The sequence below is a fragment of the Podarcis raffonei genome, chromosome 1 (genome assembly GCF_027172205.1).
Source record: "Podarcis raffonei isolate rPodRaf1 chromosome 1, rPodRaf1.pri, whole genome shotgun sequence".
Taxonomy (NCBI): domain Eukaryota; kingdom Metazoa; phylum Chordata; class Lepidosauria; order Squamata; family Lacertidae; genus Podarcis; species Podarcis raffonei.
This window is the reverse complement of record NC_070602.1, coordinates 66660528-66804706: the sequence shown is the minus strand read 5'-3', so window position 1 is coordinate 66804706 and position 144179 is coordinate 66660528. Positions and strand designations below refer to the sequence as shown.

Sequence of the window (144179 nt, the reverse complement as noted above, 5' to 3'; positions counted from 1 at the left end):
CACTCAAATTGGAAGGATAACACTCAAAATAGTGTGCATTCGGCTTCCAAAAAAGTTTGCAAACCGGAAGACTTACTTCCAGGTTTGCAGTGTTTGGGTTCCAAGTTGTTTGTGTACCAAGGTACCACTATAAGAGGACAAAGGATTCCTGCTTCCCACCCCACTGTGTTTAATAAAGCTGAGCCCTGCATTTCAGTTAGAAATTTCACTTTGTTTTATAGAAGATCAAAGGAATGGCACAAGGTTTATCCTTATTCTCCAAAAGCATGAAAATTTAGACTCGAGTATAATCTCAGCTGAAGAGGAAATGCCAAAGAACTGAGAAAACTGAAAGCTAACAAGGCTTCCAGATACTAAGCGCAGACAAGGACCAACTCATCTCACAAACACTTAACCCACTTTCTAGTCTCGCATATGAGAGAGAGAGATCCATTTACATGACTGTTGAAACTTGCTCTGTAACTTTGGAGCCAGAGCCAGAAAGACACAGTAATGACACTGAATGGGTAATTAGTATCTATTAAAATAGTATACAAACTAGGGCGTCGTCAAGGTGCTAGCATCTGGTTGAGCCACCTGGAGGGATTTGGCTTCATAACAAAGAATCCAAGATGGATGGTGCCTCTGCAAAGTTTTTTATATAAATAAATCACTCAGAGAAAGACTTTCAAAGGCGAGAGAATGCACTGAGTTTCATATTCTGCACCCTCATATTTAATAGCCAAGGAGCTGGTGCTTCATACAGTTTGGCTCCCTCATAGAAGAAGAAGAAGAAGAAGAAAGCACCTTCTAACTTCAGGATACCTGGGGGAAGGTCTCCTCTTTTCACTCAGGTGTTTAGACTTCTGTCTTCTTCTTGCACTTTCAAAGGACTGCAAGGACCCTCTTATCATTAGTTGTGTGGGAATAGAAAGAAGATTAAAAGAAAAGGAGCCATTCTAGCCTCTCTTTGCTGTAGATGCAGAGCAAGCATTCCTTTCTGATCCTCTACTTCAAATTGAGAATGAATGGCACTTTCTGTATTCCTGCTCAGGAAAGGAGGAGAGCTGATAATTGCCTTCTGAAGGCAGCACTTAACACCTATCCTGAAGGTGATAATTGCAGTGTTCCATGAGGATTAGCCAGGCACTCCTGGCATAAATCCTGCGTCAGGCAGAATCACTGAAGTTAGTCCTTCAGCAGCAAATCACTGAATGGCTAAGAGCTGAATTCTCTGAAGCAAATTTATACTAAAGGCCCGTTTCTCTAAGTTGTTATCTCCAAGAGGAGATGAAAAAAAGGAAATATTCATCAAGTAAAATCTCTGCCAGATATGGAACACAGTCCCCTTTTGGCCTTTCAACTGGAAAACAAAGGTTTGGACTTGTTTTTAATGCCGTTGTACCTTGGTTGATGAACGCCTTGCGACTTGAACATTTTGGCTCCCGAACACCGCAAACCGGGAATTGAGTGTCCCAGTTTGCAAATGTTCTTTGGAACCCGAACGTTCGGCACGGCTTCTGCAGCTTCCAATTGCTCCTGCAGCCAATTGGAAGCTGTGCCTTGGTTTTCGAACATTTTGGAAGTCAAATGGATTTCCGGAACAGATTTGTTTCGACTTCTGAGGTACCACTGTATTGGCTTTTATTGGGTATTGTCCATCAATTCTGTGTCTAGTGAGCCTTTTTTGTTTATGAAACATCTCCTCACTTAAAACAGAAATGCACCATAAAGGCCAGGCCAGCTTTCCTCCTTTGCTCATAAAAAGAAATCAGTATTGTCTGCTCAGATGGCCCCAAGGGAGGATTCTCTGACAGATAAACAACTGAGCTTAACTATACAAGATGACAAATTTGTCCTCAGATAAACTATCCAAGTAATTTTGCCTTGGAATATGTACAAGTTATTGGAGGCATCTATAGCAACGCTCTACAGGGTGCCTTCCCCCCCTTCCCAGCACCCTGCCACGAAAAATAAGATTATCAAACCACCTTTTAAAATTTACTGAGAAGAAGGCGAATACTACAAGAGGGGGAATTTGTGAAATAATTCACTATTACTAGTTGCAGAGTTACTAGTTGCAGAGGCAGGTTTCCCAATTTACAGAGCATCTGTAATATGGATATGGGCAAGTTGTAAATGGATTCTCAAAGCTAAATAAAATGTAGGAGATTACTGCTACCTCACCACAAAAAATGCAGCATGCTCATGATACCGAAAGGTGAAGATATTCTCTCCCCCTCCCCAGTAAAAGAGAGGTGTATTTGATTAGGAAATAAGTGTTTAAGGACACAATGTGTCTTCTCTAGAGGAGACAAAAAGACATGAAGAGAGGCAGACTGTGAGGTGCAAGTGTCCTGAAAGTACGGTGGCCAGATTGCATCACCAAACAGATAGAGGATAAAAAGGGACAGAGATTCACATAAAACATGTATATGCTACTTTATCCATAGAAACTGAGAAAAAAAATAACATAATTTTAATAGAAATATATCTCACCATAGTGAGATGCTGTATCTGCCCAAACTGGACTTCCTGTCATGATGTTTCCTGTTTTAAAGCTATGTTGGTTTTAATATATCAGGCTCTGGGGTTATATTTCATAAAAACCGAGCTAAAATGAAATAGTGGGAAAGACTGTGACCAGGGGATGTATCTGGACTTTGCTGTCCCAGTTCCAACTGCTCTCGCTCCTTATGGTTCTTTATCATTCAACCAGACCTGAACCAGGCTGCTCTTCAGATAGAGGCCCTCTTCAGAACACCTTCTATTTGGTCCATTATTGTCTACACAGACTGACAGTAACTCTCTATGGTTTCAGACAGAAGACATTCCTAGCCCTGTCTAGATATGCCGTGGATTGAACCAGGGATCTTCTGCATGTAAAGCAGATGCTCTGCCACTGAGCAACAGGCCTCAAAGAGTTCCCTGTAGGACACATGGCCACTTTGCCTGAGCGCCTCAGACAGGCAACATCTCTGGATGAAGCCCTGGCGGCCTTAACTACCCAGACCAACATTAACAGACTACACAGAAGGTTACAAGAGGCAGCCCGGCTGGTTTACGCTCTGGAAGTCTGACGGTTTATAGCACTTCTTTAAAAAAAATCCCATCTAATGCATCTGTGGAAGTTCTCATTATCTTTAAAGATGTCTAATCGGCATTTGAACCCTCTTAAGCCCTTGACCCCAATGATATCCTGTAGCAAGTTAGAGTGTTAATGACATAGTAAGTTAAGCCTTCCCTCTTAGGGCTTAAAGTATGTCCCCATTCAGGTTACATGGAATATTTTCATTTCTCTCCTTGAGAATGGAGCATCTAAATAAGGGTATTCCCAAGCAACCCTGCCCAGATGTAGACTTACTTTAGCTTCTCTCTCATTTTCCTTTGACTTTAGTTAAGCATGCATACGGGATAGACAAATTTTGAAAGTTAGGCTTATTGGGGCAGTTTAGTGTTGTTTCCCCAGATTTTCTCCAACGCATCCGCTTCCCCAAAGCTGTGCTTCCTGCTGAGAGAAAGCATGAAAAATGCCATGAAATGGCAACAGAAGAGCCTCTTCATGAATTACCTGACAAAGGAAGCTACAGCTGCCATCTGCATTCCCTCAGTCTCTAATGTCAAAGGGAGTATAAATCTGATCTCTCTGAATGGAAGTGTACACACCCTGCCTTTCCAATGTGATGCAGCTGGGGTCCCGGAGCCTTAATTTTAATCAGGCAACTATACATCCTTGAGGATTTCATAGAACTAAGATGAAATGATTTGCTATTTTGTATGCCAGTGACTTGAATCCAAGCGGTTGGTGTGCATAAGCCTGCTTCTGTGGGGCATCGGTGTGCTTCTGATGCAAATCACTTCCTGGATGAGGGAGTATGGGCATAAATCTACTTGGCATCTGAGTGCAGACACTGAGCTACATTGCCTTCTGTAGGGCACACATTTGAACTCCATAACCCCGCCCACATTCTGCTAACCTTGTCATGCACGACTGCCTTTTTGAAAGCAGAAGTAGAGTTGAACCAGAGCACATGGCCTCAGTTGGCAGCAATCATCTTTAAAAACATGCTCACATAAACACATAACAGCACTTGGGGAAGTTTCTCCAATTAGTCTAAATGCACTGCTGTGTGTGTGTGTACATACGGAAAAACCACATGAGCTCTACCCCTTTATCCACCCATCTCTCAGCCCTTTAATCCAATTGAGAGGATTTCCGCTTGCATCTGCTTGTTTACATGCTACTAGTCACGGCACAATTGAATCACTGGGCTCTGTTAGTGCAAGACACAACTTATTTGGGATAGTACTTGAATGTGCGCAACTCTTCATAAACACCATGAATACTTTTAAAGCATGTTCACTACCCCCTCCCCCCTGATTCCTAGGAACTGTGGTTCATTAAGGGTGCTTGGAATTGTAGCACTATGGTGGTTAAACTACAGTTCCCATGATTCAGAGAGGGTGGTTGCTTTAAATATATGGTGTATAAGCAGCCAAAGTTAACTCCCAGTGATTTCAAATATGCACTAATATGTGCCCATACTAAAGAAAAAGATAAGGTGATGTGGCAAACTCCAGCAATAAGCAGGCATTTCTGACTAACCTGCTTGTCTTACACCCTAGGCGGTTCCCACTTAAACATTCAAAAACTAAAACAAATCAACCCATGCTTTATCACTGTTCTCCAGCTGGTAAAGAGGCCCCAAACTCTCTTAAAATGCATTAGCGATATGGTCTTGTTCTCCTACACACAAATTGGCTTGAGGCATCTGTTGTCAGCTTCGGGAAACTTTCGTAAGTTTCAACACGATATATCAATTATGATAAAACAAGGGTTGCGGTTTTTGGGTAGAAAGTAATCTTCTCATGCACAGTACATTTGCAGCCATGCAACTGAACAAGCCCAGTCCAACTGAAACCAAAGGGTAATGCTGTCTGCACTTGGCAGTTGGGAAATATTTATTTAGGCGATTAGGATGAAAGCCAAACAATCTGTCCAAAACGTTATTAAATTACTGAGAACCTAAAGCCAGAAACATGCTCTTCCTGTCCTCCAAATCCTCGAAGGTAAAATTTACCCTAAAAGTTTATATGAGGTTTCAATTTGAGGGTATCATCATTTATGACAGTTTTGCAGATCTGGATTCAGTATAGAGCTGGATCTTTAAAACTACCAGGGTTCCCCAAAGGGAGCACCTTTGGTTCTTTGGGGTTAGAATAGTTGCATTTCCAGCAGCCTTATGAAGTTATTTGTATATTCTGCATCCCTGGTTAAAGATACAAAATGTGGAGAAATGGAGACTCTCTTTGAGCAATGTCAAGTTAGGCTTTACATATGGGGTTACTCTGCTATATAGAACTGTTTCCTTCTTGGAACTTTATTTCCCAGCTTACTTTCTATTTCCAAATTGGCAGCTGCCTAAGCTGAGCGAGGCACAGCACTGACATTTTCATTCAGCAAGATTTGACAAATGCAAAATCTGCATGTAAATTTATATTAATCTAAGGGCATTTTAGGAGCGCAGTAAGTTGCCTTACACTAAATGAGATTGTTGGTTCATCTGGCTCAGATTACTCTACGCTGGCTAGCAGTGGCCGTTTGATTTCATAGTGGAGTTCTTCCCAGCCCTACCAGTCAAGAGAGGAATATAGAAACATGGGGGAACGCCTTATACCAAGTCAGATCATTGATCCATCTAGCTGAGCATTGTCTGCTATAGCTCAGCATATTTCCAGGCTTTTGGGCAAGGGACATTCCTAACCCTACCTGGGCTTGCCAGGGACTGAAGCTGGGGTTTTCTGCATGTGCTCTACCACTCACTATAGCTATATATAACTATACTACTAACACTAATGGCCCCCATGGCCAATTGAGCACATGTAAAAGGTAAAGGGACCCCTGACCATTAGGTTCAGTCGTAGCCGACTCTGGGGTTGCGGCACTCATCTCGCTTTATTGGCCGAGGGAGCCGGTGTACAGCTTCCGGGTCATGTGGCCAGCATGACTAAGCTGCTTCTGGCGAACCAAAGCAGCACATGGAAACGCCGTTTACCTTTCCACCGGAGCTGTATCTATTTATTTACTTGCACTTTGACTTGCTTTCAAACTGCTAGGTTGGCAGGAGCAGGGACTGAGCAACGGGAGCTCACCCCGTCGCGGGCATTCGAACCGCTGACCTTCTGATCGGCAAGTCCTAGGCTCTGTGGTTTAACCCACAGAGCGCCACCCGCGTCCCTAAAGACTGGTAAAGAAAAAGCCATCTATATATGTGATATAACATTGTGCCACCAGATGACGACATGGAGTCCTGTTTTTCTCTACCTGTTTTCCCTGTTTAAATTTACAAAGCTTCTGAAACGCTTCTTTGATGTGTCTAGATCCAGCCTAGCTGAGTCCTAAGTGCTGAGAATGGGTTTTTGGAGCACCATTGCTGCCTTATACAGCCACCCCCCTGGAACATGGCAGCAGGTCACATGACTGCTTCAGTATGGGCTGCGCTAGCAAAAGCTCAGCATAGCTTGGAGCTTAAAACCCTAAAATTCCTGTTTTATGGATAAGCATTGATTCAGGCATTGTGACCTTTCTTGTTAGCTATTTCCAATCATCCACCTGCGGATTCTGAAGACTGAGACTGCATTAAGCCCAAAGTAAAATTGTTAAAAGTCATAAAGACATTTCCTGGAGGCATCATATAAATTTATTATGTGCATCTGCATGTAGATTAAGTTTATCTCTGTAGTTCCTATCATTAGAAATGCTAAAATATTCTAGTAGATCACTCTTTTGGCACACAGTCAGAAAAGTTCATGTTGAAGCACAGGCAATATTGCCTTTCAGAGAATGAATGTGTATGTTGCATGGGCAAAAGTAATATCTCTCCATTAAACAAGTAATCCTGACTGAGACTCTAAAGCAAAGGCAGCTTAATTAAAATGATGATATATTATTTTTTGTCGTTTATGCTTTTCAGTCATTCTAATGTTCAAAAGAGTATTGTGTATACTCAAAGCTGTCACTTATATGCCAGTTTAAAAGAAAAAAATATATCTGCACAGAAATTAGTGAATGGATGCCAGTAAACAAGTTCTTTTCCCCCCCCTTAGTTGTTCATACTAATGAATTGGAACATCTATTAGAAAATTTTTATTTCCTGACTTTGTGTGTGTGTGTGTGTGTGTGTGTGTGTGTGTGTGTGTGAGAGAGAGAGAGAGAGAGAGAGAATGCCAGTGTGTGTGTGTGTGTGTGTGTGTGTGTGCGCGCGTGTGTGCGTGTGTGTGTGTGTGTGTGTGAACTATTCTTGCTTCAATTTAGAATTACATTGAGTCCATAGCCACTCAGAGATGCTTTTCATCAATCAAGAGCACAGAGCAGTTTGCTGGATATGTTGTTTGTTGAGGCTTTGCATGGAATTTGCCACCTGAAACAGGCAATTTAGAAGCTGCTTGTGTGCCATATATTCTTTACAGTGTCAGATACGGTATTTATTTCTCTACATTTTCAGAATCATAACCTAGTTTATACTTCAGTGATATGCTTCAGTTTATACTTCAGTGATATGTTCATAAGAATTTGTAATCTAAAGTTGTCAAGTGTTTCTACTTTAAAAAAGATACTTTGTTAATAATGTTCGGGAGAATTTTTCACTTGTCATAGCTTCGTCCAGGTAACGGGCCTCCATTATTTTTGGCCGTTTCAAGTGGGACCTGGGGGGTAGAAACATTTAGAACCCCTGTTCTGGAACCTTTCATATTAGCAATTATAGTGCTCTAGTTCAAGGCATTTCTGAAGAACAGCTCCTACGTTTCCTATGTGAGGAATAGCATGCTGCAATGATGTGTGTGGTGTGTGTAAATCATAGGTAAAGGGACCCCTGACCATTTGGTCCAGTCATGGCCGACTCTGGGGTTGCGGTGCTCATCTCGCTTTTTTGGCCGAGGGAGCCGTCGTACAGCTTCCGGGTCATGCGGCCAGCATGACTAAGCCACTTCTGGCTAACCAGAGCAGCACACGGAAACGCCGTTTACCTTCCCACTGGAGTGGTACCTATTTATCTACTTGCACTTGACGTGCTTTCGAACTGCTAGGTTGGCAGGAGCAGGGACAGAGCAACGGGAGCTCACCCCATCGCAGGGATTCAAACTACCGACCTTCTGAGTGGCAAGTCCTAGGCTCTGTGCTTTAACCCACAGCGCCACCCGCGTCCCCGTGTAAATCATATATACGCAGAAATAATCCACATGACACATCTGCTCTTTTGTTGGAGATAGTAGGTTACACAATGAGACATGCTTATAGGAGATTGCACAGCAATACATGCTCAATGTATCATGTGATGTCTTACATACTGTGGGAAAGTGCATGCAGATGCAAGTTTTAGTCTCCTACCCCCTGTATACAGAACTTACCAGCAGGGATCTGTATGAACCAGCCCTGGAAGAAAGTAACAGGGAATGTGGATGCAGGGAGAAGGGTGGCACTGGGAAAGGTTTTGGGTGAGAGGGAGATAAGTAGGTAATACAGAAGTGTGAGAGTTAGAAGGGTCTCAGGAAACAGAGACATGCGTCACTTCTTGCATGCATCACAACCAGAACTGTTTCCATTCTGCTACAGTTCAGCTTCCACTACAACCTACCTCATTCATCTCACTATCTGCTACGGCCAAAGAAATGTAATTAATTATGTATTGAATTTCACTGCATTTCAACGGGAGGGAAACGTTAAAAACAGTGCAGAAAATAATGTGCTTATTTACATAATGTTTGCAAACTAAAAGAAGAAGATATAATTCACCTTCAGTTGCATGATTTCTTTCCTGCCCTCTAACAAACATGCAAAATGCTGCAATCTCCACTCTTCTTTCTGATGGAATTCTCTGACATCTCTACTGAAGATACAATTAATTTTGTAGGTGTCTTTTCATTCTACTGCACATCATCGCCTCTGCAAAGCTGTGCTATTTCCCAGCATTTAAAGATTGATACAGCTGGATAACCTAGGCTGTCCTATTACAGTATGTCCAAAAGGGGAGAATATTTGTAATTTGTAGATAGGGTGGGAAAGCATTGTTCCACCCCTTGTGACAAGATCCATAACTAATTCAACATTTACAGAGCAGGTGAAAAAAATTGGTCTTCATTGTGAAGTAAGCTGATTAAGTTCTTTGTCTCAATCCATCTGCTCATTTCTAGATGCAGACATATCCAGACATAGAGCTCCTTTGAATTTGCCAGCTCTGGGAATATTCTTGCTTGACAACAGGGGGAAAAGGGAACAAATTGTCTCCCAAGCTCACAATCACAGGTGAAAACAAAGGAAAAACAACAAAATGAAAACAGAGACCTACGTATAAAACAGAGCCAAGTATCCCTACACATTTTCTCACAGGAAGAAATGAGGCTGGGGGGAAATGTGTGAATTCTCCTGCAATGTCAAAAAAAAACCCCTGCCCACAGGAAACAAAATGTCAGGGAGAAAGATCCTACTCCCAACATAGCTTCCCTCTCTTTTTAAATAAATTTTTTTACAGTGATACCTTGGTTCTCAAATGCCTTGGTACTCAAACAACTTGGAACCCAAACACTGCAAACCCGGAAGTAAGTGTTCCAGTTTGCAAACTTTTTGCGGAAGCCGAACATGCTCCGTTTTGAGTGTTATGCTTCCAATTTGAGTGCCACACTTCTCTTTTGAGCGTTATGCTGAGGTCTGTCTCTTTTTGCTATTTATTTTGCGTTTTTGGTTTTGCGGCTTTTTTGTTTTTGTGACTGTGTGGAACCCAGTTCAGCTACTGATTGATTGTGCGACTGCAGTACATTGATTATTGCTTACCTTTTATGGATCAGTGGTCTCGTTAGATAGTAAAATTCATGTTAAATTGCTGTTTTAGGGGTTGTTTTAAAAAATCTGGAACGGATTAATCCATTTTGCATTACTTTCTATGGGAAAGTGTGCCTTGGTTTTGGAACGCTTTGGTTTTGGAACAGTCTTCTGGAATGTATTAAGTTTGAGAACCAAGGTACCACTGTATTTGGTTTTTCAAATTAAAGTTTTACAGTCACATATCCAACATACAACATGAAAACAAGATTCCAAAGAATCTCCCTCTTTACAGTGGTACCTCAGGTTACATACGCTTCAGGTTACATACACTTCAGGTTACAGACTTCGCTAACTCAGAAATAGTACCTTGGGTTAAGATCAGAACAGAACAGCTGTTCCGGTTCAGCGTGACTCTGAGCTAGGCGGGGGTTTTTTCCTTAGGGAAGAATCCCGAGCTTTTCGGAGAAAATAGGGGTTCCACAGGGCGCCGTGGTCCCCTGAAAAGTATCTGGTGGGCGTTCAGATACACTGGTTCCCGCGGAGCTAAAAAGCGGACCTCCCGGCCGTCAGGTAACTCCGTTTCGGAGCGAAGAGTACAGCGGGGGGAGAAGCGGGCTGAGGGAAGCCATAGCTGTCTCCGAAAAAGCGAAGCCCCGAGCCTGCAGGAGAAGCGCTGGATTCTCAAAAGAAAGAAATTCGAGCTTAAAAAGGATAAAATTAAAGTGGATGTCATTTAAGGAAAGACTCGAAGAAGAGGAAGTCAAAAAGAGCTCGACTTTTATCTGAAATCAGCGTGGACGCAGAGACCTAAACAAAGCGGAGGAAAGTGTAAGTGACGCTAGCGGTCAAAGTTCTTCTCCCCGCTCTACGTTCTTTAAGACTACTTTAGAGGATACAAAATAACTGGCAAGAGAGGAAAGTAGAGGGGGAGCAAAGAGGCAACATTTGGATACTATTTGATACGACCCAGCCCTCTATTGAGATAGTGGAAAAGAGGAGGAATTCAGCCTCTCTCCTGAAAGCTCTGAGGAACGGAAGACTCCATTGTGTTACGGCGTGGACGCCATTACTTACTGTTTTTGCATGCCTCAGAGGAGGGAGGGAAGGGAGGGTACAGCGTCGGTGCTCTCTCCCCCTCCCCCTGAAGCTTTGAAACTCCGAAATATTAATAGGTGGAACTAAGCAATTTAAATAGACGGACTGCAGTGGATACTGCATTTCCCTCTTTGAGGAAAGGAATTGGAAAATCCCCTCCTCTCCCCCTCTTTTTTTTTCTCTTTTCTGTGTGCTGTCCTTTATTACTCTGTGGTTGGTAGACCCCTGGTGGACGGGAGAGAAACTACAACTCATTTTGATAGTACTTGCTAATCTCTCTGGGCTGGCTTAACGTCTCTGAAAGTTGGACTTAAATACATGAGGGAAGAAAGTTGGTATGTTTGAACTTCTTCGGGACCCTCTTGTTGATCTCATTCGCAGTGGAATTTAGCCCAATTGAGGGCAAGAAGATTAAGAAGAAAAAGAGTGGTTCTATTAAAAAGATATTTCTCTCTTTTCTTATCTTTTTTCTTCTTTGCAAAAGATATCATAAGGAATAGACTATTTTGAGGTAGGAAGAATTGACTTAACTACCGACGGATCTGGCCCAGCTTCAAACCTCGGATATTATGACTGGAATATAATTTGAACTCTGATCTAAGTCCTGAACTTTGATTTTGGGATTTTTATTTTTTTTTTCTTCTTTTTTTTTTCTTGGTGGGACGTTGGACTACTTTATAGTGGGTTAACCTAATTGGTGACACCAAGAGGGAATTATTGGAGTATTACCTTAAATCATTTAGTGGAATTGGTTGTGAGTTTTGTAAAGATTTATAGAATTGAATTATCATAATTATCATTACCTTTTTACATTTAATTGAAAATGTCCTACCCACCAAAGAAAGGTGGGAATGGGGGGACTCCAGTAGAAAGAAAGGGGTCCAAGCAAGAATCAGATTTCAGATCGGAAATCTTAAAAATGTTTGCAGAAATTAGACAAAGTGAGAAGAATTTAGAAACAAAAATAGAACAAGTAGACTTAAAGATAGGGAAAATGGATAAGAAAATAGATGAAACTGTAAATGAATTGAAAGGCCAAATTAAAGAGGTATCCAAAAGAACTCATGTATTAGAGGAGGGAATGAAAAAGACAAAATTGGAAATGAAAGAATTAAAACGTGAAGATGATAAAATTAGAGTAGGCCTCTTAGAAACTAATAAATCACAAGAAGAAATGTGGGATGCGATCTCTATGAACGAACTTAGACAACGGGAAATTAATTTAAGGATGAGAGGGGTCCCAGAAAATCAAGGTGAAAATATTAGACAAAAATTAGTAACAGAATTGGCACAATGGTTGGAGTACCAAATAGAAGAGATAGCAGGCATGGTACAGAATGCTTTTAGAATGAAAGTGAGAACGACTAAGGCAAGAAGACTGCCTGGGGATTGTCTGATAACCTTTAAGGATAGAGATATGAGGAATTTGGTACTCCAAAAAAATAGAGAAAAAAGACTAATGATAGATGGGAGTTATATAATTATTTTTAAAGACATTCCAATTAGACTGCTAAAACGAAGAGACCCTTATAAGCCACAGGTGCAAATTCTTAAAAAGAATAATATAGAATTCAAATGGGAGTTCCCGGAGGGGATCTCCTTCACTTACAAAAACAAGAGACACAGATTGACCAGCCCGGAAGAGATAGGTAAATTTCAGAGGAAATATAAGGAATTGTTAATAGAGGAAGAAGAAGAACTTAAAGGAGCAGTAGGAGGAGTGGAGGTTAAAGGTGTGAAGGATTTGGGGGAGAGGAAGAAATTGGGAGAAAGGCTAGAGGGAGAAGAGGAAGAGGAGGGAGAGGAAGAGGAAGAGGAGGAAGAAGAAGAAAGATTATAAAGAACTACTTTATAGGGGAAAAAAATTTTTTTTTTTTTTGATTATTCGGAAATAAAATGGCGTTAAAATTGTGGAACTGGAATATTAATGGACTGAATGATAAAAAAAAACGGAATAAGGTGGAACAATTTCTAAAGAAAAAAAATTTAGATATAATCTGTTTGCAGGAGACACACGTGGCGAAAAGGCATAGGAGAATTTTGGTTAATAAAAGACTTGGAAATGAATTTATATCATCAGATAAAAAAAAGAAAAGAGGAGTGATATTGTATATAAAAAGTAAAATTGAGGCTCAGCAAGTATTTAAGGATGAGGAGGGAAGAATTATAGCTGTCCAAATCAACTGGCAAGGTGAAAAACTAATAATTGTTGGGATCTATGCACCTAATGGAAACAAAACGGACTTTTATAAAAATTTGGAAGAAAAACTGTTGGAATATGTAGACCAAAAGATAATTTTGATGGGTGATATGAACGGGGTAGTGTCAATAGAAATGGACAGACTGAGAGACAGTGGGACAAAAGAAGGTAAATTACCTAAAACATTTTTCGAAATGGTGAAAGATTGTAACCTAATTGATATTTGGAGACTGAAACACCCGCTGGAAAAACAATTTACCTTTTATTCAGAACCAAATCAGTCGATGTCCAGAATTGATCAAGTCTGGATTTCGAGTGAACTAACTCCAAGAATTACTCAAGTGGAAATTGAACCAAGAGTAATCTCAGATCATAGCCCAATCAAATTAGAACTTAAAGGCTTTGAAGAAAGATCATTTAGGTGGAGAATAAATGAAGGCCTATTTGATGATCAAAATTTTATCCAAGAGGCACAGAAGAAAGTGAGTGATTACTTTGTGGATAACTGTAATAAAGGAACGAAGATGAGTATAGTATGGGACGCAAGCAAGGCAGTGATGAGGGGGTTTTTTATACAGAAAAATTCATTCAAAAAGAAGAACAGAGAGAAAGCAAAGACAGAGATCTTAAAACAAATTACGGAAAATGAGAAAAAGCTAATTAAAAAACCAAATAATATAAGAATTAAACAAAGCATTAAAGCTCTGCAAACTCAGTTTGCAATGATAATAAACAAAGAAGTGGAATGGAACATCAAAAGAATTAGACAAAAAAATTTTGAATTTGCAAATAAATCAGGAAAATGGCTTGCTTGGCAGATTAAGAAAAGGAAAGAACAAAGTACAATAAATAACATTAATGTGGATGGAGAAGAGATAACTAGCCCTAAGGGTATTAGAAAAGGATTTTTGGACTTTTATAGACAGTTGTATAAGAACAAAGAAAAGAACAGTATGAGGAAAATAGAAAGATATTTAAAAGGAAAAGAGGTGCAAAAGATTCCAACAGAGGTAACAGAAAGGCTGAATACCCCGATTAATAATGAGGAAATTAAGGAGGTAATAACAGAATTGAAAAATGGGAAATCCCCAGGACCAGATGGGTTTACAGCAAGGTACTATAAAGAGTTGAGAACAGTCCTAACAACACCATTAAAAGAAGTAATGAACAATATTCTAAAAGAGAGAGAGATTCCGGGGACTTGGAAAGATGCATTTATAACCTTTATTCCAAAAGAGGATGCGGACCAAACACAAGTAAAGAATTATAGACCGATTTCCCTATTAAATACGGATTATAAAATCTTTGCAGGAATAATGGCGAAGAGATTAAAAAAGGTGTTACAAGAAATCATCCATGAGGACCAAACGGGTTTTCTTCCTGGCAGACAGATGAGAGACAATGTGAGGAATATAATAAATACTTTAGAATATCTGACAGCTAGGAACGAAAGACAGGCAATGTTAATATTCGTTGATGCCGAAAAGGCATTTGACAACGTATCATGGGATTTTATGTTGAAAAACATGGAATATATGGAATTGGGGAATGATTTCTTGAATGGAATTAAGGCAATATATACTGATCAAAAGGCGAAATTGATAGTGAATAATGTGATAACAGAAGAAATTAAAATATCAAAAGGTACCAGACAGGGCTGTCCGCTTTCACCCCTGCTGTTCATAATGGTCTTGGAGGTTTTGCTGAATTCAATTAGGAAAAATGAAAGGATAAAGGGGGTGGCAGTAGGCCAAAATGAATATAAAGTCAAGGCCTTTGCCGACGACTTGGTAATAATGGTGGAAGATCCGATGAATAGTGCCCTTGAAGTGTTGGAGGAGATTGAAAAGTTTGGTGAGGTGGCAGGCTTTAAGTTAAATAGGAAAAAAACTAAAATTATAATCAAAAATATGGACCAAACAATGACTGAAGTGCTGCAGCAACAAGTGGGTATTGAAGCTGTAAAAAAGGTTAAATATCTGGGAATATGGATAACACCAAAGAACATCGATTTGTATCAAAATAATTATGTTCCGGTGTGGAATCGAATTAAGAAAGATTTGGAGGGATGGGGGAGGTTAAAATTATCTTTTTGGGGCAGAATCTCAATGGTAAAGATGAACGTGCTCCCAAGGATGCTATTCTTATTTCAAATGATCCCAATATTAAAAGGAGTAAAGATATTTGAGGAATGGCAAAGAATGATTTCAAGATATGTCTGGCAGGGCAAAAAGCCGAGAATTAAATATAAATTGTTAACAGATGCAAAAGAAAGAGGAGGCTTTGCCCTGCCAGATCTAAAATTATATTATGAGGCGTCATGTCTTTGCTGGGTAAAAGAATGGATAAAACTTAAAAATACCAAACTATTGGGTTTAGAAGGCTTTGATGCCAGATTTGGGTGGCACGCGCATCTATGGCAAGGGAAGAAATTGGGCTATAAATCGTTTGAAAACCACATCTTCCGGAAATCATTAATGGAAGTGTGGGACAGATATAAGAACATATTGGAAATGGGAGTCCCACACTGGTTATCCCCACTAGAGATTATGGGAGTTAAGAAAATCAATATGAGAAGTAACTGGATTACTTATGGAGATTTAGTGGTAAAAGAAGATGGGAAATGGAGATTAAAATCATACGAACAAGTAAAAGAACATGTGTCTGACTGGCTGCACTACTATCAGATAAGTAATATGTTTAAAAAGGATATGAAAGAAAGAGGGTATAAGGAAAAAGATTCGAAATTCCAAATAGAAATTGTTAATAATGATTGTAAAATAATTTCAAAAATGTATAAAATTCTATTGGAATGGTATACGTTGGATGAGGAAGTTAAAGCAGTAATGATCCATTGGGCCAGGGATTTAGGGTACAGTATAGATTTGGAAGATTGGCAAAAAATATGGAATGAAAACTTGAAGTTTACAGCATGCACTACGTTGAAGGAAAACACCATGAAGATGGTATACAGATGGTATATGACCCCTGCTAAATTAGCAAAAATGTACAAAATCTGTAATAAATGTTGGAAATGCGGGGAGAAGGAGGGTACATTTATACATATGTGGTGGGAGTGCAAAAAAGTGAAGGGATTCTGGGAACTGGTTTATAATGAGTTAAAGAAAATGCTGAAATATAGCTTTGTGAAGAAACCAGAGACCTTCTTGTTGGGAATAACTAGAAATGATATAAAGAGGAGGGATCGCAAAATCTTCCAATATGCAATAACAGCTGCGAGAACATTACTGGCCCAAAGGTGGAAGCAGAAAGAACTTCCAAGTATTGAAGAATGGAGAGAAAAACTGACAAATTTCGCAGAACTTGATAAACTAACTGGGAAAATCAGACTTCAGAGAGACCATGAGTTTTTAGAGGACTGGGGGAAATTTAGAGATTATTTGAAAATTGTATGTGAGGAAAATATAACGCTAGTGTGTTTCAAAGAAGCTTTGTGAAAAAAACAAGGAATATTGCAAAAATGTAAAAGAGGATGGAAAATGTATCAAAATAGTAATATTATAATTAAGGAATGTGTAGATAAGAAATTAAGTATGGATGATTGTCAGAGGAGTTGAGGGAGGTCGGATAAGTTAAAATAAGTGATGTTTAAAATTGTATGATTGGAGATATTATGAAAAAAACTCAATAAATATTATTTAAAAAAAAAAAAAAGATCAGAACAGAACAGAAATCATGCTCCGGCGGTGCGGCGGCAGCGGGAGGCCCCATTAGCTAAAGTGGAGCTTCAGGTTAAGAACAGTTTCAGGTTAAGAACGGACCTCAGGAACAGATCAAGTACTTAACCCAAGGTACCACTGTATTGAGTTTTCCTGGTTTCCTCCGATTCCCAGGGGTGAAAGGCTCACCAGATGAATGCCATGTGGTCCTTCTTCTTTGGCGATCACTCGTAGCTGAGTAAGACTGTCTTCCAGAAACACGGTTTTAACAGTTAATCCGTAAGTGACTGTGGAGGCCAATTCTGGATCCACACATCCTTCCACAGTGGGGACATAGGTATCCGGGCGGGAGTTGATCATGGTGTGGATTTGCCAAGCGTGCCTTCCTTTTAGCACGTTTATCCCTTGCGTCCTGAGTTTGAGTGTCTTCAAAGCCCATGAAACCTTGGGTAAAGGCTGCCATGTGGTAACTGCTAACCCATTGTCTAGCTATCTTGATTTAAACTGGAACACAAAAACTTAAAGGATATGACTGATATACCATATCACACTTTACAAGCACATCCAACAGACATTTAAAACACATTACTTCCCCACAAGAATCATGGGAACTGCCGTTTCCCTGCCACAGAACTACAATTCCAGTATCCTTAAACCACAGTTCCCAGGATTCTTTGAGGGATACAATGTGCCTTAAATGTCTGTTGGATGTGCTTTAAAGGTACAGTGTGGATCTGACCGTAGTTACACTGGCTTTTCCACAACTGCTGGAGGAAAAAGGACCTCTGGGTGGACGTGGAAAGGACCATCAACTCCCCAGTTGTGGCCAGGTTCTCAGGTTATGCACAAGTGTAATGGTTCTAGGGGTTGCTCGTGCGTAAGTTGCCGCCACTCCTGGCTAGGTTACCTGGTTGAACCCTTTCTGTCTGGACAGCCTCTAGCTTCGTGGCTGTCTCAGTCGCTGGCAGAATCCGTCAATGGGCGTTTCTTGAACTTCTTCCAGCAAAGAAGTTCTTTGACGCCAAGTCTCCTCTTACTCTCCCTGCGCGGAAGTCTTCTGCGCAGGGAGGGTGTGGGCAGCGGAGTACCCGTACTCTCTCCGCTGGTCTCCGGCGAGGAGTCTTGGAGCCTCCTCTCCGATTCCCCCATCTGCCCCCCTTCTCCACTGGTGTTACGCTGATTTCCTTCCCCAGCAGATGGGCTGCCTCTCTCCCTACTGGGACCCTCTCCGGCATCCCTCTGGAGCCTTCCCTCCGCCTCTCGCTCCGATGGCAGTTCCCTGACAACAAGCTATGGGTAAGTACTCCTTTGCAGCCATTTCGCTCATGCCTTTGTGTAAATGGCTGCACAAGCTAGAATTCAGCTCTCAATCCTAGCTTCCCGTTACACCGAAAAATCTAGAAATTATGGGCTACACAAGGACTTCCACTTGTGGAACAGGGCTTCCCCCCTCCCCTCCCACACTCCCCAAAATTGGCTTTGGCAGGCTAGGAGAACCCTCAGAACAACATGCAGGGGGAGAAGGGGGGTGGGTTGTTCCATCTGTCAAGCTGAAAAGCTTGCACTGATGGAATGAGCCGAAGAATCTCTTTCACCATAGCAGAACATGCTCAGAAGTCCCTCTAATTTGTTCCCTGCAGTGTACAGTATGTGATTTATTTATTTTTTTAGATGAAGTGATTACCATTAGATTTTCTCCCCAGATGGCTAATCTTTAGCTTTTCATTGTTTTAATTGGATTTTTATATTGCCACCGCCAAAGCTTTTAACACAGGCATATTTTGTTATTTCATGGGGAATGTCTCTTAATTTGAATGTTCTGTTTTCATATATTGATGTTTTTGGCTGCACATACTTCCAGTTGCCTATTTATTTCTACTACTTTTCTGGTACTACAGTTTTAAAATTCCTAGACTATTATCCATCAGATCCAATTCACACCAGGAGATTTGTGCATGAATGAGCCTCCCTCCCTCTCTATTTTATAATGTTCCGTAAGCACAATAAAAGAATCCTCATGCAGGCTTGATACATTCCCTGCCACTAAATGGCACAGGAATTTCTCATGGAGTGTCTCACTGCTCACAAGCATCTAAAGGGAGATACCTTTACTAAAACAACTGAAATATACTCAGATACATAACACAACAGACAAGCAGTAACAGTTTATCTCTCATTCACTTCATCCCTTGTAGCAGGCCACTTGATATCTCAGAATCAAGGAGCACTCCAAAGCTGTGTATGTGTTTCTTCAGAGGGAGTGCAACCTCATCCAAAATAGGCTCTTTACCTAATTCACAGAACCAGGAACTTCCTACCCACAACTGCAATTAACAGTAGCACCTTAAAGACCAACTAAGTTAGTTCTTGGTATGAGCTTTCGTGTGCATGCACACTTCTTCAGACTATGGCAGACCAACACGGCTACCTATCTGTAACTGCAATTAACAGGACATTCTTTTTGGGGGAGTGGGAGTACACAGAATTAGGCAAGAGATTATTTCAGGCCTTACATGTTATCATTTCAGAGAGAGAAATCAATGTCTACATCAGGAAAAGTATAATGTTTGCAATGTGTAGGAATATATGGTGAGAACGTGAATCAGGAAATGGTTTGTACCATGGTTAACTTAACGTGCATTTAGCTTTCCAATAAGCTATCTTTCTGCCCCAACTATAAGCACTGAATCGTTTAAAAGTACTTTTTCCTGACTAGTTCTAAAGATGGCTTTGTCTAATCCTACCAATTTATGTCTCCCAAGAATTTGTTAAACCTCACAGTAATTGTGCCTCTGATGTCAAAGCAGCAGCTCATCCTAAGAATTTGGCTGATGACCAAAGAGTGCTTCTTTCTTTCCAAAGCAGCAATCCTTGACATTTAACACAGCTACAATCCAACACATCACTAAAGGCATAAATGAAGGGTCACGTATATGAAATTTTATTTGCTAAGCAAACAGAGAAACACATCTAGCATCAAAGGTATCTTTCTATAAACCACCAACTTATTTTTCAACATAGGCTTTTCAACAGTACTTATGCGAAAAACTCACCACACATAACTTGAATACATAGTCTTTCAGCAAAATGGCGTATCCATAGGATTCAAAATATATAGAAGGGGAAAATAAAATGTCATATCTTCAACAATATATTCAATAATGTGCCTTATTTAAATGTGTCTAAATTAAGAAGATATATTGGCAAGCAGAAATAACCTGCAGCACTATGAAATTCTGTAATCATTGCGTAACTCCATTGTATGGATGATAATCATAAGATTACACATTTAATGAAGTTCTTAATGCTCCATAAGTGGAAATAAATTAGCCACTTAAAGGGCTAATTTGAATTAATACTTTCTCAAAAACCTTTTTCACTACTAATTGTCTTTGTATTAGAATGCTTTTAACAGGCAAAGATTTGTTTGAATGTGTTATCAGTGTAGAACCAAAACTCTAAGATACTAGAGACTAAAAAGTATTGTATTTCCTCATCTGCAAATTCAATTTTAAAGTATGTCAGTGAATTTTGTTTGCAAAAGATTTAAGCCAGCAAAGTCTTAAGTTTTAGCTCAGGATAATTATCTGTGGAAATATGTAAACAAATTACGTGTGAACATTTATAAACCAGATTTTTATTTCAAATACAGGTATGAACTCAAACGACAAAGATGCTAAAGTCTGTTTGCAACACTAGGCAAAGCCAATTTTGGGGAATAACCTACAGTAGTTCTTAATTCTCAGTAAGAACTATGCCACCCCTAAGTCATGTTCCAAAAGAACTCAGCAGTGACAATGGCATGTAGCAAACGAGAAGAGACAAGCAGGTAATTAGAGCCATGCGTCCCAATCCACTCAGAAATATTATACAGAACAGTCATTTAATTTAATCTTCAAACAATTATTGGTAAATCCCCATTGTGCTCGCATCTTAATTCCTCAGCTACAAAGTCACAAAGTTGTGCTCAGCAGAGCAAAAAATGAACGAGGCTTTAACAAGTGAAAGCCAAGGGGCCATCTTACACAATGGTTTTATAAGCTAGCTAAGACATAGGACAGTACCTACAGGGAAGAACACTCTTCCCATGGTGACATTCCAACCTGCTAATTGAAATCACAAGCTTCTAAATTCAGGCCAACTCAAACAATAGTCAAATCCTTTGACCTGTGACTTTTGAGCATCAGGGATGCAGTCCTAAATAGCTGAAATCAAAGGCGCTTACTTCAGAGTAAAGGCTTCACAAAGCTGTGTTTTGCTGCCAAATTCAGTATGCGACAGAATGGGTAACACAGTTTCTAAAGAGCCAAAATAGCAATGAAGAATTCAGAGACACCTGCAGCTGCCTAAATCCTGAAGAAGAAAATGTTAAGGTGAAGAGTTCAATTAAGTACAATCACTAAACATCAGAAAATAAAGAAAATCAGACCATTGTGGTTAAGACTCAATGAGAGATGGGTAGAAGAAGATATTTCCGCCTGGAAAAAAAGTTTATGGTTCTAGATGTTGCATCTCAAAGTTTGTTAAACTCGCCACCTTGAGTTTAGCACGAAAAGAAAGAAGGCAAAAAAGCAGTCTGGTCTCCAAAGATCCCAGCACAAGCCAAAATCTGTTAGAAAAACTCAGAGTTAATCAAAACTAAAATTAGGCAGATAAGAAATTCACTTCGGGTCCAGTTTCTTTTTGGTTTCGCTACACCTCCCAATTTTGTTGTCTTGATTTACCTTTTTCCCTTCAGCCCACCTTTTCTCATGGCCATTCAATTCTGTATTGGCAGATGATGTCAGGAGTGCAGTCCTGTGAAACAGGTGTTTCATTTTATTCCATTTTAATTTTAATGGTTTTTGAGGAGTGACATGTTTTCTCACGCCTTAGCAGGGTACAAGGAGCCCCGGAAAGGTGATTTGGAGCCACTTATGTGCCTACTTCATCCTGGTACATAATCTCAGCCAGATTAAAGTCTTGTCAGTTTTTCTGATCTCATGGTCCATCACAGGGTCACCAGGCACTCATGGTTGGAGGGAGTATCATACCTTGCAATGTGTATGGAGCAATGGGCAATGTGTATGGAGGTCCTGGGCTGGCCAGATGATAAGACGCCCCCCACCCCCTTGGCCTTGCTGACGTGGTCCAAAGGAAAGCCGAGCAATACATTTGGCACCAGCTTGGCTGCAGACACTGCTGGAAGGAGCCACATATTCACATGTCACCATAGGCAAACTGCAGCTCACCTAACACAACTGCAAATCTGGAGGCTTCTGGAGTGGAGTTCACAGCTGTTTTGCTCCTCCTCGGTCATTTTTACTGCTGTACGATGATACTGAGCTTAAACCAAGGTTTGGCTTAGCTTAGGTTTGGCTCTTTGTACAACACAAGAAGAGCAAACGAGAAGATTGGGGGGAATGGCCAAGAGAAGACATCACTTCCTTATGTTTCAATGTCTCAGGAAGAGGCACCCATAGAGGTTTCAGCACACGAGGTGAAATTCTCCCAGCCATTCCTTCTCCTTCCTGACAGGGGAAGGAGAAACCTTCACCAAGCCCTTGCCGAGTCTCAGCAGCCCACTGGGCCCGAGGGGTTGAAAGCTCCAGAAAGCCATTCACTGTAAGGAGAAGCACTTTCCAAACCTCCCTTCCCTGCTAGCTACAAAGCCGGCTGCAGGATACATTGCCTCTTGCCAGCTCTGTGAGATGGGAGGTACTGCACAGAGCTTTGCTGCTGGTCCCTCTCCACCCCTAATCCTTACCTGGGCTGCTTCTGTGGCAATAGTGAGGCAAATATGGCGCTTGGGGGAGTACCACCTCTTCCATTTCTGCTGCCCAAGGCAGCTGCCTCACCCTGTGCCAGGGTGGACCGGCTACAGCCTCAGGGGATTTAAAGGTACAGGTCTAAAGTTTTGACTTTGCTAGGGATGTGTGAAACTGCCAACTTCAGTTTCTTGTTTTTTTCAGTCTTAAGTTCAGTTTCCTACATTCCCACATTGCTACATTGCTTATAACTAATGAAAAGTCATCAGCGTTTCTTTAATTATACACATTTCTATATGCGACTTAGCCATAGATGATAGATAGATAGATAGATAGATAGATAGATAGATAGATAAGGTAAAGGATCCCTGAACGGTTAAATCCAACCAAAGGTGAGTGGGGTGTGGCGCTCATCTCGCTTCAGGCCGAGGGAGCCAGTGTTTGTCCACAGACAGCTTTCCAGGTCATGGGGCCGTTAGATATAGATATATAGCAAGCAATGTCTTCATATATAACACTTTTTGTATGCTATTTTAACTAGTATAAACATACATGTACACCTTCCCCCTAGTTTATTCAATTTTGAACACATTTTTTATTGGAGAACTGCCTCACAAAATTTCTTCTCAGTCCTTAGATGCCACAACCCTAAGGGGTAGCAGATAATCTACTAGGACCGCTCTCAATTCTGCTGAATCTGGCCTGTTTATTTTACTGTATAACAACCAACAAGGTAATGTCCTGCTTTTGGTGAAACAAGGCAAATAACAGAGCTTCATTCTCTCTAAGGCTGCAGCTAAACAAACCTGAAATTAAAGTTGCTTTCTTTAAGTTTGTGACAAAAATAGAGAGCCTTCTCAGCAAGAACTGCATCTGCTTGGCACAAAGCTTTCATCAAATGCTTAGGGATTCTTGGGAGAGAAGGTTTTATCTGCTTATGTCAGGAAATTTAAAACTTTCTATTTGCTATGTGAAAACCCTAAAATATCAATTAAATCTGATTTCCAGTTATTAACATAATTGTAGAGAAGCAGCGATTCAAGCTGCGCTAGGCAATTTTTCTTTGCCTGCTCTCTCACAATGCAAGCTGAAGCATTTTTAAATCCAGAGGCAGCGGTTTACGGTACTCACAAATGCAAACTGTGTATACATGGCAGTTCAAAGTGGATTTGATGCACCGATGATTTGATGATTTGAATATTTAATTTCTATACCGTTTAATATATTTTGAAAAATCTCTAAGCAGTATGCAAAAAACCGAAGCAACAACACACAACTTAAATTAAATATTACAGAAATACAGCTACATATGAAAACGTTATATTTATACAAAGTTTCATATATATGTACATCAATATCAATTCATTTTCCTTCTGACGTACACTCCCTCTCAGCTGCCAAGTTCTCACCCAGAGTCCAAACAAACTCAGCTCATCCACAAAAGTCTCACAACGAGACATCTGTACTCCTCTCTTCCCCAATAGTGCTGAATGGGACTTTCCAGTTCCTACTACTTAAGGTGAGAGAGAAGGGCGAAGAAAAAGACCCAGCAAGAACAGGCTGGAAAAGATGCATCTCATCTGTAGCATCAGAGGCATTAAATACTAACAGTTACGTCTTCTCTTGTTTTATCTGAGCATTTTCATGCAAGAAGCTGACTCTTTTCTCTCCCTGCTTTAAAATCTCAGGACAGTGGCTGTCAACCGTCTTAATCACTCTGCTTTTGTGCGTTTCCGTGCACTTCTCTGGTTTCGCCAGAAGCGGCTTAGTCATGCTGGCCACATGACTCGGAAAAACTGTCTGCGGACAAACGTCAGCTCCCCCAGCCTATAGAGCGAGATGAGCGCCACAACCCCAGAGTTGTTCGCGACTGGACTTAACTGTCAGGGGTCCTTTACCTTTTTAACTGTGAGGTGAGACGTAAAGGAAGCCTTTCTCAGCATAAGGACAAAATTATTGAGAAAAGCTTTAGCTGCTGAACCCTGAACACCCCCAACTCCCCCTTCCAATGGGGCGTTTTGACAGGTAGGTAGGGCCTCCACCTGTCAGTCACCTGATGCCAGGATGGCATCAGGTGACCCTAGAGCTGCCATCTTCTTTTTACTCATCTTGCTCCTATGCTATGTATCATGCTGCCTTTAAAGCACAGTATGTAGGCCAGTACAGTGGTACCTCGGGTTACAGACGCTTCAGGTTACAGACTCCACTAACCCAGAAATAGTGCCTCAGGTTAAGAACTTTGCTTCAGGATGAGAACAGAAATTGTGCTCCGGCAGCATGCCGGCAGCAGGAGGCCCCATTAGCTAAAGTGGTGCTTCAGGTTAAGAACAGTTTCAGGTTAAGAACAGACCTCCAGAGCGAATTAAGTACTTAACCCGAGGTACCACTGTAAAAGGAAGCTGGAACTCTCTTTTGGGGGCTCACCTGAAGGTAATTATTCCATTCTCCAGGGTTTCCTAATCAATGTTTCTGGTATTTGAACATTCCAAGATCCAATGCAAAACACTTTGTACCACAACTCCTTTTCAAGCAACCTAGAATAAACATTGTATTACCTGGGAACCCAAATCAAAGTAGTGTTTTCGGGTTTTTTAATGGGCAGGGAAGCAATGCAGCTGTGCACTCTCTTAGTGCCTCAGGCCACTCCAAAGCATAGCCCCGTGTCCAGGCAGGTACTAAGAAGCGACCTTAATTAACCCTAATTAATATCATAATACAAGCACATGACGATATGACACTGCCTTATTATGAATAAATGCATTGATCCAACTGGCCCAGTATTTTCTTCTTTGCCTGGCACTTGAAAAGGGAGTATTGCTCCACAAAGGGGATAGAGCAACTCCCCTATGAGGAAAGGCTATGGCATTTGGGGCTTCTTAGTTTAAGGGAAAGGTGAGTAAGAGGTGAAGTGATAAAAGTGTATATACAATTATGTATGGTGTAGAGAGAGGTTTCCACTCCACCTCACAAGGACATAAGAAGAGTCTGCAGGGTCAGGCCAATAGCCCATTGTGTCCAGCATCCTCTTCTCAGTGGCCAGCCCTGATGCCTGCAGAAAACCCGGAAGCAGGACTTCAGCAAAAGAGCCCTCTCCCCTCCAGCAGTTTCCAGAAGCTGACATTCAGAAGCCGGCTCTTTCCAACAGCAGAGGTGGAACATAGACACCGATAGTAGACTCATTTCAAACCATCTAAGTTGGCGGCCATCACTGCCTCTGGTGGATATGAACTTCAAAGTTTAGTTATGTGCTGTGTGAAGTAGTACTTTCTATATTTGTTCAGCTTCACTGGATGTCCACAAACTCTAGTGTTAGGAGATGGATAGGAAATAAATTCTCTATCCACTTTCTCCACAAGTGTGGAACACAAGCAATGATGCCTCGAAACGTATATGCTCAAATGCCTGTCATACTGGTTCTGAAATCAATGGGAGAACTTGGAGTTAGAATGATGAATGTGAGAAAAGAGTCATATGTATAAGCAAACAAAAGCGTACAATATATGCACGGTTCCCTTAAGGGGGAAAGTGCACTATATTCAGAGTTTTAAATGGCAGTGTGCTCTGAAAGTGTGTAAACATGAATTTCATTCCAGCTTATGATTACCTACAGTTCAATCTGAGTGCAGGCTAACACAGTAATCATCAAGCCCTATTCCCACCCCTTTTGTGTTTAAAAATGTACTGTTTCGTGCCACAGGTCTGGGCACTGTTCCCAGGAAATCTTTCCCCTGGTACACACTCTTCAGCAGCTCATTCATATTATGATATATGTAGCAAAGCTATTCCCACTTTGCAAGATTCTGGAGTTTTTCAAATGTACTTTAGATTATCGTAAGACAAAGTTGTACATTTTAAAAAAAGGAATGAATTCCTACGTTCCCCTGTCCCCGTGCTAGTTGCAATTTTCATTAGATTACTGTGTAAAACTGCTATCAAATACTTTTGTTTCTTAGAAGTTATCTAAGAACCTGGAATGTGATAGGCCAGTGTTTCCATAATTCTGTTAAGGAGCTCCCCCCCCCCGCCCCATTCAATTCATTCTTAAAAACAAAATAAGTGAAAACTACGCTGTGGTCTGAACCACAGAGGCTAGCGCTTGCTGATCAGAAGGTCGGCGGTTCGAATCCCTGCGACAGGGTGAGCTCCCGTTGTTCGGTCCCAGCTCCTGCACACCTAGCAGTTTGAAAGCACGTCAAAGTGCAAGTAGATAAATAGGTACCACTCTGGCAGGAAGGTAAACGGCATTTCCATGTGCTGCTCTGGTTCACCAGAAGTGGCTTAGTCATGCTGGCCACATGACCCGGAAGCTGTCTGCGGACAAATGCTGGCTCCCTCGGCCTATAGAGCAAGATGAGCGCCGCAACCCCAGAGTCGTTCACGTCTGGACTTAATGGTCAGGGGTCCCTTTACCTTTACAGCTGGTAAGAAACAGCAATTTAACCAGAAGTTCATAAAATTGACCCTATAATTTGAGGAGAATATTTCAGGAAATGCCCCACCAACCTTTGTTTCACCAAATAATTTCACTGATTCATTGTCAAGTTTAATTTGGAATGAGTCTCATTGGGCTCAGCAGGGCTTACTTTCATTAGACATGCATAGGATTGCATTGTTGATTTGAATACAATTTTCACAAAAATGAAAATATAACCTAAAGCCAATAAAACAAGTGAGTAACGAACATAGAAGCAAACAACAAAACCTTGAACATGGCCTGGTGCTGACTGGCAAGCCAATGCAGTTCCCTCACCTTAGGTGTAATATGTGCACATCCAGATACTCCACTCGACAACCTGGCCACAATATTCAGCATTCATCCTTATCCTTCACATAGTGACTTGGGAGTGAGATCAACTGAAATTAGCAGGGCTTTTTACCAAGGAAACTTAGTTTGCGGCCGCAGGACAAACTAGTGATATTGAAAAAGCAATACTCAGCCTCATATTGAATCCTGGTTGCTGAGATTAGGTTCTCTGGCATCAGCTGAGCAAAGGGAATTGCAGCCAGGTAGAAATCAAAGGTGGAGGGCCTTCTTAAGACTCATGATGAGCTAAATTTGTAATGTGTTATTTGCAAAAGAAACACAGAAAGGCATTTGAGGGTGCTGAACTGAGAGGTTGTTAGATGCTATAAAAGCATTTCAGTATCATAACAGTAGCTCCCCGCAAGGTCTGTAATTTGCTTAGCACAGTTGAACTGAATCAAACTAACATCACATCAAAGCCAGCATTTTTTGTTGCTCGCAGTAACCAAATTTACATTCCTGGGAAGTTTATAACAATTTGGGAATCTCACCACAATCTTCCATGGGTATGGGGGGGGAAATGGTTCCCAAGTATTCCGTAACTAAATGTTAAACTACAAATGCTTTATAATTTAACAGGATTTGCTGTAACAGAAGGTTTGCTTTTCTGGTTTACTTTCAGATGTATCATAATCCTATTTAAATTTTAATTCCATTCAGAATAAGTTGTAATATGTAAGGGTAAACCTTTATACAGTGGTACCTCTGGTTATGAACTTAATTCGTTTTGGAGGTCCGTTCTTAAGCTGAAACCATTCTTATCCTGAGGTACCACTTTAGCTAATGGGGCCTTCTGCTGCACATGCACCTCCAGCGCACAATCTCTGTTCACATCCTGAGGAAAAGTTCGCAACCAGGAACAGCTACTTAGCGGAGCTTGTTACCCGAAGGTAACCAGAGGTACCACTGTACTTTCTTCCTTCTTCTATCCCTAATTTTTCAATTGTATTTGATTATTGCTTCTGGCTCTGTTTTGGTAGCCTTCCCCCACCTCCCTTTAATAGATCTGAGGTGTGTTGAGCCTGTAAAAAAAGAAAAAGAAAAGTCAAGTAAAGCACTTTTACAAAGTAAAGTTTACATCTTCACAAAAATAAATTTTGCAACTTCAGAAGTTCTTAGAGTTCTACCCAGTTCTTACATCTATTGCTATAAACCTATGCAACTCTGCCCCCTTGTGTTTTGATAAATATATACAAGAAGAAATTGGTCGATGATACTGTATTTCTCAGAACCATGTCAGGGGTATGAGTTAAAATCACTCCTACACAAACATCCGCACTCGTGATCCTGGTTCCTTCACAGAGGGGGGAAAGTGGGGGAAGAAACTAGATGCAGCAAATGCAATAATGTATTAAACATATTGTCTTGCTTGACTTGCACTCGCTTTCTTATACAGTTATACCTTGGTTCCAGTAGTGATGTATGGAAGTGAGAGCTGGACCATCAAGAAGGCTGATCGCTGAAGAATAGATGCTTTTGAATTATGGTGCTGGAGGAGACTCTTGAGAGTCCCATGGACTGCAAGAAGATCAAACGTATCCATTCTGAAGGAAATCAGCCCTGAGTGCTCACTGGAAGGACAGATTGTGAAGCTGAGGCTCCAATACTTTGGCCACCTCATGAGAAGAGAAGACTTCCCTGATGTTGGGAAAGATAGAGGGCACAAGGAGAAGGGGACGACAGAGGACGAGATGGTTGGACAGTGTTCTCGAAGCAACAAACATGAGTCTGACCAAACTGCGGGAGGCAGTGGAAGACAGGAGTGCCTGGCGTGCTCTGGTCCATGGGGTCACGAAAAGTCGGACATGACTAAACGACTAAACAACAAAATACCTTGGTTGTCAAACAGAATGTTTTAGAAGTCCGTTCGAATTCCAAAAACATTTGACAACCAAGCTGCGGCTTCCGATTGGCTGTAGGAGCTTCCTGCACATAATCAGAAGCCACGGAAGCTCTGTCGGACGTTCAGCTTCCAAAAAACGTTCGCAAACCGGAGCACTCACTTCCGGATTCGCGGCGTTTGGGAGCCAAAACGTTTGAGTCGCAAGGAATTCGGGATCCAAGGTACGACTGTACAAACATCTATAGGAACCTAATCAAGAGAAAGGTTGTCTGTCCGTCCCCCCGCTTTAGTTCTTAACCCCCCCCCCAATTTCCTAGAAATCCTCTATCAAAGACTAGGTGTGGGCTTCTAGTCACTGACTAGAAGCCCACACCTTGCAGCAGTTCCTGCAGGGCTGGTCTTACCATTAGGCAAAGTAAGATGACTGCTTTATGCAGCCACCTCTGTGCCAGGGCAGCAGGGGCAGCCCCTCAGCCATTTCTCCTGAGCTCCCAGCTCTTCCCCCGTTGAACAACAGATCAGCGTGTGCCAGGCAGTGTGCCTTATACCTCTTAAGCTAACCTGCTGCCCTTGGGATGCTATCCCATCACCACTCCTGAAGTAATACAGGGTGGGACGCCTGCCATCTTACCCTTTGCCTCAGGTATCATGACAGCATCACCACCTGCACAAACACTTCCAAATGCATTTGACACCAAAACATTGTGTGCTTTGGCTGTCTCCTCTTTCTCCCATGTTCTTTCTGCATTACTTCTCAGTTCCACCACCCCCTTCTCTTGCACCTGCCCACACTAGCTGCCGTCCATGTCAAACGACTGATTTATTGATGTTATGTATGATATTCAATATCTCATAAGCTGAGGCACAGTACGATCGTGTCTTACATGCATTTAACTTGTGCAGTTTCAATTATACATAGTAGAAGACCAGATGGTTGAAATCCCACAAGTTAAATGTGGATCTGGCACGTGCAGAGGGCCATTTTTTGGGGAAGCAAGGTAGAGACCTTAAAAGAGTTATGTTTGCATCAGGGGATTTGGGCACAAAAAGAGCTTTTAAGTTCTGTGCCTTGCTTACCAATGGGGCGAGTCCAACGGTTTGAATATGCATTTTTTAAAGTATATGCACAACCCTTGGAACCAACCTCCAGTGTAAGATGAGATTGTACGGTATACTGGATCAGCCATTAAGCCAGCATCTGCAGAGCTGTTTTTTTATATCTCTATATATGTATGGAATTTTGCATCACAATAGTATCTAAATACATATTTTGAACACATTTTCTTCTTTTTTTAAAAAAGGTATTCCTAAACATTTCCTTCTCTCAAAATGCACATTTCTAAACAGTTCTCTCAAAATACATGTTTTGAAATGCATTTTGATACAATTTTCAGCCATGAACTGCTGCACAAAATCCATAGAAGCGCCAAAGCCAAAGAATGACAACATTCTGATTTGCACATTGCTCCAGGTGGTGCAGGTCCATTTGTACTAGAGTTTGCAAAAATGAAATTCAGCAAACATCCCTGGATCCAATATTGAAATAGTCTGTGGCGTTTGCTCTCTGGTGGTTTTGATACATGTATGCCATTGCTCCACATTGCCTGATGAATGTGAACATATGAACCTGCAAGGCTTTTTTGCAAAATGGGGACTAGGAGATAGACAGCATAATAATTTCTTGAGTCTGCAGACTGATGAGTTTGGCTCTAAGTAATCCTATGTGGTTTCTGTGTGTGTGTGTGTGTGTGTGTGTGTGTGTGTGTGTGTGCGTGTGCGCACGCGCACACACACACACACACAGAGAACCATATCCATTCAGTATGTTGTAATAGGCCCAGCTGCTAGGGTAGTAAACTCAGTGCTTTTTTCTGGGAGTATGCAGGGGTACGCATACCCCTAAACATTTGGCCTCATTGAGGGGCAGTATTTCATTATGAGTAGGAAAATGAGGGTACCCCTAAAAAAAAAATTTAGAAAGAAAAAAAAGCACTGAGTAAACTTATACAGAATTTGGAATTGTGACATCTCTCGCTTTGAACAGCAGGTGGAGGTAAATAGCTAATCTGAAAAGGAATATAAACCAGGGATCTACTACTACCATTGGTTTACTCTGATGGAGGGGGCTGGGACAAGAAGTTGGTTAATCTCAAATACTTGTCAAGCATGACTCCGTCTTGACTTGGGCTTGCTTGTGATATTTGGCTTGTTCTCTTCTCCCTATGAGCAGTGTCTAAGCAGTTCATGTGCCCTTGCATGAACTGTGTGAATAAGACACCAGTGGGAAAGGAGCAGGAGCTCAAGCACACTGTGGAGTGTTTGTTAAATGGAAATAACTATGCGAATATGAGCTGGGAAAATTCTGGTTACAAATTTCACTTGCACGATCCCACTGTAATTAAATGTGGCGCTGTCGGGAGGATGCAAATCTATGCCGCAAACCCAGTTGGAATGCCGAGTACAGTTCTGTGTGCGGTGCCACAAAAAGGAAAGGAAGGGCAACCAAAAGCTCTGGTTCTGGGAGAGGAGGTTTCAGCTAAAGAAAGAGGGTAGGACTCAAGAACCCCTCCCATGGTACCCAGGGTGAGCCCAATACATTTTGCTGCTTGAAACAGCCCTGATGACCACCACCACCCTTCTGTACACAGAACTCAAGCAGAGCGGCTGCTGAATATTACTTCATTGCTGGCAATGGGATAGCCTCCCTCAATGCACCTGAGGATAGGAGGCTAGTTATGCAGGTGCAGAACAGACTGTGTGGCATGTACCGTTCAGTCTTCCAACAGAAGGATATAGCTAGGGGGCTCAGGAGGAACACATGCTGCCTCTTTATATATACCTAACAATAGGGCTGGCCCTGATAGTACAATATGTTTTTTTTTAATCCTGTACAACTAGGATTTATCTTCTTTGGCATAGCTTTAGCAAGTGGCTCACCAGGGCCAGCCTATCACAGAATAGCAAACGACTCCCCTAGTGACAGGTGAATCTGTCAGTTTCAGTTCCTATCCATTTCTCGTTTTTTCAACACTCACAAAAATTCATCAGCATTTTAGTGCAAATTTCTCCTTCTATACGCACATTTGTGTGTATTTTTTGCCTAACACACACATTTCTGCAAAGCAATTTCCCCTTAATACAATGCATTTTGTATGTTATTCTCACTAATATGTGCATTTTAATGCACACATTAAAATTCACATTTGCATGTTGGCACAAGTTACGTGGCTGGAGAGCCACATTGCAAAATTCAGACCACATATTGTTTCAAAAAGTGTAAATAAATCAGATTCACCTTTAAACATGAAATGAATTGAATTTGTCCCCAACCCCAATAGTACCCCAGGACAGCCAAGTTATTCTGGCACCTGAGGGAGAAAACCTTGCAAGTAATTCTCCCTCCCCCAGGTCCCCAGGGAGTAAAAATAACCCCACAATAAATAATAATAAATTAAATAATGCACCATTTGCTGCCATTTCATGCCACCCAAAATCAACTGCCTAAGGCAGCTGCCTCAACCTACCTAATAGTAGGGCTAGCACTGAGGCTCAAATATACATCCCCTTACATTTTGATTTTTCTTAGAGAAAGGAAGGCAGATAGCTATCCTGAGGCAACAGCTATAACATTGGGGAAGGCCTTAAGCAGTTCTGCTAAATAAATATTACCTTGATCAACAGTTGTTAGCTGACTTTTTTTTTTTAATGAATCAATGAGGAGCTAATCTGTACCTCAGATCACAACATGGGGAGCCAGACTGACATTTGAATGTAACCTAATTGGCCAGTTTTGTACTACATTCAGGAAAGGAGAAATAATCAGTGTGCCATTTGAGGGGTGTTAACACAATGATGGTGACTAATAGTAACCATGGAAATGAAAAGATAGCGGATGGAGCCCAGTGCGCAAACCTCACTGGCGTCCTCAAAGAGCAGAAAATAGGAGCATGATTAATTTTGTACACATCAAAGCAAACTCTTGTCAGTGGCAATTATATGAAGGACAAAGAAAGCGAAGTCCATGGAGCCTTTTCAGTGGTCTAAGGTATTCAGGATATATTATCATTTCCCAATGCAAACAATGAAAATGCCTTTGATGTCAAGAACTGAGTGTGCACAGTGAAGATTTGCCTTGAATTTACAGCATGCAGAAGTCGTGAGGTAGAAACCACAAATTAGCTTTGAAATAGGATTGATGACAATGCACATTAAAGGGGGGGAAGAATAAATAACAGCATCAGTGGGTGAGAGTTCTTCCTTGAAATGGAAACCAGGAAACTAGTGGCCTACACCAAATGACATCCCATGGGTGATGCATTGTTGAGAATTTAAGAGAAACAAAAACCTGGAAAGTCATCACTTGAGACGTGAGGTTGCTAACCAGGCTTCTCATTACATATGACTGCAATCTACAGAGTGGCTTGTTAAAAGAAAGCACCAGGTTGGTTCATTTTGAGTCTCCTCATAATCAAATTGGCTCAGAAGTCTCCATTGTTTGAAAACATTAGCTGGCAAGACCTAACAAATCAGAACAGAATGTGTTTGCAGTTCCCAATAACATCTTCTGCCAATTTGGAAAATGGAGTGCCCCACCCTGTGTACCAGGGGTGGCTAATATTTTTTGGTTCAACTACTGGATTTGTTTTAGGGCAAACATCTGGCATGGGAATGCCATGCCAGTGAGGAGTGTGACCACCTCACTGTCTTGCATGGACCCCCCCCCACACACACATGCATACAGAGCAAAGACACATGTGCAGGATTCACCCACCCACAGGGGACACAAAGACACGCATACCCCAAGCTGATTCATGCATTCACTGGGGATGGGTTTATCATGCCCTTCCCATTCATCAAATGACTAGGAAAGGGCACTGGGCTGGGTGGAGCCTTTTTGAAATTCTTTTTCCACCACCAAAATCAGCAGGGGTCTTGGGAGAACCTGAACAATTTACTTACAAGTCAGATCGTGCACCTGGGATGGGAAGGGCAGCCATCCCTGCTCTCCACATGATCTAAATTCTGCACATCCTGAGGTTCCAGGTCAGACAGAAGCCTTTGTGTGTACAGCTGTATGTTTGGAAGCACCATCCTTGCAGGCATGCTGGATAAACAGACGCCAGGAGCCTAGTTGGTGTAACGGCTCCCATTCCTGTAGATGTTTGTGTGGTACCTAAAGATGCTAGAAGCAGAGCAGCTGGTGTGCATGATGCTGGTGGCAGAGCTATGGAGTGTAGTTCCATTCTCACAGTGGGAAAATGTGTGAGTGGCCGTCTGAATTGCATTTGTATCACTGCTCAAGTGGCCATGGAGAGCCCTGTTATTGTACTGTAATAAGGTAAGGTAAAGGTACAACTCCCATCATCCCTAGCTAACAGGACCAGTGGTCAGGGATGATGGGAACTGTAGTCCCAAAACATCTGGAGGGCCAAGTTTGGGGGTGCCTGTCCAAGAGGCTCAGTGGTTTAGACCACAGCGCCACCTAGAGCCCAGACTCCCTCATTTTGTATTTGTTTGTTGTGCATCTGAGGATCCTCCATTCTAGAACCACCCTGTTCTTTTGCATTTCTTTGTTTTCTATGGCTGCCACTGGCCTTGGATTCCGGAAGCCAGAATGACTTTTTGGTAAGCTGGGGTAAACTCAATCTAGCTGGCTTCTGATTTAGGTGTCGTTTTTGCACATTTGAACAGTAGGTAATTCCAGAAGAGATCACTGTAGCCTGACTCTGCACCCCTGGCTGTAGGTGATATTTTCTTTCTTCTTCTTCTTCTTCTTCTTTTTTTTTTTTTTTTTTGCACTTCCACATCCAGTGGTCTGTGCAAGGTAAAGCCATGCTATGGATAGTGAAAGCCTGCTATTTCTACCTCCTTTTTTATTTATCCTGATGCCAAGGATAAATCCTGCTCCTCCCGTGCTTTTGCCAGAACATTCGGAAAGAAAGGTTTAACTATCTCCCTCTCTTCTTCCAGCTAGCTTTTCCAATTTTCCAACAGTTTCATTATCCTGCTTTCTCCCTGAGCACTGAAGCATCACTGCATAACCTCATTTGACTTCTTGCACCTTCATCTCTAAACCCCCTCAAGGTGTCTTCTGAAGTAGGTCACTCCACCCAGTTGCATGGCAAGACCGGCCCTGCGCTGGCATGGAAGGTAATTCAGTGCGAAGGAAGAAATTCTTCTAAAGCTGAGCAGCTCCATAGCTGAGATCCTGAAAATCTCGGAAGAAATTAGTTCTGTATTAGTTCTGTTCAGCATTTACATTTTGGCAAAGTTAGCTTAACTCTCTGCACAGAGGCGTCTTTCCTATTGGGCTTACTGGTGCTTTGCCCCAGGGTGATGGCCTCTCAGGGGCACCCCAGCGAGTGAAGGGGCTGTGCGGCTTTGCCAGCAGCCTCCCCTTTCCCTGCACCCGCCAGCTGCACCTTGCCAACCATATGGCTGGCGGGCATGCAGCTTGCCTCCCAAGCCTCTGCAGGAGGAGAGCGATCCCTGCAGAGGCTTAGGATGGAAGCTGCGCCCCACCAACTATATGGCTGGCTAGCGCTCTCTTTCTCTTTCACCCGCCTGCCCTGTGGGAAGAGGGAGGCGGGCGATGGCAAGGGGGAAGCGGAGCGCGAGGAGGAGGAGAAAGGAAGAAGAAGAAGAGAGGCACACACCCCGACTTGCCCCCTTTCTTCCTTCAGCCACGGAGCCTCCGCGCTGGGTTTGCAGCCCTGCTTGTAGGATCCCCTTGCCCGTCCTCTTCAGCTACATTTAGCCTGAGCCATGAGTAGCAGTAGCTGCTGCCCTGGATTCTCTCTCTCCCTGGAATCATGCCCTGTGTTTAATGTTATGGCAACTCTATCCCGGGCAAGGGAAGCCTCCTCCCTTCGCTCTTCTTCTTCTTCTTCTTCTTCTTCTTCTTCTTCTTCTTCTTCTTCTTCTTCTTCGAGGGTGGGCTCCTTCTCTGCCACCGCCCCCCAACAAGGTCCCTAGGGGTTGTAAAGCAAGCCAGACCATTTAGCACCAACCCCATTCATTCCAGCAGCTGGCCATCACCCACTCCAAGCCCTGCGAAAAATATCATCACCATTATTACTACAGTGGTACCTTGGGTTAAGAACTTTGCTTCAGGATGAGAACAGAAATTGTGCTCCGGCGGTGCAGCAGCAGCGGGAGGCCCCATTAGCTAAAGTGGTGCTCCAGGTTAAGAACAGTTTCAGGTTAAGAACGGACCTTCAGAACGAATTAAGTACTTAACCTGAGGTACCACTGTACTACTACTACTACTGGCCTCCACCCATAGATATCAGGGCAGATCACAGCCTGAAACTACAGTACTAAGCACATGCTAAAAACTAGAACAAAGACAAACCAAGCCAGCAACCCTCCTTCTCCCTTATTTGTGAAACAAGCCTTTTAATTGCCTATCCAACAAAAAGAAAGGCACTGAAGGTTTTTGAGATCAATGCAAGCTAAAAAGCATTGCAGGGGGTTGGGCTAGATGACCCGCAGGGTCCCTTCCAATTCTACGTTTTTCTGAAAAAAACACACGCACAACCCAACTGTGAGACTTGCTCCTCAGAAAGTGTGCCTTGTCTTGCTACCTGTGGTTTTTGGTCTCTCGTCAGCCCCCTCCCCCCAATCTATTCATATTCCTTTCTCCCTAATCTCCAATATTACATTTTCCTCTGGTTGAGACTTAAAACAGAAAGCTCTAATTCCCAACTGTGTCCTAGCTGCAGTCCTACTGTCTGTCTGTAAGAAGTAAGGACCTATGAGATTCAGCAGGGCTTACTCTCAGCTAAGTGCAGTTAGGGCTGCAGCCTTTGTGACCCAAGTTTCGGGTCCTTTTTAGATTTAAGATGTCACTGCTTTACACTTTACTGGTGATTGCTTTAACTATTTGATATGTTGTGATCTGAATCATGAGGATGAATTAGAAGAACTGCTGAGTCTTGAATGAGTCTTGCTTTGGAACTGAGGACTTCATTAGATTTTCTTCTGCCTTTTCATTTCATTTTGTTCTAAGGGCTTGTTAGAGATAATGTGTAAGTGTGGTGTCAGCTCCCCAAAAAAAGGTCAACGACTCTTGGGAACGGGGGGGGGGGCGGGGTGCGCCAGAGGGATCGTTGCACCACAGCGCTGGATATGCTTAAGACGGCCCTGTCTTTGCAATGCTTACAGAATTTTTTTGGGGGGGGGTGTGACTAAGGTTTGCTTGGGTCTGATCTAGCAAGCTAAGTGGAGCTGTCCAAGACACAGCCGAAGTCTGGAGACTAGCTTTCAAAAGGAAGAGACGGAGATAAATCAATTGCCCCCCAAAGCGAATTTGCTGATGTGTAAAGAGCTCCTTCTCATTGTTTCTGTTTGCTATGATGCCATCTGCTGCTGGCAGATGGCACAACTTAACAGTAGCCCAGCAGCTATAAAAATAAGGATGCAAAGAGGGAAAACAATAAAATTATTAGTGAATGTGAAGGTGTAAGGAAACGAGATATCTGATTGGATTTCACCCTTTTAAGAAGTGCCTGCTTGGAACAATTGCCATGTAAGGGTGAGGTTTTTTGACCCCTCTCTCTTTTAAAGGTTTAAGGTAAGGGGCTGAGACTTTTTTATTTCACCAAGCTTTTAGTATAGGTTACAATCCTGTCTCCCTGCTATAATGCTGAATGCTTTTGACCTCTTCTTGATTTTAAAGCATTGGTTTCAGTAATTTGAACTGGTTTCATTGTGTCCTGGTTTGTTTTTTCCCTTTGTGATTTTGAAATGCTATTGAGTTTATTCTAGAAAGAAAAGTGGAGCATAATTTTCCTTTTTAAATAAGGCTGTAAAGCAAACCCCTGACCCACCATGCTTAGTGACTGTGTGCGTGTGTGGATGGGGCAGAAGTATCCCTCGGCTTAGCCCAAAACTGCTCTCCTAGTCTCTGCCTGTGGAGGGATGCTTGTGTCATTCCTCCAGCATCAAGCTCTGTATTCTGTCCACTGAAATTGCCACTTAACATATTGGGTTCTGTATAATTGCTTGCAATGGGACATGTGCTATTGCTATATACCATAATTCAGTGGTTCTCAATTAGCTAATTATTGAGGAACCCCTATTTTTCGAAAGCCAAGCCACGGACCCCCTACTTTTGAAAATTTTGATAACTCTATGGTAGTTACCTGTGCAAAGCAATTTTTTTGAAGAAAATGTGGGGTGAATCCGAATAATCAAAGGTATACTAAAAAGCAGACCATAAAATTTGGGATATTACCACAAATTGCCTATCCCCAGACAGTAGGGAGAACTTCTCTCCATTGCTCCACTACAACTGAATTTTTAAAAAGCAATTGTTTCCCTAACTTGCAAGTGTTCTATACGCAGAAGGCCAGTGTGGTGTACTGGTTAAGAGCTGTAGTCTCATAATCTGGGGAACCGGGTTCGCGTCTCCGCTCCTCCACATGCAGCTGCTGGGTGGCCTTGGGCCAGGCACACTTCTTTGAAGTCTCTCAGCCCCACTCGCCCCACAGAGTGTTTGTTGTGGGGGAGGAAGGGAAAGGAGAATGTTAGCCGCTTTGAGACTCCTTAAAGGGAGTGAAAGGCGGGATATCAAATCCAAACTCTTCTTCTTCTTCTTTTTATATGTGAGAATATTCAAACATGCTATTCCTTACTTGTAATCTGAGGTGGTACACCTTAGCAAAAACTTTGCAGCATATGATTCTGCTAACTGAGGGAACTTGCACCTTCAAGACATAGGTGAAGGCTTGGTCAGGGCTTGATGAAGTATTGGTGAAGACGGAGTAGAAAACAGCTGGAATTTTGTAATGTTGGAAATAGTAGTAGTAATTTATTTATTTATTTATTTATTTATTTAGCCAGCCCTCCTGTGCCCAAGTTTCATCCCTGGTTCAAAGAGATTAATTAGTTAAATACAGTACTTACTTGGAGTGAGGTTTTTATTCTTGCTGATTACCCAATAGGAACAACCAACTTTTTAATTTATTAGGATTCTGCCGTACATCTGTTTCCTCCCACCCCCAAATGTAGCCACTTTGCTTCCCACAGAAAACAACAAAACAACATCCATGCAGACTACCTTTGCACAAAATAGGCCTGGATGATGTATTGATGCATCGTGCATGACTGGTAAGAGGGGCAGACTGCGATGGCGAGTGAAGCCACCACTGTTTTTTACTCCCTCCAGCTGGTGCTGGTAGCAGAGGGACTCAGGAGTGGCGGCGGTTTCACCAATATACAACTGAGTGAAGCCATCCCACTCTGCCCTCATACTGGCAGAGGGAGAAACAAGCTACATTGGTGAGGCACAATACAGTTTATTCCTCCCTCCCTCTGCTTCTTTAAACTGCTTGGCTGAGGAGCGTGTAGCTGCCCTTGCCTAAGCCAAGCAGTTTTATGGAGACCTGCCCTGCCACCGGCTCACATGAAACTGCTTCACTGAGGGGTCCCTTCAGTCAAGCAGTTAATGGAGCCCCAGCCCGCCACTGGCTCGTTCAGCTGGGGTGGGGTGGAAGGCCTCTTCCATCCCCCAGCTGAGCAGTTCAGCAAAGACCCGATGCTCCTCAGTCCGACCGTGAGCCCGATAGGCATCAGGACTCACTCACTGTGCAGGGCTGGGACTGTCCAAAGATGGGACAAAGCAGCGAGAAATTCCAGCCATCATGATATATCAGCATATACTGCTGTTTAGCTGCTGATATACCACAATGCTGAAAAGAAAATATCGCCCAGCCCTAGCACTAAACTAAATCATCAGAGGGTGAGCTGTTGTGCTAATCATAGTGGCAATTAGCTTAGCTATTTCCCCTGTTGTACTTCCAAGATGAGACATGAATCCCAAACTCATCAGGAAAGATTCACTGAAAGCCCTACCTACAAACAGTGAGAGAGTCCTCTAAACTTGATAGCTGTTGAAAGCAATTGGTTCTTTTCAGTTAAAAAGTAGAGAGCAAGGGAAAGGAATCCCTTACATTTTTTTAAAAAAAATGATAAGCATGTGAGCTGTTTGCACTCTCTCTTCCCCCCCACTCGCCCCATCCAATCGCAAGAACCCTAAGAACCTGTGTCAGAGGTTTGTGCCCAATCCCAGCTCACTTGCCATCCAGCAGCTCTTTCACAAGTTTTCCCCCTGCCAGCAAGCAGGTGCTGTTTTTGAGCAGAGGCTGGATGATCCATGGAAGACTTTCACTGTGCAATTAGGAAGATAAGTGAGTCCCTGGCAGGGGGTGGTGTCGTGGACCCTCGGGTTTGTTCCACGGACCCCCAGGGGTCCCCGGGCCCCTAATTGGGAACCACTGCCATAATTGGATCCCTTCAGATACCTTGTTTCCTAGGGATCTTTAATTGTCTGCGCAAGGTGGGTGGCATAAAAGTGCTTTAACTAAACATTTGAAAGTTAGTACAGAAGGCTGTTCCATTAGAACAACAGTATGTAGGAGTATGTTTAGAAGTTGTGTATCTGCAACAGGTATTCTGTGCATTAAAGAGCACTATGCAATTTATGGGATTCCCAAAGTTCACCGTAAGTCAATGGTCATCGAGAGGAAAGATGTCAGAAGCATTTATCAGGATTGTGTTTTAGGAGGAAGAATCTAAGAAGATAATCAAGATGAGTCAAGTAAGAAAGACAGAGTGCTGAAGCAAGAAGAGCCAGTGGAGCCAAGGGATCAAAACCATGAAGTCAGACCATAAGGAAGACAATGTGGACAGAAAGATATGGGCAGGAGCCTGGGTGGAGCACAGCCCAGGAGAACTGAATATGAAATTAGGCAACAGTCATTGCTGGAGTGAAACTGGAAGGTACTTTGGTGTAAGAACAGAAGAACATAATGCAGGCGGCCACCCTGGTCCTTGTGTCTGGGAAGGCAGGAAGAAGAAGAGTGCATGAACACATAGTGAAACAAAAAGGACAGTGGTATAAATTATGCTTGGCGACATTGATTACAATTAATGGAGAACTAATGCCTTATAGAAGTATCTGAGAATCTTATCGAGAGTTATACAGCCTTGTTTAAAAACAAATTTATTGAGCATAATCATTATTTGGGGTTGTAGTAGACAACTCAATGAAGACATCAATTCAGTGTGCTTGCAGCTGTGAAGAAGACAAATCCCATGCTAGGGATCACTAGGAAAGGAATTTAAAATAAAACTATCGACATTGTAATGCTATTGTGCATTATCTATGGTGCAACTGCATTTGCAGTGTACAGTACCGGTCGTCTCAATTGGAAATACTTCTGAATACAAATTGCTGGAAACCACAAGAGGGAAGAGGGCTCTTGTGCTCAGGTCCTGCTTGCAGGATTTCCGCAGGCATCTGGTTGGCCACTGTAAATACAGGGGGCTGGACTTGATGGACCCCTGGCCTGATCCAGCAGGCTCTTCTTATGGTGTTGTCATTGGTGACTGAGGGCTTTAACAACATTTCAATCGAGAGGTCAAGTTCCTTAATTATAAAGGTGAGTTCACACAAGTTAAAAGCAAAGTTTTGGATTTATGCGACTCTGGGGGGCAATATGCAACAGGGAACACTTAGATGAATTTTACTACAGCACTTGACTCACAAAACTGCCAACTTCATGTTCTCTCTTCCCTTTAGAGCAGTTTTTCACATCTCTGTCCTTCATCCATTTTGGGCTACAATTCCTATGAGTCCCTCCCCCATCCACATGACTGATGGGAGTTGTAGTCCAAAATGGCTGGCGGGCTCCAGGTTGAAAAGACAGCCAGCATTCATCATAAGCAAGTTATTCACTTTGATTCTGCCGCTGCTATGCTAAAAGGAAACTACAGTTTAAATGAGACATCACCAGGAGCTTGAAATGCCAATCAGCAGATTGGCTGATAAGATTAAGTTGCATTGATTGTTTACTGCTGGGCCTATGTTGGGCCCACAATGGCTACCATCTGAATTATGGATAGATGGGGAGAGTCAACCACAATGTTGTAACTAGTGTTATGCAAAATAGGTTTTAAAGTAAAAGAACTTTTGAAAAGGCTGTAGTTTATTTCCTGAGCATGCCCACAATACATTATCCGGCTTTCCTGGTTTTCCAGGATGAATGACTGTGCTGCTTGTGCAGTTAAGATCAAGTTCAAAAGGATTGTTCAGCACTCTTAGGGAACTCCCTTCTTGACTACTGTCTGATTCACAAATACAGATGAATAATGTTCCTGGAATGTTTCCCTAAGTATTTCCTGTCCTCCTTCATAAAAACACAATAAATATAGGGTGCTCCCATGTTGTGTATTTACCAATTATCAGGCACACACCCTTGGGTGGAATGATATAGGTTTTCATGGGTACAGTTTAGAACACCAAGGGCACAATCCAGGCATTTAAACCATTTCAAATCCCATTCATCTCAACTCTCAATAGGAGTGTTAATAGTTAGCGCTTTCATTATAAGTGCTTAAGTTCCGCTGAATCCATATTGCTAGTTACTTCTGTTCTCTACACCAATATTTCCCAAGTTGTGGTCCGTTAGCTCCATTCAGATGGTTCACAGCATGTCTGTAGATTTGTTGTTGAACATGGGAGATAGCACATTCATCACATAAAATGGTTTTAATTTGAATTTTTGTTGCTTTTTTGTTTTTTTATATTGTATTTTATTGTATTACACTTTGAATTGTCAGAAATAGAAGAAATAAAAACATAATTAAAAAGCATACAGCCTACAGTGCAGTCTGCTACAATTACTACAACAGGTAGAAAAATCGTTACATTGGTCCTCCAAGACCCTAGGCATTTTTCAGGTGGTCCATGGAGGCAGGGGAATTTGGAAAACACTGGAAACACATGGGGGTGGTTTGGGGAGCAGATTGCACAAATGGAGGGAAACGAGGGGGCATGGGCATGGGGCAAAAGTGAAAATTAGTGCAAAATGGGACTGCAGAGAGAAGCGGCTTCATAAATGGGGTTGGGAAGCTGAAAACTGATCTTAGTAGTTGTACAGAGTGGGAAGGGGAATCTCTAGATTAATGGCCCCTGCAGAGCTTGTCTGAAGCCCGGGGAAGGAGTCTTGTTCTTGCCATGACAGCCTAAGTTCAGCAGGGCCCTGGTGCCCACCGCCTATGGTCAGCTTAGCCCTCTGAGGCCCAGGGCAAGTGTACCCTGCTTCCACCCACAGGCTTGGTAAAGGGGGGCAAGTGGAGCAAATAGGGGTGCAGCTACTGGTATAAAATATGCACAGATAATTTTAGTGCAAAGGGCAGTAATGTGTTTGTTATGCTGATGTTCCTATGTGCCTTGTGAAACTCTGAAATACTTCAGTGGCAGTTTAATGTTATGGCATGTGAAGATGGCGAGGATGGGCAGCATCCCTGGCAGCATGATGTCATTGCTATGGCATTACAGCAGTGCTTCTATGGCACTTTGCGGAGGTTGATGTTGCCATGGCAACTACAGAGTTGAAGCTGTGGCAGTATGAGGGGGTGGTCACAGTAGGGATGAGAGAAGTTACTATTGTAGCAGCACACAATGATTTTTATGGGAATCTTGCAGCATACTGTTGTGATGTAGTCTGAGATACGCTGCAGTGGAACTGTGGGGGACAAAAATGGCAGGACAGATAGAAACTGAAGAACAGCAGGATACTACACTCTGCTTAAATGGTAGAAAAAAGTAAAAGGCTTGGGAAAGGGGGGGGGGGGGAGTATTTTCCTGACACTGAAATAGCAGCAATGGAGGCAACAGATGAACTCCTCTGGGGAGTACGATCCAAACACTGGAAGCCACAACTGGAAAGGCTCTATTTCAAGGTGTCACACATTAAACTAAGAAAGTGGGACACCTGGAGAAAGGCCTCAGCTAAAGATTTCAGTGAACGAAGGTATTTAAAGTATCCAGTAGGCATCTGTGTGGGGTTTTAAAAATAAGCAAAAACACTTGGATTTGAGTTTAGAAAGTAACTGAAAACCAGTGGAGATATTTCATCAGATATATGATCCCTTAACTCCGCTTTTGTTAGCAGTATAGCAGCTGTAAATGTAATCCTACTAATAGTGAACCTTTAGTTTGTAAGCTTGATGGCAGCGACTGTCTTTTATATCACTGACATGCAAGCTGCTTCTGGCTAACAGGAAGATAAAAATAGTTATAAAAATAATCAAAAAATGCAATCAAGGGCCAAGAGAACTGATGGGTTAGTCCCTTTCCCACCACCCTGGAGCTGTTCAACATCCATCTGCCCTGAGAGAAGGCAGAAGAGGGGAGGAAGCCCAGGCCACCAGCTCCTAAAGGGGGACCATTTGCACCATTCGTCGGTTTTAGTGTTTCACAAGTGTAAGTCGCCTTGGCAAAAGAAAGAAAAAAGAAAAGGAACCATGCAAAGAATGTAAACAAATGACTAAATTCAGGAGCATGCACTGTGGCAGAAGTCGCAATGCATCTGTTCGGTCTCTTACAGCACCGCAAAGAAGTTCGTGTGGGCGTTTGCCGCAATAAGCCGTCCTCTGGAATTTGTCGAGATGGAAACAGAGGGCGATGGATGGGGACGTTTTCCCAGCGCACGTCGGGAGAGGCAAAGGGTCCTGGATGCGGAGTTGCACAAGGCAGCGCAAAGGAGGCTTTTTTTGCGATCAGCAAATTATTTTTTCCCCATGGGGGTATTCCGTGTTCATAGCACTGACTTAACGCCGGCGATCCCTCAGGCGGAGCGGGAAGCCAATAACGCTTCAGCACCAGAAGCCCGAGATGAGCGGAGGCTGCTCGGGTGAACTGACGGGCACTAAGTGGCGGGCAACCTTGGCCGCCGTTTGGCACAGGCGCGAGAGGGCGCCGAGAGCGGGAAGCCGCGCGCCATTCCCGGGGGAGGGGGGCCTCCCCGCGAGGAGTGAAAACGCGCAGAGGCAGCGAAATCCCTCAGAAGAAAAACAGACTCCGCTGTCTCCGCCCAGCTCTGACGACAGCGCTTTGACGACAGCGACGCTCGCGCGCGCGCGCGCAAGAAAGGCTGGAGCCCGCGCTCCGCGCTACAGCAGGGAGACATCCGGGTCCCACCCGTCCCAAACAGTCACTTACGCAACCGTTAAGAGGAGCAACAACAGGCCGGCAGGAAAGCGCGCGGGGGGGGGGAGCCTTACTCCTCCTCCTCCTCCGCACTCCCTCCCCCCCTCGCTTCCCCGCCGCCTCACAAGTTACAGCCCTTTAAACAGGCGGGAGGAACGAGAGCGTTGATCCCCCGTTCCGTCGCGTTTCTCTCTTCTGCCGACGCCGCCGGTTGGACGGCCGGGGCGGAGGGTGGGACCGCGAAGCCTCTCCTCGGCTGCCCATTGGGCGCCGTGCCCGCGTAGCTTTGTCCCGCGATTGGTCGGGAGGCGGGCCGGGGCTTGGTGCGGGGGGAGAAGCTATTGGCTGGAAAGTAGGTTAGTGGTGCGACGTTCAGTGGCAAGCCAGGCGGAAAGTAGGTCAGGTATAGGGGGCTGCTCGCGCCGGGCGTCGCTTGTGTTGCCATCCCGCGCGCCGTTGTGGGGGCCGCGCACTGTCACCCCCCGCACCTCCCCCCCCCGCCGCCGCCCTTCTGAAACGGTGAGGAACGGGACCGGGGGAGCGCTTCCCTTCCGCCGTCAGGCTGGGGAGGAGGGCAGAGATGGAGGTGGCGAGGGAGGGGAGCGCGAGAGCGGAGCTGGTGGAGGAGATTCCTGCTCGGTGACTTCAGTGCGGGGAAGCGGGGGATCCCTGCCGGCGAAATGCGGAGCCCCTCTCGACTCCTGTCAGGTGCGGGGAGAGGTGGCTCTCCTTCGGGCTGCGCTGCTGCCCTCTGCGTGTTGCCCGTGGGTGGGTGGGAGTGCGCGGAAAGCGCGGGTGTGGGTGCATGTGTGAAATCTGTCTCACGCATACCAGGGCGCTTATGCCCGAGACTTTTTTGGGGGGGCGGGTTGCCCAACAGATTAAACGCAGCTACTCCTCTGGATGAGGACTTGAGGTACTTTTCCTCCTCGGGGCCTCCGGGTCGGTGCACTGGAGAGGGAGAAGGGGGCTCGCATGCACACGCGGGGAAATTATCCCCTTTCCCTGTGTCTCTTGGGCTTATTTCTGGGATATTTGCTAAGGAGCGATAAGGATTAGATTGTCTTCCTCTGGACCAGAGAACAGGGAGCGGAGTCTGTTTACCTAGGGCTGTCCTATTAACAAAACAACAGAAAACCTATATACATGCAATGTTACTTGGGTGGTATTCTGGACAGAGGTTTTTTCAAACAAAAATTCAGTGGACAGGGTGGGAATGGTACTGGCATTGTAAATCCACAGCCCACCCTCTTATTATTATTTTAGAAACAAAGTTGTTGTCAACTGAGCAACTAGTAAGGCCTTAGTAACTGACCTTAATTTTAAAATATAACTCATGCAAACTTAGTGAGAGGCAAAACTTGGGAGACAAAAGATGAATGGGCCTTGTGTTTCTGGGAGGATAAAGCTGACTTGCAGTGGGACTTACTCCCTGGTAATTATACATAAGATCACGATCTTATTTCCTTTTCCTGGGTTCTGGTTCTTTTAGTGGAGATGTCATATGCATTTCTTAATACACTGTTTTGTGGTTCAGATTTATGACCAAGGCAAATAATTATGTGTTGGGTAAAATGATTTGTCCTGCTCATAAATCTGAACTAGATACTATGATTGTTCAATAAAGATAGCATTTGTGTCTTCTTTCTTGCTCTTACTGAGTTTGTATCCATCAAGCATATTACACTCTTAAAAACCTTGTCTTTTGTATCATTTTAACCAATACCAAAAATCACTGTCTTGCTACAATGTTGCTGCCCATCTCAATGCATGGTGATATATTTGTCAGGTGGCCCCTGAACATAGGAGGATTTACTCAAACTCACTCTTAAGTAAAGTTTGAATAGACCCTGGTGTAAAATAGCAAAATCTCTGATGTACTGTAATTTTGTCAAGAAACAGTACCGAAAGAGGACATTAAAATGCTTGAATGGGAAAAAGGCAAATAGTTTTGTAAGTGCTTGGTGAGTTAACTTCGTAGTTATTAATGAAGTTTCCAAAGCTCACTTGTAGGGCATTTGCTTGGCATGCAGAATCTTCAAGTACGGCTGGGAATGTCACCAGTCTGAAACCTTGGAAACCCACTCCCAGTCAGTATAGAGGATACTGAGCTGGATTGCCCAATGATCTGATTCAGTATAAGACATCTTCCTAGATAAGAGTGATGTTTAAGAGCATAATCCACTCTTCATCGGGGGGGATAACTGGTGTCCTTCCAGATGTTTCTTGACTGTAACTACCATCATCCTTGACCATCAGCCATGCTGGCTGAGGCTGACCAAGTTGTAGTCCAGAGGTTCTCTACCCCTGTTCTACATGTTATTTGTAAGTCCTACTGTGTCCAATGGAGCTTACTCAAAGTGTATTTAGGATTGCAGCCTATATATTCATGTATGATAACCTGTTGACTGAAAACCATCTAGTGTATGCGCCACCATGCAATAGGAGTATGTTGCATTGTTCACATTATCTCTGCTGGGGGATTCTGTGCCTATTAAATTGAGTCAGTAGTGGATATATTGGCCATTTGCGTAAACTTCAGTGGCTATGTTAATTTAGTTTCCCTGTTTTCCTGAGCAAAGTGAGCTCCTTGATTCCAGACTTTGATAAAAATCAACATTTGTGTTGTGCTGATCGCTTATTCCAGCAATTAGAGCAATCAGAAGAGATATGGAAGGTGCTTACAAGTTGTTCAGATGAGGCAGAGGCGAATTTAGGGCAATACAACTGGTTCTGCCACATTGGGTACCAAGCCTAGGGGGTGCCATAGGATGTCACTACTATGAAATAGTGAATTGAGCAGAATGGAAGGTGAGAAGGAGTGGTACCGAATTTTGACCATGCGCTGGGCACTGCTGAAATTTAAAAGACCAAAGTCCACCCCTAGATGAGGCATATTATCGTCCATTTGTCCTTAGATGAAAGAGAACCAGAGAGGCAATGTATGGACTAAGAATCAATTTCTTACAAGATTAAATGCACTTGTGAAAGCTTATGTGTTCTGGATATAGTATGATGCATGTGTAAGCCCACAGGGTATATGTAGTTCTGCTTGATACATTGAAACTTGTTAAGGCTGCAATTCTAACCATACTTAAATTGAGCCACACTGAGGTCCAAGGAAGTTCTTCAGTGGTAATTACACCTGAATAAGTATGGTTAGAATGGTAGCCTCACCTGGGATTAAGAGATTTCTAAGCATTTTATAAAGTTCACTTTAGTGTTGTACTTGCATTGGTCCCAATGCAGTGCCATTAATATGACATCCTGAGTTCATGTAATAGATGTGGGCTGGTGGAATTCCCTTGCTGCTGTTCAGAATACTTATATTTGTAAACAAGGCTAGATGACAGCTCTAGTTCTGGCTTTGCACCATGGGAAGTCCACATCAAGCATGCACATAATACTGTATTTGTGGTTCTATGTGCACTTACTTACTGCACTGAACTTTGTGGGACTTTAATTTATGAGTAAAAATGTGTAGGCTGTTGTAAAAATCAAATTTGAGTTAATATTTTTAAAATGCATGGTGGGAAAAGGGGGTAGGAGTTACTGCTTTAAACAAAAGAAACAAACTAGTGCTGCATCAGCCCTCTAGTGCTTTAGCAGCATAGAAAGGAACACACAGCCACCAAGGGTCTGCATTTCCAAAAATAGCATGGATATGGGTCAGGAGCCATGGTCTTGTCACTTAATGCCACAGGCACTATCCAGTGAGTGCTCACCATGCTTTAACACCATGTTTCAAGAGTAGCAATGAGTGTGCTTGCTTAGAGGAGGATCACTTCCCCAGCAACAAAAATATTTTGAGTACTGAAAAAATCACAAAGAGAAATATTACCTTGAGCATAGTTCCCATGCAACAAATTAGTCACACATACATTTTGCTGTAAATTGATCACCTAAGAGATTACTGAGTGCATTGAAACCAACGGAAATGACTTCCAAGAAAGTGTGTTCAGAACTAGGTTGTCAATGAAAGAGGATAATTCTAATACTTCAGATAAACTGTTACTTGATGTAGCTGTAATGGTCTAAAAATAAATTGTTTTATTTGGTTTGAGAACCTACCCAGTAGTAAACTCCAAATTGATAGCCATAAATGATGCCCTTAAATTAAACAGAGTAGAGAAGGTAAAAATACTACAGTTAAAAATGCTGCATTTATAAAACTCTTCATGCTTTCTGCATGCTTAACCACAGTTTCTAGGTGACAACCCAAACAGAAAATGCTACAGTCTTTTTTGAAATAATGGCTTTGGGAAGGCTAGAGTTCTGTAGTGTGGGGCATTCTAGAACTGGAGTATATCCTTTTACTGCCTTGCATGGTATTTTTTCAACTTTCAAGACCATGTGGGAAGAGCCAGATATGTAAGGACCAAAGTATGAAAGTCATATTTATTTGAACCAAGTACAGAATTGGAAGCCTAATGGTGTGTTTCACTAGGTGTCCATAAAATTGATCTTGTGCCTTACAAGTTGTTGTTGAATACACACACACACACAGAGAGAGAGAGAGAGAGAGAGAGAGAGAGAGAGAGAGAGAGAGAGAGATGGTATCCTCATAGGGAGTTTATTGAGCCTTCCAACCCGCTTCCTCCTCACTGAACTCCATGTGCTCTACAACAGACCCAACCATTTCCATGAATGTGAGGCCCTTTGGTGCTAGAGAGGAGCAGATCTCTTGATAACTTCATGAGAAATGTTATTCAAGGCACCTCTCAAATGTACATAAGTATATTTCTGGTATTAAAAGAGCTAGAAAGATTTCATGTGGGTAAGGGGCCAAATCAAGAAAGTGAGGAAGAAACAGTCGGTGCTTTAGAATAGTATTTATATTACTTCACAATGGGTAAACAAATAACCAATTGTGTCTTGTAAGTGATAGAAAAGTGTTACAAGCCACATTTAGTAAGTTTACATTTTGTTGCCTTTTTGATTTTGTTGGAAAGCAGAAAGCAATAGAATACACTTATCTAGATTTTTGGTAGTGCATACTAACTTGATAGAAATTAAGCCCATTGGCTATAAAGGTATGCTGTGGTAATTCTAATAAATTCTTTGAATAGAGAATATGGGCAATATTTATTCTGTACTCAAATTTTAAAGTTTGACCTACTTCTGTATAATTTAGGTGGCCACAAGTTCTGTAAAATTATCATTTTTTGAGTCAAACATTCTGGAAGGTATTGAACATTAAATTTAAGAGCGGACATTTATGTAACGATACTTACAGGGTGTGAAAGGTACCTTCTACCTTTTTACAGGGTATGTATGTAGATTGGAAACACTGCTTCTGCCATGCTCCACTAACAACCACAATGTCATTGGCTATTGTAAAGATGCAACCTTTGTTCCCCTTACCAGAACTTCACTGGTAAGCCTATCCTACTGCATAATAGTTTTACAAGGTACATTTAAAGCATCTTCCAGCCTAGGTTAGTGACTTGATCCTTTTTCCTGCAAAAGGATAGGAAAGTACCCTCCTACTGAGATAAATGGAAAAATCCAGCAATTTCCTCCATTTCCTTCCATTGATTTGTGTGGGTATATTTTTAATGTGGTTATATTGCCACTGATGTTTACCTTCTTTTTCTATGCAGAATGCCTGCAGCTCATTTCTTCATCATCCCCACCACACACACATTGTTATGAGTTCCAGCAGTTCTCCCCACAGCTCTCTTAAGATGTGAGTTGATGCTGGCTTGTGTTTCATCTCATTCTCACCAAGTGGCGGGGGGGAACCACCCCAGGTTGGCAACATATTAGCTTGGTGCACATGAACTTGCAGAGAAGTTACGGCAAATGCTGTTTGACTACTAAGTCATTCTTCAAGGTTAAGATACACTTTTGGGGTTACTTGTTTGGAGATGGAAGGTGTGCTGGTTAAACAAAAAGACTTGCCTTGCTTGTGAACTGACTTAAGTCAACGTTCAGTGGAGTAATTTTTCTTAGTAATTTTTCGCCTCTTACTAAATGTACACAGAACAATGGGAGAATGTATAGCACAGAAATGAGCACATGTGTTGCAAGTGGAAAACCACAGAGACAATTTCTGGCATTTATCTCTGGTTGTAGGGATGGAAAAGACTTGTGCTTGAGAACTTAAAGACTTATCAGCTAGTCAGCATAGACACATGGACTTGGATTGGTAAAGGTTTGGTATAAGGCAGCCTCATTTATTCAGTGAGAGAATCTGTATGGTCCCTATTGCATTTTTCTAACTTGTTTTTCATTTTTTCCAACCTACTTCTAATGTAGCATACACTTGGCAATAAAAAATATTCAATATATGTATTCTTCTCTTTGGAACTTTGTTATACTTAAACAATTTATAATGGAAAAGGAAAACCCTTTGATATCTAATAATTGAGTCTCAATAACGTGATACCTAGGATCCCTAAAAGCAGAGCAAAAATGTTTGTGACCTTTTCTGTAAACCTGAAGGAGAACGTCATCCCCTTTGCGCTGCTTTGGGCAACGAGTAATACCTAAAATGAGCTTTGAACTCTTTTAACACTGTCAGACTCTTGGCTGTCCTCCAACAGTGAAGCAACTAACATGAAGAGCAGTAAAACTTGTTGATAAATTATCCCTCCTTCCTGCTTTGTTCTTATAAATAAGCCAGTGTGTAATTCTGAGTTAATTGTGTCCGGAAAGATCATTTTAGGAGAAAAAGGAGACACTTCCAGGTCATCTTTTCTCACCTTTGATGGCAATGAGTATTAGTTGGCACCCACGAACTTGGTAACCTTTTCAGCCTCCTGCTATTTGAGAAGTTTGGTATTAAGAGACTCAACAGCCAAGAGATGTTTCCAAGTCAGCTGCAGGAGCTGGAACAGCTTGTGATGTTGGTGTGATGCCACACTGTAGTGTGTTGGGTTAATTTCTAGTAGGAATGGTGCCAGTGGGCTACTCCTACAGCAAACAATATTGCCTGTGAATGGCATATCCTAGTCTAAAGATCTTGTAACTCCATTCACAACTCACTGAAGCTTATTCACACTCTAGTATACACATTAACAGCCTGATCCTGTGTGTGAATACTGAAAAGAAAATCCTATTGATTTCAGTGATAGCCTCAGGTACCGTATTTTTCGCCCTATAAGACGCACCAGACCATAACACGCACCTAGTTTTTGGAGGAGGAAAACAAGAAAAAAAATATTCTGAATCCCAGAAGCCAGAACAGTAAGAGGGATCACTACGCAGCGAAAGCAGCAATCCCTCTTGCTGTTCTGGCTTCTGGGATAGCTGCGCAGTCTGCATTCACTCCATAAGATGCACACACATTTCCCCTTACTTTTTGGGAGGGAAAAAGTGAGTCTTTTAGAGCAAAAAATACAGTAATTTTGCAGTCTTACTTGAAGGGTGAGGATTATTGATAGCATTGGAACTTGCTTTCTAATCAGTGCTTAGGTTACCAATCTTAGGTTCCAGTCCTGGGTACTTTTAATATATTGATGTGATTGATTGATTTAAAAGCATTTCTAGACTGCATCATATTTTTAAAGTTCCCTAAGTGGTATATGAAAACAGTATAAAAACAAAACAAAAAACCCCAATATAATAAAACCGAATCAGGTAAACACAGAAATTTAATAGCACAATCCAACCTTGTATATAAATGAAAGCCTGGGCAAAAAGATATGCCTTCACAAAACATTTGAAGCAAATAATATATGGCAGGGGGAAGAGCAACTTCACATATGGCAGGGGGAAGAGCATTCCATAGTTCAGGGGCAACGGCAGAAAATGCCCATTTTCTGGTCACTGCCCTGTGATAGTCTGTAGGGTATAATTTCCCTAGGTGATATAAGTGATTACAGGTCTATATAGGGCAGCCGGTCAGGTTACTTGGTCCCAAGCTGTTTAGAGCTTTATATGTTAGTAGCAATATTTTGGAACATGGCTGGTAGCTGTTCTGTTCCTCAGCGCAGCTTTAATATTTATGTGTCCAGGTGCTCCACTCAGCAACCTGCCTGCAGCTTTTAAACCAGTCTTAAGGGAAGCCCCACATAGAGCACAATTCAGTAGTCCCATCACAAGGTTATCAATGCAAGGATCATGGTGGTCTAGCTTTCCCTTTCCAGGAAAGGGCATAGTTGGCATACCAAGCTAAGTTAATAATAGGCTTCTCTTGCCACAGGGGTTACCTGGGCCTCCAGGGACAGATGAATCTAGGATCACTCCCAAACTATGTACCTGTTTCTTCAGGAGAGAGCAACTTCATTCAGTGCTGGCAAACTCCTTACCTCCCAGATGTGGGAACTGCTCACCCACAGAGTCTCCACCTTACCAGGATTCATTCTTTGATAGTTGGCCCTCACTTAACCCATCACTGCATCCAGGCAGTGGATAGGTATAGCCTCTACTGATTCAGATATAACAGAGAAATAGAACTGGATGTCAGCAGCATAGCGGTTATTTATTCTACTTAATGGTAATACTAGACTAGACCTTTTTTTATTGAAAAACATCATTATTGCTGGATAATAATTCTGAATCATTAGCATTAAAATGGTTTGCTTTTGCCTTCTGGAATCTTCAGGCATTATCCGAGATGTTTCTGAAAGCGGGTTTGCTCTGCCTATATCACTGTCTACAATTATTTTTCCTTTTAATATTTGCAGGTAAGCCTATATTGCTTACCATTTAAACATGGATTCTTACAAAAGCCCACTAAACCTGCAGTCCTGCTTGTATTCTTAGGGCAAGATCCAACATTGCACTAGCAGACCTTCCCCTTCCTCTTCTTCCCCCATGCCTTCAATGTGCTCCAGAGGTTTTGACAACCCCTGAAGCAAATTTTAGGGGCATGCATGGTGGGGGAAGGAGAAGAAGGGCCAGTCCTATCGCACAGGTGAAGAGCCATAATACAAGTGGGCAGCCAATATTTCACATCACCCTTATTATTCTCTCCACTCTATAAACCCAAGTTTGACTTGGGTATAGCTGTTCTGCATTTTGGCAAACACAATCATATTGTGCCCTCTGTCTGGAGGAAACTTTTATTTTCCTTTTTATACCCATGAAAAATAAGGTCGAGACAATGGCATGGAACTGATACAGCACTGAATATGCGTGGGTTATGTGCTGCCTTCTGATCTTCTGGTGAAGGATTGCAAGTTGATCTCTGTCAGAATCCCTGAGAAATTGTTATCCATAAGTTCTCAAGTACTTCACAATCTGAAGACCCAGTTTGGCATCAAGTAATGGACTGGTTGCAGCCTGAGTTACAAACTGACTTGAGATATCAGAAGGCAGCCTTCCCAGCCTGTTGGCCGACAGCTTCCATTGTCCCTGACCATTGGCCATGCTGGCTGGGGATGGTGGCAGTTGTAGTCCAAAACATCTGAAGGGTTGTCCTAAAACAACATTCCACACACTGCTTCCTCCTGGGAATTAAATCAGTTTACTCCCATTGATTTGAGCGGGTCTAATCTAGATGTTGCTTGGATTTGTATCCAGTTGGGTTTACTGCATGGGAAGCCTGTTTAGGATTGAAGCCTAAATTTATACAGCTAGCAAAATTAAACTTTTTAGAGTTTTTTGTTTGTTTTGCACAGAACACGCATCTGTAACATTTTTTTATTTTGCTTGTCACATAATTGATTTGGTGACATTTGTTCCACATAAGCAGTACTGTCAGTTCCCATATGTTCTTGGCATAGTGCGTTTTAAATTGGTTCATGTAAGCACTCATGTTTCAGTAAGTGAAGGGTAGTTAATAACTTCATAAGGGCGGGGGTAGACTTTAGTTTCAAAAAGAAAATCTGGAAACTACATTTAACCTCATTCTCTGCTGCAGCCTGTCAATCTGATTTCTGAATTGTCTAGTGCATCTTTGCCTTAGTTAATTTGCTTAGTGGAGAGGTTGGGATCTAGGATGGCAGCTCCAGTCCTTCTCTCCCCCCCCCCCATTTCCCTCTCTTTCTCTTTTTTCTGTCTCCCCATGTGGAGAGCCCTACGGGCATCTGATGGCTCATTGATGAAGAAATTTTAGATTAGATGGCTTGATCCCATAAGACAGTGCTTGTATTTTTAGGCAGTACCAATGGATCTGTGCAGGTTTCATTTTGCAAATCATGGAAACCCAGGCCAAGTTGCAACATTAACATATACTGTATGCAGCCCCTGGTGTTTGAAACTCCTCTGTTTGGAAAGGGCCAGCGGTAGAGCACAGGCTTTGCACAGTACAATTCCTGGGATCGCCAGGATAAGGGAGCAGGTGAGGCAAAGGGGAAGTCCTCTGCCTTTGGAGATCTGTTTCCAATCAGAGCAGATCATATTGGATTAGGTGATGCAACAGTCTGATTTGGTATAGGGCAGTATTTTCCATTATAGTTACCTATTTGGGTAAAGAGTGTATAAAATTGATAGCTTATTTTTTTTAAAAAAAAACACACACACTGTCATTAGAGGTAGGGTCATCTAGATAGCAAGCTTGACAATTTGTTTTTGGTACTGCCTGAAGTTGAAGGGTGTTTGTTTGTTTTTAATCATCGCAATGGCATGAATAATATCCACTGCCAAGTGGTGACTTGCCACAGTAGGTTTAGAAGTGTCCCGACAGCAACTGCTCGCATTATGAGACTTTTACTCACATTTCTGCATAGGATCTAGAATCCAGGGAACCGTTGAAAATTCCCCTTATGGTGTAGACAGCTACTACAATAGGTGATTGCCCATGTAATTGTGTATGCCTGCACAAGGGTGGGAAACCTCAGACTCTCTGTCTAGCCTTTGGGACTCTCTCCCTGCTACACCCCATCTCCAGCATTGTTTTCATCCTCCTGGAGTGTTTGCGCCTGGCTGGAATGTGTACTTGGAACATTATAAAGACTGTTGCTTGCCCACATAGAGGGTATAAAGAGGTATGTGTAGAAACCGGTGTATTTTACACAGGTCAAATGTCTATTAATTACTCCACCCACTCTTACCTTTGTCACTGTCCACCACTGGCATGCAACCCTGGAAGATTGCCCAGAAGAGAATGCAGCCTTTGGTCCTAAAAGGTTCCCACCCCAGCAGTAAATCCAGCATTTGTTGAACTCTTGTCTGCTTTTGCCCAGAGTGTCTCTTTTATTGTTGTTAGCCGCCCTGAGCCCGGCTTCGGCTGGGGAGGGAGGGATATAAATAAAATTTATTATTATTATTATTATTATTATTATTATTATTATTATTATTATTATTATTTCTGGCACAGGCCTCATGTCATTCTAAGGCTGCAATCTTAAGCATGCATTATACCTGATGCATGGTTGTAATCCTAAGCATACTTGCCTGGAATTAAGCCCTGTTGGAATCAGTGGTTTCCACTCCTAGTAGACATAGTAAAGATAGTCCTCTAAAGTTGCATACTTGATCCCTTGGGGGACATTCTATTAATTGAACAATGGTGGACAGGCTTAGTTCAAGGATTTATCTTCTTTATTCCAGTGATTTCTCTAAATAATGTTGTGCATAAAGCACATGTTTTAGGATAAGTGACTGCGGCAGGTCACCAATTCAGATTCTTCAGGAAATATAGTTTGTTTTGGTGACTGACAAGTAATGTGAAATGTTGAACACAGAAATATGTGTGTATGTCTATCCTGTTATTATGTGTGGTGTAAAAAAATGTGAAAGTCAATGCTGTCTTTGCCAACTTGGTGCCCCATGTGATGTTTTGAACTACAGCTCCCATCAGACCTATTTAGTAGAGCCAAGCAGGCTGGCGCTGGTGGGTCTTATAGTTCTAGACATCTGGAAGGCACAAGGTTGGTGAAGGATGGCTGGCCAGATGTACAGTAATGGTTTATGTTTAAAACTTAGATTTCAGAATATCTTCCCCTAGGTGAATAGGAAGCTCTATTTGATGTTCACAAGGTCCATAATTTATAACTGTAGATTAGAACAAGACCTTTTCCAAGGTTTTTGGCTTAGGGTGTTATTTACATATGCAGGAAAAGTCAAAGTGCAATCCTTAGCACCTATTCTAGTGAGTAAGACTAAATGAAAATTTCCTCTGATTATACATGCCTGGATCACGCTGCATACATCCCTTTAAAATGTACCAAAAGCATCATAGCAGTTCTGCCTTTACAGTGATTGTTATGCAGCTTGAAATACTGTATATGTAAAGCTTGAGGTACATCTTTTGCTCACAGTGTACCTCTGTGAATAATCCTTACCAAAATGCATAAATGATATGGGAAGGCGTTACACAAGCTAATGTCAAACCATGGGCCAGGAGGTTGGTTTGGTTGAACACTTAACTGTAGAACTCGAACCACTTCCCCTGGTTTGGATGCAGTGCATGTTAAGGGAAAGAGTAAAAGCTTTCAAAATCCTCCCCCCTTTAATGAGTCTGGGAGGAGGCTAGTTTTGTTCATGTCTCACTGAACCATGGTTCAGTGTAACAACTCAATGTGATTAAGTGTCTTATACTTGTTTCTTTTATAATCAATCCTGCAGTTTTTGGATAGCGTGAGAAACAAATATACAGAATAAGCGAACAAGAAATGTAGGGTGATAGATTTTTACTACAGTTAAGGAAAAATGTATAGTAAATTGGGACCTTTGCAAAAACTAATTTTCTAGTAAATTCTCTAATTCTCTAATAACTATTGTAAATCAGAACACAGATGTTTACATTCTCTAAATTTGTTTTGTTGCCCCATCAAATCTGGGTCTTTTAATATGATAGAGTTGACACAAATATTTTCACAATTACATGAAGTGCATTTGATTCATATGATTGTGTCCCTGTGTGATGAAATGGACCATTTTGAGAGCAGGCGAGGCTGAAAACAAACATAGAAAATAGTTGTCAATGGCTAATAGAACTTTGTATAGACATGCAGGCAAATAAAAAATGTAATGAGCTGGTTAGTAAGATCATTGCCTAGTAAGAACATTTGGTGAAGTCTTTTTGCGTGTCCCATCACCTGCTGAGGTACAATTGGCAGGGATGTGCAAGAATCTCTTATGTCATGCCATCAAGAATGGGGAACTCCTTGCCTTGGGAGGTTTGTTTGGCTTTTATGAGCTTTTGATTTGCTAGCCTAAGGTAGAGGCAGTGCAGGTGCTAGTATTGCTCTTGAAGCACTAAAACAGATTGTTGCTAGCCACAAAGCTCAGAGCTGCACTAAAAATCGGAATGGATGTCTAGAACTGCAAATTGTCTGATACTGTAGCTGCTGAAAGATTTGCTTGTACTAGCAACAATGTCTGAGGTTGTGATTTGTAGCTAGTTGAATAAAAAAGAGCACTTAACGTATTTTTTGCTCTATAAGACACACCAGACCATAAGATGCACCTAGTTTTTGGAAGAGGAAAACAAGAAAATATATATTCTGAATCCCATAAGCCAGGACAGCCAGCAGGATTGCAGCACAGCGATCCCGCTGGCTGTCCTGGCTTATGGGATAGCCGTGCGCAGCCTCTGTCCTGGCTGTCCTGGCTTCTTGCTTGGCCGCGCACAGCCTCTCCTGGGCAAGGGGAGCCTTCATCCCCTGCCCGGGAGAGGCTGCGCGCGGCTAAGTCTCCCCCTTCTCCCTCCTCGGGGAAAAGCCCCCAAGAGCCGCACACATACTCCAAGAGGCTTGTTAAAGGGAGCGCTGAGCAGAGCCTCCCACCTGCATTCGCTCCATAAGACACACACACATTTCTCCTTAATTTTTAGGAGGGGAAAAGTGCATCTTATAGAGCGAAAAATACGGTACTCGTTTTTGAAGCTTTCTTGTGTTTATAATTCCTTGACTGTGTTTCTTAACCATCCCCTTGGACTTGTTCATATCTTTCCAAACCTATAGGTAAGTCAGGTTTAACATGGCCAGAACTCAGCTGCTATGGAAAGATGTCAGAGCTCTGAGTGAAGTTCAGTACACTATGAAAATGTGTATTCAACCGCAATGTGTATATATTTTATGTAATTGCAGGCCTTTCATTCATTAACATTTGGTGAGCCATGAGGCAAGTTATAGCTACCTACTGAGAGAAGTCATTTTAACATGCCGTATCTCAGAATTTTATAATGTCTTTTTGGTGGACTCAGACATGCTTCATTCTGGGAGGGGCAGTCTTAGGAATCAAATGCACCACCCTCCAGTGATAAGGGTACATCCACCAACTTGTAAGCCAGCTCAATCCTACTCACCTAGCAGCCCACCATGGATGGACAAATCCATGTCCAAGCTTTATTGATTAATTGAGAAGTCTATGAGAGGGTCATATATGGTTGTATAATGAAATCAACTACATATCTATCTGGACAAAATATGGTGAAACATCCATAATAATGGTCTTCAACTTAATATAGATGCTGACAGACACTAACTTGTGGTGCCAACTTGGGGTCCATCCCATTCCAAGGCGTCAGAAAAGGTGTTCTCCCTTTGCCCGCTCACTTAAAGCAAAAACATTAATTGAAACAGCCTCCTCTCTCCTTTGAACAAGCTACTGTATGTTTAAAAGTGGGAGAGAAGATGCTTCAAAAAGCACCTTTGCAAAGGGCTTTAAAACAGCCTTGTCTCCTGTTTGTGCCTCTGGAGGTTCAAATGGGAGCGGGGGAACTTTATTAAAGCCTTTACAAGTCTCACTGTGCTCCCCTTTTGATTTTAATGGGATTTGTATTATGGACCATTGGCAGACTTATTGCTTCCTAATTTCTGATTACATTACGGTTTCTTAGTTTTGACGTTATTTCATGTGCTTTATTGGGATAAATTCTGTGGATTGGTGTTGCCTAATTCTTGGGTGTGGGGTGTGAGTTCTGGCCATTTTCTGGTTTAAGATATTTGGGAAGGCAAACTTTTTGGGTCTGTTGTTCTAGGTAGCATTTGCTGCTAATGCCTGCTGGCTTATAAAAAAGGAAATATAAATACAGATATGAAATATAAATAAAATAGAATCAGATTAATTGTATATTGAAATAGCTTTACTTACAGGGATTACAGATTTCACTGAACTATACAACTGATAGTCCTGTGTGCAGGGATATTTTACATTAGTGGGAATAAAGTTTAGGTTAAAAAGGGGCTCTCATTCTAAAGGTTGGGAATTACTGCTCTGTTTTCTTCTGTCTCTTCTGCCTCCTCTTCCCACCAACCTCTTCCTTTTCTCACTTCCTCTTCCTAGCCTTTTCACTTGCCCAAGCACTCACTTCCCTCAATCTTCCCCCCTTCATTTTTATTGTTTGTTTGAAAAACCCTTTAAGCATTCATTTCAGAGAAGTGTTTTTGAAAACAGGTTTGCATATGAAGCTGTAATGAAATGGCTATTAGTCATGATGCCTTAATGCATGGGTAGGCAAACTAAGGCCCAGGGGCCAGATGCGGCCCAATTGCCTTGTCAATCTGGCCCGCGGATGGTCTGGGAATCAGCATGTTTTTACATGAGTAGAATGTGCCCTTTTATTGAAAATGCATCTCTGGGTTATTTGTGGGGCACAGGAATTCGTTCACCCCCCCCAATATAGTCCAGCCCCCCACAAGATCTGAGGGACAGTGGACTGGCCCCCTGCTGAAAAAGTTTGCTGACCCCTGCCTTAATGGAACATCCATGGTTGGAGACTTTTTGCAGCTGAATGCTAGTTTCTGGGGAGTGAGATTCCTGCTTGTAGGCTCCTGGAGGCATGTGCTTCTCCCCTTTGGGAAAAAGAGTGCCAGTCTAGATGTACCTTTGTTTTCATCCTGCAGGGCTACTCTTACATTTTGCATAATTTTCCGTTCACAAAACACATGCAAATTTGTTTGTTGGGAAGTCTGCATTGTATACTTTTGTCATTTGGGGATGCATAATGAAAGCAGACACAACTTTCATCGTCGTATTTCTTTTGCTAAAAGAAATGCAGTGCAGACATTGTTGGTAATTGAAAAAGAATGCCTTCGTGGTGTGGTGCACTTGTGATTCAGCAAGTGAAGAGTGATGTCTCCTTGGAAAGAAACAAGCATTGTTTTATGGTGACAGTAATTTTTCCTGTAGGCAGTGTTGGAGCTGGCAGCGCTTGCGTGTTGAGGTCTCACCTCCCAGATGGGTGCCTCAGCAGACTTTTTAAGTTGACCTACTTTTTTTTTTTTGCTCTGACCTTGATTTGCTCATTGAGGTGTTTATGTGCTCATGATCTGATTTGCTGCGTGATTAAATCAATCATGTGACGATGGGCAGTTGGAAGAGAAGCCCTGAATCCAAATGCAGGCAGAGTCTGTGACTTGATCCCTGATTTCTATTCAGTATCTCTCTGAGAAAATGTTTTAATATAAAATAACAGAGGGAGAGTTGCAGCAGCGGCAGAATGTGATCCATCGAGAGCATGCCTTGGTTCTCTTCTACCAGGACTCTAATCAGGAAGTGGCCTAGATGGCATTCTTTCAAATAAATCCTTGAAGTATCTTGGCAACAGGCTTGGGGTCACAATATGAAGAACTTGGCTGTGTTTGGGACTGTGGGTGTTCAGAGTATGTTACAGCAGGGCAGTGTTGCCTTGTTTGTGGGCTGTTTTGTGCAGTGCCTTGAGAAACGAGAGGAAAGATCTATTGTCAGTGTGCTCTCTCATTACATTGTAATAAAATGAGTAGCTGCCGCCAGGCAGTTAACAAGTATTATACCAGAGGTTACTAATGACAGAGTATTTTTTTAAAAAGCAACCTCAGTGTAGTAGATTTTATAATGGTTATTGTTTTTAGCACACGGCTAGTGTGAGGGAAGCAGTGTAGAGGGTGTGTTAAAGAAAGCAGAGTTAGCAGATATGCATTGAAACATATAGTGGCTTTCAATACATGTCCCACTGGCTTTGTTGGAAATTTGTTATTGTTGTTGTTAAATTTATAAATAAGCCACTCATCTGACCCATTAATAAGCCCACCCCAGCAAATTAATAAACCATAGTAAACCATCACACATTTAAAAATTCCCTATACAAGGCTGCCTTCAGATGTCTTCCAAAAGTCAGATCGTTGTTTATTTCTTTGACATCTGACGGGAGGGTGTTCCACAGGGTGGATGTGACCGCCGAGCAGATTCTCTGCCTGGTTCTCTGTAACCAAACTTCTCACAATGAGGTAACTGCCAGAAGGTCCTCGGAGCTGGATCTCAGTGTCTGGGCTGAACGATGGGGGTAGAGATGCTTCTTCAGGTATACAGGGCTGTGACCACTTAGGGCTTTAAAGGCCAGCACCAACACTTTGAATTGTGCTTAGAAACGTACTAGGAGCCAATGTAGATATTTCAGGACCCGTGTTATATGGTCCCGGAGCCTGCTCCCAGTCACCAGTCTGGCAGCCGCATTCTGGATTAGTTGTAATGTCTGAGTCACCGTCAAAGGTAGCCCCACATAGAGCACGTTGCAGTGATGATGATGATGATGATGATGATGGTGATAATAATAATAAATTATTTGTTCCCAGCCCTCCCCAGCCAGAGCTGGGCTCAGGGTGGCTAACATCATAAAACTAACACAATATACAAAGAACATAAAAACAGACAATCAATTAATTAAAATTAAAATAGTAGTCCAAGTGGGAGATAACTGTAGCATATCTACTTAATATTTTACATGATTCTAGTACCTTAGTTATGTTAGGTTTCCTAGCCTTTCATCTTGATAGTGTAAACATCTTCCTGTTTCTTACTTATACCAAGAGTACAGCCATAAGCCCCATTGAATTCAATAGGACTTACTTCCAAGTAGACATGGTCAGGATTGCCCTGTAAATCATTAGGGCTGCCATGTTAATTTAATCCAAAGGTGGCTAACCTAAGAGGTTATTTTGTACCAGCTGCCAAGACTCCTAATCACCTGGCAGTCATTTTATTTTAGTTCATTTTAAAACTAAATGAAGTGAAAGTCCCCTCAACTTTGGAGAGACCCCCAACTCTTCAAAAAATATAGGCACCTCTACCTTGCCTTGCCTTGCAGAGACAACTCTTCTTGCTCAGGTTCAACATAATTTCAGAAAGGTCTTAGGGCTCAGGAAGGAGCACTCCAGTTGATGGGCCACAGACTGCAGGTTTATGAATTTTTCTATACTGCAGTTGGCTACAACAAGAGAAATCTTTTTCACATCCAAATTATAGAAGTCGTTGCCCTGTGAAGCTCATTTGGGCTTTTTGCCACTTTCCACTGGTTGGTAAATGCTTTTTTCTTCCAGCAAACTTTTGCCTTAATTAGTAGATGTCATTTTACCTCTTTATTCTTGTCTGTTCTGTCTTAAACTGTTTGCTTCTAATATTTTATTATGAAGGGGCCATTTTAATGGTTTTTAACCGCCCTGAATTATGAGTAAATATTAAAAGGGTGGGGATATACATTCTTGTGCAAATAAGCATACAATGTGTTCTTCTTGGCTGCATATCAGTCTTACTCTATAATATGAAAATCTAACAATTAAAAAAGTTTTAGAAATTATGTAAGGCAACATACAAAAAGCAATGCTAACATTGAGAGCAGGAGGCTAAGTAGTAAAATTACATTTTAATTAGAAGTTATTGGAAAAAATGTGCTTTGTGAACATGTAAATATTGAACCACAGGTGGTTTGCATAGTACGCTTCTTTGGGTTGGATACAGAGTAAAGTGCGCAGAGATGGGCTGAAGGAATTAAACTTCCCAACTTCATCTTTCCTGGAGGTCAGGAAATGTTGTTGAATGGGATGAGGGACTGAGGGAAAAGGAGGTTTTCAAAATGGGGCGGAGAAGCCATCTGTAAGCAGGGTTTCCATTCATGGAAAGTGCCTCAATCTAATGTTTGGCTGTGTGTGTGCCCCCCCCCCATTTCCAGGGGCTTCATTTCAGTACTGACCCCCAATTATGTTCCAGTCCACACAGGAGAGCTTCTGTACATACATAGGTTAGGTTAGGGGCCTGGCAGTTGCCCAGTCACCTATCTATAAGAGTCTCCACCAAGGAAGTAACCAGGCTGAGAAACTTTTGTAAGTTGGGCAAGGGTTGGTACTTGTTCAGGCTGTTGAAAGTGCCTGGCACAGGCATGCTGAGACTTGTGAGTTAGTAAAAAGTTTTGCCAATATAGTTGCAAGGTTGCACGAGTGAGTTCCTCATTCACAGTAGCTCTGCATGGCCTTCCTTTGTGTGCATGGAGCTGTTCCATTTGTTGAAATTAATGGGGGTGGGGAATTTGTGTATCTGAGCACACATCCTTGTACATAATTTCAGACTGGGCCATACAATCAGACGCCAGCCTGAAGGTACATTTAATTTTGTTTGACTTTGCCTTGAACTATGAATAGTCATCATCCAGTGCCATGACGCATGGATGTGAGGGGTGGGTTTTGTTTATGGTCTCTTGGTTTAACTGATTATTTAATTCATCTTTATTTGGTGTAAAGAGAGGCAGCATTTGGGGCTGTGTAATGACAGACATGCTTATGTGTCTGTATTCCTGACTACTATGTATGTTTGTATCTGTTTAAAATACAGTGGTACCTCGGGTTACATACGCTTCAGGTTACATACGCTTCAGGTTACAGACTCCGCTAACCCAGAAATATTACCTCGGGTTAAGAACTTTGCTTCAGGATGAGAACAGAAATCGTGCTACGGCGGTTTGGCGGCAGCAGGAGGCCCCATTAGCTAAAGTGGTGCTTCAGTTTAAGAACAGTTTCAGGTTAAGAACGGACCTCCGGAACAGATTAAGTACTTAACCTGAGGTACCACTGTATATGCTTTTCTGTTGAAACAATATATAAGCAGAAACAGTACTATGACAAACATAATATCAGGCAGCAAGCAAAACCAATAAATGAGCAAAGTTTATAAAGCTTAAAACAGAATCCATAAAACTCACTTAAAATTCATCTATTGCAGCAGCAATACTTAATGAACAGAAAGCTCTCTCAAATCTTTAAAAAACACTTAAACCACTATTGCAGTCCAGATGTTCTGGGCTACAGGTCCCGTCAGTTCTAGCCAGCATGACTAGTGGTTGGGGGTGATGAGTGTTGTGGTTCAAAACGTTTGGAGGGCAGCTGGTTGGGGGAGGTGGGCAAAGTCTTGAAGAACAGAATGGGCTTGATTGTGTTCACATGATATAAGTGTTCCCCTCACCTATTGTGGGAAGAGCATTCCAGGCAGACATCACATACAAACAAAAAAGCCTTTTTCCGAATTGCACCAATACAACCTTGGTATGGGTATTTGCTAAAGGGGTATTTGCAGGAGGGGTCATTTGGGGTGGGTTCCTATGGGACAAAAGGGCCTCAAGCCATTTAGGGATTAAAAGGTTAAACTCAACACCTTAAATTAGTGCAGTGCAGATTTTTTTTAAGATACTGTTAATTGTCCAGAACGGCCATTTCCTCCCCTGCTGTGAACCAACTGAAATTTCTGAGCTGTCTTTGCCAGCCTCATGTACTGTGTAATGCATTACAGTATTACAGCCTGGGTGTTACGACACCTCTGATAAATCTGATGTAACTATATCTGCCTAGAAAGTGCCAGACCTGGTACATCCCATGGATGGTATTTTGACCACCCACAGTATCAGCTTGACGTAAATGTCTTTCCCAAACTACAAACTTGCTTCTTCATGGGGAATACAACCCCATCCAAAGTTGACAGAATGTCACCGCTGAAGGCCAACTATGCACACCTCTCTCTTGTCTGGATTGAGCTTCAGTACGTTACCCGTCATGCAGGGCATTACTGAGTCGAGGCATCGATTCACCACTGCCACCATCTCACCTGATTCTGATATAAAGAAGTGGAATGTTTCCTAGCAGATTAGGGTGTGGACCCTTTGAACTGAACAATGTTAATTAGTTGTCACCTTGAACATTTTTTAAAAAGCATCGGAAGAATATACCTGGTGATGTAATAAAGGAAATTGACAGTGTGATATTTGTTTCCTACAACCCAGGCATTTGGAAGCTGCTGAGAAACAAGGCTGGAGGAAATGAAAGGAGGGTTAAGGTGATTTGCTGCTTTGCACTGGCAGCAGGAGTGCACATCCTTCCAGAGTGGATCTAAGATTCCAGAAATCAAGTCTACAGGTAGGAACAGCCATCGGGGGTTTCGGTGCTTTTGGCTTGCGTTTCTATATACTCTTACTATATTTCACAAAAATGGAAATAAGAGTGGACTGCTTTGTTTGTTGAACTCTTAAGAACTCTAAAAATGCTTATTACGCAAAACCATAATTGAAAACTAATTATATTGCCCCACCTCTTTCGCCTTTTAAGTTACTTGAACCTTTTGCAGCTCTTTTTCCATGGAGAAATTTGTTTGCTTTCTACCGTTCTCTTTTCCCAACTCTTTTATCATTTGCCTGTATTTTACAGATGTCTTGCCATCATCTCAAATAAAGTCCCATCACTTTTTATCTTTTTTTTAATGTATCAATTCTAGGCTTCATATAATATTTCAAGAACTTGATATCCATGGTGTGTTTTAGGAATATGAGCACATGGTGCAAAGTCAGCTGCTATACATTCAGAAGTGACCAGGAAATTACATGACAATTAGTTTTTCAGAGCAATCTTGTTGGCTACAGCTTTAGTTTAACAAAGAGTACTGTAGCACTTTGAAGACTGAAAAAAAAGCATAGCAAAACTGTTACCAGAGTCACCTTTCTGTTTACTCAAATTGAAATTGTAAGCTTCAGCTATGGTCCCAGTGGCAAGAGTGTTAGATGTGGACCTGGGCATAACCGCTCTGTTCAGCAGTAGAGATGATCTTGGCATGATGACTTTAAAAACAGTCTGTAAAAAATCTCAAAGGATTATGGTGATTAGTCTTCATGGAACATCCAGGTTCGGAACCCCATGTACTTTTGACTGCCACCTCATGGGAACAAACAAAATGGCTGTCTCCATCTTACCTCTCTTGCGAGCTTTTCAGGAGCACTGGGATAGACATTATTTCTGATACTGAATGGCATTTCTTATCTATTTCTTCCAGTAGAATAGGGGAAAAGATTTCTTATTATACTTAATAGAATTGTTGTGGGCTGAGAAATTATTGTAATGAAGTTAACTCTTAGGGATAGCAGGGGCTATATGAACCCATTAACTGTTCTTGTGGTGTAGCCATTCGGTAAACCAATTTCCTGTGCTTCTTTTCTTCTTCTTTTTGTGGTAATTCTAGACAATCCAATGGCTGACCAAAGGATGGACATTTCTTCTACAATCAGTGATTTTATGTCACCAGGCCCCACTGACCTAATCTCTAGTTCTCTTAACTCTTCAGGAATGGATTGTAATAGGAAAAGGAAAGGCAGTTCTACTGATTATCAGTAAGTGCATTTCCTATTAGTATAACCTTTCAGCTGTGCCTGTTGTTCAAATTCCATTTTTATTTGGAGTCCGTTTTCCTTCCAGAAATAGTGGAAATAGATGAGGTGTTTTTCAACCTGTAAAAAAATTCCTACAGTGATCTATTAATTCATGGGAAATCACAAATACACTCTTTTGAAGAGAATTGAGTTTTGGGGGACAATGGACTTTCATTTACATAAAAATGACTGCTTTGTAAACGTGGCACAAAGAGTTCTTATCCCAAATATTTGCATTTATAGGGGGTATTATTTGTTGTATTATTTGATAAATAAGTCTTTACTTGTAAGTTGAATTAAAGCTGAAAATATGATTCAATTCTTTGCTGATTATTCTAGTTCTGCTTTCAGAAAAAGTTCAGAGCTGTTTTGTCAGGCCCAAAGCGCACATTGTTCACACATTACTTTCTTTGGGTGTCCACCTGAAACAAAATATTATGAAATAAATAAAATATTTCAACTTTTTCAAAAGTCTTAACTTATTGTTGTTAATTCTTATTGATAATTTTATTGGGGTTTTTTTGTATACCACTTTGAGGTGTCCTCTCCGCAATCAAGAAGTATATAAATTTTGTGAAAGAAATATAAATAAATAAAAGTTGTGTGTGAATAGAACAGACCTATACCTATGTTTGCAAATGCAAGTATCCTACTGAAACATTAGACAGGAGCAGTGGCGTAGCGTGGGGGGTGCAGGGGGGGCTGGCCGCACCGGGCGCAACATCTGGGGGGGGCGCTCGCACTCGCAGCTCTCTGCCCCTACCTGGCTCCACGGGTTAGGGGGCGCAAATTACTTGCCTTGCCCCGGGTGCTGACAACCCACGCTACGCCAATGGACAGGAGGTTCAGATTTTTAATAAAAATCTTCTCAAGGTACACAATTGCAATGATCAAATAGTAGAAATTAAGATTCACTGAAAACTAAATGTGGATAGAAAACACTTTTCATCATTTAGTATAAACTGAACAATATTTTTCTCTCTTTTCAGACTCGATGGCTTTTCTTTTGAGTAAGTACAAACATCATATGGGGAAAGGGGGGCCTTGTTACAATGCTCACTGTGTAAAAGAATTGCAAGAGAAAAAATATGATTGTTTTCAAACACAGTCTGTTGTTTATCTGGCTAGTCACTAGTAAGCAAAGTTCATGATTCTGATAAAATGCCTTTTTAAAGAAAAAAGCTCTTGGGAAGGTGTGTATACACACACACACACACACACACACACACAGTACTTGGATTCCTGTTGTATGATTAGCATTGCACCCTCTATGCTCTGTCCTCAAATGTAGAAAGGGCTAGCTGAGGGGGAAATGGCTCGCCATTTTCAGTGGCAGGCCAGTCCTGTGCAGGCATTTCTCATCAGATGATAGAAATCTTGTGGAGAAGAGACAGTGGGCCTGTAGGTATCTTACGCCAAATGCACATAGGCCACCCCCATGAGAGCATATAGGGTTCCAGATCATGGCGATAGCCTATACATATTCTGTAGATGCTCCTACAGCTCATGTACAGTGTTGAGAAGGGGACATTGTGAAGCATGATGGGGAGACGGGGCATATGGCCCCTTGTCACTTGCTGCGCTATATCAGTTGTGTGGAGAGAAATGCCTGAACCAGGCTCATGTGTTTAACTAGATAGTCCTTAATGTATCCACCATCTAAAGTTAGCTGCTGTTTCTTTTAAATTAGGTGGATATATCAATGCATTACAAAGGATGGCCAAGTTCCAAGGATACATTTAAATGTGGGGTGGAGGTGAATGTCTGCTCATGGCCATTCAACAGCCCGTTTTTTTATCTTGGTTATTTTCAGGAAATATAGATATAATGAATGCTGCTGCAGCACGCCATCTGTTTTTACTTGTGTAAATGCTTATGTTTTAGCAAGGTGTGGGAGTGAGGATCATTGAAGCAAATTCTGCTGCATTTTTACCCTGTTGATTTTTCTTTTGTTCTGGTTTTGTAGCGAAGGTATGGACACAGATAAAGATGATCAACATGGAAGGTATTTATTTGTGCATCATTGCTGAATTGATTGTGCATCTTGAAAAATAAGTGTATTCAAAGTAAAGCTTGGATAATTCTAGAGAGTGAGATAAGGAGATGTGGAGTGTAATTGAGGTCTGTGAGAATCTGGAGAGTATACAAGGACTGGGGTAATCCTACTGGAAGATCAAGTCTTAATATAACACCTAGATGAAATAGAAATCCTCACCTTGGTGAGAAAATGCGTAGTTGTGATCCTTCTGAAATGTAAGTGGCTGTGATCCAAAGCATTGTGCAGTTAGTTCTACATATTTAAGTGGGCTTTGGGTATAGATTTATTTGAAAAGCATCTTTCTTCCTCACCTTGTCTCATGGCAAAGATTATATTGCTGTCTCGACTTGATTTGTATCACTTTTGTTCTCTGCTAGGTTGGAATATACAGACCAGCAAGGCAGAATAAAAAATGCAAGGTAAAACAATGAGTCTTTGTTTCAACTCCGTGAACAGTGAGTGAGCTTATGATGTGATCCATAAAGGCCTTTTGGATGTCTTCCTATAATGGATTTTTATTTCTTTAATAGAAAATTATGCTCCTACACTCATGAGAAATGAGTCTATATTAAAAAGCCATTTCATTTTTTGATCCAGAGATTACAACATTTCTCTCTTCTGCCAGCGCATCCCATATAGTTCCCACTAACAAGGATATTTTTCAAACCCTGCAGTTTGTGCTTCCTTAGTGTTTCCAGTTTATAGATTGTGGATGAAGTTAAAGATTTAGCTAATTATGAAGTATTTAAAATATATCACGTGACAGAGAGATTTATACAAGTAATAAATGTGCCACGTATAATAGATGTGAATTAAACACATAATCTTACAATAATGTTAGCTACGGCAAATCATAGAATCACTTCAGAGTTTGAGACCACGACCTTATGTTGGGTTCAGATTCCAAAAATGTTAAACAATATGGTAATTGAGTTAGAAGTGCAGGCTCAGGTTCATCCCATACTTTTCAAGATCAGCATCACTAAGATTCAATACAGTGATGTACCTTTCTTACAGGATATGAAACACTCTTATGCAAAAAGGACATTTAATTAACTATGAAGTACATATCTTCAGAATATATGTAAATTACAAATACATATTCATGCATGGTATTTATTGGCATGGCAAAGTTATATGAGAACAATTACATTTTTAACTTTACATATTTTCAAATATTTGATGAGTAGACTCATCAAAATATTTTGCAATACGCACCTGACCTATATGATCATTTAAGGTTTTTGAGTTTGGTGGGTCCCTAGAATCTGTGGGTGCTTGTGCATCACACACACTGCAACACCTACATGATCATCACTGAGCATTACCCATTCAGCATCTTTCTGGTGAAGCCTCGCCTTCATGCTGTGTGGAAGTCCAATTTAGAATTTGATTGCCAGACAAATTGAGTGTTCTATATTGTATGTGAAATGGCTTGAAAGCTCCTCTGAAATGGTCTGTCTGTTTTCCTGCAGGCAGGCATACCCGAGGCTCAGGGTTGTTGTCTAAACTAAAATAATTCATTTCAGATAATTGCAGTGATTCTTGACTTCTTTTTTTCCCTTTACATGACCAAGACTATATCCTCATTTTACCCACGCGGGTGGCGCTGTGGGTAAAACCTCAGTGCCTAGGACTTGCCGATCGTATGGTCGGCGGTTCGAATCCCCACGGCGGGGTGAGCTCCCGTCTTTCGGTCCCAGCTCCTGCCCACCTAGCAGTTTGAAAGCACCCCCAGGTGCAAGTAGATAAATAGGGACCGCTTACTAGTGGGAAGGTAAACGGCGTTTCCGTGTGCTGCGCTGGCTCGCCAGAGCAGCTTCGTCACGCTGGCCACGTGACCCGGAAGTGTCTTCGGACAGCACTGGCTCCCGGCCTCTAGAGTGAGATGAGCGCACAACCCTAGAGTCGGACACGACTGGCCCGTACGGGCAGGGGTACCTTTACCCTTTACCTTTACATCCTCATTTATAGTTGGTTTCCCTCAATTTACTCATCAGCTTTCATCCTCCTGTTTACTTTGTTTCATTTCTTCATTATGTAGCCAATGTAAAGCAAATAAAGGTTTATCTCCTGATAATGTAAGCAATCCTTTCTTTTTTCACAAAAGCAATTAAGATTTGTGATGTAACTCTGGATACCTGAAATGTCACAATCCTTATTTCATTATCACTTAGGGAGGCTCACAGTCAGATTGAAAAAAGACGTCGTGATAAGATGAACAGTTTTATCGATGAATTGGCCTCTTTAGTGCCAACATGCAATGCTATGTCCAGAAAACTAGATAAACTTACGGTACTGAGAATGGCTGTTCAGCACATGAAGACGTTAAGAGGTAAATTTTAAAACAACCTGTGTAGTTAGAGAGGTTACTTGTGGAACTTAAAAACCAGGGGAAATGTTGGTGTGATGGAGCAGTGAAAGCACTTTGCACTTATTATTTCAGTATTGCTTACACCATTGTGGTTAAGTAGATTAGTATTATTTTAGATGGGAGAATGAAAGAGCAGCAGTTTACCTGAGGGCACCTTGTGAGAGTTTGACTGAAGTGAGATTTGAACTAGCTTGCACCATGTGATCTACAGATTTGTTAAAGGTGCTTTCATACCAGTAAAAGATACAAAATAGATATTTTATCATGCCAACCTTTATTGGTAAAAGGTTTGTAAGTTTCTGAATAGAAAGAAATTGCTGCTGTCTCATAGTAGCTTTTGGGAGCAGCGTCTACTTGGTTTTTAGTATTTGAGGCATCATTCTAAGCATTACTAGAAAACAGACTAAGGACACTGAAAATAGTTGTGCAAATAGAATGTAACCCCTTCTGCACCTCGCACAACTGGTTTATTTACTCAAAGAATAATTACTTTTCTTCCCTTTGCCTTTAAGGTGCCACAAACCCATATACAGAAGCAAACTACAAACCTGCCTTTTTGTCAGATGATGAACTAAAACATCTTATTCTTAGGGTATGTGTTAACTTCAGATACATGAAAGCATGTATAGTGTGCAATGAAAGAGAAGATTCTTGTAAGTGTGGTGGCGTTTTCATGTAGGGTGGAGTTCTCTTATACCAGACACTGCAACCATAAATTCCTCCAGTGTAGGAGATGCATGCTATATGCAAAAGCTTCAGCCCAGGGCTTTCTTCAGCTGGAACGTACTGGAACTCATTTTCTGCACCTCTCAGGTGGGTGCCATTGTCATTATAAGAGAGCAAGGGAGGCGTTCATGGTGAGTTCTGGCACCTCTTTTTCCAGAAAAAAACCCCCTGCTTCAGCCCTTTTTAAACCAATGGACTTACCAGCAAGTCGCTGTCTGCCTGTTATGAGCACACTGTGCTAACCCCAATATAGTGTTGAGTAAGCTTCCCAGTAACATGAAACTCTGGATTAGTAGCCAGTAAACCAAAAAATTGATAATAAATTACCAGGGACTACAAAAAGTGATTATATAATTCATAATGCTCTACTGTTTTGAGGTTGACTAATGTGTTTCCTGAGCAGAAATGCTAAAGGGAGATGAAGCACCTTGGTTTCTAGAAAATGGCCTTTGATTTCGCTGTCTATTCACCCCACTCCAGTGTTTTCTTCTGGCAACAATGTATTCTGTATTGAATAGGGAACCTCTGATTTTGCTTGAAGTGCATGTGAAGGATGACACTGACTATAATTTCTTGTCAGGTTCAAAGTGTTTTTTTTATGGCAACGTGTGATATTTAAAACTTAGTGGAAACTGACTTGATATTTATTAAATTTGGGGTGTCCATGCTGTTTCGGTGAATTACAGTAATAAAGCCTATCTGCTTACCTGTCGGTAGAAACATGGTATCCAGTAGTATCCTATACAACATAAAAATGCTCCGTTTCATTGGTTGCCACAAATCTTCAAAATCTCATTTGCGTTCTGCAAATTTGATCTGACTGCCCTGCAGGTTTTACCCTCTGGTAAACGAATGCCGAGTCTCTGCCCTGCCGAAGCAGCTTTGGTGTGCAACTGATACAAATATTCAGGCTTGGCTCTGTATGCTTCCATATGGACAAGCACTCCAGTGAAATTAAGTAGGATTTATAACCTTATTTTTAAGATCGGAAGAGAACATCTCCTATGAAATTTAGAGAAAGGCGTCAGTAAAAGGAACCCAACTCTCTCCCACCCTGGGTGAGATTCATCATGGTCAGATAAGAGGTATAAACCAAGCGATAAAGGGGTGCCATCTTGTGGTGTAAGACAACCTCTTCCCCCCCCCTCTAATATGGTGAAAAGATCTAGCAAGATCTTCAAGCAGTATTTTCATTCTTTGTTTTGCATGCATATGACCCCTTTCCAAGTGTCTGGTAAGATACTCCACAAGAATAATGTTCTGGAGTCTCCCTTGCATTAATCTAGCCTATTTCCAGCAATTCCTTTTCTCCTGGTTTCCTAGAAGCCCCTTTGGAAAGATTGCTGGCAACAGCCCAATGAAAGTGAGTCATTTTTGCCTTCCCTGCTTCTATGGCCTTTTCCACCCACACACATGAACAGCTCCTGGCAGACTCTTAAGATCCTGACAAAGGTTTTGTTAGAGTGAGAATAGGAAGATTAGATGACCCCTTACTCTCCACCCCACCCCCCACGTCACCTCCTGCAGTTTTTGGAAATTTCCCTAAAGAAAGGTTTTAAAAAAAGAAAAGATCAAGTGCAGTAAGGTGGTTTTTAAATAATTGCTTAGGTGTGACTGAATGTTACCCTTTACAAATAGACATTTACCAATGACATTCAGCCATTTTGCCTTGCCATTTTCTGGCAGCATTATTTAAAAAATAGTGTCGCCATACTCAAGTCTCCACTGAATTTTTTTGCCGTGTGCTAATCTAGTTACATTTAAATGCAAAGTGTTTGGTCACCGAAATTCAACTGCATGTTGTGAATAATTTTAACAATGTGTAAATAACACACTATAACAAAGTGGCCGTCCTGTGTTTCCCAATTAGGCTGCAGATGGTTTTCTCTTCGTTGTGGGCTGTGACAGAGGCAAAATACTGTTTGTTTCAGAATCAGTCTTCAAGATCCTCAACTATAGTCAGGTATATTTTGTCTTTCTTAAGATGTAGAAAAGAACAGAGCCTTGTAACATATTTTGTTCAACTCAGTGGTAGATGTAGATGACTCTGTGCTTAAGCTATCAATATTGTTCTCTGTTTTATGGGTTGAAGTGAAATATTTCAGTTTACAAAAACAGTATTGTTTTCATTCATTTAAAATATCAGTTAATTGAAATGTTACAAAAATGCTATTAACAGTTTTTCTTGCATGTCTGTAATAATTTAATTGGTTGTTAACATTCTTTATTGGCAGAATGATCTGATTGGTCAGAGTTTATTTGACTACCTTCATCCTAAAGATATTGCCAAAGTTAAGGAGCAACTTTCTTCTTCTGATACTGCACCACGGGAAAGGCTCATAGATGCGAAAAGTGAGTGACTGAAATGTTCATTGAGCTCCACAGGCTAGTTCACAGGTCCTGATGATTTTAAGCTAGCGCAAAATAAAGTGGAACTATTACCTTTTGTTACTTGGAAACTGTGGTTCAACTCAGGAAGCATGAAATCACACTGGCCCTTTTTACAGCAGTTTCACACTCCTGACTCATGTTTGGCCTGTAATCGACTGAAATTCCATTATCCTTTTCATATGTATTGTTGCTAAGCCAAGTATTTCCAATCCCGTAATTGCTTTCCCTGAATGCTGAACTTTGCTTTTGTCTCCATTGAATATCATTCTGTTGACTAATATTCATGGATACGAACTATCTAGTTACAGATCTGTATATCTGAAAATAGAAATTTAAAGCCAAGCCAGATTCACCATTTTGGATTGGTGTTTTTTCACCCCACTGCAGCTGGACTTCCAGTTAAAACAGATATAACGCCTGGACCATCACGACTATGCTCTGGAGCAAGACGTTCGTTCTTTTGTAGGATGAAATGCAACAGACCATCCGTGAAAGTAGAAGATAAAGACTTTCCTTCCACCTGTTCTAAAAAGAAAGGTACCAGTAGTATGCCTTGATTAATCTAGAAAAATAATTTTGGTTCATTTCTACCAATTAAGGTGTTTATCTGAGATCAAATAAGACCCTGCAAAGTTGTAACTATGTGAAGAGATAAAGAAGAAACCTGACTCCCACTGGCTTGCAGTTTCTGACCTTATGAAGCAATTCAGAGGTTTTGCATATGGGATCAGATTTGCACTGGCTGCATAAAGCATCATTTGGAAAAAGAGATTTAGCTTCCAGTCCTTCCATGGCTTTTGAGTCCACGAATGGTTGAAATAATAACATTGTAATAATGCTATTGCTAAAAACAGTCAATTCTCTTAACAGTTTCTAAGACTTTTTGCTATCAAATAGTATATGTTTGGTGACGCAAGTCAAGTTGCTAGTGAGGTCAGAATATAGTTTGTAGACATAACATTTAAATTGTTGATAGCAAACTGCATTCAGAGCCAAAGATGATAAAACGTGTAATTTTCTCTGATTCGTCCTTCCCTCTGTGTCCCCTGAAACTCTGCTCTAGGGTGTTGGTTGCCCTCCAAAGGTGGATGGGAAGAGATACAGGGAGCTTCAGAGAAAAGGGAAATCAGGGAAATATGTCTTCCCTCCCCTGAGAATTTCAGCAAGATAGCAGTTCCTTCTATGAATTCGGAAGGAGTCCCTGGCTCCAGCCCCAATGGCAGAGGAAGTTGCTCAGGCGCCTGGGACAGCATGCCAAGGGGTGGCAGGAGCCACACAAAGGGGCAGCGTGAGGGTGGGGCGAACAGCCCATAGGGGTGGGGCACACCTCAAGGCCCCCAGAGTCTGCCTGCCTCCTCCCACTCAGCCGCCCTACAGCTGGAGGGAGGCAGCAGGCAGACCGTTTGGGCAGCACAGAGCCTGCACGTGCCCAAGCCACTGCGTCTCTCCCGGGAGAGTTGTGTGGCTCAGGCGCACTGCAGGCCCCACGGTGAGTGCCACCCAGCACTTTGTCACCCCCCTCAGTGGTGACACCCAGGGCGGCCCTCACCCACAGCACCTCCCTTCCTCCACCCCTGTCCAGCCCATTGACATTAATATCTTAACCATTTTACAAAGACAGAAAGGTTGTGCTTCACCTACTACAGATAGAAAGCCAGTATCACAACCATGCCCCAGAAATTCAACATAAACTGTCTAAATTGGATGTATTGAGGATTCTATGGCAAGCTTGTCCACCTGACTTACAAGGTAGCAAAGTTGACATATCCAGCAGGAGTCCTTCTCTTCCTTTTCCTGTATTGATCAGATTATGTTGCCCTTGCTTGGAAATAAAATTATTTGACAATCTTAAGTGTAACAGCAATGGATATTTTTAAGGAGAAAGATTGAACCGGCCAAGTTCATCATAATGGGCTCAGCCTCAAAAATCAAAATAAAACTGCACTTTGGAAGCGCATAATCAGAATGATCCTATGTTCTAAACACTTGAAATGTTGGTAACTCTGGATACTGAGGGGATTGCATAATTTAATAATTAAATGAGTTGATCTTTCAAGAAGATCTAGATAGACTGCAAACCAGTGAGGAGTTCATTCACATGAAACTTATTTTTTTTAAAAGCTTAGTTTTTTAAAATGACCATTTTCTCAACATATCTATAAATTCTACTGAAGCAGTGTGCATTACACATACTGTCAGAATGGGGTGTGTAGTCTGATTTTCTTATTAACAAGGCAGCACATGTCCTCTTCTGAAGGTCCATGATAACAACTAGGTAGGTGTACAAGAGCTGGACTCTGCTAATGGGAACCTGATATTGCTACCTATGGTGGGCCATAAAACAGCAGTGGCTTCTTGGAACCCACTGCATGACCCTTCTGGAGCCCTCCATGAGGAGCTTTTCCTGCAGACTCTTAATGGATCTCTGGTGTATGGTCAGCTAAAACTACCAGCTGCTGACCAAGATGATGATCCAAAAATTGCCTGATACCACTTTGGCAGATGTCTTTGTTCAGCACTGCTGTAGCACCTTCTTGATCCTCTCCCTGCCCAACCCAGGAGTTCTTGGTTTCTTCAGGGTTCCCATACTTTATGGGAGCCCTGAAGAAACCAAGAATTCCTGGTCCTGGACCAAGCATATGCATGGAAGTCTGCATACATACAGCCTGTTGCACATTGTACAGCTCTTCAGAAGTTGAATGCTTAAGATGCCAGATGTTTCATGTGCCTGAACCCCAAGCTGCCATTTCCCCACCAATGCAGTACTGATGACATAAACCTTATTTTCTTTTGTAGCAGACCGGAAAAGCTTTTGCACTATCCATAGCACAGGATATTTAAAAAGCTGGCCACCAACAAAAATGGGACTAGACGAAGACAATGAGCCTGATAATGAAGGCTGTAATTTAAGCTGTCTCGTTGCAATTGGACGGTTACATCCTCATGTAGTTCCTCAACCAGTAAATGGAGAGATCAGGGTTAAACCGACAGAATATGTTTCTCGGCATGCAATTGATGGGAAATTTGTATTTGTAGACCAGAGGTAAGAACAACATCTTTAATTCATGCTATCAGGACAATGGTCTGTTGACTTAAGTTTATTCTTTTACCTACTAATGTTTTTTATTCAGAACAGCAATAATGTTAGTTATGGAAATAAATAATTGCAAAGTACTTTTGGAGCAATTATGTATCCACAGTTTGTGACTCTAAATTACTTCTCACCCTGAAAGGCAGAATGCCTGTGGCATAAATGTAATCATTTGTTGCTCAAGAATATTGACACCTAGTTTGCTGAATGATAATTAAACTTTTTGGTTAGAAAAATGGGATGCAATCCACAACCCCCCATGGTGCTCATATTATCTCCTTTCCTCCTAGCATAGCACAGGACACAAAGCACAATCTGACTGATTTGTTTCTGGACCAAATTCAAAATGCTGAATTTAACCCATGAAGTCTTCAATGGCCCAGACATTAATAAACTATGCACCTCCTTTACCTATATCTGGGGCTTGAGGTAAACACTGGAGGCCCTTCTCAGCAACAGTCCAAAGGGCCTTTTCAGGGGTGACCGTCTATTTGTGGAATGCTCTCCTCCGAAAGGTTCACCAGCCCCAGGCATTGGCATCTTTTTGGTGCTTGGAAAGTCATTTCTCCCAGTCAATTGTGTATTTATCCCTCGTTGCATTTGTTGTTGTTGTTTATTACCTGTCTTTTGTCCTAAGGCCCCAGAGCAGGTAGCAACCATTTAAAATGCAACATTAAAAACAGTTTAAAAGAAATTACAATTAAAAGGGTTAGTCTTTGGCAGGGATGCTTACGTTGTGGGGGAGAGCTCGTGTTGTGTTTATAATTTGATTATTTTTAGTGTTGCTTTTTGATTTTAAGATTATTTGTATTATGGAATGTTATTTTTATAAGTTGTTCTGAGACTCCTTGTGGGAAGAAACTGATAAATTAAATGATGAGACTGGCCAGAGTAGGTGCAAGAGCTCTCAGTCTTACAAGACCATAGTTACCCCCACTGGGTTGTAAAAATACACCCATGGCTTCCCCAAATTAAATCCTTTGAATTTACTTTAACTTTATAAAAGGTGAGGAATAGAAGGGGTTGCTGATAAAGAGAAAATACATGAAACTTCCACGTTTGTTGCATTATCATTCATTTGCACTTGATTTATTAAACCAAACTACGTCCCTGCTTAGTATTTAGAAGGGAGGTTAAGAAAGGGATATAAAAGAACAAATGTGATTCTTTTATGCAAAGATGCACAACCTGCCTTTCACTCTTCGTTTGGTGCAAGTGAAGGTTGTTTTGAGGGTGAAGGAACTTTTCACAGTCATAACTGAATAATTAGCATGGCTGTGTGGCATATTTGCTGTGCACCCCTTTCCCCCTTCATTTTTGGCATGCCAAAGAGAACATGGCATGCCACAAAAATAAAATCTTGACTACAATTTCAGCTTTGGTTGAAAGCTTTCTGTAACGTTACAGCAAAATGCCACCTTTGTAGCCTTCTACTGAAGTGAGCAACACCATTGTGGGCAGCGAACTCCATTTCTATGTTGGAGCTACTGCTCTCACATGTTTTCAGTTTTGTGCAAGGAGGGATTATATCACTTTGGATTTCTAAATATATGAATACATTGGAGAATTGCTATACATTCGTTCATTTGGTAGTGTTTCCATTTTAACCCTTGCCAGTTAAATATTAAATGGTAAGAGCGAATAACTGGAAGATGTTCTCCAATGTTAATAAGTTACCATGGGAAGTTATATCCCTTATTGTAGTATGAAAATAAACCTTTAGCTTTCTGGACTATAATATATTCAGCCAGTTGGCAGCTGGAAGAGCTAATCTGGATTTAGTGGAAGACAGAAACTTATTTGGATCTTTAACCTTGGGGGTGCTCATCATGTTTATTTATTTCCTTGAGTACTTTCATAAGTGAGTTTCTCTTTTATGCCAATAGCTAAATTGAAAATACTTGGCAAAGCCTCCCCAGAGTTATCTGGAATACAGATGCTAAAACAGATGGTACCTTAAAAACTACTGATAGAATACCAGAAGAAATATATTTGCATGCAAGAGATTTCCATGCCAACCTACTGTCCTGGCAACAGGAAGGAAGATCCTATTACTAGCAGCTAAATCATAACATGCAGATTACAGAGCAGAGGTGGAAAAGAAAAGGTTTCATGAATAATCTCTCACATAATATACATTTTTGTCACTTCTTATTTTACATTTCTTTGTACCTTTGGTCTCACATTCAATGCATATTTGCTATCACCCCTTTTTTAACACTGTACCAAAAGTATGCACATACATGAACTTAATTTCTTGATTTGTTAATAGACTGAGTTTTGACTGTAACCACAAAATCCAACATCCAGTTACAGGCATTTGAAGCCCATTGAAATCAGTGACATTGTGCTTGCGTACCTCTGTCCATTTGTGGTCAACATAGCTCTTTTGGGACACTGCTTGGAGATTTTTGAAATATTAAGTAGTTTATTGTTGTTAGCCGCCCTGAGCCCAGCTTCGGCTGGGGAGGGCGGAATATAAATAAAAATAATAATAATAATAATAATTATTATTATTATTATTATTATTATTATTATTATTAAAATAAATCCATTTAAATAAATCCATTAAGTGCATGCTTTTGCTCCACCCCTCTGCCATATTTTCTGAAACCGTGTTCCCACGTTGAGCAGTTATATACTGAATAATTAGCATTGGTTGTGACAACAAAAGGGAGAGGAAAGAGCTTCAGTGTGAGGGCCCATGTTTTTCGCAGTCTTTCTCTCTGACAGTAAAAGTTTCTCCTTGAAGGCAAAGGAGCAGGCCACGCCAATCTGTTTCTGGTCTGTTGGCACTCCTTTTTTATATAGTAGTTTTCGCCTAAGTATTATTTTTTTAAACTAAACAATTTTTTATATTTTAGGGCAACTGCAATTCTGGCATATTTACCACAGGAACTTCTAGGTACTTCGTGTTATGAATATTTTCATCAAGATGATATAGGGCATCTTGCAGAATGTCATCGACAAGGTAAAATAAGCAAAACAAAAAATAAAAATGCAAGGGGGTGGCAGTTAATTCCAAACTTTTTTTATTTCTGACTTTATTTCTGTTTTTTATTAAGAAAGAGTGGTTAGGAAACACAACCTGGATAAATTGAATAATGGGAAGATTTTAAGTTGATGTTGTAATTATAATAGTGCATATGTAGGAAATTTGCCACAGTGGGAAGGAGCACACAATGGGAAGTGATGAACACACAAGACTATCTAGGGAGTGTGCATTTATAGTAACTTTTGTCCCATTTTCCCCTTCTTTCAGTTTTACAGTCGAGAGAGAAAATTAATACTAATTGTTACAAGTTTAAAGTCAAAGACGGATCTTTTATTACACTGAGGAGTTGTTGGTTCAGTTTCATGAACCCGTGGACCAAAGAAGTAGAATATATTGTCTCAACTAACACAGTAGTATCGTAAGTATTTTTCCTCAGCTGATAAGCTGGGCACTTAATCCTCCTTTCTGTGTCTCAAAGGAGTTATAAGCAGACGTAGAAAATCAGCACATTATTATCTGCTTGGTAACAAAGCATACACAGACATTCCCATTGACTTCACAGTTTTGTTAGGTCCAGTGGTATCAAGTGGCCTGCAAAACTGGACCCTACATGCTGCCTGGTTTGGGGCATCAACATATCGACAAGACAGTACATAGGTCCATACCACTTCATTGAGCCACTTGATCTGCTTTTCAATGTCAAGAAATATTTAATCAAATAATGACAGAACTGGAAACAGCCAAATAGTCCTGATGTTCAAATATAGCAGAATGCTCCAATTTAGACTACCGTATTTTTCGCTGTATAAGACACACCAGACCACAAGACGCACCTAGTTTTTGGAGGAGGAAAACAAGAAAAAAAATATTCTGAATCTCAGGACAGCAAGCAGGATCGCTGCGCAGTGAAAGCAGCAATCCCTCTTGCTGTTCTGGCTTCTGGGATAGCTGCGCAGCCTGCATTTGCTCCATAAGACGCACACACATTTCCCCTTACTTTTTAGGAGGGAAAAAGTGAATCTTATAGAGCAAAAAATACAGTAATTGTTTTCGTATCCGAAAGTTGCCGGAAGGACAAGAAAATATTTAACCTTCTGCAAAATAAGGGTCTTCACCTTGTTGATTGCCTTGGGTCATGGAAGGCAACTATTTCTGTTGCTATGCTCCATTGAAATGTAGGTTCTGGCCTATAATTTAGGGGTATCATTTCATAATTTCTTCAAGGGACAAAAAATGAATAGGAAAAACAGAAGCAAGAATGGGAAGCAGCAAAGCTTGGTGGCGAAGCATCTGTCTTACAGAAGGGCCCTGGTTTGATCCTTGGCATCTCCAAGTAGGGGTGGGAGAGACTTCGGTCTGAAACTCTGGAGAGATGCTGCCAGTCTGTGTAGACATGACCAAACTAGATGGTTTGATTCCACATAATGCAGCTTCCTATGTTCCCTAATGCTCCAAGCATGTAAACGGCCTTTCCGCCTTCCTTGATTCTGCTGTAATGTGTAGTGGATCTCACCCCAGCTGCTGCTGAGATCTGGAAATCCCAGTTCTACTTTACGTATTGCAAACAGAAAGACAGAAACGTGATATTTACATTTTTGTCTTTTGTGCAACATATGATCTGTTTCTTGATGATCAGTTTGTAATGCAAAGCTTGTAATTTCTTCTGTGTGTCCTTCGCTTTGTGGCTATGATCTGAAAAGAGAAAACACGGTGACTGGCTGCATTCAAGCCAAGGGTCTCATTTGTCTTTCTGTTTCTTTTGAAACCTCCCTCCCTGCAGTGCCAATGTACTTGATGGGGGAGACGCGACTTTCCCACAGCTTTCAGCTTCACCGCACAGCATGGACAGTGTGCTCCAGGCTGGAGAAGGTAACTAGAGCACCGAACAAAGCCATTCATAGCTGCCTTTTAGCCCCTTTAGCCAGTTTGGTGTTCCACCATCAAAGCTAAGTCAGCCAGTCAAGCCCATGTTCTAAGTGGCTCTTTTTGAAGCCAAGAAGCTCACTAAATTTCATGAGCTTCAAGTGCCAAATATCAGAGTCCAAATGAGCCCCTGAGCCAAAGAACACACGTGAAGTTACTGTAACATAGGAGTTAAGTTTTACTTCATTACTGAGTGAAGATTTGAAGCTGGATCTTCCTAGTCTTACTCTAACAAACTCTAACTTGGCTCACTTTAGCTGTTAATAACATATCCCTTGTTGGTCAAAATATGTAGGTGTCCTGTCTGTCATTCTATATGCCTTCCTTTGGGAGTCATTTGAACAAGTAGCCCAAGGAAGGAAAGCACAGACAATTTCACAGAAGTTGCTCCTCTTGGTTGTGGCAGCAACTAGTTTGAACTTTGGGGGGGTGCATCTCATAACATCAAAGCATAGCTAATTAGGATCTGCATCACGATTCTAAAATCTGTGAGCATTATTTTTTGTGTATGACATTGGGGTCTATCTTAATGCTCAAGCAAACACACATGGCACTTAATATAATGTCAGAAGGGGGCCTCCAAGCTTCTACTGCAATGATTGGAATCATTGGGCTATATCCAACAAACTCTTCTCAACGGTGCAAGGATTTACACAACAGGATCTCACCTCTTTAATAATAATAATAATAATTTTATTTATTTATTTATTTATTTATACATACATACATACATACATACATACATACATACATACATACCCTGCCCATCTGGCTAGGTTTCCCCAGCCACTCTGGGCAGCTCCCAACAGAATATTAAAAACATGATAATACATCAAAGATAAAAACTTCCTGATACAGGGCTGCCTTCAGATGTCATCTAAAAGTAAAATAGTTGCTTATTTCCTTGACATCTGAAGGGAGGGCGTTCCACAGGGCGGGCACCACTACTGAGAAGGCCCTCTGCCTGGTTCCCTGTAACTTCACTTCTTGCAGTGAGGGAACCGCCAGAAGGCCCTCAGAGCTAGACCTCAGTTGGGGGATCCCAGAACAGATTTAAAGGATGCACAAAGGAATTGGGGTGGGGAGTCCTGTTGTGCAAGCAGAAATCCTTGCACTGCCAGGACCCTAACTTGGTGCTACATTGGATACAACCCAATGACTACTGAAGTAAAGTATTTAACATTGGAAATGGAAGAGAGAGTGCTGGACAAGGGACATTTTCTGCTTTCTGCTAAAATTTTCATGTGTGTTAAAATTTTCATGTGTGTTTATGTTCTCTCCTCCCCCCTTTATAAAGGTGGTCCTAAAAGGTCCCTTCCAACAGTCCCTGGTATTCCAGGTGGAACAAGGGCAGGAGCCGGAAAAATTGGCAGAATGATTGCTGAAGAAATTATGGAGATTCACAGGTGAGGAAAGCCCCAGTGCTGTTCTTCCATCTCAAGCTCTATATCTCAAGAAAAAAAGGTGACCAGCTGCTTCCTTTCCATAAATAGCAAGTATCCCTGTTTAGTTGCTTTCAGGTTACAAGAAATCAATAGCTGCTGTAGTGTTACTATTGGTCATTGCAGGAGCAGGAGGCAAACCTGACAAGCCCAGAGCAAATATGCATTCACTTTTATCACCAAGTGTGTTCTCTTTTGATGCATTTAGTCTGTGTAAGTGGTGTAGCTGTTTTTGTAGAAATGTGGAGAGAAAAATGTGTGGCAATATATTGGGTTATGTTGAGAGCAATGAGCCAAAATGGTCAAAACCTCTGCCTCAAAATTATGTTGATCACTGATAGGGGAGAGGGAGAAAAGAACCATAAGTCGTATAGTCAGGGCTTTTTTTCAGCTGGAATTTGCCGGAACTCAGTTCTGGCACCTCTCAGGAGGGCACCATTGCCATTCTAAGAGAATGAGGGAGGTGTTCATGGTGAGTTCCGGCACCTTTTTTTCTAGAAAAATATCACTGGTTATAGTCAGTGGGAAATTCCTCATGTTATGTTTTCTACTTCCAATAATGTACACAGTTGAGAACACCACGGCAATGTAAACCAGAACAGGTTAACACATCTGGCAGGTTAAAATTCAAAATGCTAAGTCCTAACCACAGCATCATCTCTCTCACACCTGATAATGAGAGAGATAGGACCTCCTTGGGTACAATGTTCCAAGGTGGGTAGGGGACAGGTTGCCATGAATACGATAAGTTGGTCAAACATTAATTGCATTGTTTAGCATAACCTTTCTAATCTGACTGCTTTTGTTTTGACAGGATAAGAGGCTCTTCGCCTTCAAGCTGTGGCTCTAGTCCATTAAACATGACCAGCACACCTCCCCCTGACACTTCTTCACCAGGAGGCAAAAAGGTGAGATGCGGTCTTTAAAATTGCTAGGCTTCTCTCAGCAGTCTCACACTTTTGTTCTGCGCATGCGCAGACATCCTGTGAGAACTTCCTGTTGCTAGATTAGTATTCTGTAGGGCTGAATTCTCAGCAGCTCAATTCTGGGGAAGAGTAAGGTCCATTCTGAATATTTTTGGAACATGTACAGCCAACAAAGTTACTTTTCAAATTGCCAGAAAGTTATCTCTCTACAGCAAATGCGCAAGTTTTCAATTTTCAATGTGATTTGCCATCTTGGCCCTTACCCCGATGCCCTGCTGCTTTCATGCACCGATTCAGCACTAGCACAGCTCCATCTCATGGTCTAGAGAGATAGATCTGGATGCTATCAGCATATTGATGCCTCTGGGCTCCAAACCACCTGATGACCACATCCAATGGCAGTGGCACTGGGGACAAGATGGAACCTTGTGGGACTCCACAGCTCAACTCCTGATGGGGCCAAGCAGAAATTGGCCAGTCCCACACCCTAGAAACAACTCTGCAGATAGCAGCAGAACCACTCTATCTCAGTAGCCTCCAGACCACAGATCCACTCCAAGAGGATATCATGGTTGACAGTATCAAAAGCTGCTAAGATACTGAGGAGAATCAACAGGGTTATACTCTCCCTGTCTCTCTCCCAATGCAACTCTTGCCACCCTGTAGCAAGACCAAGGCTTCCACAGGAGTGTCAGATAGGCCAGCTGGAAACTCACCCAAAGCATTTAGCAATCACTGGAGTTGGTACTGCCACCATTAGTCCAAACCACTAGGAAGTGGCCTGTCCATGACACCTTCAGCCACAGAGTCACATCCAGTCTACTCAGTAGCATACATCAGATGCAGTGCATTAACCTGCAACCTGTGTTGAGCCCATGGTGTACTGAGACAGCCCCATGGCTGTTGCCCGATAGCATGCCTTTGGTGTCACTGCTGGTCCCTCAGAACAAACCCTTTGGGGTTCTCCAACATTATTGCTGCAACCAGATTGGACAGGAAGACGGTAGGGTGGTGGGACAGGCAGTGCACCAATAACATTCCTATTCTCTTTCCCTGGCCCAACACCAGGTACATTGACTTCCTGTTGAAAGACATAAATTTAGGAATGACAGTAATGGCCACCCTTGAGTTCTCCAACCAATGCTCGTGCGGCACTGAATACCCAGGTGTGCTCAGCTGAAACAGGTCAAGTCTGCTCACCCACCTTCCCAGGTTTCCATAATATTTGCCACCTCAGTCCCCTGAGGCATGGTTATTGTCATGGATGATAATTTTTTTATTGTCGGCCAACCTGGCATTCGCCAGCTCCACAAGGGAAGTAAAGTGGGCATGGCTGTCTAGGACTGACAGTTATTTGGTGGCCTACAAGGGACCAGAGTCAGCAAGTGCCAATTGGCTCTTTTGCTCATCTCGCCACACCCTCCCGCATTGCAATATTTCCAGTGTGGTGTAGTGGTTAAGAGTGCTGGACTTGTAATCTGATGAACCGGGTTCGCTTCCCCGCCCCCTCCACATGCAGCTGCTGGGTGACCTTGGGCTGGTCACGCTTCTCTGAAGTCTCTCAGCCTCACTCACCTCACAGAGTGTTTGTTGTGGGGGAGGAAGGGAAAGGAGATTGTGAGTCGCTTTGAGACTCCTTTGGGTAGTGATAAAGCAGGATATCAAATCCAAACCACCACCACCACCTCCTCCTCCTCCTCCTCCTTCCTCTTCTTCTGCCCATGACCCTCCTGATTTGCACACCCCAACCCTTCCTCCCTGTGAAGCAGATTTTGATAATGCTGCACACAGATCCACCTAACACAGCAAGCCTTTCAAACATTCTTACTGATGCGATGACTCCTTTTTGAAATGTGCTTCTGCCATCTCCTGGTGAACATTTAGTACTGGCATGATCTTCCCGGCTGGGTTTTGTTTAGGTTTTAGGTTCCCTCCTCTCCTCCCTTGTCCTCATTTCAAAAGTGCAGAGTAGGTGCTGAAAGTTTCCTAAGCGACATTTCAATTGAACTTTGTTTGTATATGAAATGGTAGCAAAACATGCCAGTAATAGTTACAATTAATAATAATAATAATAATAATAATAATAATAATAATAATAATTTATTTGTACCCCGCCCATCTGGCTGGGTTTCCCCAGCCACTCTGGGCGGCTTCCAACAAAGATGAAAGATACACTAAAATGTCACATATTAAAAACTTCCCTGAACAGGGCTGCCTTCAGATGTCTTCTGAATGTCAGGTAGATGTTTATCGCTTTGACATCTGATGGGAGGGCGTTCCACAGGGCGGGCGCCACTACCGAGAAGGCCCTCTGCCTGGTTCCCTGTAACTTGGCCTCTCGCAGTGAGGGAACTGCCAGAAGGCCCTCAGTGTCCGGGCAGAACGATGGGGGAGGAGACGCTCCTTCAGATATACTGGACCGAGGCCGTTTAGGGCTTTAAAGGTCAGCACCAACACTTTGAATTGTGCTCGGAAACGTACTGGGAACCAATGTATGGTCTCGGCGGCCGCTCCCAGTCACCAGTCTAGCTGCCGCATTCTGGATTAGTTGTAGTTTCCGGGTCACCTTCAAAGGTAGCCCCACGTAGAGCGCATTGCAGTAGTCCAAGAGGGAGATAACCAGAGCATGTACCACTCTGGCGAGACAATCTGCAGGCAGATAGGGTCTCAGCCTACGTACCAGATGGAGCTGGTAAACAGCTGCCCTGGACAGAGATTTGACCTGTGCCTCCATGGACAGCTGTGAGTCCAAAATGACTCCCAGGCTGCGCACCTGGTCCTTCAGGGGCACAGTTACCCCATTCAGGACCAGGGAACCCTCCACACCTGCCCGCCTCCTGTCCTCCAAAAACAGTACTTCTGTCTTGTCAGGATTCAACCTCAATTAGGCTCCCACAGCAAAAATTCTGTGTGTGCCCAGGCCCCTAGGGCCCCCTGGAGGTGGCACCAGTGCCTGCATAAGAGTGCAAGAGAACAAAACTTATTTAGACAGGGACTGAGTCCTTTTTTTATGTTTGCAACCCCCAAATAGGTATGTGACTGCAAACCAGATGACAAACCATATTAGGAAGCTGTCTTTCTACCAGGTTAGACCAATGGCCCACCTAGCTCAGTATTCCCTACACCAGAGCTTTCCAAACTGTGTCGTGACACATGAGTGTGTCTGCTGCAGTGTGTAGGTGTGTCGTGCTCCCCGCACTCCTCCAGGAGCTAGAAAGGGGTTAGTTTAACCTCCAGTTTGCTAGTGAAACTGAATTACTGTGTCGCAAAATGATGCATATCTAAAAAGTGTGTCCCCAACATGAGAAGTTTGGAAAGCTCTGCCCTACACTGACCGGCAGTGGCTATCTCCAAGTCCTGCCTGGAGATGCCAAGAATTGAACCTGGGGCCTTGGGAATGCAAGGCAGGGACTTAGCAGGTCATTTTACTGCCGGAAATAAAAATTTAATTGCCTGTAACGCCATGTTTTTTAATTATAGTTCTAAAAAAATAATTTGGCTATTCAGAGATTTTGTATTGATCTATTATTGGTTCACTTGCAGCACATTTAAATCATTCCGATGACAGTATAGCTTGACTAGCAGAGCTATTAACATAAGCACTAAAATAAGCTTTCATCACATGTTGACTCACCTTTCATTTCCGCAGCCTAGCAGGTTTCAGTGGGAAGAAAAGCCCCATGTGATGATTTGTTACATTGTGAATGGGTTGTTGCTAGGCCCAAAGGGAAATTCTTGCTGAGTCATAATGTAAATTTGAAGTTAATAATATCCTCCAAAAGTTGACAAATGGTTCCCTCTGCTTCAAATTCAGGTGTTAAAGCCACAGAGTTCCTAAGATTCACCATAGCATGATACCATAATGTGTAGAAATCAGGAGAAATTATGAAAAGGTGTACAATTTTTTTTGTATTGGTTTTTTTAAAATTTGGTCCGTTTATTGTTAACTTGCTTAACTTTCATTAGTATTTTGTAAGTCACTCTGTCCTGAGCCAGGTGAAGGGCAGCTTAATGGTTGAATAAATAAATAAATAAGTAATGTCAGAACTTAAGCTCTGTAAATGTTAACAGTTTGTAACAGGATCATGTGTGCGAAATATACTATGATCAGATCATGCTAGAGACTAAAGTCTGTTATGTTTTATCTATTTTTCTTTAGATTTTGAATGGTGGAACTCCAGACATTCCTCCTGCCAGTTTACTATCTAGCCAGATCCAAGACAATCCAGGCTACCCGTATTCTGACAATTCTTCCATACTTGGTAAGTATATAACCATGTAAGACAAGCTAAGACAAATAAAAGAAGGAATGGAGAATTGAACTACTCACTCCCAGTCACTATGTAGTAAAAATCCTTAGGGTTAGGGTCCTATCCCTCTTAACTTAAAAATATTGGTGAATTAAATCTTGAGGGCAAACTTCTCTTGATGGAATCCTGGGAAAACTTCAGGGTCAGCAGCCTGATATCACTGATACAGGAAACGCTCTCTCCAGATAAGTCCCTCCCAACAAGTAGTCTTTAACCCTCTGCTCCTTCTCTTATAAAGATAAGGTATTCTACAACTTTTCTAGAGCTCTGATTTATTTGCATGTTTATCTGCATCAGATTATTATTTTTTGTAAGAAAACTAGGAATATTTAATCTTTGAAACTTGAATTATTAAATTTCTTAGAACAAGGTATACACAACAAAAGGAAAAGTAATGCCTCTTTGTAGTTTGGCATTGTTTTATCTCAGCTGTTTTTATTTATTAAATTTATATACCACCCTATACCTGGGGTCTCAGGGCGGTTCACAGAATAAAATCAAGATATAAAACCACAAAATACCTAATAAAAACAGCAACGCAATAACCCTCCCCAACAACAATAACAAAAAACACATTTAAAAGGGTATAGGATGTAATGGATCAACCAAAGGTCTGGTTAAAAAGGGAACGTTTTTGCCTGGCGCCTAAAGGTGTATAATGAAGGCACTAGGCGAACTTCCCTGGGGAGAGCATTCCACAGATGGGAAGCCACTGCAGAAAAGACCCGTTCTTGTGTTGCCCCCCCGTGGACCTCTTGGGGAGGGGGCACATGAAGGAGGGTCTCAAGAGATAATCTCAGGGTCTTAAGTATACTGTTTGGACAGAGTTCATCATACTATAACTTTCACTTTTTTCACTTTATTTCCAGGGGAAAACTCGCATATAGGGATTGACATGATAGACAACGACCAGGGATCCAGCAGCCCCAGCAATGATGAAGCAGCAATGGCTGTAATCATGAGCCTTCTGGAAGCTGACGCGGGTCTAGGGGGCCCCGTTGATTTTAGTGACTTACCATGGCCCTTGTAAATGCTACCCAATAGCTTTGAAATATGGATATATCAAAGTGCATTATTGGTGGAGTTCTCCAATCTGTGAAGCTTGTTGAATTGCTTTGATGTTTTAATTTCATAAAAAGCCATATCAAGAGAACAGTCATCCTTCTCCCATGTGTAATTTCAGACCACCAAGTGGAGATCAACCTGCTACAGTGTTCCTCCTACGTCTTTGATTTGGTTAGCTGTGTATAGCTTGCGTTAACTGTATATTTTGGATTCTGTTTTTGTGTTGACATTTTTTTAAAAAAAGGAAAAGATCACTGTGCGAACTAAGCACTGGCATCACTGGTAGCTTTTATATGCAAATGGTCATTTCAGCTGTATGGTGTGTTTTTACACTACAAAAATGGTCCCCCATGTGGATAATGGATATTTCTTATACTAATGTATCAAAACTGTTTCTTGTAAGATCCTTTACTATAAATATTGTTGAAGTGTAATGTATTAGACAGTTAAATATTTTTAAAATAAAATGTTTTCCCTTGTTCTAAATTACATTTACTTGGATTGAAAAAGCACTTCTGGTTGAAGTGCATAATGACGACGGCGAAATGAACAACAAATGCATTTCCAAAGCAAGGGGCCCCCTGAGCAAGTGATGGCCTTACCTGAACAACTTTGCTTATGGGAATCCGTTGAATTGCCTGGCATCAATGGGGGTCTGCAATTTTTCAAATTACACACAACCAGGACTTCCTACAATGTATTTCTTCAGTCAAACCCTGCAAGTTTCAGCCTAGCTTCTGAAGCATGGAAAAAGATGTGGCGCATAGGAGATGCTCTGGTGACAAAAGCAGGCGGTTAAGGTTTGACTGAAGAAATACAGGCTTAGGAGATGAAGTTTTGCCTAAAAGCAACATGCAAAAACCTTCATACAGGGGAGTGTTAGGTGCTGCTAACCACCAGGTCACTGCACTTGCCTTGTTGGCTTCTACTTATTCTTGACTCTTGAGGATTTTCATCTCATGATCATAATCTAGATGTCCTCCTACACTTTACTGCAACGCCTTCCAATACAAAGATGCACATCCCATCCAGTCTACCCTCATTACAGACAATGAATAACTTCCACATACCATTTGTTGTACTGGTCTTTTCTGATTTTACAGAGCTGCATATATGATCTTATACTTTTAGAAATATAGGAAGTTGCCTTACAACAGCGTCTTTGTGTCCCCATATACTATGACTGCAACTGGGACCTAGGATATAGGTCCCTTCCATACCATTAAATGCTTTCCCCTAAAAAAGACCAGTCTTTTGTCAGACGTGGATTGTCAGGGCATTTTATTTTTAAAAAGAGAGGGGGAAAGGGCATTGATTTTGGCACTAAATTCTGTTACTAGTTTTACAAAAATACGTAATAAATTACTGTCACAGCTAATATTAAAATAATGGAAATTTTTATTTGAATGAAAAACTCGTTTACAATCAGTTAATAAATGAAGAGTGAACAATTTGCATTTTCCTATTCCATGTCACTTATGAAAAAACTCAGTAAATAAATATTTCTGTGAACAGATTTAAGGTAAGGCAGAATTTTAAGATAAAGCCCGTATCATATGTTCCTGACTCTTGAACATGGCTCACATCAAACATGAAAAAACCCTTCACTGAATAAATCTGAAAAAGAAGGCTGTTGGATCTCAACCTCACAATCCAAAAGCCCCAGTGGCAAGAATTAATTTTGTGCTCGTCCATAAGAGAACAAAGTAGGCTCATCACCTCCATTCAGAACAAACTATTTACATTTAGCTGAATAGAAAGTATCTGAAAGAAGCACACTGTTAGACTCAACATTGTGCATCATGACTATAAAAATGGCTTTGAGAATTCTTTTTGTCCACCATTAATAAAGTGCCACTATCAATTTTAAGTCTGCATTTTGCCCACTCGTGTACCAAAATACTGAATAAACTGTAACTTCCAAATCCTGCTGTGACAAAGAGCCTTAGGATGAGGACAGTCCACCATACAAATAACCAATACCACAAAACCTACTGGTAAACATATGCAGGTATGTAACTGAACCTCAGGATGTTGTTACACATGTACTCCCACAAACCATAATCAGATCCCACTTTGGTCTTTTGTAAGTCCATACTGCAATATCCTAAAACATTTTATGTTCATTACACAATGGAGAGAAGCTGGAATTGTAGTGCAGTATGAGCTCATTACAGCATCTTTATTTTTATAATAGCATGCTTTTGTTTAACCAGGAGTTCAGATCAGAGTGGCAAGTTCTGTCCCTCAGGATCCACATCACTGTTGCTGGGTTGAGGGGGGACGGGAAGAATATCCAACTCATCCACTTGGGGAGTGGGGTGCATCACCACCAGCTGGTCCTGGGGAATGTCTGCTGCAGCTGCTGCCAGGTTGGTAATAGATTTACTTTTTACACACTGGAAATCAACATGCCGACTTTTCCCTTCTTCCTTCTCCCATGACATCCTGATGAAAGGTCTTTGGACGTAATTATAGATGACTTCTGGCCGTCCTCCAGGCCGCTTCTTAACCTTTTCCTTGTATGTGGGGTAACCTGAAATATTAAAAGACAAACAAAATTTGCACACATTTCAACCAGAAGTACTTTATTTCCAGGGCATCTAAAAGAATACAACACTTTAAGACACCAGGCAGGTGTTTTCGTTTTAGGCACTGCTCCATGTAAGGACCTCCTCCACCCTCCACTGAAGATATTATTGGCACTCTGCCTTCAAGCAATGTATTTTTGTCATTTGTGTGTAGGGTCATATAATATGAAACAAGCTAACAAACCACAAGAGGTAAAACGCTAACATTTCAAGCTATGCTTATTTATCAAGGTAGGCTTTGCATTGGTACTTACGCAGGAAGATTTACTCATGTACACATGAATCATGAAATGGTCCATACATTCAGAATGATCAACTACATTCTTGTTCAAGGCTTCTCTCTTTTTTCCTCTCTCTCTCTCTCTCTCTCTCTCTCTTTCTCTCTGTGTGTGTGTGTGTCGCTCTCTCTCAATTTAGTTATCTGCCTTCCAGCGCTACCCTGTCTTATTCCATTTGTGTAAATGCAGAAGTGCACACACACTGATCTGTTGATGATATACCTTAGGAAGTAATTCCAAGACCTCTTACCTTCTATACCTAATCGAATCTTCTTAAGGCCTCTTTCCTTCAGGACTGACTTGGCCACATCTCTGTTTTCAATGTACTTGAAGAATCGATACAACTTTGTACTATAAATAACTGGGGGGAGGGAACACAATGCACCGATGAATAAAATGTTATACAGTGTTTACTCTTGGTTCAGCAGCAACTGTCGATAAAGCAACGGATGCAGCATTCTCCTCCAGTGTTACAATGCTTGCAACTTTAATTGGAAGACAATCCTTTGTACCCACTTTGCCACACAAATAACAGAGGTCAAGCATTGTAAAACTGCAGGCAAGCCCTGTTCCCGCTGTCTCCAGGTACTTGGGCTACTCTTTATACCTTTGGGCAATTAACATGAAGCTCTAAAGAGGTTTTTAAGTGTGTTCTACTGAATACAACTAGAAATTCTTTGTGAGGAGGTACCCTGATAAGACAGAAACCCTCTTGTGAGCAGCAGCTGTAAGAACATTCACTCAAAGCCTTTAAAAGTCCCTTCAGGCCTTCAGACTCATCATGCAAAGGTTTAAAAAGCATTTGATGTGCCGGGGGCCTCCTCCTTGAAAGCTTTTCTATTATTTAAAAAGTGCATGTACTCTTTTCCCAGATTTGTTTTTCTTAAAAGCATGTACAACGTGACGGGCCAGTGAGTGCTTTTTGCTAACCGGCATAGCAAAAGATTTTAATCCAATGTGAGATAATTAATAGAAATTGGAATAGGTTTTAAGCACTGCCCCCACTTCAAAATTTTGTGAATGCTCCCTTCTTCACTTCTAATTTAACTGGACTAATCAAAATTTGCTGCGATGTAGTTCACACTTTGCTGATGGGATTTATGCATTTGGAAATAACAATAGGTCAGTAATCGTGGTTAAGCAAAATTAGGCTTTGCACAAGTTCTATGCAGAACTTGAATGCTGTCATTTTGCTCCTTGAATGCGACAGCTTGAATGCTGCCGTTTCGCTCCTTGCTTCCCTCCAACTATCAAGCCAGGTTTGAGATCCTTGCATTAATTTACAAAGCCCTGAACAACTTAGATCCTGGACACCTCAGGGATTACCTGAACCCTTATATGCAAGCTCGATCACCAAGATCCGCAGGAATGGCACTGGTCATTCCACAAGTTGACAAGGTTCACTTCATAACAAGACACAGAGCTTTTAGTGTCATCTAAACCACTGAGCCTCTTGGGCTTGCCAATCAGAAGGTCAGCAGTTCAAATCCCCATGATGGGGCGAGCTCCCGTTGCTCTGTTCCAGCTTCTGCCAACTTAGCAGTTTGAAAGCATGCCAGTGCAAGAAGAAAAATAGGTACTGCTGAGGTGGGAAGGTAAACATCATTTCCATGCACTCTAGTTTCTGTCACGGTGTTCCATTGCGCCAGAAACAGTTTAGTCATGCTGGTCACATGACCCGGAAAGCTGTCTGTAGACAAACACCGGCTCCCTTGGCCAGAAAGCGAGATGAGCGCCGCAACCACATAGTTGCCTTTGACTGGACTTAACTGTCCAGGGGTCCTTTATCTTTTACCTTTATTGTGGAATACTCTTGCCAATGGGCGCCTTCAGTGTGAACTTTTAGACACCCGCTGAAAACTTTTCTAATACACTAGGCCTATGTAGTCAATTAAGTACGTTCTGTATAAATAAATTCCCCACACTGAACAAGAACATTAACTGTATTGCAATGTGCGCCTAAGTCATAAACACCACTACCTATTTAGTTATCCCCCCCCCCTTAGAGATCACCATCAGGTGTTTTCTGGTGATGTTTGTATTGTTTGTTTAATGAAAATTATCTGAGGTTATGTGCATGCATTGTTGGAGAAATGCCCCAGAGCCAAATTTACTTTCAAAAAACCTCAGTGACTTACTTTGTGAGTATTCTTCCCCCATCTGTGGAGGGTATTCTTCATCCCAATCGACCACATCATCGTCAGTGAGCACCACAATGTGGCACTCTCTTTCCCCACTTTGAGCACTGGCTACCATCAGTGGCAGTATCATTTCTTCAAGGTAAAATTCAAACTGTTTCCGAGCGCCGTCATTTGATAATTCATGCATAAGAGCACCTGAAATCAAGAACACCAAATCAATATTATTGAACACTAATTTAAGAAAGACACTTTAGTCAGTACACTAAATACACTTTAGACACTAAATACACTTTAGTCAGTACAGTTTTTCAAGACCAAAAAAAAGGGGAAAGCTTCTGCTGTCATTCCCCTGACTAGGGAAACTGAACAATATGGTTTTTGTGGTAGGGAAAGAAGTTGTTGGGAATGCTTCAGATAGCCTGTTGGTTTAAAGATTCATTTCCCCATTGAGCCTCTCCTATGTATTTCCATGATGTTAAGGAATTATCTAGAAGAAAATAATGCCATGATACATATGGAGAGTCATCTGGAAATAAGGGGTTCTTTTTAAGGAGATGGCTATATTGCTGCATAAATATTATTCCAGGAAAATATTTTGCAGTTAGAACAAGATATCTTGAAAACACATACATATAAATCCAGTTTCAACTGTGTACTTACTGAGGTCTCTACATTTGATAGTGCTATAATCAAAAGAAATACAGAGATAGTCACAAGCTTCTCTAAGTTCAGGAACAGATATTCCATCTGGACAACGGATCACCCCGGTCTTGTAGTAATCCTTAGAAAAAGAAAAAGGAAAATTATACTACCATGAAACACTGGAAAGGAGCATCTAATTCCTTACTGAAAAGTTTTTCACTTCTCCAAAAATTCTATTTTGCCATCTTAAGACAAAATTAGCTTACTATTATGCCTTTACATGGTAACAGAGCAGAAAATAGAGCTAATGCAGAAAGTTGCAGCATACCTTCTGTCAGGTGTGGCGTGAAAGGAACATAGAAGGCTGAAGCTGCAATGACTGTACTGGATGCCAATTAGCTTCTGGGTACAACCCAAATGGCCTGCATTATTATGGTTTGTGCATCTCAGGGGATGCCTGCCTGTCCTACAAAGACTCTCCTCCCTGAAAGAGAGGGGAGTGGTTGTGGGCGGGAGCCCGAGCACCGCCCAGCAGGGGGCGTTGCCCCCTGCCTCCAGCTCACCTGGCTGGCACTCACACCCCCCCCGATGGCCACCCAACCAGGTGCTGTGGAGGGGGCGTGTTCAGCAGCCTTTTGCTGCAGTGCCAGCCTCTCCCTGGCCTCATTCCTCATCATCGTCCCATCGCAAGTCATCAGCTAGGAGAGTCATCACAGAGAAGAGCCATGAGGTTTGGAGTCGGGGGAGGGGTCTGGTTCCTTGCATGCCTTTTAACTTTAAGAGGCTTGCGTGCGCTCATTGCTTTACTGCTTTTAAAAACCCAGGCATCCAGGTTGGCCTTGCTGTGTCCTCTTTTCCGTGTAAAACCTTCATTTAACCTTCTATTTCCCCCCACTCCTGGTGCTTTTAATTTTTGGCCAGGATGCTTGTATGTTTTCCCCTCTATTGCCCTTGCCTGTCCACCTGCATGGCTGGTCTGGGTGACTGAGAGGGTTTGCCTTACATTTAATTTGTTGGCCAGGGTGCTTATGTGTTTTCCCCCTCCATTGTCCTTGAGAGCCTGTATGGGACAGTTAAGTATTTCTGCATTTCTGGGGTTGGACTAGATGATCCCCAGGGCTCCTCTCCAATTTTAAGTCGTGCGTGTGTGTGTGCTTGCAGCGTGTGTTTGTGCCTGCTGTTTATTGATTATTACTCTTCTAGCGTGGGTTTAATTTACCCTGCCACCCCTTCCATTGGTACCACTTAAATCGGGAGCCCACTGTAAAATTTAAAGGCTGCTGGGGCTTGGAATACATTGTGCACTTAAACCTCACCCCTCTTGGTTTCTCTAAGCCACCCCCCCCCCTCCGCTTGATGTTTGGGGGAAGAAATAAGGCAGGGCTTGGGGTGGACAATTCAGGGTTTATGATCAGGGAACCATTCCTCAGCACTGCACGTTTAGAACCTTTGAAGGTGTGCCTTTGCCTGGTTCTTGTCATTGGCTGCATTTGCCAGTACAGGCTCCCTAAAGAAAACTGCTTTTAAAGTTTCAAGTTTTATTACGGCAAAAGCCAGTGACACTAAACACCACAAGAACTGCTTTTAAACAACAACAAAAAAAAAGGTTTCGGCTTATAGTACCTTACTAAAAAGTCCAGGTTAACTCACGGTTTATATTTCAAACTTTTTCCTTGCCCCGCATCGTCATTTTACTCCCTCCACCCCCTCCTCCCTCCAAACTCCCCCCCCACGCTTTCCTTCTCCTCCCTCCACCCCTCCTCCCTCCCTCCACCCCCCACCCTTTCAGGAAAGAGATACATCACATTAACCTTAAAAATGAGTCATCACAGTTACCAGACAGGTTTTTTCAACTGCTGGGCAGGCTTGATTGCTTGGCATTGTCTTTTAAGCACCTGGAAGTTCAGCAGCTCTAGTTGCATTGTCAGTTTAACTAACCAGCAGTTTGACCAATTGCAGTCTTTTGTCTATTTAAGCACCTTTATTTCCATCAACTGGTCTTGAGCCGACCTTGTGGGCAAAAATTTACTTTCTTTGTTTGGCAAAGTTTCCTTTGGTAATTTTCCCCAGATATTCCCCTTAAGAGCAACCTCACCCCTCCTTTCCAGAGGGCCGCTGGTGTGGGCCTGGAATCTTATTGATTTCCTTTTCTCTTAAGTTGGCTGCAGCTTCTGAGCATCTCCTTGTAAGCAGTTATTTTCAATTCTGTTTGATTACTTGGCAATGCTTTGTGCCTAGATTTGCCTATCATTTAAAAGGGGCAACTTTTTATTGTAGGCAATTATCTTCTAATTCTGTTTGACTGCAGTTGGGGTTCCTTTGTGTATGGGATTGTTCCTTGGAGCCAGGTGCTAATATGTAGCTGAGCGCTGCTGCTTGAACTCTTGCTGGGTTGTGATTTAATAAATATAAATAAATACAAGCGGTGCAGTTAAGTGACGTATAGCTTGTTCATTTTGTCAGCAGTTACGTGGAGCGATTGATAATAGTAATTTCTACTCATAGCTATAAATCCATTGGCTATTAATTGAGATACTATCGATTAATGATTAATTCATCAACCGTGCTCTGAACTTTATTGATACACAATAATTGTATACTGACATTTAATTACAGTCAAGTTATTAATTGATTGGTGATATTAATACTAATTAAAAATAACAACAACAATAATAAAATAAAATAATAAAATAAAATAAATTTGAAAAATAAATAATAATAAATAATAATAATAAATAATTATAATTATAAAAAATAAAAAATTGTAATAATAATTAATATTACAAATATAGATAAATAAATAAATAAATAAATGAAAATTAAATTTAAAATAAAATAAAATAATATAAAATAATTAGTGACGAAATAAATAGTAGGCGCATTTTACTAGTGCACAGAGCAGCTCATGGCGCCCAAGAGGAAGCGCATGGGTGCAGTACCAGCACACACTGCAGATGGCAACCGTCGTAATAATAAACCCAAACCCATTTCGCAGTTCCTCAATGCCTTCAGATCATTCATTGTTGACTATGAACAGCACTTTCTCCTAGCTATTCTTTAGTTCTATTTGCCTTGTGTTTCTTACTTCCTTGTTTCGCAAACCAGTGGCCAGCCTTTAAACTACCCAGGTGCAGGCCCAAGCCCTCAGACAGGAACGGCGGCTGTGCAAACTAGGTCTCAGGTTTGCTCGGCGACTTTCAGAAACGCATCGGGGCGCCTGCGTGGAGGCTGCCGGCCCATATCAATAGCCTGGTTGCTTCCAGTTCTTCTAGTTCTTTGCAGAATAGGCAGCCCAGGGTCCAGCTTCCAGAATCAGGCACCTCATCAGCCGGTGATGATGAGTCAGAATGGCTTACGCCCTTTCTGGGGAGGCCGCCGCTCTTAGCATCCGGCAGTTAGCCCGTATGTCGGGAAGAAGCCATCAGAGGTGTATCACACTGGAAAGCTGGACCTTAGAAAGGATTTAAAACGTAAGGTGTGCTGGTAATTCAATAAAGGGCAATGCCAAAGGCAGTCTTGTAAGTACCCGCACGAGTGTGAGAGATGTGCAGGGGCTCACCCAGCCACGGCGTGTTACTAAGGGAAGCGGCCCTTTCAGGGAGGTCAGGGCTTCCACCACTCTAGTTCCAGATGAGCCCCCGCAGCAGGGAACCATCGTTAAAGTCCTTCTGGGTCTAGCATTTTCTCCAATTTAGCTTTCTCCTCTCCTCAACCTCTTGTCTATCCATCCAGACAGAAGTGCAGCATCCTATCTTTGGAAGGGTTTCTCAGAGGGTTTCAGAATCCCGGTAGTGGCTCCTTAACCGCGAAGGACTCTCCTAATCAGAAGTCAGTAAGGGAAAGGACATTCGCCTCACCCCACGGGTAGCTAGCCCCACCCCTGGGTGCACACGTGTGCCACTCCGGGTGCCAGAGCAGCTAGCTCCGCCTCTGGAGTCACACTATGGCATACAGCTAATTGGGATGAACCCAACAGGGCCGCCACTTAGCCCCTGCTTGGTCCCCAGGACAGAGGCACCCCTTCCCAGACCCACCCCCCTTTTGTGATAATTAGGCAACCAAATGTATCATTCCATAACACCTCATACAGGAATTATTTTTTCCTGGGGAACCTGCCTTTTCCGCCCAGATCAACTACAAGAGCAAGACCACAGCTTTAACAAAATGACAGCCCAAGCAGGAAGACACATGGGAGCAATGGTACTACTTTGAAGTGTTCCAGATCCATTTCCTGTTCGCCCAATGAGCAGGGCAGCTGTGGACAAAATTGCAAAGAAGTACAATACTGATTTAGTCCTTAGTCCTAGAATCTAGTAAGCCTTTAAGCCCAACAGTCGGAATCGCATAATTTCAATGCTTTAACCATATTAGGGAACATGTATAGTTAGTAAACAAATTGCTAGTTTTGTGAGAAATAACACTTCACTGAAGTGGATAATGCTTTGGCCAAGAGCTCACCTTTGGGAATCTTCTAGAACATGTTGCATATGTAGCAGTTCTGTCTAGCTACAGTGAAACTGAAACCTGACATTTACAGTATCAGATAGAATTGTTCTGGAATGTCCTGGCTGTGTCTGTTGTACAACAGTTTTGGAAATCTGTAGGAGAGTATCCCACCAATCTCTTGTCATACTAACAATCTTGTTATCAACTAACAATCAAAAATGCTAAAATTTTAGCTACATTGGCAACAGGATGTTGGCTAGAAGCAACTGGTTTTCTGAAGCTAAAACGTACAATTTTGTTCTAGGAGTTACTTGATCACAATATAGAACTATTTGTTTATTCCTTATGAGTTTTACACATGATGAAAACGTATACTCAAGCAGATATTCTTATAATCACTGTACTATACTATGATACAGTGCATAATGAACATCCACATTCAGTTAGTCTGTGTGCCTCACGTACTTGGGCATAGAGCTGGACACAGTTGCCCAATCATCCCGCTTACCTAAGGAGAAGATTGACACCCTTAAGGAAATAATTCATACTACCCTTGCACTAACAAAAATCACCCTCAGACAGATACAATCCCTGTTAGGTCATTTCAATTTTGCTTGTAGAGTGGTTTTCCCCGCCTAGCCAGGCTTTCAGTGGGTCTCAAGCACCCACACCACAGGTTCCGTCTTCCAAAGACAGTTAAGGCCGACCTAGAGGTTTGGGTGACATTTTTGGAACACTACAATGGAGTATCCCTATGGCAGGATGTTCTTAACTTGTCCTCAGATTTTCAGGTCCATTCAGATGCGGCAGGGTCCCTGGGCTTTGGCTTGTATTTCAGGGACCGATGGGGCGCGCAACGTTGGCCAACGGGGTGGCAGGGCAAGGGCATCACGCGGGATCTCACTTTTCTCGAGTTTTTTCCAATAGTAGTGGCCGTGCATATCTGGACGGAGGAGTTTCGAAATCGCCGGGTGTGCTTCAGAACCGATAACCTGGCAGTGGTGAACATACTGGCGAGACAGTCATCCCAATCTGCAAGGGTCTCCTCCCTTCTGCGATGTCTCGCTTCCGGTCGCTGGCACCTGGAGCACAGCTGTTGCCCAAACCCTTTCCGGAGCACCTGTGGAACGTTGGAGACGCAAAGTGATTAAGGGAGTATTAGCGTCTGTCGCACCCTCCACTCTCAGGTCTTACAAGAGGGCCTGGTGCGATTTCTTGGGCTTCAGGTCTGGGACATCTGGGCTTTCGCCTAACGTGCCGCCCACCACTGACTACGTTCTGCAATACCTTTCACACCTCGATGACTTAGGACGTGCGCCTAAAAACCTTAAAATACATGCCATTAGCTGCCATTAGCTTCTTCGCTAGGGCCACGTTCTCCTCCGATCCATGCAGTGACTTCCTGATCTGCAGAGCTATCGAGGGCTGGGGCAGGTTACGCGGGATCTCACCTTTCTTGAGTTCTTTCCAATAGTGGTGGCCGTTCACATCTGGACGGAAGAGTTTCGAGATCACCGCGTGTGCTTCAGGACCGACAACCTGGCGGTGGTGAACATTCTAGCCAGGCAGTCATCTCGGTCTGAGTGGGTCTCCTCCCTTCTGCGGGCGTTCGTCCTCTGGTGCCTTGAGTACAACATAATATTTTCAGCCAAATTCTTACCCGGAGCCAATAATGACATAGCCGATGCCTTGTCTCGATTTCAGATACCTCGCTTCCGGTCGCTTGCACCTGGAGCACAACTGTTGCCCGAACCCTTTCCGGAGTACCTGTGGAACGTTGAAGACGCAAAGTGATACAGGGAGTATTAGCGTCCGTGGCACCTTCCACTCTCAGGTCCTACAAGAAGGCCTGGTGTGATTTCCTTGGTTTCAGGTCTGGGTTATCTGGGCTCTCACATAACGTACCTCCTACCACTGACGATGTCTTGCAGTACCTTTCCCATCTCGATGATCTGGGACGTGCTCCTAAACCTTAAAGATTCACGTAGCCGCCATCAGCTTCTTTTCAAAAGCTACATTTGCTCATGACCTGTGTAGTGACTTCTTGATCCGTAGAGCCATTGAGGGTTGGGGCAGGTTGCAACCTCCCAGGGCCGAGAGCCGTAAGCCGATTTCTTACGGGTTGTTATCTCAGATACGCATAAAACTCAGGTCAATTTGCTGGTCCAGGTTCGAGGCACGTCTCTTTTCCGCAGCATACGCTATCGCCTTTTTTTGGCGCGCTCAGAGTTGGTGAGGTGGTGTTTGAAGTTGGTGCACGAGGTTCAACACGCGGCCTCCTGTGCGAGGACGTGCAGTTGTCCGAAACTACCGTGGCAGTGCGTATACGTCAGTCCAAGACTGATCAGGCGGGTTAGGGTGTCCTAGTTAAGCTCACGGCGTCGGCACAGCAGGGCCCATGCCCGGTAAAGGACACTAGGAGGTACCTCTACCTCAGACCGCCCGGCCCGGGTCCGTTTCTGGTCCACGAAGATGGGTCACCCTTGTTGAGGCACCAATTCACCAGAGTGCTTCGCAAGGCTATTGAGGCTTGTGGTCTATCCTCCCAGGAGTACGCTGCGCACTCCTTTAGAATTGGCGCCGCAACCACGGCTGCGCACCTGGGGTTACCGGCGGACAGGATCAAAGAGATGGGCCAGTGGAAATCCAATGCTTATAAGTCTTATATCCGCTAGTATGCGACCTGCCGCTTTACCCTACTTACCCGCCTTTTCTTTCTGTCTTTTACCCCCAGTTATGCTCAGAAGAAGCGTGTGGATTTGCGGCCACAGTATAGTTCATCGGGCCCGCGTACAAGCGGTGAGCTGCGGTCTTGCATCCAATCTTGGCCTTCCACATGGTGTTTGAGTTTCCTGGTTTTCGAGAAGAGGCATGCGTTGTGAGGAGCTGATGCCATTGCTGTGGGAGAAAGTAGCCAGGTTCGGCCCTCCCGACATCCTTGTGATTCATTTGGGGGAGAATGACCTTGCTAACAGAAGGAGTGTGGACTTGTTGTGGAGCATAAAAAGAGACTTGAATGCATTTGCAGCCTTGTGTCCCAGAACGACGGTGTTCTGGTCCTCCTTCCTGAAAAGAACTGTTTGGCGCGGTGCGCAAAGCTGTATGGCCATTGAAAGAACCAGGAAACTCGTAAACCGGGCGGTAGCCCGTTGAGTGCGCTTTATGTATGGCCAAGTCATTTATCATGACCGTATCCGGATCGGCGACCAAGCTTTATACCGGAATGACGGTGTCCACCTATCGGATTTGGGGAACGACATTTGGTTAGCTAGTGTCATCAAAAGTATCTGGGATTGGTTGCAGCTTTGAGGGTATTGGCGGCGAGCCTTTGGCTCGGGTGGCGGTTAGGCATTGGAATAATGTGTTGTGTGTCGAAGTGCTAGGTGTGGCCATCGCCTATGCCTTCAATTTTTAGGGGTATTCCGTTAAAGGAATCTGGCGGTCGTGTATTCTGTCCGATGCCTGCTTGGCGGGAGGCCATGGCACGACCCTCGGTGACAGCAGGGGTGAGCCTATAGTTGGATTAGCATCAACAGGCTCCACCTACTGGTGAATAAACCCACTTGTTTCGATCCAATGCCTAAGCCAATACCTTTTCATTGCTGTAATCAATAAAGTTGTGGCCTTTTCTAGCCCATCAACCTTATATCACTTGTCCTTGTGTCTTCATTTCACTTCGCGGGGGTCGGGTCCTCGAACCACTACATTGGCCAAAGATTTTAGCTTCCTCTTGTCATGAATTCTACTCATATTGATCCAGAGCAGATTCCAACGTATAGCTGTCAGAGTAAAAACCTAAACATGTTGCAGGATTCCCAAAAAATAGACCAGAGGCAATTGTATTTCATCCAGCAGAGCTTTACTGCTACTGAAGGCAAATGAGCATAATGGTCACAAATCCAATACATTCAGGATTGGCACTGTCCATAAGAAATCCAGTTGCAGCAGACCTAACCGAAAATTACAATAACTTATAATAAAACTAAACCATAACACTAAGCATACTATATACAGAACACCACATCAGAACAAAAAGAGAGATAGAAAAGTGTGAAACCCAGGCTCCTTCTGGCCTTAGTATTATAGTCAGCATGACCTTCACAGAAAAAGATAACAGAACCAGTTTAAGCCAGCTGTACTCAGCTTCTCTGAAGGAATAACCCAAGCACCATGAACCTTCTACTGTACTTGTTTCTTTCACACAGAGAAGCTTCCAGTACCCTCTCGAATTAATTAGACTAGGAAAGGTCTCTACACATCAAAGCAATACTTTCTGCACTAAGAAATGCAAACTGACACCTCTTTCTATCTTTTCCTATCGGATTCACCCTCCCACTTAGCCATCCACAAACAACTCTGTGTCTGGGGGATCCTGATGTTCCTTGGAAGATGACTGGAGATTCTTCAATGAGAATTTCAGTAATATTGAACAGTGTTTCTTGAAAGACAGCTTGCCTGCTATTCCCCCACAATGTTTCAACACAGTGGTGCTGGCTGTGTTCTATAACTCAGCTTACAGAGCTCACGTGACACTCAATAGGAATGGGCAGCACCTCAAGCAAACCAAGTGTGCTCTCAAAAACACTCTGAAATACCCAGCAGTTTCATGGAAAGAGTTCTGTGAACAAGGAAAGATGAAAATCACTGGTCTAGAGTCAAACACTGCAGAAATTAATGTCTGGCACTAGAACAGTTCTCACAGTACTGAAATAAGTTATCTCAACTGCCATACTGTGATACAAAAGGTCCATAATAATAAGCTTTTATGTAGAACTTCTTTATCATTGGAGACAATAAAATATCTAAAAATAGATACCACCTTTTATATCCCTCAATTTCAGTTGAAGCCTTTTGATTACACAGCTGGAAACAAAACTGCATTGTAAAGGATTTTCATATTACATTTATTCTTTCAAACAATGTCATTCAATATATGTGAGAATGAAAGAGAGAGATGCCACACACAATGGAAAAGCAGTGCCCTGCAGGAATCCTTAGTCACCCTCAATCACAACCCGCACAGGCCCTGGATATAATAGGATGAATGTTCAGGTGTTCTTTTTCAAGTCTACAAAACCATTTAAAAAATCTGTACCTCTTGTACATAAACTTATGAATGTGGAAAGAGCAGCAAGTAATGTAATCTCACCAGAATAGCACGAAACACAGTAGAGCCAATTCCCTCGGCCACTTCATACTCTCCTTTCTCATTGGGCCGTGTGAAATTATGTTCTCTTCCTGATCCAAACATCCTAGATAGATATATATAAAAGGTTTGCTTAGAAGTCATTTCAGATATACAATGTTCATTAGTGTTCAAATTAGCAAGGTGAAATTGCAGAAAGAATAGTAGCAAATTAAGAGCTACAGAAAATAATAACTCTTGCATCTTCTCTAAGATAATATTTGTGTGACTTGTTACTTCAAATAAAATATGAACACATAAAATACAAAGAGACTATTCAGGAGAGTGAACTAACCCATATTAATTATTGCATTTTTCCATGTATAAGACACCCCCATGTATAAGACAGTCCCTATTTTTTTAAACCCGAAATTAAGAAATTAAGTTGTTTAGCTTTTTTTGGGGGGGGGAGGTTACTTCCGCCAATCGCTCACCCACTGCCCGCCACTGCCAATCGCACACCTCGCCACAGCCAATTGTCTGCCCGCTTGCCACCAGCAACAGCCCACCTGCCACAGCCAATAGCCAGGCCTTGCCGCAGCCACCAATCACCCACCCAATCACCACTGCCAATCTCCTGCTTGCTGCTGCTATTAATCGCACATCCCCCCTCTGCATTCACTTTCCGTGTATAAGACACCCAATTTTGCCTACTTTTTTTTTATAGCAAAAAGCATTGTCTTATACACGGAAAAATATGGTAATATGGGTTTGGTTCACTCTCCTGCATGGTCTTGTCATTTTGATCTACAATGTGTCCTTTAATCCATAAGTAGCAGGGACGAATACATGCTTTCAAGTAAAATGTCAGCTTAAAATGGACAATGATCAATCCATAAAAGGCTTATTACCTCTTTTGCTGAATTTGATAAGAGCCAACTCTACTCAGCACAGCCATTAGAAGTTACCTTACTGGTTTCTAGAAGAACAGACCTCGATATGTCCCTAATACTATACACTATCTAAAAATGAATCTGGTAATTCACTGCAGAACAATACCGCCCCGGGTCACATCCCATGAGGAAATTCATTATTAGGTAATTAACTACTGTAGAGAAAGTCATATAAGATATATTCCTCTGCAACTGAACTGCACCATGGACAGGTTTACCCAAGGATAAAAACACCCAAGATCTAAGTTGCATGTCATGAGAGAAAAGGTACCAACTCTAAAAGAGGCTAATTTCACCTGAAATGTTGCACAAAAATATTTAATCAAGACAGCTGCAAAACTGAGGTATAGAAAATTGAACAATTTATTTCATAAAACATTTCATGATAAAAATATTTAAATGATTCCTATGAAATATGCTACAATTTGGAATTCTTAACAATCTTTTAACTTTAAGAATACCCTAAGACCTCAAAGACATTATCTTGATATTTATAAATAAAACTTTTTAAAAAATGTTATTGCCCTCCAACATCAAAATAATTACTGTTTTTTCTGGGAAAAGTAAATGAAACAACCCAAATTTGTACTTTGTGTATGTTTAATTTTAGTTTTCATTCATTCTGTTGGTTTTTCCTGTTCTTTTGTTTTACCAAAGTGTACATCCTTGTTTAAATAAATAAAAATGTTTAAACAAATAAAAATATTGAACAAGCCAAACATTTGTTCTGAGCAGCAATTCAGGGAGTACAGTTTATGCGTATGCAGTAAAAAAGAAATGCTGACCTGCCCAACATTGTATTTGGCTGTGCAGTAAAAACAGAAGGATCTACAACAAATCGAGTGTTGTCCACTATGAGCGTTACTCTCTCAGAAGTCCTTATGTTCCGAGCTCCCTCTTTTGCATTCTCGTATACAAATACCATTTCGCCAGCATTCTTGCAATTTCCGTCTGAACTTGACTGGCTGCTGTTTCTACTGTTCCCAATACTACTACTGGAACCATTTGGAGAGGTTTTCTGAAGTCGAGGACTGCTTGGACGAGATGAGCTATGATCTTTCTCACGTTCTGCAACAAAAAAAATTAAAATATTGTGTAAAAGGTGTTGCAGTGTCCAAATATTCTACACTATCAGAACGTACATTCTCACAGAGGGCAGCTTGTGACCCAACAAGCAGAGCTGCCACTGTATTGATTAAACCACATGGATCTTAGACCTCAGGTACAGTGGCAGCAGGGTGTGACCTTGTGGTGTGAAGGACGACAAAGGGGGAGTGTCTCCTAACCTTCGCCCTGTTTATCATTACATGGGTGACAGCTGCACAGAATGGAATCTTACTGTTATGAGCGGCAGTGGAAGGGTTCTCTGTGCACTTGTCCATGGACATAGGAAGTGAAGATCAGCAGTCATCACTGCTACAGTATAGGAACTCCTGAGGTTAAGAGTGGAAGTGGGTGATCTGTTTCTCTTCCCACAGACTCAAACTAGCTTCAGTTATCTCTAGTCCTAGGTATCAGTGTGCAAACCTATACATGCGGGGGAGGAAGGAATAGTCACATCTTACATTCAAGACTTGAGATAATCAACCACGGTTTGCTGTTGGCTTATGAATCCTAGCTTGGTAGAGAACAAGCTAAGATCTCAGGTTCAGACATTGTGACAAGTTTCCCGGTTGATTTCTTTTTGTGTCAGGGAAAGAAAGAAGTGAGAAGGGACTGGGCTGTGCACACCAGCATGCTGCTTGCTCATGGTGAACCACAACAGGCCAGAAGCCCTGGTTCACTGTGATAAGCAAATAAGATCACCTCATTTTACAAAAGTGCAAATCAAAAGTATGTTCACTTAAAAAGTGCAAAGGGTGTGCAGTACTTGAGGTGGGTATGTTTAGCCTGAATAAGGGGAGACTGGGGAGGTAGGATAGCCATCTTCAAGTATCTTAAGGGCTGCCACATGGAAGAGGGAACATGCTTGTTTTCTCTCGCTCTAGAGGGTAAGACTCAAACCAATCGCTTCAAGTTACAAGAAAGGAGATTCCAACTAAACATCAGAAAAAAATTCTGACAGTAAGAAGTGTTCAACAGTGGAACGGACTCCCTCTGAAGGTGGTGGACTCTCCTTCATTGGAGGTTTTAAAGCAAAGGTTGGATGGCCATCTGTCGTGGATACTTTGGTTGAGATTCCTGCATTGCAGGAAGTTGGACTGATCCTCAGGATCACTTCCAACTCTACAATGGTTGATTACTATCCCTTGAATTCTTCTTCTTCTTCTCTTCTTCTTCTTTCTTCTTCTTCTTTGTATAACACCCTACACCACGGGTGTCAAACACAAGGCCCGCGGGCCGAATCTGGCCCGCCAGACCTTGTCATGCGGCCCGTGTAGCCGCCACCAGCCGCCAGCCTTCACCTTTTATTCTCGCTTTTTTTTTTTTGACACAAGAAAGCCACCTCTTCAGCGCATGCGCGGCAGCCTACAAGCCAGAGAACGTCTGCCCTCTAACGGCGCCGGCTGTTCTACACAGGAAACATCCACTTTACATGCATTCAGGAAACCTCCACTTGTTTTTATATTGAGCGCATGCCATCCTGTGATGTGACAGATCCAACGGCTGCCTGAACCCTTCTCTCCTGTACTGTAAGTCCTACAGATACAACCGGCCCTTTGAGGGTGACCAAACTGCTGATGCGGCCCCCGATGAATTTGAGTTTGACACCCCTGCCCTACACCCACAGGTCTCAGGGCAGTTCACAATATAAAACTGTTACTAAACCTATTTAATTGTTTTAGTGCTTTCCATTATCATATGATTCAATGAAGGCACTGACAATATAACCTATTTGGGGTTGGGATTTCACATACTTTTGATCCAAGTTTTGCATATGAACACAGAACAAATTAGTGAGGATATTTTTCATATATGAAGCTTAAATAAATAGCCTCCGGGGCTCTGTTACACTATTTATGTTCACAGCTAACTACTGGTGTGGAAATAAAGTGGAGGATGGACATCTGTAATGCCAATGAACATACCGGCCAATGCAGTTTTTACATTTGCATCACATGTGTGAAATAACCCTAGATTTAACCTCAGTTAAGAAGACAAACACATATGTCTTCAGGAAATGTAAGGATCCACTCATATATATGGCAATGTCAAGATTTCTATTGTTACTAAAAAAATACATTTTTTAAAAAAAGACTTTAGGTGCTGTTCTCTCCTTACATACCTCCTTGATGCTGTCTTGTTGGTGAAGTCACATTTCTGATACACGGGGTGAGCTGAGACTCGAGCCTTTCATGGGAGGAGTCACGTGATCTATCACTTGATCTACGTCGGTCTCGTGACCTTTCATGCCCACCACTAGCACCATGGAGACTCATTTTACTACAATCTCCTTTAGTAACACGTGAAGAAGAACTAGAAAGACAAATGTTTATGTTTAGTTTACAGTTGTCATATTAAGATTTACAAAGCAATCTATACACTGGAATATCAATAATTAACAGGTCTATTTCCAATCTTTCGTTAGCTGAAATTATTTCCTAACCTCAGTGGCATCCTAACATCAAGTTCTATTTCTGAAAAATTTAGGAAGAGGCACATTGCTTGTGGGAAAGTTTAAGTCCATCCTGGCAGAATCATTATGTTGCTATGGACCATTCATTGGAGCACACTGAAAAGTATATTCACAACGTGCAATATACTAAGAATATGTAAAATGCCTTTGAAACAAAATGTGAATTTAAGATACTGATACAGAAGTAAAACAAAATTGAGATAAATATTATTTGAATTATTCTATTTTTAAAAACCCTCAAACTTTTTGAAATAGTTTGACGGAAAGGATACCGCAGCACTAATATTTATAATTAGTACAATTAATAAGTTTTAAAGGTCAGCTGAAAAATTACTTACAAAGGGAACCAGAGAAATACCACATCTGCACTCTAGTTCCACAACCTCTTCTACATGCAAGTGGGGAAGGAAGTCTATGTGACTCCCAAGACACATCCTTGTGCCACAGCCCTTGGCTCCACTCTCCCTTGAAGCAATTGTGACATCAGCAGCAGATCAAACAATCTCTCCCTGCTTATTTGCATGCTTGGAGCCTTAGACCATTTCTGAAAGCTTCAAAGCAGGTACCACTAACTTGTACATATTCACACAGCTAATATAGCTCCTTCCTTTTTTCAGAAGTGGTGCCTTACCTTTAAAGAAAATTAACAGTGATTTGACATCATACACACTGATTGACCCTAGCCTCTTCTCTAAAATCTGAGCAGTCAAATTTAAAAACCACCAATCCAGTTTACTTCTAACGCAGAATTGCTTTTTAATAGAATGCATATTAAATTGGATGAACAATCGAGCTGTAGGCAAATGTAGTAAAGCTTGTTCAAAACAGCAGGACAGAAACTGTCCTGGTGCAAAGTCTGCTTGTAAGAATGAAACACGGTACATAATCTTATCTGTAATATAACGCAATTTAGTGGTCAGATTTGCACCACTCTTTCTCTCTCTTAAGAAATGTGAAACCTGTTTTAAATAAACTATTTAAATCAGCTTTTTGCTGCCATTTTAAATAGATATAATTGCCTTGATTTATCATCACCTCCCCCCAATAAGATCACAAGAAGAGCCGAGCTGACCAAAGGCCTCTTCAATCTAACAGTCCCATGGTGTCAACTAGATGCCTACAAAAGTCCACAAGTAGGATAAAAGGGCAATATAAATGGTCTTGGTTTTTATATACAAGTTATCAACAGATGAGCAACAGGTGGCTAACTGACCGTTTCAACTGTCCCATTATATTGCCTCAAAACATGTGTAGCTCTGGGAGCAAGGTCCTGGTACAGGCAGAAGAGGACTGAAAACTGGTTGGTGAAGTTCATGTACATTCTGTCCCATCGCACTGGATCAGAGAAGAGGCCTGATATGATGGGGGATTCCACCCCAATTAAAAATGACTGGGTGGAGGGAGAGGTGTGTGTGGAGGAAATGATGATGTGGTTAAAATGTGCCTGAACTTCAATGTAAGCCACTCACACAAATAGCTTCCTTTGCCTCACATGGATTGCTGCATGGATGAAACAGGTCTAAGATTAAATGTGACAAGCAAAAAGTATTTGCGTTCCACAGAATTATGTCTTCATCTATCAAGGAGGAACTGCAGTGTCAGAAAGTCCAGCCTCTAAGACTAGATCCTCCACACACTGGCTGACGGAAACTAGACAATGAGCAGATTACCCGCTAAGGTGGTATACTACCCCACATATCCAAAAGACCTAAGAAGCCAACCCAAAGACTAAGAGGAATTAGCTAACCTGATAAACGAGAAATTTCTTATCATCTCAGATCTCAAGCATGAAGCAAAGCCTATATATTTATTAGTTGCATGTTATGACTAACACATCGCAAACCCTCTCTCTAACTGTGATGGTCCTTTATGCCAAAAAGGAAAGGGAGACACACCCTCAAGATCTTAAGTAGGAGAAAACCCCTTCTTGACTTCAGCAGAACATAACTAATGCATGGCATCAAAGGGATACTTTTAATATTACAGGAAAGACAAGCTCCCACATTGCCACAATATTTCAACTAGGTTATTTCTGGAATGTTTTACATGTTTGCACACTGGAGGAAACAAAAGGAACCATGGCACCCATATGACGGCATCCTCACCGCTCCCTTTACCATTGTCAGTAAGAAGACACATCAGCAAGCTGGAGAAATGCAAGAACCCTCCTGCTCCATAAAGTGTGAAGCAGGCCTCAGAGTGACAGACGGTCCATACAAAACCACCACAGGATGAAGGCCCAGTTGAAAAGACAGGAGGGAGAAACACCCCCCTACGCATATTGACAAACCTCTCAAAACTTCTGCAAGATATGAGGGAGGGGAGAGACAGTGCAGTTACCTAGATCAGTCAAGTGTGTGCCTGAAGTAGTTTACTGATGGAGAAAAAAGCTGGCACTACTCTGTGCTGTATTTATTATTACTGTCCACCCCTTCACTGCATGCTAAGCTGCTTTTCTGAAAGTCATTTTCCAAATCTATAAGCAGCTTAAGACAAAGAGTGAACATTAGTGAAAGATAGAGATCTCCAACTCTAGAATGGGAAATAAGAAAGCAGGAAACACGACGTAACACGACACATACGTTAGCTAAAGGAAATAAAATTTCATAAAAGTCTAAGTCATGATTTTGCATCTGCATTTAGGCTTAAGTTTTTGTTTTGTCCCCTAAAGGTCCGTCCTGCCCCAGAGCAAGTCTACACAACCCACAGAATAAAATACTATTCTCCTTGGCTGTTTTCAAAAACAAGCCAAGCTCATGCATATTAAAACCTGGAAATTATCTACTGTAAACAGGTGCAACAGGAAGTATTGCAGATGACTCACAATAATACACTTCCTTAGGCAGCCTGAAACTCTAGAATAGAGAATAATCATGCTACTGGAATTTTATTCTGAACCACAGTAAAAAAATATATTGTAAAATCCCTAAACTTTGTCAAGCTACTGAGATGTGTATTTTGAAGAGGAAAATCTAAACTAATTTTAAAACATATTTTACTCCCATTTTATATTGCTAATATTCTCTATTTCCTCTACAAAGAATATGGCATATGTTTCCAGATGAAAATCACAGCAAACGTTTGTTTCAGAAATTTATACCCCACAAATTATAGGCAAACAACAACGAAACAATAGCATAAATTGAAGTGTGAAGCTGAACTGAGAATATCCTTCAATTCTCTTCAATTATGTACAGGAGAATTAAAGAAACAACTCTACTCTTGAGTGCTTCAAGAAGTTATTTTCACTGGTAAGAGTAGAAATGAAAGAAGTTTGTATGCACTAAGTGTTGGCAGCAAGGACTAAGAGAGTATTGGGGATGAGCAGATACTTGCCACTTTGAAGGCTATCCCTATGTGCCAAAGGAGGAACCATTCTGAGACTTCAGAATGGAAGATGTTTAATTTAATGAAACAATGAATTTCTAAAAAATAATCTGTGACAAATCAAATTGGACAAACTGGAATGAACATGGAATCATTAAAATCTAAAATCAAAGCTGTACTTAGCTTTCCAGGTGACTACTCCTAGGAAGCTATTCAGGGATATTAAAATGATTTATTCAATATATTTATACCCTACCTTTCTCCCAAGTTGGGGTTCAAGGCAGCTTACAACATTAATCATAAAATATAGAATAATAAAAGCAAACTAGTTAAAAGCAATAATAAAATACATTGCAACATATTTACAACCAACAATTAAGATACAATTTGCCCTGACAGCAACCCAGTGATCAGCACTGTCTGCACCTTAGTTTCCAAAGGCCTGTCTGAAGAGGAAGGTCTTAGGCTGCCATGGAAAAGATAACAAAGAGGGAGCCATTCTAAACTTAGTTTGGAATTCCACAATATAGGAGCAGCAACGGAAAAGTCTCTCTTTCATGTCACCAAAAACTGTGCTTCTGTTGCTGATTAGTGTATTAACAGGTCTCTGTGCCTTCATTTGTTTTCTTAAAATCTAAAAAACTTCTGAGTACGTTATTCAACTGCCATGATTCAGAATGAAATCAAATGTTTTAAAACATTTTAATAAAAATAAATTTCCAGGTGAAACATTGGAACTTGTTGAATGTTAATATTTAAACTCAGTAAGTGCACTTAATTGATTATTTACCCTCACATCAAATATTTCAGTTCAACTTCCTTTGGCTATTGGAAAAATGATGTATTTATTTATACACTTAAATTAATAATAGGTAGACACTGGAAAATGGAGTTGGCTTAACTCTTAGCTGTTGGCATTGCAATGTCTGGTAAATTGCACAAGCAGAAAAACTTACGATGGAGGACCAAAAAAAGTGACTTTGCTGACAGATGGTTCAGCTTCCTATCATTTGTGAACACACACTCAACTTGAAGACCACTGACAACTCATTACTCAACCAACGAAAACTGCTATATCAACAGGATAACTTGTATTTGAGATTTTGTATACCTCCATTTGGGTTATTCTTATTTGCTACTGTTTGCTTGTATTATGAAAAAACAGAAATTAAAATAGTCTTTTAAAAAAATAACATGACATATTTTAGTCTTTGTTTGCTAAGTATCAGTCAAATTACAAGTTACTTAGAGGAGCTAGCACAGTTCTTTGGAAACATGCACTGTAATGTAATGTAAGGGATGTGGGTGGCGCTGTGGTCTAAACCACTGAGCCTCTTGGGCTTGCCGATCAGAAGGTTGGCGGTTCGAATCCACAGAATAGGGTGAGCTCCCATTGCTCTGTCCCAGCTCCTGCATACCTAGCAGTTCGAAAGCACACCAGTGCAAGAAGATAATTAGGTACCACTGTGGTGGGAAGGTAAACGGCATTTCCGTGCACTCTGGTTTCCGTCACGGTGTTTTGTTGTGCCAGAAATGGTTTAGTCATGCTGGCCACATGACCCAGAAAGCTATCTGTGGACAAACGCCGGCTCCCTCAACCTGAAAGCAAGATGAGCTCAACCCCATAGTCGCCTTTGACTGGACTTAACAATCCAGGGGTCCTTTACCTTTTACTGTAATGTAGGGGGGGCTAACCCCCCAGTTAGGGGAGCGTGACTCGGTCTCCCAAGCAGTTTTCCTGCCCTTTCCACAACCCCACCCATTTTAGTGCCAGTAGCCAAAAGAAAAATTGGAATTGGAATAGGCACAACCCGGGGGAGGGGCTTCCAGTTTCCTACTGGAGGTGCAAATCACCCACTTCCCAGTCATCAGAATGATCATTTGGGTTGTGTGTCTGTTGATATATGTATGGGGCGGGGGCACCTCCACCATTGGCATGCAGCAATCAGATGTTGATCAAGAATGAATGTGGCCCTCAGGCCAAAAAAAAGTTAGCGACAGTACTTCAACACATGTGCACCTAGAATACAGATTACTGCCCAAACCTGGTAATTTGAAGGGGACAAAAACCCTCATTTGTAAACTCAAAACATTATCACACAAAATCACCCAGCCATTCCCATGTAGTAGCTTGCAACATGAATGGATGACTCCACACTATTTGTCTTCCTACAACAGCAAACCACATAAAGCAACTGTTTGTTGCAAGTCACTTCACACAAACATATTGATGTGCACAGAGCACATACCATACATGTAACTTTAAGAAGCCTCTATACAGTACAGTCTTAGATTTGAACTAATCCAAACTAGTCTTAAGAAAAACAACCCATTCATTTCTATCAGCTATTTTGTGTATAAAACCATTAATTTTCCCATATTTTAAACAATTTCATATGATGCTCTTCACTACAAAAATAATGCACTAAAAATGCAATAAAAATAAAATGATGCATTAAATGATGCAGATACAAAAAAAATTCAAGTCAACTAAAATGAAAGCAACTATTTTATCAGCCATAAGCATTTATAGTATATACAGTACAACTCTAGGAGCTGCAAAGCAACATGTTAAAACTAAAGATTTAAGAAGCATGTTCAATATTCATAGTTTTAAAAAAGTATGTAGGGACTAACAATGAGAAAACTCAGATTTTAGAGTACTTTTTAAAAAAAAATGCCAACACTTTCAAAGACTTACTAACCAAATCTTTTTATCTTCCTGATTAAGTGACAGAGTACATTTCAAATAAATATTACACCTACAAAAACTTTTGTCTATGAATATTTCAAACAATAATAAAAGAATATTCTGTCTTGCACTAAAAAAGCTAGTCAACCAAACTTAAAAATAGCCCCTTCTAAGAAACTGCATTTGAGTAGATCTACAAACTTCCAACTCCTCTTAAATTAAGCTACGGTAAATAAATGCATCTTAACACCCCAATAATAACATTTCTGTTTATATTACAGTCTTTCCTTGAGACAAAAGATCATGCACACACACATCTGCTCTTTGTCATATCAGACATTTAAAGAGATCAGACTCCACAAAGGACAGTTAGTCTCCTTTGCATTCCAGCTCCTGCTAAATGCTGTTCAGATTATTAATGGTTACGCACCTGCTTTTGGCGTAGAACAAGGAAGAAACACAAAAACATGGGGAAAATATCGAGACCAAAGTACAAAGGAAATCCGCTCCCTTCCAGGCGGTAGGTTTGGAAGCCAGCTCAGCATCCTCTGGCATTACTTGCTAAGTTCAGCATATTTGCTATTTCCATCCTCCTCTCAGTACTCCTCTGCACCATTAGCCTGCCTTACTTTCTAGCATCCTCTTTTCCTCTCACCCTCAAGGGTAACAATCCTGTTACAGCTATTCAGTCCATTAAGTGCTCAGAGACGCAAGCCCCCTAGATATTAATTCAATTCATTTTCTCACAGCCACTGACTCAGCCGTGCACAGTGCAGTACTGACGTCTGACCTCACAGCCTCCTGTAAGCTGAATTCATGCTTACCATTTCCTCATCTCTGAGCAGCCATTGGCTAACATAGTTGATGGACAGTGTAAGGAACGCATAAGAGAAGAGCTGCTTGGTATATTGCCAAATGCCATCTGTGAAGCTATTTCTAGTCCTGCCAGCTTGTCAGATTTCAATAAACTAACAAAACAAGGGAAAAGGTTTATTCTATCACACATCTTTCATGCCTGATTTTATAGTCATTCAAAGCAACACAAACTATCAAAGAGCTTCATTTGGGATCATATGGTTTGCTTGGATATTTAAAGATATTTAATAAAAGCCACCCTGTTTAGAGATATAGGAGAGAAAGGCAACAGTCAAGATAACTCAGGTTAAGAAACTGCCTGTGCAAAATAAGCAGGAGCCACTGTAAATGCTCTAACCAGAGTTTCTTCCACAACTTCAATGTTTCTCAGCTATACAATTACAAACCAAGATCGAGGCCGCTGATGTGAGGGGACAAGACTTGCTTGTGGGCTTCCACAGACATCTGGTTGGCCACTGTGAACAGAATGCTCAACTGGATGGGCCTTTGGTCTGATTCAGCAGAGCTCTTCTTAACTCAAAAATGCAAGAAACTATTGAAGCAAACAAATATTTAGCTCTTTCTAACTCCAGAAAGGACGGAAGCCCCTCATAATAAATTATGCTCATCTGTAAAGTGTCACATGACCCCAAATGTTAGATTATTATTTTGTTTGTGAGTTGCAAAAATAATACAAGATTGATCCAGTATTTAATTCTCTAGCAAACAGCTTCCACAAATGTTCTTCTGCCATGGCATAGTCAGTTTCTGCACTCTGCTTATCTGTGTACCTTTTTCAAGACTTTTGGTGTAATCAAACAATTGTTCTCACACCCGGAGTCTAGAAGGGGAGCATGCCATAGTTTTGCAGTAGAGTACTTGCTATTGATGGCCCTGTACCCAACTTTGGTAACAAATGTTTGTTTGTTGAGATCTTAAAACGCTTGAAAACAATTTTGTTGTGAGATTTTCCATAATATTCCAGAAAATAAACACAGCATAATGACCCATGTTCTCTGTTCTAAACGTTATCTCCAAATGTACACTTTTAACACTAAAGTCATGCATTTTTGTGTTTTATACTGTAAACCACCCTGTGATCCTTCAATAAAAGGTGGTATAGAAATTAGAAAACAAAGCTAGTTGCCAATTACTTTTATTCATATAATACAATTTTATTTTCATTTGTATTACTTGCATGATTTATTACAACAGAATTTGCTGTTTGCAGTTCAGTCTTTTGAACCAAGCCTGATGTCCTAGGCTCAGGTTAAGTAACAGCATTTTTTTTGCAATGCCAATGCATATTAAGCAAACAAGCTATTCCAGCTGACCCAACATATCCCCATCTAGTGAAAGCCTGCTGAAATTGGGCTTTATATCACTTCTGGAAATCACCCAGGGCTGAGGACCGAGTGGATTTTTCCAGAAACAGCAAATTTCCAAATTGGAAAGCGGCTTCCTAGAATATGCCTGCTCACCATTCTTTTCTTAGATGATTCACAGACAACTCTGTCGATATACACCAGCTGACTAAGGCCATCTAGGCTAAGGTTACCAGATTTTTTTCAATGAATCCAGGGACACTTTTCAACTTCAATGGATTTTCTTTGGGGACTGATTTGTAAATCCGGGGACTGTCCCGGGGAATGGGGATGTCTGGTAACCTTAATCAAGGCAGCATATAAGTACAGTGGCTTCTAAGGTATCCTGTTAACAGTCTTAAACCAACAGCATGTTTTTAGTGCTAAAGTAGCAAGGTTACAGTGCTTATATAAGCAAGGCACCATAAACTGTATTTACAGATTTTCCACTGAACTGATACCTTCTGTCAGTAATATTCTAGACCTCTTTTTCCATCTCTGCAATGGATACTTCAATACCCAGCGAGGCAGAGAGGATCATTTTGAAGTACAATGAATGTATATGAACTTCTAAATTTAAAGTTATTACATGCAAAGATGCCAGGTGTTAATTTGCTTAACATTTTTTATTATGGCAATGCAAGATGCAAAGCAATTATTTCTGCTATCAAATGCCTTCACCTATTGGTTCAGCACAGTAAGAGTCAAGTTATAGAAGGGAAAAAATCTGTAGTTAGACAAGTATGTCAAATAGTCAGTGTTGCTGACAGGACAAAGGTTATTCAGATTATTCATTTGACCATATATATTGCCTTAGATGTGTATAATTTATACCTAGTGGCGTACTTGTTTCATTTAACATCTTTCTACCCAGGTAGGTTTTATTGGTAAATTTTAGATGACTTGGTCAACTGAACTCTGTATTTTACACATTCTCAGATTGGCTACTGCTGGCAGAAGTAAGAAGTGATTAACAAGCTCAATAAAGATACAAAAAATGATACTTTCACTCAGAATGATGTTTATCATCTGTTACTGAGAGCATCAAACTTTTCAATAGTTTTTCAGAATCAATTTGTATTAAAGTTTTGAGATGCTATACAGCATATGTGCTACCTACCTTGAATGCTTACAAAGTTTACGGGGTCTACTATGCAATTTTCGATCACAATTCTCTGGATCACTGGAGTTACTGTCATAAGGATGAGGCCGTCCTGCCATTCCACTCCAAGCTTCCTCACACTACTGCTCTGAAAAGCATACAGCCAGCACTCATAACCTACATTAAAAGAGCAGCATTGACCTTTAAAATGCCATTTATAATAATAAAAAAGCAAAATTAGAAGCATTTTGCTATTTATTCACATGCACCCACACAGTCAACATAACAAGACTTTTAGAAACAAACAAACCTGAACTTGGCAATGGTACAGAGACATTTCTACTATGGGAAGTCAGTTTTAATTATATGCATGAATGTTTGCCGACATGGAACATTGATAGCAGACTCTTTAATTACCTTTTAATAGTACATACAAAAATGCTTAACTGCACATGCATCAACAGTTTAAGCAAGAAACTCTAGGTTCTTTAATGCATGACTCATAGGAATATCTGTCTTTGACAGATAGCAAAATGTGGTCTCACAGCCTCCCATTTATAATATAACACTGGAAGTTTTCACCATTTCCTTTGAATGGCTGGTACCACCTCTCACCTAATCCAAGGTATGTTTTGAATTTATGCTTTGCCATGAAACCTGTTCAGTTCATTGTCTGAAAGAAGGCAAAAGCCCCCTTCAGTTCATCTGACAAGGGTCAAGTTATTTGAATACTGGCCAATAATTAGCATGTATACAGAGCTTTTGAATATTCACAGCATTTCTCTTCAACAGCCTAGATTTCCATATGCATGGAGATAATATCCTGGTTTAGGCTTGCTTAGATTAAACTGGTTTATTGACTTGCTGGCTCAACATCACGCTTGCCCCTCTCCCCCCAAAAAACCAATTAGGTATTAGATCAGGTGCTCCACAGCCAGGTCGGTGCATGTATACATGTGTGTAAACACAGCCCCAAAACTTGTAAATTACACTATTTAAAAAGCAGATTTTTGTTTGTTTGTATGTATGTATGTATGTATGTATGTATGTATGTATGTATCTGGGCAGTGCTGGGCATATATTCTGATAAACACTTTGAATCTCAGCATAGTCCTAGTTTCGATCCCCATAAAAATCATCATCTGTTTCCACAGGTGAACAGAGGTGGGGAGGGGAACGAAGTTTCTTTAGACAGTGTAATCATCGGAGCTATTTAAAAAACCCATATGAAGTATTTCAAAGCCAAACCAGATGTAACAAGTAGTTACTGAATTCACCAACAATCTGCTTCTTTGCTCTACAAGAGAATATACACAATGAAGCTCCGAGCAATGCAAAATTATGCAAGACTTAAAAGAATCAAGACTATAGAGGGCAGGAGAAGATCAAGGGAAGAAAACATCTCAAGAAAAATAGGAAATCATCCATTCACTTAGTGCTATGACCGAACATGAAGGTAGGTAAGAACAACAGAGCAAGTAGGTCCTGTGTGGCTTTGAAAGAAATAAAACTGGTAGCCTGCATGATTTGGAGAGGCTGTCAACCGACCAGTAAAATATTGTTATCTGGACGGTCAGCTACTTACCATGTTGTGGTAATATGTGAAATCAATAATGTACTAGTTTAGAGGCATCTGCCAATCTAAATGCATTATGCTTCTAAGAAGAACAAAACTATATAATTAGCATAGTGACTTCAGTTTGTTACTGATAAATTACCATTTTAAGTACTTAAGTATGTGACCCTTCAAGTGACCAAGGGTCGACTTTTTGTTGTTTTGACCAGTCAAATGCCACTTCCATACTTTGCCTTCAAAGTATGAAGGCATTCAAAGGCTGCTCTGGGAGAAGGAATTTACCTATGAGAAAAGAAATCTGCAGAGGGAGGGAAGGCTAGTCCCGTCCTTTTAGAGATGTGAACCCATTAGCCCTCAAACCAGGACTCAAATTCATAGTACATGTAAGAATACTGAAAGCCATTTTTGGCAAGGTCTCTCTGCTGAAGCTACCATAAGAAGGCAGATTTATACAGGAGTATAACTGTTGTTTCTACCTAACTGTCAGGCTGTATTTGAATCACAAATATATAGCCCTGATTTCCCTTTGACTTGAAAAAAGAATGTAGTTTGTTAAAATACACATACTGGGTCTCTGCTATTATACTCTAAATAGACGAGAGTGGTTAGTGAGAAATGTCATGATAAAGGCTTCATTAAAATCTTAATTCTTTTCATTTCAATTTGTAATTTATACAATTAATCTCAATAAATGCTAACCACAAGAAGAGACTCAGCAAATATCATCATTAGACATGGAAGCTGTGAACTGGAAAGACCATTGTTCAAACCTCACTTGCCTGAATTCCCAAGGTGGCCTAAGGCAGGTTCCTATTCTCACAGTTTCAGTCCCATCTCTACAATATGGGAATGACACTCACTGATTTTACAGTGTTATTGTAAAGTATATTTGAATAATCTGTGGAGTGCTTTGAATAATCGAAAAAATACATAAAAGTTGTATTTTTCATATTACATACCCATCATATTAAATGAACCAGTATTAGACTGAGAAGCAATGTGTTACATTTAAGATCAAATCAATCCAATAATGAGACAATCAACTGGATCAGAAGTGTGATCATGTGAAGGATCAGAGGTGCAACCTTTAGGCAGAAGGCCTTACGCTTCTGGTTCAAAGAGCACTGTATTTAAATATGGGTACTACTGATCAGGCTACTGACATGATCTCATTTCATAGCTTCACATTATCAGATTTCTAATTAGCTGAGATGTAAATCCAAATACTAGCAAATGCCACAGCTTTCAGAAACTGTAACCATCTCTGACATTATCAAATATCTGTTTTCAGGGCCATTTCAAGCAAGGCTTTCATTTCCCTTGCTTCCAGGCTATTGAAGCTGACTGTTTATTTCTGGTCACTCCACTTTAGTTGGTCCATTTTGCTGACTGTGTTGAACCTTACAAATAAGCAATATGCAAGGAACTGAAACTGCTTTAAACTTACAACTTCCCTATAGAATTTGAGTTTTCCTGAAATTGGTTTTGCAATTCTCATGTCATGGGATAAAGGTGTCCGTCTGCTTTACCAAGGACAGCATCAGCGACATTGAGAACTGGGACAATGCTCCCCCTGGACTCCTTCTATGCCTTAGGCTTCTGCAACACTTTTCTAAGTCAATGCTCTTATATGTAGATCTTTGTACAACTTTTCCAATGGAGGAAGCTCCTCCTCAGTCTTCTCCCTCCCTGCCTCGATTCTTATTATCAAGACACACACTCTTGTCTTTATCTTCCCACGGGCTACATTTATATTTCCCCCAAGGAACTGATAGTGGCTTGTATTTTCATTATAAAACTCTGTAAAGTACACCATCACAGGCATGGATAGCACCACTGTGTAGATAAATAAATGAATTTTGAACTAGATGGTGTGCTAACCACTAAACTCTGGGCTCTTTCTATGTAACAAGTGAAGGGACAATACCTGAAAGATATGGGGCATTAACAAAGCAACAATGCTTTATTCCACTTTACTGTTTTTTTGTTTTTTTTTAAGGAAAGAGCTTTCATAGTGGTGTGCTGTTTTTATTGGTTTTATCACTTGTAATTTAACAGATTTGGTTTTTTATATTGTTTTCATTCTACTTGAGTTTAATTATTTTTAATGATTATTTTTGTATGTTTTTAGCTTTTTGAATTTTATCTGTCTTGTTCTAATTTGTAAGCAGCCTTAAGTCCCAGTATGAAAAGGCAGGATATAAATATAATCCTCCTCCTCCTAATTGTAGAAAGGTGGTGTAATTTGAACTAGCATAATCAATGGTGGCAGAACTTGCTGCTATTCCAAATTCCATTCAGGAGGCTCGGGGGGGGGGGCCTACTGTCACCTGAACTGGCAGGAAAGTGTGTGGGTCAGTTCTGAGCATTGAGCCCAAAGTCACACAATATGACCAAGCTAAAAGTTTAGAATAGGTATGTTTCTCCTTGCCCCATTCTACCACACTCTGGAATGCCCCTTTTGGGTTCTTACATCAGCATAAATTGCACTGCCCGAGCCACAGACTAAGCCAGGGTGAGATCAGCCTAACTACTGTTGTCTATTTGCCGGTAACCTCTAGGTTAGATTACTGCAATTCATTTTACATTGGGCTGCCTCTGAAAATGGTTCAGAAACTTCAGCAGGGGAAGAATTTGATGGCCAGGCTACTTACCAGGGCAAGATGGTATAAGCACATTACACTGATCCTGGCCCAACTGCACAGGCTGCCAACTAGTTTCCAGGCCAAATTCAAAGTGCTGGTTTTGACCTATAAAGCCTTAAATGCCTCAGGACCAAAATACCTCAAGGACCACCCCTCCCCATATGAACTGACCCGGACCCTGCAATCACCATTGGGGGCCCATCTTTGTGTGCCTCTACCACAACACAAGAACAGGCCTTTTTTGCAGTGGCTCCCCGAAGGAGGCTTGGCTGGCACCTTCATTATACACCTTTAGGCGCCAGGTGAAAGTTCCTCTTCAACAAAGCCTTTGGCTGATTATCCTTTCAAATGTGTTTGTGGGTTATTGGTTTGTTTTTTTCTTTTCCTTATTATGTATTTTGTGTTTTTATCTTGTATTTTATACTGTGAAGTGCCCTGAGATCTTTGGAAGATATAAGAATTTAATAAATAAAAAATAAAAATCTACCTGGCTCAACTAGGAAAGACTAAAATCTGCCAAATCCAAACTCTTGTATCCCAGCAAATCTTGGGTTAGTTACCCGACTCTTCTTCCCCTTTCCTTTTCATCTGTCCTCATCTTCAAACATCTCTTCCCCATTTACCCTCACATTCTCTCTTCCTTGTTTCTTCTTACATGTCTTCACCCTCCTTGTCCCATGGTACTAAATAGATGATTGGGGCCAGATAGGCTTGTCTGATGGAGTAAACTTCTCTAGGTTCAAGTCATGGCTTTCATACAAGATAAGTGACACTTTATGACATAGTTTTGCACATGAAATTACATTATGTCAAGAAACTTCCTCTGGAGAACTTTTATCAATTAGCAGTTTATTTGTTCCACTGTGATACATAGGGAACCAGCCTCTTAAGACAACTGATGGAATGAGAAGGAGGGGTGGTAAGCATTCTGCTACTTCAGAATAATGAGGAGCTTACACCAGTTAAGGTACATTAGTGTTATGTTGACGTTTTAGGAAACAGCACCTTATTTTCTTTTCCAGTTTAAGTCATTGTCTAAAGTTCTACCAAATATCCATTTGGACCTTCACAAAGTAAAAACTTTAATAGCTGGTTTTCTATTTTAATGAAAGTTTTCATCATGTTTAACAGCATGACATCCCGTTTAAGTGGGCCGGGAGGACACATTTGTTTTCCAAGGCCTTCAGTGATTAATATAAACTGAGCTGTGAAAGTGATACTGTGGTTTGGTTTTGTGTATTTAGGTATTTGTTGAGGTTATGTGCTGGCTTTTAGTAATGTTTATTTGCTTTTTTATCTATCCCAACCTTCCTCACAAACAGAAGCACAGAGCAGCTTACAACTTAATTAAAATGCCATTTAAAACATTCCACAATAATAAAGAACTGAACAACCATTGTTAAAACTACCGTATTTTTCCCTCTATAACACGCAGACTTTTTCTCCTAAAAAGGAAGGGGAAATGTCTGTGCGTGTTATTGAGCGAATGTGTGGTCCCTGGAGCCGAAAAATCAGGCAAAAATCAAATCGCGCTTCACAGAGAAGGGAAACCTGAAAAGAGGAAGCGGCTGCTTTCCTGCATTCTGCCTCAGGGTCTTACTGCCCACCCTCCTCTGTTTCGTTGCTGTGTTTGCTGAAATGGAACAAAGAACAGGGAAAGCCCCTCCCCTCCAGGCAAGCAGAGGGGAAAGCAGAGTGTCGTTCCTTCTAATTCCTCTCTGTGCTGCTGGGGGAGAGGGAGAGAGAGGGGGGGGAGGGGAGAGAGAGAGAGAGAGAGATGACTGGCTTGGGTGGGGGGAAACTTTTGCCTTTCTTTCCTCCCTCCCGTTATACCCCTCTCCTGCATTCTTAGCCAGCTGCTTCTCTGCACACCCCTCTCATGTCCCTTCTTTGTTTTTCCTTCGCTCCCCACTTAAAATGTGGTTACAAAGCATAGATCCACATGGATCCTCAGGATCTTTGCATTGGGTCACCCCAAATTCACCATCAGATCACATAGCATGTCCATGGCTACAGCCTGCACCAAAAAAATCACGCACCCACTGTTGCCTGGGGGTGCAATGGTGCAAAAATGTGGTTACAAAGCATGGATCTACAGGGATCCTCAGGATCTTTGCATTGGGTCACCCCAAATTCACCATCAGATCACATAGCATGTCCATGGCTACAGCCTGCCCCCCCAAAATCACGCACCCACTGTTGCCTGGGGCTGCAATGGTGCAAAAACGTGGTTAAAAAGCATGGATCCACGTGGATCCTCAGGATCTTTGCATTGGGTCACCCCAAATTCACCATCAGATCACATGTCTGTGGCCACAGCATGAAGCACAAAAATGATACATCCACTGTTTCATTCAGAATGTTTTTTCCCTTGTTTTCCTCCTCTAAAAACGATGTGCGTGTTATGGTCAGGTGCGTGTTATAGAGCGAAAAATACGGTATAATATCACATCTTTAACAGTTGTGTTCCTGGGACAGCTAATTTTCAAATATCTTTTTATGTTATGATGAAGATGTTTTTAAACTATATTGTGTTGGTTGCATTTTGTAAGTCACTTTATGATGTTTATTGAAAAGCAGGTTATAAATACATAATAAATTACAGGCATTCTTTAAAGATCTAAGCAGCCAAAATGTGTTGCATTACCAATATTGTGGCACCTGCTAAGATTATTGGGGGTACTTCTGGATCCATAGCTGTCACTTGAGGCTCAGGTGGCCTTGGTGGCAACAAAGCGCCTTCCATCAGTTGTGGCTGGTGGCCTAGCTGTACCCTTGTCTAGACAGGGACAGCCTACCTTCTGTCAGCTATGCTCTGGTAACCTCTAGGTTAGATTACTGCAATACATTATATATGGGGCTGCCTCTGAAGATGGTTCAGAAACTTCAGCAGCCAGGATGCTCACCAGGGCAAGATGGTTTAGCATATAGTGACAATTCTAGATCAACTGCACTGGCTGTCAGTTAGCGATTGAGCCAAATTCAAACTGCTGGCAATACCTCAAGGACTGCCTCTCCTCATATGAACTGTCCCGGACCCTGCAATCATAATCTAAGGCCCTTCTTCATGTGCCTCTACAAGACGTCTGGAGGGGGCCAACTGTTCTGTGGGCATTCTTGCGGCGGCTCCCTTGTTTATGGAATGTTCTCCCCAGTGAGGCTCACCTGGCACCTTCACTACATATCTTTTGGCACCAAGCAAAAACTTTCCTCTGTAACCAGGACTTTAACTATTTGTGGCCTTTTAGGAGTGGGTGGGGTTTTTTAATGTACAGTATTTAATTTTCCTCTTGGTTTTATTGTATCTATGTGGCGTTTATTGTCTTGCTTGTTTGACTGTAAGTTGCTTTGGGTTGCCCTAGGCAACATAAAGTGACTAACAAATTTAATAAATAATAATAATAATTCACAGCAGCATGTAGTTATTTTTAAGAATTATGGACATTTTGCCTTTATGCCCAATGCCTCTAGGAATCACATTCTTGCTACTGATATTTACATAATTAAAATGCTCTCATAAATATATTCCTGTTTCTGTCCGGATTTAAGTCTCTCCTTTTACTTACCAAAGCCAGAATACTGTTCTACATTACTATGATGAAGGGGGCATTGTTGGAGGAGGCTGGAGAGAAATTAATGAAAAATTGTGCTGGAGCATCTCCCAAAGTAAGGCAAAATAAATAAAACAGAATGATCCAAGCATACTAGTTTAGTAGTTGCAAATATTCTGTGAAAGGAAAATAATGAAATTGTAGGTTTTGAAGAAGCAGAACAGATGAAGAAAACATAAAGGCCTGTTGTGTAAAATTCCAGGATCATAAGTGCTAACTGTTTTACAATAAAACGGGATGTTTATACTACAAAAGATACATGGTGTCTCACTGAAGCACCACACAGTTTTAAAGAGGCTTAAAATCTCTATTTAGACAAGAATGACATTTTTTTAATATTAATGGTGATATCCAATATTAGTTGTACTCAGAGCAGACCCACTGAAATCAAAATATGACTAGTGTTGGATGTCATCCATAATCTACTGTCATGATACAATCCAGTAGATTAGTCTGAGGCGCTTTCTATTATTTTCCAAGAAGTATATACCCTAAACACAAATCTAAGTTAAGTATGTATATATTTGAACAAGTCCATTAATACACCCAAATTGTTTTGAAATATAAGAACAGTACTCAAACATTTTACATGTCTTAAGTATCTATGGTTTAAAACTTTTAACACTGCAAGAATAAAAGGACTGACAAAATGGCCACATTCACACACAAGCCAAACCGCAACTTAGCAGAAATGTGTAGACTACTGGAGAGGAGAGGAAATTGTAACCACTTTGTTCCTTCCTAGTCCTAAAGTCAGTGCTGTGTGTCAGCTAAGCCAAGGTTTGGTTTACCATGTTATGTGAACCAATAACTCCTTTCCAAAAGAAATAAACTGGCTAAGTATCATCTGTTGGAATTTAATTTTTGTCAGATGACAGAAGCCAACAACAACAATTTATAAAGTAGGTATGTGGCATGACATCAAAAGTATTGTTAGAAAATATTTTTCAAAATAGTGAAATACAATACTAAACAAAAACAGTGGCACCAACTGAGTTACATGAATGACACAAGGATCAAAGAATAAATGATAAGTCTGGAACGAGTGATGTGACAGATATGGGGATACTGGAATTACTGGACCCAACTGCATTCTCCTGTACTGGTAGCCAACTCTAATAATAGTAATAAAAAAACTACAAACGACACTGTAAATGATTTGTGGCACAAACAACATCCCTTATCTTCCCAAGTAAACATTAGAAATATTTTAAGCCTGATCTCTTTAGAACACCAAAGTCAGAATAAACCACAGAAAGAGCAGCACATATATTGGGAAAATTACAAGACAACTTTCCCCATAAATCTAAAAAATTCAAAAGAGTCCAACTTTTTTGAGTACAGTATTGTATTTCTTAAAACTCTCCCCCCACCCCCAACACAACCTCTCCACCTCCTCATCCCGGGCTTTCCCCAATATGCCCCCCAACACCTTTCCAGAAGGGCAGGATGTGGCAAAGAAGGGGGCAAAGGTGAGCTACCCGTGACAAGGCACTTCTGTGGGAGCAGCCATACGCCCAACAAGCCCGTCAGTGAAAACGGTAAGAGCACCAGAAGAGGAAGGAGGGCACTGGGAACCGGGAATCACCATGAACGAGGCCGTAAACTGCCTATAAATAAATTAATAATAATAATAATAATAATAACAACAACAACAACAACAACAACCTCAATCCCGCCCTTCCTTCCTCGCAACTCTTTGTGGGCCACATGGGTTTTAAAACAGATACCCCCCTCCTAGAGAAACCTGTCTTGCCGCACTTGTCAGGTAGACGCAGATACACGCGCATCTGACGCGCATCACGCATACACACACTCAGGTATGCGCGTGTACACACACAAACGTACCTTAATACCACGCGGCACTCACCACCACACGTACCCGGCTTCCCAACAACCGCTGCCCCTCCTCATTTTATAGACCTCCCTGGTAACGGCCACCCACCCTTCACCAGCACAGACGAGCAGCGCCCACCTGCCCCGACCTGGCAGCCACCGCGACGCTTCGGAACTCCAGCCCAGACTCGCTTCTGTGGGAGAAAACAACCGGTGGCCGCCGCCGCCCGCTGTCCTGCCTCTGCCTGCCGACCACCGTCTCCCCGACCCTCCCATTCTGCCCCAACCAACCCCCGGGGGGGGACTTAAGGGGCCTCCCGCCGCCCTCCCACTTTCCTCACCTGCTGCGCCCCACGACGCCGGGGCTCCAGCCTCGCCGCGCTTCCCCCTCGCCGCCGCCGCCGCCGCTGCTTCTTGCCGGCAACTGTCGCTGCTACTAGGCCCCGGCCGGCCGTCTGCCCCTGCTCTCGCGAGAGGTAGGCGCGGAAAGCTCGCGAGGCGTCGCCTGGCAGCAGTGAGGGAGGAGAAGCGGGTGGAGAGCGCGAAGCTCGCTTACCGCGCGAGGGCTGCTGCTGCGGGCGGCTTGCCTCCGAGGCGGGGGAAGGTGGGCGCGGGTTGGCTGCTCCGCGGCGGCCGGCTCTTCTTGCAGGCGTCTGCCGCGTTCCGAGGAAGCGGTGGTTGCAGCGGCGGCATCGTCGCCCCTCGGCGCTCTAGTCTCTCGCCCCGCTCCTCTGGTAGCAGCGACGTCTCCTCCTTCTCCTTCCTCCCGTCCTTCTACCGAATCTGCTCAAATGGACGGTCGGCCCCCGAGAATTGGGCATCAGTGGAGGATTGTGACGGCGCTTCTTTCATTTATTTCATTTTATTGTATTTTAATATTTTGCTGGAAGCCGCCCAGAGTGGCTGGGAAAACCCAGCCAAATGGGCGGGGTATAATAATAATAATAATAATAATAATAATAATAATAATACCACGCTCGGACCGTGTGTAAGCATGACCGGGGCCGGGCTATTCGGCGCCCTAGGCAAGGCTAACTACTGGCACATCCCCTCCCAGAAAACATATTTGCTAACTTCAGTTTTCAGAAACAGATGTCTTGCAGGAAAAAGAAATGAAAGGCACAACCGTTGAAGCTGCTAAGTTTATTTTAAATTGCAAGAATCGGTGAAAGAGCAAACTTTGATTATCTTTCTCAAATCCAAAACTGTTTAGAAACGTTATCCAGGAGTTTTTGTTGTAGTATGAAGAGAAGAAGCATAGACTCTGAAAGTTTTCGAGCTATTGCTGTATAGGTCCACAGCACAGATCTTCAGCATCCATATCTTTGTTTCCATTGAGCCAATGATTTCTCCAAATTCTTGCAGGCCTGCAGTACATCTTGATTTTATTTTATTTTTTTGATTATTATTTTTTTGATACTGTATATATCACAGAGGAAGCCAAATAGGGAATTAAAGTGTGGCGGCTGTTGGAATCTCTTTTCAATAGACTGTTATGGTCATGTCGTGAGACAGCATAGCAGAAACCTAACTTTGGATATCTGCTTCGGATCTTGCAGTGCCTTTTCTTGGGTCACAAATTTAAACTGCTGTTTCTTTCTCCGCTTTCTGACTTGTTCTTTCTCAAAAGTTTGGTAGTATTTATTTCTAGTTCCTTTGCAATCTCAGTAGCATCTGTCAAAACTTGATGAAAACCCTCATCACTTCTACAGCCCACAAGTTAATTCTAATCTACTAATTACTTCATAAATGATAAAATTCTTCAAAATTAAAAATTTAAAAAATTAGAAATTTATAAGATATAACAAAAACTGTGCCCATCAAAGGTCAGTACTGTGCTCCTTCTGAGGTCTGTGCCCCAGGTGGCTATCTAGTTGGCCTTAATAATAATATCAGCCCTGGGTGTGAGCTCAACAAGTTGCTCCTCTTGGGCAAGTCCTTAACGCCTTACGTCAGGGGTTTTGCAAGTTGTGAACCTACAGATGTTGTTGGACTCCATTTCCCATCAGCCTCAGCCAGCACTGCCAAGGATCAGTGCTGATGGAACTTGTAGTCCAGTAACATCTGGGGGCCCTTAGGTCTAAGCTTAGTTCCACATAACAGCCACTCCTACTCCTGCCATAATTGATTTCTGATTTGTAGTCCAGTTCAATGCATGGTTACTTGGAAGGGCAGAGCATATATCTGGTAGGGAACTTACCTTAGTGGTAGAATGCATGCTTTGCTTGCAAAAGGTCAAAGGTTCAGCCACCAGCAACTTTAGGTAGCCTGCTTGTGTCACCAGAAACAAAATGGGTAGGTTGTGCTCAGCTGAGAAGCAAATGGAATTTGGAGCGCAGCAATGGAGGCCACCCACTGAAATGTGGCAAACTGCTCAACAAAAATAATATGCTAAGAAGCTGCCACATCAGCAGTGACTGCAGATGTAAAAGAGGTTATTTTTAGTTATCCAATTTTCCATGGTAAGGGGAAACTAAATTGGGGTGGGGGGAATACTAGCTGGCATTTTTATTTATCTTGTATGGATGCTGTGAATAACTTGTGTGCATAAGTAACACTGATCCTACAATGAGCTCTCATCCGAAAGTGCCCTGTGAAACTCTTAGAAGATTTCTCCACATGCTAGCACTGCTGGTCCACACGCTAGCAGACTAAGCCAGCTAAAAATGCGTCTTGTGACTTTGTCTTTAGGGCTCCTGCTTTGTTTGAAAAGCTTAATCACCTGTCTGTTCTACCTGAAGATAATATCACTATGGGAGCAAAGTCCTTGAATGATTACGTTTATTTTTTTCAGCTCTAATAATGACCTCTAATGCAGGACTGTTGAGATGTTTCTTATTCTTATCCGTTATATCTTGTTCTGTTTGGGCCAAAAAAGTGGCATGGTTTGAGCCAAACTCTCATCTTGATACCAAATCAAAATATGGCTAGGTCAATATGGAGGGAGTAGGATAGACACTGCAGATAGGCTGCCTCTTTCTGCCTACGCAAAACCCCACAATTAACTCATCAAAATATAATGCTAGAACATGCTGCTATGCATTGCAAGTAATTACAGACATTGTGCTCAGTAAAAAATTTCCATTGTCTTCTCTTAGTTCTACTCATGGTGTCATTGCAATAAACAGCTGAGACTGGACTGGTCACAAACAGATGCATATTTGTCATTGCGAGTAGCAGAGCACCATTTTCACCCCTGGTAGGGGGGCACAGCTTGAGCTGCAACTGTTAAATGGAAAACCATGCACTTGGTGTTTTCTTCCCAGCATTTGAACATGTTACAGGGGGAGCTTGTCCTCTCAGAGTTATCCCTGCTCCCCCCACCATATTTTTCTCGTGTTTCCAGGTTAACATAAATACTTTGTTAGAATCATAGAATCGTAGAGTTGGAAGGGACCACAAAGATCATCTAGTCCTTGCAATGCAGAAATCTTTTGCTCAGTGTGGGGCTCGAACCGGAGACCTTGAGATTAAGAGTCTCATGCTTTACTGACTAAATACAGTAGGGTGGATCCAGAATAAAGGTGGGATTCAACTAGTGACTCCCATCAGTGGACTTCCACTTGCACAATGAGACTTCACCCCTCTCGTCTCCTTCCATGCCCACCAAAATTGGCTTGGGGAGGGGGGCAGGAGAATCTTCAGAACAGCTTACAGGGGCTGGAGAGGGAAGATTGTTTCATCTGGCAAGCCAAAATGCTTGCCCTCCTTCAATTAAGACATTAGCACAATGATGAAGTCATCCCTAAGTTAGTTGATCCTATTCCCACTGAGTTGAATAGGAAGTTAGTCAAAACTAATTTTTCATACTGATCTCAATGACAACTTGGTTCAACTAACTTTGGGTTCAACAGAATAGTTTTATTTTCCAAAATTATGAGAAAGTGCATGTGTAAATAATGACAGAAAGACCAAGGTTTATGCTTTTCAACTACTACTGTCCAAGAGCTTTTGGTCCATTTTATTTGACAATTCATTAGCAAGATACAGATATAAAGGAATAAAGATACATTTGTGTAAGTTAGACATGAACATACAGCAAAATAATAAATAGAAAGTGCATATTAAGGTCTTAGTCCCACAAACATACCCTATCTCATGTCAGAACCTTGCTCCCACATGGAATGCCATTTGAATGCAGTTCTCTGCAGGTTCAAGGGTCTGTAGTAATATATTGTCTGTTTGCAGAAACATGTCTTTAGTAGGGGTCCAAGATAATATTCTGACCCTGAATCGAAGCTTTGCCACTGATTTAAAGGGAGCCAGAATTTTCCTTGCTGTCTAGATATAATGAATGTCAGCTCGCTATTTGCAAATACACTTCTAGTCTAAAAATGGCGGGTGTGTTTTGACATTTATTATTTATTCACCAACTCTTGCAAAATGCATGAGGTGCCACACGTACAAACAGGTGAGACAGACATAAAAGCAACCATACTGGATTAGGCCAGTGCAGAGTAGCAGCGTCTGATCTTCCTTAGGTCTCACGTGAAAAAGAAACTAACATATTCAACTGGAAGTTTGTGACTGCTGAGAATCTGCAAGTTTATGGCCTCCGTCTCAAATCTTGCACCATCTGCATCTCCAGTCTTGGATCAATTTGGGCAGTTGACTATATGTGCCCCATGATGTCTCCCTGATGTTTTCCCCTTATAGCATAGGATTGTGTGCATTTTTACTCAGAGCAAGTCTGCACTAAGCAAGAATTCGTAGGATTGCAGCCTCACAAATTTATGTAGATGTACTTCCTTTGACTTGAATGGGGCTCCCAGGGAAGTACGTTTCAGATCTGGGTGCCAGGCTCTGATTCAAAGCACACTTACTTGCAGGTAAGGTGCTCAGAAGCACATTTGGGCTCTGCATAAGCAAGGGCTACAAACATCCACCCTGGTGTTGGAGAAGCCTTTGTACGTGCAGTAGGAAAGGTGCATGGGACTTGCAATGAATGTGGCAGCACATCACATCCTCATACTGTGCTCCATATACTCATGTGGTGTGTCCAAGTCTCAAGTCCTATCTATACTAATATCTGTTTTATGCCAGCTTAACTGCCATGGTTTGACCTAAAGAATCCTGGGAACTGTAGTTTGGTGTGGCACTGAGAGAAGTCTCTACAAGAGAACTCTAGACTCTCCACCAGAACTACTGTTGTCAGAGTTCCCTGGGGAGAGGCAATGACAGTTAAACTAGATTTAGTCTGCTCCATGAGCGTGCTGATTCCATATGGCTTTATGAAATAAAGTGCTGATAACTTAACTTGAGCCTATGAGCTTAAATATTTTACAAGCTAGCGTACTCTACAGGTATCAGAACACACGTCCCTTCCGATTTGGTTCTGCTGGTCACATTTATCTAACAATCTGAGTTCGCTGAATCTCCCATGTCTCCCCAAAAGCCCTTCGTCAGTTTGCATTGGTGCCAATCCAAAAGCCACTCAGGTCTCCGCTGCTTTTGCTTGTCTCCGCTGCTTTCTCTGGGAAAACCCATTGTTTACCACTGAATCAGAACAAACGCCAATCCACAGAAAAACCAATGGACGTTTGTTCTGATTCAGCGGCGAATAGCTGTTTGTCCCATGGGAAAGTGGCGGGATGAGCCCTTAGTTTAGCACATTTGGAAAGTTACTGAAATGCATGGTACCTTTGCAGGATGACTACTCGTTTCTGGATAAAAACCATTGTCAATTTCTTAAGCTATTCAAACTTCATGAGAGATGGGAGTGAAACCAGATCTCTACAGCTACTGCCTGCCTGGATACAGGCGGCTACCATCTCCTAGAAACTAGGACAGGGACTGTAACATCCCAAATTGATGCCTGGACAAATTGATGCCACTCCCTTTCCTAACTGCCAGGAGAAAGCAACAAACTGCATTATTTCAACAAGCAGGGTAGAAGATGGCAACGGGTGGGTCCCGGCACCAGCTTACCCTGCCAGAGGATTAATGGATCCAACTTGCTTGTCTGTGTCGCCTCCATCTGGAGATCCAAATGAGTGGCCTGGGCAATACATGCTCTTCATTCATTTGGACATGTCCTTACAGCAGCAGACCAATGTGTCAGGCTCAGTAGCAGAGCACTCAAGAAGTGTAAGATATATCATTGGAGAGGTAAGGGTCCGTCTCATGCCACCTACCCCAATAATGGAAGATAATAATGTAGACTGCTCAGTTTGCACCGGCCTTGCAATTCACCTGGTAAGCCATATGAAGAACTGAAGAAGTAGTGTGTGAACCCCCACTGACATGTACACTAGGAGAAATGAGATGTACAGCAGAAGCACACCTAATCCCCATGTAGTGGCATCATGCAAACATGCCCTTAAACATCATTTTATAAACAATAAATAACAAAATGCCCTAATTGCTCACTACTATATGTACTTAGCTGGAAAGAGAACACTATGGACCCTCTCACTGGAGTCTTGTTTTGAAGGTGACATCTCTATAATTTTTGTTAGAATCCACTGCTTTCTTTTGCAGCTTTGCCTGCAGGTCATTAGGAAGCAACCTCCAGCTTCGGACCTCACGGGCCTTAACATCCACTGCTCCTGCTGCTTCATCGGCCTGGGGGTCATGGTGCACAGTCTGCAGTTTCTCAAGGAGCCAGTTTTGCCTGTTTGCAGAATGCAGGTGTTCCCCCAAATTATGCATCATTTGCATTTCACTCACTGACCTCTTCCTGTAATGCAGATAAATAAGGTGGGATTTAAAACAAGCATGTAGCATTCGCAGCCCAACCTTTGGATGGAGAAAAGCAAATACATTTCCTTCGCCTAAGTTTGTAATTAATGCATCTGTTACCTCAAACCACACAATGCCACTGTTTGTGTAGCAATCTAACCAGCACTTGCTTGTAAGCCTCTCTGTCTAAGTGAATTCCATCCCTAAAAGCCTAGCCATTTTGTTTGTCCTTCCCCACAGGGCCGTCTTAAGCATATCCGGCGCAGTGGTGGAAAGCTCCCTCCGGCGCCGGTGCCCCCCCCCATTTCCCAGAGTTTTTTAGGGAGACCAGTGCTGCCAGTGGGGCTGGAGGAGGCGGGCAGTGGCTGGAGGGTGGCTCGTCCGGTGAGGAAGAGGCAGAGGCTGGACATGGTGCCTCCCGGCTCAGCTGGCCGCTTCGTGCTATGGTGGCCACAGCAGATGGAGGCTCCGGGCGCAGCGCTGCTTCGGCACGGCATGGCAGAGGCGGGAGAGGGCGGCGAGCTGATGCCAAGAGGCACCACGTCCAGCCTCCACCTGGTGCCCTCCAGAACTTGGCGCCCCGGCGCCCCGCGCCACTAGCCTCTATGGGTAAGACGTCCCTGCTTCCTCAGCGTGTTGAGACAGGATGTCTGGGTTTTCTCTCTCTCTCATCTCTACTCATCCTGTGAATAGTTCCTGCATGGATAAAGTTTTTGAACTCTAGAAACTAAGTAATTACTTGAATCTAATTCACCAGGCTGCAAAGTTTGCTAACACCTTTAACTGCACCTATGGGCCAGAGTAGACATGAGTTCACAGGATTAGCAATTCCTTGATTTTTATTTTTATTTTTTTGGAGTTAATTAGGAACCACCTCCCACCTGGGTGCCTTTTATCACTCTGGTGGGATGTTTCAGGACTTCAACTCTTTTCTCCCTACTGTGGCCCCAATTCTGATTGGCCCCTCTACACCTTTATATTTGTATCAAGAGTATCAAGAGGAATTCTTCCTTGGAACCAAATGGGAACTTATCAGGATTCCAGTCCATCTAGTGGTTCCCACGATGAATTTTTACTCACAAAAAATATTCATGCAATTTACTGAGGTGATCAGAGCAAGAAGCAGCAGCAGTCAGCTGCCACCCCATCATATCTAGACTATGTTGCTCATTAACTCATTTCACCTTCTAAAAAAATTCAGCAATATACTGTACTTACACCACAGCTTTCCCATCGGAGTTGGCAAAGAAGCAGACTGCCCATAAAATGATTGCACTTTTAGCCATGTCTCTGATTGAAGTCATGATAACTATAAGAATGAATGAATGAATGAAGAGATGGAAGAATGTTATCACATGGTTGAATTGAGTTAGACAATATGAGATATTAATTAGAATGCTATACATAAATATCAAAGCATTCAAGAAGGTGATGTTCAGGCAGAAGACTGTGTAACGGTAGTGTATTTTTCTTATTTGAACAAAGGACCAAACTGGGGAACAACTTCACTTCCCCACACTTTGTAACACCTTGGCTAAGCCTATTAGTTTCTCTCCCTTATAGTTTCCCCAGATTAGACTGAAGAGAGCAGTACATAACATTGGTGTTTATTAAAATAAATGTGATTTGTCTATTCCATACAGCCACTTGAGGTATTGCAACCAGCCATTACATTATGAGATTTGTCCAGTAAAAACAATTCTCCATCATATTCATATGCCAGCCATATAAGGGGAGTGTCCTTTGCTTCATTAGCCACCCTCTATAAAATGAAAAATACTGCATGGGCAATGAACATACAAACATAACAAGAGCCTGCTGGATCAGACCAATGGCCCATCTAGTCCAGCATTCTCACAGTGGCCAACCAGGAGCCAATAGGAAGCCCACAAGCAGGGACTGAATGCAGTGGGATTGTACCCCAACTCAAATAATATTTTGTTACGGTGATATTTTTACACAGGAATGCCTGTTTAAAAATATATGAAGAGGATTTTAGTGGTCTTGCCCTTGATGGATCTTGACGCAACAAGCATGAGGGCTTGAAAATGCACAGTACTTTACTGATTCTGTTGAAAACACTCGCATGATTAAAGTCATATACCTTGGTTGACAAACACCTTGCGACTCAAACATTTTGGCTCCCGAATGCCGCAAACCTGGAAGTGTTCTGTTTTGCGAATGTTCTTTGGAACCTGAATGTCCAATGTGGCTTCCGATTGGCTGCAGGAGCTTCCTGCAGCCAATCGGAAGCTGCACCTTGGTTTCCAAACATTTTAGAAGTCGAATGGACTTCTGGAGCAGATTTTGTTCAAATTCCAAGGTATGACTGTACACAGAGACGCTTAAAACATATGATATCTCTGCACCTGAGGATCATCTGTCCGGCATACTTTCCTCAGCATAAGGAGCAAAATGAGCTGTCCAAAAATAAATAAATGAGCCCAGGGCAATGGCCCCTCTTGCCCTGCCCAGGCTATGCCCATGCATTTTAAAACTCACTTTAAACTTTAAAGGGATATTTTAAAGATCTAACAACCTACATTTCCATGCTTCACTTTGCTGCATATTTTGTGACTTTAATACTCTGCTGGGATTCTCTCACGAAAGAGTGAGAGAATATATATATATTGCACCAACACATTACACCCCTGCTTAACTCAATTTTGGCGTATTCCCTGGTGTATGGTAAGTGTACATGGAAGGAGACGGCACTGAGACATTCCAGTCCAGGTAGCCGGGGAGGGAGATTCAAGATGGGAGAGCCACACAAATCACATGCTGAATTCTACATATATCTACCCAGACTAAATTCTCTGTCAATTTGCGTTAATTTAGATCTTAATAGCATTGTGTCCCTTGATCCCATTAAGCTAAGGTTAAGCCCAAGTCCCACTGATTTTAATAGTAGAGATTTAAGCATGTTCATGAATCAATGGGCCATAAAATAGCACTGGGTTGTGCCTAGTGATATTAGCTTGCCTGTTTCTTGTCAAATGGCATCACAGACAAAAGAAAGGCTTGTTTCTAACCTGATTCTGGCTTGCTTATGCCATAAACTCCCCCTCAATCAGAGATTCATTGTGACATAGATAAAATTGCAGCAAACTCTTTCTTTTCTCTACCTTCCTTATGGAAAGGAAATCACATTTCCTTTTGCTTTGCTGCATAAAGTTTATAGGCACAGAAAATCTGGTGCTCAAGCTACATGCCGGCATAAACCCATCACGATCATTGGATGTTTCACTGACAGAGTGCTGTGAAAATCTCTGCAGTGATCAGTATTACTGCTGCTAATGCAAGGAGCAGAAAGAAAACAATCTGAGCCCAATTTCAAGTCTAGCTTTACATTTTGAGAGTTATACTAAGAAAAAAGAAACAGCAGTAAGATGCATAATAACTTTAATTAAAGTTTTCAGTGTGTTTTTTAAAAGCAATACCTGTGAGGCATATTATTTTTTACTACTGTGGCATAAGAATACCTATAGTTACATCTTATATGACTATCAGCCAAACAGTTCCACATGATTTACATGATTATTGAACTAGTCAATAGGTTTCCATCGTAGCAAAAGTCTCCCTGACAGATTTCAGAAGCTGCTGGTTAAAGAAACAATTTAGACTGGCAGTCAAAAGCCTCTGTTGACATTCCAATAATGGATGAAACAATCGATTTTGATTTTGCTACAAATAATTGCTTTCAAAAGAAAATAGAAAAAGTTCTTACCAAAGTTTCTCAAGCAGGTTTTCCGCAGAAGTTGATTTAAAATCTGCTTAATTGGTCTAGAAGACTTCTAAGTAACTAAGGAGCTCTTTTATTGTCTCAGTTGATGTCACTCCAAACACACCCCCTGACCCTCATGTACCACCCATCATGTGCTTTTGTTAATGGGGCATTGAAAGAAAAGAAAAGTTGAGGGCAAAATACAGTAACCTGGGCAACTTCAAAAGAGTTTGACTTTTAGGGAATCTTAGCTTAGGGTTGGAGAAAAATGCATTATAAAGAAATTATGTCATTGGGTTAATTAATTAATGATCAGCTCTAAATGTTAATGAGCCCACGGATGACTAAAAACGGTTACATTTGTGAGTGAGTTACAAACAGCTAATAAAATAAATGCCAAGCTCTAGAAAACTTTTACCAGCGTGCTCAACTTCATTAAATCCAACCTATTCAAGTCAGGAAAAGGAAAAGCTACACAGGTGTCCTGCTGACTATTGTAACACTAAAAATTCATTTTAAGTACAAATCGCAACACAGGGAACAATCCCGTAGCCTAACTTTCAACGTCATCGGTTACCCACACTGCAACATCAACATAAACTTGCTGTGAAAATGTAAGCGAGTCTTGCTGTGAAAGCTATGAAATCAGACGAGAGGACACCAGTTACTGGAACGTTTTATTTCCTTCCTTTTGGAAACAATGAAAAATAAAGTAGAACTGTTATTAAGCCAGACTTTTCACCTAAAAGCAAGCATTCCCCCCCCATGCAGCAGCTTAACTATTACAATAGAATTAAAGCTTTAAATTAGTTATCTTGGTTCTGCACAAGCAGAACACGCTTTCCTCAGTAACTGAAGGCTGCATTGTTTTGTTTTTCAGACTTTTTGCTGCTTGTTTTCCACCATGGCAGGTGACTTGGCTCACTTGCTTGAGTTATTTATATCTCTTGATTGTGCAGGCAACATTTTGAGTTCACTGATTCTCCGCCATCACCACCACCACCTCCACTTTTAGACTGTGCCTTAGATCCCATATAGAATATTCTGCAGAAGACTGCTAAGTGGATGGCCTATTTCCTGACCAAAGCTAGATTTTTGAAGTCTTTCACTGATATGCTTCTATGATATATGTTAACAACTTGTCACTGTCTTTTTATGATTATGAATTTGTACTCCATGGGTAAAAGAAGTAGGAAGAAACGTTTTCATAGACTCATCAAATTGCAGAGTTGGAAGGGCCACAAGAGTCATCTAGTCCAACTCCTTGCAATGCAGGAATCATTAGGCCAACGTGGGGCTCTAACCCATGGACCTGACAGTAAGAGTCTCCTGTTCTACCAACTGAGCTATCCCAGTATGACTACTTTACTTACCTACATTACTTACTTTATAGTACCTAGTACAGGCATCCCCAACCTGCGGCCCTCCAGATGTTTGGGCCTACAACTCCCATGATTCCTAGCTAACAGGACCATTGGTCAGGGATGATGGGAATTGTAGTCCAAAACATCTGGAGGGCCGAAGGTTGGAGATGCCTGACCTAGTGCAAGGATCACCAGCTTTTCTGGTCCATAGTCACATTTGCAACCTGGAGAAATTGTTGTGGAAATCACACATGCACACTCTCCCACCCACCAGCAATTAGACTTGAAAAGTGTTTTGGCTTACCCCTACACCACACTACTAATTGGGAAGGGGTGGTCTTCCTAAAGATTGCAGCTGCATTGGATAGGTTACCTCTTGCTTCTTTCAAGCAACCCATGGACTAGCAAGGAGATAAGAAACTGGCTCTGGGCTGCTGACTGGATCCTTCTCTCTTCTCATGGGCCACCCACCTGTCAATCCCCTGACATCACAATGGCGCCAAGTGACCCAATCTCACCTGCATTGTTTGAAATGAAGCAGTTTAGGCATGGCAATTTGAACCCCAACCATCAGCAGATGTAGGGTTGCCATATTGCGAACTGTGAAAATCCAGACAGAAAAGTTTTTGCCATTTTTGAGGTATTTTTAAGGGAAAGGGGCAAAAATGGCACTGCCAACATGGGCTGCCATACATCCGGAGTTTCCTGGACATTTTCCTGATTTCCGCCAGGACACTGCTGCCGACTGCAGTATTCCGAATATGGCAACCCTATGCAGGTGCTACTAATTAACTGATTGGCGGTACCTGCAAACCCTTTTGTCCCAGACCCGCCTTTGCCTGTCCCACATTTGACATCATGTATGGCATCAGGTGTAGGGAAGGTGGGCGTGGCTTGGCTAAAATGACCTCATGGGTCAGTTGATGAGGCCTGACCAGTCTAATTAGGTTCATGAGCCAGAGCCGCTGGCCTAGCAAATGCATACGATAAATATGATATGACACACTGAATCAACACATGAGTTGGGGCCTGCACACAACACTGCACACACTGCCTTGTCCCACGCTCTGACATCCATGTGTTCATTACATACATCTGCAGTAAGGAAGTTTTCACATGTACGTGCAAAGGCATCCATGTGATCTGGAGTTCTGTGCAGAACACAATGGTGTAAACAGGTGAGGCAAACCACCATGCAAGTGCAACATCAGGTGGGGATAGTGAGGACAGTCCTGGACCCCACTTGTGTGTTGATTTCAGTGTATGATCATTGAATTAGGCTCTTTTTTGGGAGAGGGCCTGGGGCTGTTGACAGTGGGTCAGGACCACAGGTGTTTGACAAGTATGGAGGCTGAGGATGTCGAAAAATAAAAGAATTAGAAAAGCTGGAGGTCAAACTGCAAATATTCAAGTTCTGTGTGAAGAGGAGACATTCATTTTGTTTTCAGATTCAATGACTTTATGATTCTAAAAAAGAGCTTTGACGTGGATAGAGTTAATCTTTTATCATTGCATCTCTCGAACCCACTATTATTAATCTAAAATTTGTAAATAACTTTATAGTGACGACCTTGTCTCGGATATCAGATTTAAAGCTCTGGGCATCATGAACTTCTGAAGGACAGCAATTATAGGGTGAAGATGCTGGTGTCTCACATTTTGAGAGAAAAAGCTGAGTGTGACCTTTTTTTTTCACTGAATAGCAAACAATTATCTGTACTCCAATCTGGTCAGGTTTATTTGTGTGTTTTGGTTTATCCAAACATGAAATATAGATGTAAAGATATATCATTATCTTCCACTGACCTTAAGATGTGCAGCAGAGCATAAATAAATGTTGCTGTCTTTGCTCTGGTAAAAAGAATGAGGCACTGACGTGCAATTGTGCAATAAAATGTACAGTGGTACCTCGGGTTAAGTACTTAATTCATTCCGGAGGTCCGTTCTTAACCTGAAACTGTTCTTAACCTGAGGCACCACTTTAGCTAATGGGGCCTCCTGCCGCTGCTGTGCCGCCAAAGCACGATTTCTGTTCTCATCCTGAAGCAAAGTTCTTAACCCGAGGTACTATTTCTGGGTTAGTGGAGTCTGTAACCTGAAGCATATGTAACCTGAAGCGTATGTAACCTGAGGTATCACTGTATTGTATTCCATACAAGAGGACAGATCGCATTGATGTTGATTCCTCCTACTCATGCAACAATTTTTTCCTGTTTTGCCCAACTTTAGTTGAGAAAGGGCAATAAAAATCTTTCCTTACCTTTGAGCATGCAAACACTTTCATTTACTTACGGGAGTCTCATAAATTGTAAGCTATTGAAGGGACTACACTGCAGTGCATTAGTGTTTGACTCTTTGCGCACGTCAGGGAGCTGCATTAGATGTGTTCACTAACAATGCCACAGCCAAGGAAGAGGCGGGAGGAGGAGTAAGTGGTGACACATGGATGGTTGTGGTGAGGCAACCATTCTAAATGTGTCTAAAGAATGCTTCTCTCCTGACACAATGGAGATCTGAAAGCACCGTCAGTTAACTCCTTTAGATCTTGATTTGATTGACAAGATTTGTAGCTTCTTACATACCACAGCAGCATGCCTAGTCCATAACATAACCAAGTTGACGTAGCCTCGGGTGTCTCTTGAGCAATGCTAGCAACCAAATGAAGCTTTCAGCGAAGGATAAAAACTGACAGAAGGGCCCTGGTGCCCTATAACAGCCCTGACAAAAATGTCATGCTTGGACAATGTACTTGTTTATTAAAGCTCTTGATCATTTTGAGCTTCAAAATAACTTCTTCAATCAATGGGGCATCTAGACAAGAGGCAAAGGATGTCAGTGGAATGTGGGCTTTCAAAATACTAGTTCCTTTTTTTTACTCATAATAATCATAATTTTATTCCTTGTACCCCACCCATCAAACTTGGTTGTCC

At 41.9% G+C, this 144179-nt stretch overlaps 3 protein-coding genes across 10 annotated transcripts; 1 reads left to right on the top strand and 2 right to left on the bottom strand.

Moving 5' to 3' along the window:
• The first annotated feature begins 66020 nt into the window (after positions 1-66020).
• On the top strand, positions 66021-91205 carry BMAL1 (basic helix-loop-helix ARNT like 1). The gene is made up of 18 exons (XM_053390786.1): positions 66021-66158; positions 67252-67399; positions 68428-68448; positions 69405-69443; positions 69854-69895; positions 71654-71811; positions 72363-72442; positions 74447-74539; positions 74811-74928; positions 75355-75504; positions 77764-78010; positions 80923-81029; positions 81321-81471; positions 82834-82922; positions 84274-84382; positions 85233-85326; positions 89504-89606; positions 90524-91205. Exons 2-18 carry the CDS (start codon positions 67260-67262, stop codon positions 90682-90684), a joined length of 1902 nt encoding a protein of 633 aa, XP_053246761.1. The 5' UTR covers positions 66021-66158; positions 67252-67259; the 3' UTR covers positions 90685-91205.
• Positions 91206-92099: 894 nt separating this feature from the next.
• Positions 92100-129953, bottom strand: BTBD10 (BTB domain containing 10). 7 transcript variants are annotated; one of them, XM_053390809.1, is made up of 11 exons: positions 129822-129950; positions 127600-127655; positions 119831-119989; positions 117316-117459; positions 110122-110312; positions 107681-107963; positions 105967-106069; positions 96390-96510; positions 95727-95924; positions 93839-93949; positions 92100-93255 (listed from the first exon to the last, which is right to left on the bottom strand). In XM_053390809.1, the coding sequence occupies exons 3-11, from the start codon at positions 119929-119931 to the stop codon at positions 92945-92947; spliced, it is 1563 nt and encodes a 520-aa protein (XP_053246784.1). In that variant the 5' UTR covers positions 119932-119989; positions 127600-127655; positions 129822-129950; the 3' UTR covers positions 92100-92944. The 7 variants fall into 7 exon arrangements, with proteins under 7 accessions (XP_053246784.1, XP_053246775.1, XP_053246792.1 ...); XM_053390800.1 differs by lacking the exon at positions 127600-127655 and having other exon boundaries at positions 129822-129953; XM_053390817.1 differs by lacking the exon at positions 127600-127655 and having other exon boundaries at positions 119831-119960.
• A 5841-nt stretch (positions 129954-135794) lies between these two features.
• PTH (parathyroid hormone) lies at positions 135795-141705 on the bottom strand. 2 transcript variants are annotated; one of them, XM_053390939.1, is made up of 3 exons: positions 141623-141705; positions 137380-137470; positions 135795-136159 (listed from the first exon to the last, which is right to left on the bottom strand). In XM_053390939.1, the coding sequence occupies exons 1-3, from the start codon at positions 141645-141647 to the stop codon at positions 135892-135894; spliced, it is 384 nt and encodes a 127-aa protein (XP_053246914.1). In that variant the 5' UTR covers positions 141648-141705; the 3' UTR covers positions 135795-135891. The 2 variants fall into 2 exon arrangements, with proteins under 2 accessions (XP_053246914.1, XP_053246915.1); XM_053390940.1 differs by lacking the exon at positions 141623-141705 and adding an exon at positions 139889-140063.
• Between the last annotated feature and the right edge of the window lie 2474 nt (positions 141706-144179).

Coding starts and splice junctions, on each gene's coding strand:
- BMAL1 (XM_053390786.1), top strand. CDS start 67,260: ATGGCTGACCAAAGGATGGACATTTCTTCTACAATCAGTGATTTTATG. Junction 71,812..72,362: donor GCACATGAAGACGTTAAGAG/GTAAATTTTAAA, acceptor TTTGCCTTTAAG/GTGCCACAAACCCATATACA. Junction 85,327..89,503: donor CTTCACCAGGAGGCAAAAAG/GTGAGATGCGGT, acceptor ATTTTTCTTTAG/ATTTTGAATGGTGGAACTCC.
- BTBD10 (XM_053390800.1), bottom strand. CDS start 119,931: ATGGCAGGACGGCCTCATCCTTATGACAGTAACTCCAGTGATCCAGAG. Junction 110,313..117,315: donor TGCTCAGAGATGAGGAAATG/GTAAGCATGAAT, acceptor TTGTCTTTCTAG/TTCTTCTTCACGTGTTACTA. Junction 93,256..93,838: donor GATTCGATTAGGTATAGAAG/GTAAGAGGTCTT, acceptor TTAATATTTCAG/GTTACCCCACATACAAGGAA.
- PTH (XM_053390939.1), bottom strand. CDS start 141,647: ATGGGTTGCTTGAAAGAAGCAAGAG. Junction 137,471..141,622: donor TTGCTTGAAAGAAGCAAGAG/GTAACCTATCCA, acceptor TCATTCTTATAG/TTATCATGACTTCAATCAGA. Junction 136,160..137,379: donor TCCGATGGGAAAGCTGTGGT/GTAAGTACAGTA, acceptor TCTGCATTACAG/GAAGAGGTCAGTGAGTGAAA.